General features: G+C 35.9%; 3 protein-coding genes across 6 annotated transcripts; all 3 read right to left on the bottom strand.

The window, feature by feature from the left end:
* Positions 1-18,198: 18,198 nt before the first annotated feature.
* Positions 18,199-43,488, bottom strand: LOC121423042 (pleckstrin homology domain-containing family A member 8-like). Its single transcript, XM_041618324.1, has 13 exons — positions 43,331-43,488; positions 33,993-34,109; positions 33,305-33,460; positions 32,355-32,479; positions 30,310-30,471; positions 28,605-28,645; positions 27,638-27,931; positions 27,109-27,194; positions 25,389-25,447; positions 24,371-24,501; positions 22,420-22,490; positions 21,085-21,146; positions 18,199-19,056 (listed from the first exon to the last, which is right to left on the bottom strand). Exons 1-13 carry the CDS (start codon positions 43,368-43,370, stop codon positions 18,859-18,861), a joined length of 1,542 nt encoding a protein of 513 aa, XP_041474258.1. The 5' UTR covers positions 43,371-43,488; the 3' UTR covers positions 18,199-18,858.
* A 2,870-nt stretch (positions 43,489-46,358) lies between these two features.
* On the bottom strand, positions 46,359-86,927 carry LOC121423022 (mitogen-activated protein kinase kinase kinase 13-like). Of its 3 annotated transcripts, none has more exons than XM_041618305.1 (12): positions 86,783-86,927; positions 60,920-61,191; positions 60,080-60,336; positions 58,607-58,790; positions 56,047-56,238; positions 55,481-55,691; positions 54,926-55,141; positions 54,159-54,268; positions 53,355-53,603; positions 52,218-53,070; positions 51,448-51,801; positions 46,359-51,011 (listed from the first exon to the last, which is right to left on the bottom strand). In XM_041618305.1, exons 2-12 carry the CDS (start codon positions 61,069-61,071, stop codon positions 50,958-50,960), a joined length of 2,832 nt encoding a protein of 943 aa, XP_041474239.1. In that variant the 5' UTR covers positions 61,072-61,191; positions 86,783-86,927; the 3' UTR covers positions 46,359-50,957. The 3 variants fall into 3 exon arrangements, with proteins under 3 accessions (XP_041474239.1, XP_041474230.1, XP_041474248.1); XM_041618296.1 differs by lacking the exon at positions 86,783-86,927 and adding an exon at positions 67,437-67,573; XM_041618314.1 differs by lacking the exon at positions 86,783-86,927 and adding an exon at positions 62,623-62,709.
* An 11,389-nt stretch (positions 86,928-98,316) lies between these two features.
* On the bottom strand, positions 98,317-115,666 carry LOC121423005 (acyl-coenzyme A amino acid N-acyltransferase 2-like). Of its 2 annotated transcripts, none has more exons than XM_041618278.1 (9): positions 115,465-115,666; positions 109,531-109,876; positions 108,754-109,041; positions 107,492-107,670; positions 106,153-106,361; positions 105,455-105,581; positions 102,561-102,641; positions 100,031-100,178; positions 98,317-98,715 (listed from the first exon to the last, which is right to left on the bottom strand). In XM_041618278.1, exons 2-9 carry the CDS (start codon positions 109,844-109,846, stop codon positions 98,576-98,578), a joined length of 1,488 nt encoding a protein of 495 aa, XP_041474212.1. In that variant the 5' UTR covers positions 109,847-109,876; positions 115,465-115,666; the 3' UTR covers positions 98,317-98,575. The 2 variants fall into 2 exon arrangements, with proteins under 2 accessions (XP_041474212.1, XP_041474221.1); XM_041618287.1 differs by lacking the exon at positions 106,153-106,361 and adding an exon at positions 105,880-106,088.
* Between the last annotated feature and the right edge of the window lie 6,428 nt (positions 115,667-122,094).

Raw genomic sequence — 122,094 nt, 5'->3', positions numbered from 1 at the left:
ACGTGAGTGCTCCACACGTGGTTAGTGCAAAGATCAAACAAAAAACCCTATCGCCAAAATAACATGACCTTATAGTCGTGATGAATTTATAACGCAAAGCATTTAGAACTTGGCGATATGTTTTTGCAGTGCTTTTATTTAATGTGCAGTTTCTTTCTATATTATACCACGCACTCGTCGGCAATATATAGAAACGTTTAATTCAGACTTGCAGAATGTTTTTTTTTGTATCCCCACTTTTACACCTTCACGGAAGCAACACGGATCATCCCGGATTGTTAATCCGGGGTCACATCCGCGTACAGTCCGACGTTACCGTGTACACACCGGCTACTCATCCGGCGCCATCCTTGGTTAACCGGCATATCCGGGAGAAAAATTGAACATGTTCAATTTTCATCCAGGAGAACACGGACGGATAATCATCGGTGTCCATCCGTGTAGCCACGTACCTTATCCGTGCAGGCTACCGAATGCAACCGGGAGGCTCCCTTGAGGAACCGGGAAGTCCTTGTTGATACCGGCTTTATATCCAGGGTCTAAACTTTTCCATTGTTTGCATACATGAACAATACTCCGTGTTCATGGCCATGTTTGTGTACATGGTACAACGAACCCACCCCCTCTCCTCCCGCCCTTCAACTGTGAAGGATATAAAAACATGAGAAAATATTAAGGCAAGGACGTGAATTACTTAAGGACCTACGACGTAAAGCGAATGGCAAGGACGAGTCTGCTTTGAAACCAAAGGTTGTAAAGAGCTAAGGAAATAACATCTCACGTTCTTTTTTACCCGAAGCGCGGTCAATCTAGGAGCAGTAATATTACATTATTTTCATGTTCGTTTTGATTATTATAATATTTATTACTATAACTTCATATTATTATTTTTATGTGCTATTTTTTGTGTGTGAAACCTATCGATTTATTGGTTAGATGTTTTGTTCGATTATTTTGGTTATTTCATATAACATCATATATCATCATACATGTAAAGGATAGTATATTATTACACATATCACTTCAGTCGATTTGTGCTTTGGAACGTTGGGGGATACGTGAGGAAGATTATTCCATATACAAATACGATCGTTATTCATATTGAATCAATGACTGGCTAATGGCAAGGACTCTATCTGCATGACTCGTCGACACAATTCTTGATAGCTGTGGTATAATCCTGACAAGGCCTGTCTTCTCATCCGTTTGCAACAATAAGCTTTTTTAAGCTTTAGTATATATCTTACGTAACTCTCAGTGTAAGAAAGTGGAAGACTAGAATTTCTGTGTGTGTGTTTTAAGTACGTAGAAACTATTATTCGTTTTATCCGCCCCCCCCCAAAAAAAAAATGGGTGCTGGTGATAAACTTTGCACTGAAAGTGGACTGAAGCCGGCTCGGATTGAGTCTATATACCTCTTGATGAGGTTTGAAGGCGGCTCATCACTTCTTCTGTCCCGCGATTAGTATGCGTATCCTGTATCACCCCCCCCCCCCCTCAGGCCGGCGTGACCACTGAACTATAAAAATACCGAACTATATATAGCTATAACAAACAATAAGAACAATAAAAAACGTTTGAATAAAAAGTATAAGATCAGTAGTTTTACGTGGAAAGGCGACTGGAAGCCGGCTTATGCATGCGCAGTGGCGTACCTAGGATTTTTCACGGGGGGGGGGGGCAAATTCGTCCTCCCAAAAATTTGACAAGCAAAAAAAAAGGTATTCAAGCTCGTCAGGGGGGGCAGGGATATGTCCCTTGCATGGGTTGTGACTCGTCAGGGGGCAGACTGCCCCCCCCCCCCGTAGGTACGCTATGCTTATGCGTATAGACACACTGGCCTCCTCAAAGTCTGAAACCGTGTGTATCAAGGGGATACATCTTTTGTTCACCATGTCCACTTTCGGCGTTTTGTGTTGGCTAAGTGCAGTCGATCGGTGCAGTGTCTGCTTTTCGAACCAAAAAAGGTCGATGGTTCGAGTCCACTCCGGGCGGATGACAGGAACCTGAGTTGTGCGTGTAAACGCGTCCCTCCATGCACGTGTTACAAAGATGCAGGATGTGTCAAATAAAGAGGCAATGAAGAGCTCAAAAAGGTAATTTTTCTCTCTTGCATGGCCAAGCTGTATAAACTCCCTTACGAATCATTATGGATATAATGTAACGGATGTTGCATAGGAATCTGTAACACTTACTATAAATGATAATGATTATTCAAATTTCAACATTAATAATGGTAATGATAATGATAATAATAATAACAACAATAATAATGATAACAATAATAGTAATAATAATAATGATAATAATGATAATAATAATAACAATAACAATAATAATAATAATATTACTAATAATAGTAATAATAATGATAATAATAACAATAATAACAATAATAATAATAATAACAATGATAATAATGATAATGTTGATGATGAGGTTTAAGGGTATTGAGCACATATCCAATTGAAGGTTGGTCTCCTCCAATCAAACAATCATGCATAGATTTAACTCGTAAATTTGCATGTTGGATCAAAAATATTTGAATTCTTCCTTAATTGTCACTAAGCACATTCAAACAGCAATTGGGTCTTTTATGTCCAGGACCCTCCCTTCTTGAATTTTGCAAATTCAATTAAATTGAATTTATTTCCATACTTCACAAGATAACAAAATGATAACATAATAAAAGAAATACATTTGATTACACAGAAATACAAAAATAATGGCAGTAAAGTGAAATATGAAGGAACCTGCATGCATAGAAACGGTACCCAAGCAACTCTGTATTAAATGGGTCTAACAGTGCGACAATAATTTAGCCCGGGGGGGGGGGGGAGTCAAATTTATTGCTGTACACACGCGTGGCCAAATTATTTCCAAACACCCCCTAAGTGAGTTTTTCTCTGTGTGCAAAATAACCCCCTAAACAAGTTTTTAGCGGGCTTTATTTACACATTTTGGCCCCTTAACAAGTTGTTGCCAGAATATGACCTCGGGGAAAAAGCTTGGGGAAAAACATACCCTAAACACGTTTGGCTAGTCTTTAAAAAAAGCTTTGGACAAAACACCTTAATACGTTTGACCCTGTTACTGACCATTTACCAGTTTTACAAAATTATTTTAAAATCGGTGTTTTGATACCCTTACGAGTACACGCGAAACACGTGAAAAACAGCCTTTTGAACGCCTTTTTTTTGGTCACGCGTGTGTACAGCAATAATATCCCCGGGGCAATTTACTCACTTTCACGATTTAACATTATCATACTTTTCACGATTGGTGGCAACACCTCGCCGATGTTGATTACTTTTGTACTTGGGGGATGACCTTACATGCAGTAGCCCCTCCCAGTTCCAACCTTGCCCTTCGTCAAAAGAGTCCTCCTCTACAACAATTAAACAAGGTATAGATGAAATCGAAAATCCCACAAATGCCTACTCCACATTTTGAACGCCCTCAGTCATAAGTGATGAAACAAGCTGATATTAATGGCAAGGACGATCGGCAGTCTCGGCAGACATTGGTAGAAGTCAGCGATTTCATGAATGATTTAATAATTACACAGCAAAAACTGTGGTGTTAACCGGTGTACATAGAGGACCACACCAGTTATTTTACACCGGTGTTAAATTGGTGGTGCTTTTACACCTATAGGTGTTATTACAACACCTTTGGTTGTTACATTTACACTCTTTGGTGTTATGTTCAATCTTTAGGGTGGAATTTTAACACCTCAGGGTGTCAGTTTTAACACCACAGTTTTTACAGTGTATAATATGTCGATGTTTTTCCGGTCCTACTTAAACAATTTAAAACAACAGAATAATACCAGACACCAAACCCAGTCGAATGAAAAATGGATATTCAGTACAGGGCTAACCCCATCATATCGAAATTAAAAACAAATACCGGTGTTTTATAACCTGTCTGTAAGTTAAGACTTGAAGAACGACTGGTGAACCTCTCTTGTGGTAAATGGTAAATGTTTAATGCAGCAAAATGGTCATTGACGATGGTTTAGCGCGTAAGAAAGGTTCTCCAGTCGTTCTTGAAGTCACTTTTAACTTACGAACGGCTTTATAAAACGGCCCCAGAAACTGTATATAGGTTTAAATATTACGAAGTTGACAGAAAACAAAGCAGGTGTGGCTCTAGACTAATTTATTTCAATTTTCATTTATTTATTAATTTATTTTTAATTTATTTATTTATTATTATTATTATTGCTATTTTTTTTTTGGGGGGGGGGCTTCTGGGGACTTGAGATATTTTCGACGTTGTTTTATTGAATACTATGAAAATAGCATATCATTTGCAGCACAGTGTATACGTGGGACTCTCGAGGTGGGCGACTATACTGACCAAGCAGCTGCCCCTCGCCTTAAAAAATATTTACAATATCATGTGAGGGAACGTAGCGACCGAGCCAAAAAATCGCTTAAATTATTTAAAATGCTTGAAAGTGTTTTTAATAACCATTCATCTACATATCTTTACCACAGTTTCACTTCATGTGCATGGGCAATACTTTTTCAAGAGCGATATTTTCCATTTTTATAGACATCTGTCCCCCCCCCCCCTTTGAAAGTATAGCGAGGGAATAGAGTGACCGGGGAAACCTATCATTTAGAGAATTTTATTATGAATTTAAACAAATGTACATCTACAACATCTTTAAATTCTTAAATGGGATAGGCCTACCCAACATGTTGAAAGGCTGCGATGACCCGGGATCGCTGCCCTGATAAAAGCACATCAATGGTCTACACAATTTTCAATTCTTTATTTTATTTCTTTATATTACAATAGAGCACTGTAGAGAATAGAATCAACTCAATCCTAACAGAGGCTTCGATCATAAGGTGCAGGGAGCGATCGCCCCATGATTTTTTTGTCGTTGGAAATACTCGATTTGCCCCCCCCCCCCCTGCCAATAAATTTGACAACTTGTAAACTGTATAATAATATGCAATGCAATTTTTTTTAAAGCATTGGAAATCACTTGTTATAAAAAATCTCTACACTCTAAACTATACCTCTAACTCTCAATCATCTAATCCATTCCATTCCTTGTTTTTATTTAGCAATACGTATATAAATATGGATGGGGGTCGTTTTTCCCTAGTCATTCAAGAATGAATCAACAAATCAGATCAAAGTGCAGTGCACGAGATGAACTCAATATTAAGTGGTCTAAAATTCCAATTTCAATAATCAATCGTACGTGTAACTCTCGATGACACCCATATCTTGCATTAATAATCGAGTACAAAGTTTATCAGTACTCAGAATTGATATTTCTTATAATAGAATGGTACCTATATACAGGGGCAGCTATTTGCTTTTCGATAGGTTTGAACATATCCCGCTGTCAAATGTATTGATAAGTTTTCCATTCATATTTTCATTTCTTGTATGTCAATTGTTGTATAATAGTTATTGTTGTACCATAATTGTTGATCGTTTTCATTAGGTATTGATGAAAAACAGCAAAATAATACTCGCAGTGATAAACCCATTCGACGTCTGATGGGGGCGGAATCTGCGAAGAAACATCTGGCATGTCTGGTCACATCTAAACAGAATCGAGATCTGTTATATACGCTAATATGAGATGAGATGCTAGGCCGAGATTTCCCTCTCGTTCCCTAATTTTTACCTTTATCCAATCTTTTCTCTTTTTTGGGGGGGCGGGGGTGCTTTTGCCGTCCACCCATGCATCAAAATTTAATGATAAATTGCCAAATCATTTACTTAAAAGCAAAAGCCAATTATTCATTTAAAAACTGCATTCAGGTATTTAAAGATTTCTATTGCCAGTGTTTTCGTATTATTCAAGTTGCTCAAAGAGAAAAAAAATGTTAAAAACCATGGATTACTTAGTGTTTGCTTCTTAAAAAAGAATAATCACAAGTATTATTACTAGTACTTTATACCGCGCATTTAACTTAAGGCCCAAAGCGCTTAATTGCAATCAAATAATTGAAATTAATCAAATAATGCTAAAACTACCAACTACGAAAGAGATGGGGTTTTAACGGCTTTCTAGAAAATTGCTAGTGATGGAGACTGTCTCGTTATAAGAGGCAAATCATTTCAGTATTTTGAAGCTGACCCAGTAAAAGTTCTATCACCGGCTAATGTATAGGAATATGATCACCGCGGACGTAATTGCTATACGTAATAAGAGGCAAACAATTTCAGTTATTTGAAGCTGACCCAGTTATTGTATCACCGTCTAATTACCGCCGACAATTGCTATACAGAGTCCCTAAATCTGGATCCTGTTCATTCATTGCTCTAAAGACGATCAAGAGTAATTTTGAACATAATTCTCTGTTTCAAAGGAAGCCAAGGAAGTGAAGATTTAATGTGAAGGATGATTTTATTTTAAAATAGGAATAAGTTTTTATGGTATCTTTCATGTAAAGAAATAGAATAAGCTTATATGGTAACAGATTTTGTAATGAGCCCCTTTGTGATATTTGTAAGAAATCATTGTCACAATGAGTTGTACCAGACAGAGTATACGCTGAAGTACTACCTGTACATGTGCACAAAAGAAAATATTAGAGATCAACTCTTTTGAATGATTTTTGTTAAAATAAAACGATTTGTTGGTTCCCCAACAGTTTGGTTTCCGGATAAATTTCTCTACTTGCATGATTATTTTTAAATTGTTACATTCTATTATCAAGTACTTTCATTTAAAAAGAAGTTTTGCTTTGGAATATTTATAGACTTGCCAATATTTATAGACATGCCAAAAGCTTTTGACTCAATAATTGACCTTTCAATTCTTTTAGGGAAACTTGAACACTACGATGTTCGGGCATATCATTGTGATGGTTTGGAAATTACTTACATGATCGAATCCAATATGTAGTTGTTGATGGTATCAACGTAGAATCATCTACTATGAACTGTGGTGTTCATCAAGGGTAAGTTCTGGGGCCACTGTTGTTCTCTATCTATATTAATGATTCTCATAATACATCACACTTTTCTTGTATTAATTTTCTGCGAATAACATTGGTTTTTGCTGTCCGATAGCAACATTGTTACATTATGCAAACAACGAAATTATAAAAGTTACATATTATGGATCTGTTGTTACAAATTCATTGAATGTAAAACTGAAAAATGGCATCCTGGACTCCTAATTATTGGTCATATCTTGCGCGAAAGATTGTAATTACTTTGTAGTGGCGTACAGATGGGGAGCAACCCCCCCCAAAAAAAAAGAGATAAATAAATGAAAAAAAATAAGACTAGCCAAGAGAAAGGGGGAGAGAGAAGGTGAAATATATTATTTTCTGAATATTATGTCAACATCTATCACAAAATTGTTTTTTTTTTGTAATAAGAATGCCAATAATTTTGCTGGCTCGATTCGCTCGCAACTTTTATAAAATTATTTTGCCTTATACGCCATAACTGGCCCCTCAAATATTTTGCCTAATTGCGCCACTAATGCTTTGTGTATAATAGCATGGTGACTCACATATCTTGACTTATTTTAACATTGCATGGGATAATAAATTCAGAACACTTACTGATAAACTAATTACAAAAATCTGCAAAAGAGGGTGGTAATGCTTTTAACGAAATCCCGTTATTTAGGCATCCAAACAGACCTTTATCCCTTCTGTTTGCCACTAATGCGTCTCTTTAGATTCATTTCGGTCACCTGAGATTTAAAAAAAATAACGCTTTCGAGGTATGAAATCCTCTGTAAAGCAATCTTATTACAAAGATTATTACAACAAAAATATACGTCAAAATTATTTTTTAATTTCTCGTTTTATAAGTGCTTGTTGTGTGTTACATGTGAGGGTGGGTGTGTGTAAGATATTGTTATTACGTTGCGTGTATTATGCATTCTTGTATACATAGCTATATCTATTTTTCACATGTGTGCTCAGAGTGAACTCGTATGGCATTCGGGCTTCCTGTCGATGGTATAACTGATTATGATTTCGTAAATTTACACAATAACAATGATGATCATTTTCTTGTATGTACCGGGGGGGGGGGGGGTGGGCTTCAGCCCCCACTTTTTTTCCAAAACCGTGTACAAAAATGTAAAATTGACCATATGATTGTGATTTTTAGCATGGTCAGCCCCCCCCCACTTTGAAAACCGTTCCGCGGCCCCCGAGTAGTGTCCTTCTCACAGGCCTAGCTTCTCTTGGGGTCCTAAAACATTCATGTTATTATATAAAGTTATGTCAGCGTATTTAATAGTGATTGACGTATAATATGTTTGGTTTTGAATAAATAAATAATTCCTCCATTCGTTCATCCATCAATTCTTTCTTTCTTTATTTCATTCAATTCAATCAATCAATCATTCATTCACCCCTCACCGTTTCCTCTCTCCACTCAAGCTTTTCTTGTTTGCCTCTGTGTAACTTTTTTTTGGGGGGTAATATGAGTTATTTTAACTGCATACATGAGAACATGAAAATTTGAATCTATACACTGACATGAAACCTTTATCTTGAACTCTGATCAGAATTCAGTTTTATTTTTCATATTCAGCAGTTTTTTCGTGTGTGATATCTTGATTATACCACAACCTCTTAATATGGTGACGTCAACTCTTATCTTCCTTGCTTCCACTTTGGTGTCACACTCGAATTCTCTAATATTTGGAAAGCAAGTAGTCATAGGCGGATCCGGGGGGCAGGGGCCTCGGGCCCAACCCCCTATTGGCGGAGCCAAAAAAAAAAAAAAACGTAAAAAAGAACAAGAAAGTGTAAACTGGGGATAAAAGACAGGAAAAGAAAAGAAAAATAAGAGGAAGACGGGTGAATAAAATAAGATGAGGGGAAGACTTGGAAAATAAAAAAATCTTTCATGTCACTATACAGTGCGTATCAAAAAAAAGTTTACACTTTGAAAAAGCCCTGGGAATTAAAATATATACAACATGTGGGTAATTTTTTCACATATGATATTGGGTTTGGGTCTCATCTATCCAATGAAAGTAAAAGTTTTGACAGAATGTTACACTTGAGTGAGCACTGTCCATTTTTGTAAAGCTCGAAGAAATCTGTTTGCGCAGAAATGCTTGTTTTCACGCTGTGTCAAGGGGAAAGGGCGAAATCAAACTTACCCTGTGAAGCATTTCTCATAAATTTCCCTAGCACTTTTAGCCAATTGAAATAAAACGGATACATTCAAGCATTTTGTAACAATTTTGCCGCCCAAATTTGAAATTTCAACACTTAGTAACCCTTTTTGTGCAAGCTGGATCTGGGGACATAACTGAATCTGAACAAAAGTTTGTATCAGACATCTCCAGCATTTTTCACTAAGTTTTTATCATTTAAAGTTGGTTTACATTTCATTTTCATTTAATACTTGTTTCTCCACACTTTTCCCAAGCTTGGCAATGATTAACAAAATGAAAATCAAGCCTAAGCCATTTCATGTAAATCACAGCTCAGTGTAAAGCAAATATCGTCACGATGGACTCGGTGTGTGGGGGAGTGGGATGGGGCGCAATGCACTCTTCGAAGTGTTTTGGGCAAGGAAACAAGTTTAAAAAGGTAAAATATATCTTCATATCAATTTTACTTGCTAATTTCCACGTGTTCTTCATGATTAAGGTCTACTTTTATTCGCATAACTATTTCAAAGTTCTGCGCAAATAATTTTTCACCAACTTTTCAAAAGTAAGTGGTGCTCACTCAAGCGGAAATATTTTTCGACAGTTATATCGTCATTTGCTTAAATGGATCTGTACCAATGCTAAAATGTGGAAAAATCGTCAGGATATTACAAATATATAATTTTACAGGATTTTTTCTAAGTGTAAACTTTTTTTTGATACGCACTGTATACAAATATCAAAGAGAAAGTTCGTGTATTGCCTAATTTCTAAAAATATCCGTTCACGTCCGATTGTCAAAACATATCAGCTAGCGCTGCGCGCTCGCATTTCGATTGAGTTAAGTATACCTCCATAACAGGGGCGTCGATCCATTTTTAAGATTGGGGGGGGGGGGGGCAAAAATCATGAATCAACTTACCAAAGGCAAAACAAACCAACACACCCACACCCTCACACACACACCCCCACATATATGACTCATGAGATAGAGACACATATCTCACCAACAAATGCGAGCGCGAAGCGCGAGCTGAAATTTTTTGAAATACTGACCTGATAACGGGAAAAAGGTGCATGTTGACTGTTTGTAGTAACTCATATGAGGAGAATACATATCTCATTACACAGATAATGCGAATGCCGAGACCGAGCTGAGACCTGAAAGCTTGATATTCTAAGCATTTTTTTGCACCAATGATTAAGACGGGTATCTAAAAACCAAACAATAGATGCGAGCCCGAAGCGCGAGCTGAAATTTTGATATTTCGCTCTGAAAATATTGAGTTTTAATAAGATAAACAAGATAAACAAAATAATATCCACCAAAAGACTATTGCAAATCGAAGCGGGAGTTCTTTTTCGGCTTAAAACCGAAAACGGGTCATTCTGTTCACCTATAAAAGTAAGGGTTTTTGCTACAGAAATGATGCGAGCGCGAAGCGCGAGCTGAAAATTTTTTATATTCCAATCTGAAAATGTTGAGCACGATTTTAAATAAAGAATGAGTTGTGTATCTCAGTCTCGCTTGCTGATTTCTGTGTAACATTACAATCTTATTTTATTTTTTGCACATGCGGAATTATGGGGGGGGGGGCAAAACGATATGTTTGCCCCCCAATATTTTCATTGATGGGGCGATCGCCCCCCTGCCCCCCCAGGATCGAAACCTCTGCATAATAATTCTATAACAAAACTTCTTAAAATCCCCTTTTCATGACAGTTTATCAATGAAAAATGCAAAATTTGCGCTTGCATTAATTGTTACAAATATATTTTTACATCCTATTCTTAATTACAAAAGTGCTTAAAATGCCAAAGCCTTGATATCAACAAATTTTGCGCTCTCACTGGGCTTATTAGATTAATAAATATGATAACATCTTTTGGTTCTTATATAATAGAAGTGTCCCTTTTTCAGAATGGAAAACGTACAAGTTTCATCTCGGGCTTAGGAAGAGTAGGGCGATAGTCATCATTTTCATGTGATGAGAAATGTTATTAGAATGTCCCTGTCATTGGTCAAATTGATACCAAAAATGAAATTATTATACATTTGTGTTGTTTTCAAAGAATAAAGCTATAGTGACTGTAAGGACTGCACCTTCAAAGAAAAATAAATAATTTTGAGTGGCTGATCGGGGAAAATATGAGTGAAAATTTGTTTCGACCACTCCCCCTCCCCCGTTGGCGAAAGCTTGGTCTGCCCCTGAATAAGAATACTTTCTGTAACATATAATTATGAATCGTTATTTCCGTCCCCACGCAAAGTCACGTCGAATAACCTTAACATTAGCTATTTGCACAGAGATATTTACATAGTGAAATCTCTATCTCTTCTGTCGTTCAAAAAGAAATCGGAGTCATTGGCTGTACTTGAGCAACTTGAATGTCATGAGAGTACCATTGTTTGACCTGCCTCATTGATAAACCGTCAATAATTTCCTTTTTGAACGCTGCAAATTATGGTTTGATTTTTTTGCCAATAAAACAGCTCAGTTTCATATATCCTCCTCCTCTCCTTCCTCTTCCTCATCTCCTTCCTCTTCCTCTAGGTGTTCTCCTTCTCCTCCTCCTCCTTCTTTCGTTGTCATGTTTCACAGCATTTGTTTTGGGGGTCATTTGATGACATGCCCAACCAGTATCATCAGCATACCATCGCGGTTGGAGCGCAACGTTCGTCACCAATTTGTAAAGGGACTACTAGTATATAGATTGGTGAAACATTTTTCAGAAAATGGTACAAGCTTGAAAACTGGCACCAAGGTAGAGTAGGTTATTCTAAACATTTTCAGCAGGGGGTCTAATTTCTAAAAATATCCCTGTTCATGTCCGATTGTCCAAACTTATCAGCTAGCGCTGCGCGCTCGCATTTCGCTTGAGTTAAGTATACCTCCATAATAATTCTATAACAAAACTTCTTAAAATCCCCTTTTCATGAAATCAATGAAAAATGAAAAAATGTCGGCTCGTGATTTGCGCTTGCATTAATTGTTACAAATATATTTTTACATGCTATTCATAATTACAAAAGTGCTTAAAATGCCAAAGCCTTGATATCAACAAATTTTCCGCTCTCACTGGGCTTATTAGATTAATAAATATGACATCTTTATTGGTTCTTATACAGTGCGTATCAAAAAAAAGTTTACACTTAGAAAAAGTCCTGTAAAATTATGCATTTGTAATATCCTGAAGATTTTTCCACATTTTAACATTGGTACAGAACAATTTAAGCAAATTACGATATAATTGTCGAAAAATATTTCCGCTTGAGTGAGCACCACTTACTTTTAAAAAGTTAGTGAAAAATTATTTGCGCAGAAATTTGAACTAGTTATGCGAATAAAAGTAGGCCTTAATCATGAAGAACACATGGAATTTAGCTAGTAAAATTGATTTGAAGATATCTTTTACCTTTTAAACTTGTTTCCTTGCCCAAAACACTTCGAAGAGTGCATTGCGCCCCACCCCACTCCCCCACACACCAAGGCCATTGTGACGATATTTGCTTTACACTGAGCTGTGATTTACATGAAATGGCTTAGGCTTGATTTTCATTGTGTTAATCATTGTCAAGCTTGGGAAAAGTGTGGAGAAACAAGTATTGAATGAAATATGAAATGTAAACCCACTTTAAATCATAAAACCTTAGTGAAAATGCTGGAGATGTCTGATATAAACTTTTGTTCAGATTCAGTTATGTCATCAGATCCAGCTGGCACAAAAATGGTAAAGGTTGTGCTTACTAAGTGTTGAAATTTCAATTTTGGTAGCAAAATTGTTACAAAATGTTTGAATGTATCCGTTTTATTCAATTGACTAAAAGTGCAAGGGAAATGTATGAGAGATGTTTCGCAGGGTAAGTTTGATTTCGCCCTTTCCCCTTGACACATCGTGAAAACAGAAAACGAGCATTTCTGCATACGCAAACAAATTTCTGCGAGCTTTACAAAAATGGACAGTTCTCACTCTAGTGTAACATTCTGTCAAATCTTTTACTTTCATTGGATAGATGAGACCCAAACCCAAGATTATATGTGAAAAAATTACCCACATGTTGTATATTTTTTTATTTCCAGGGCTTTTTCAAAGTGTAAACTTTTTTTTGATACGCACTGTATAATGGAAGGTCCCTTATTTCAGAATGGAAAACGCACAAGTTTCATCTCGGGCTTAGGAAGAGTAGGGCGATAGTCATCATTTTCATATGACGAGAAATGTTATTAGAATGTCCCTGTCATTGGTCAAATTGATACCAAAAATGAGATTATTACATATTTATGTTGGTTTCAAAGAATAAAGCTATAGTGACTGTAAGGACTACACCTTCAAAGAAAAAAAAAATCAATTTTGAGCGGCTGATCGGGGAAAATATGATTGAAAATTTGTTTCGACCCCCCCCCTCCCCAATTGGCGAAAGCTGGTTCTGCCCCTGAATAAGAATACTTTCTGTAACGTATATATGCATCGTTATTTCCGCCCCCACGCAAAGTCACGTCGAATAACCTTAACACAAGCTATTTGCACAAGGAATATTTACATAGTGAAATCTCTATCTCTTCTGTCGTTCAAAAAGAAATCGGAGCCATTGGTTGTATTTGAGCAACTTGAATGTCATGACAGTAGCATTGTTTGACCTGCCTCATTAGATTGATAAACCGTCATTAACTTCCTTTCTGAACGCTGCAAATTATGGTTTGATTTTTTGCCAATAAAAAAGCTCAGCTTCATATATGCTCCTTCTCTCCTCTCCTTCTTCCTCTAGTTGTTCTCCTTCTCCTCCTTTTCATTGTCATGTTTCACGACATTTGTTTTGGGGGTCATTTGATGATATGCCCAACCAGTATCATCAGCATACCATCTCGGTTGGAGCGCAACGTTCGTCTCCAATTTGTAAAGGCACTATTAGTCTATAGGTGATTGGTGAAACATTTTTCAGAAAATGGTACAAGCTTGAAAACTGGCCCCAAGGTAGAGTAGGTTATTCTAAACATTTTCAGCAGGGGGTGCCAACGTGAGTTTCCGAAATATAGCAACGGTTCTTAGGTAACATATTTACCTCAGTAGCTGAGCTTTATTGGGCTTGAGGAACAGTTTCACAGCGATGTGTCACATTAATTTTAATTTAATACATATTCCTTTATATCACAACAGTTTTGATCCACTTATTCATAGCAACTGTTGCTAATAAAGGGAGCATTTTTCCATCAAAGTTCTGATCATTATAATTTACTCAGAAGAGCTCAGAAATTAATTTTGGCCCATAGATTCCTTATGTGACGAACTTTTCGACAGACCCAATGAGCACCATAGCAATGGTTGCTAGTTAAAAATTTCCTCAGTAACCAATACTTATAGGATGTTTTTTATGATTATAATTTCTATGAACCACATCTTTCATATTCAAACATTAATATATTAATCAAAACAACCCAGGAACATGTATACCCGAACATACATGATAAGAACCAGTTGCTAAGTAACATGTTTTCTGCAACCGTTTGTTAAAGGCCGTATGGTAAGATTATTAATGTGTGTAAGTACATGCTTAAAAACGTAAAACCTTGCATGAATTAAACTACCACATGATATGGTTTATATTATAAAAAAAAGTCTATGGGTTCCATATTATTGGCATAATAACACTTGTTGCATGTTAGAAAACTCACCTTAAAACCAAAATCTTTCTCCATTTGGAAACCACTATTATTAGGGATAAACCTAAACATAATAATGTAAAAGATCAACCATTGATTAAATTATTTGGTGTCTTTCATAGTAAAGGGTTACTGTATTTTTTAATGTCTGTTATTACTCTATAGTTATATCACTGAATGATAATAGACCTCATAATTACTTATCTGAGTGATTGACGATAGAGGTAGAATTGATAGACATTTGTATCATCATGAATCAAAAGTTTAGAAACCGTTGACATTCTGGAATTCTGGAATTTTCCAAGGGGGCCATATTAATCTCTTTTAAGACCCTGTATACCTACAAATGTCCATGGAAAGATTTCCACAAAATTTCCACGTTTAACAAGAGGTCACTCTTGTCGAAGAACGGTTACAAGAACTCACCAAGAGGTCATGGGTGCTTACAACCTAAATATCTCTGATCTTGGAGAGATGAAAGAATGACTGCCAAAAATTTATTCAGTCAACTAAGTTTAAAATCATTTCAAACAAAATCTCACTAGAATATAATTTCCAAATGAGTGCTTGCATGGATACCATATTATCCCTTGCTAATAGTAGTCCGTCACTTAAAAGGCCTTGGTTAACCCCTCCCATCTTTAGCTGCAATGAAGATCATATTAGTTCTCCATGCTGTTCCCGGACCTAATGCTACGTGCAGGAGTTGATTTTAACTTGTCAGTTCCATCTCCAGGTGTTTTAACTTGGATCAATCCTGCACAGCTCCGGGATCTATCATGAAGTGAAAGATCAGTTAGAGTTGATTTGGAACATTGAGAAAAGATTCCAGGTTTGTTGGCCTGGATCCTGCAGCTCCATGATCTATCGTGACTTCTGAAGAAATTAAAAAATTTCAGCTTCCCTTTGCCCTCAAAGTTCAGTGTCTTTCCCAGTGTCCCATGCTACATCCACTACAATACCCTGTCTAATTTTCATAACAAGAGAGATCCTATTTAAATTTTCAATTAGTAAGCACATTTAATGACCCAGTAATGATATTTTCTGTGTGTTAGCTGTGCCATGTATGAGTAAAAAGTATGAAGAAAAATAATGAAATTATGTACAGTTCAGTCTCTAGGCCTACCCACCATAATGATACTTTTTAGCTCTTCAAAGCAGTATACCAGGGGCCTGTTGCATAAAACATTTTACCAGAGAAAACTCTGGTAAAAAATGAAAACTAAGGTTAGTCTGATTTCTGCAATTGACTATACCACACGGCAAAAACTATGGTAAAAACAACCTGAGTTTTCTCAAGTAAAAAGTTTTATGCAACGGGCCCCAGGTATCAGGGAAAATGGTGATGACATCCCCCCCCCATTGGAAAATGCTGCATCCGACCCTGTGTACTGCCAGCAATGTTGAATGGAAAAGATTGTGACATTGGCGAATCATGAAGTTGGGGATTCAAAATATAGACTCCGCATAAGCCAAGTTTCTTTCAGCAAAATAATCACCCAATTCAAAGCATTATGTTAGACCGATACATGCAAAACAGGTGTAAACAAAACCATTTAAGTCAAATTTCACTTCAGTGATCCACAGAGATTTGACTTAGGCAGAATCACCTTTTACATGTATATTAATATTATCCCTTATTGTCAATCTGTATATCCAATTTTACATAAACTCACAATCCAACCTTGTTTGTGTTTAATGTAAACATTTCAATAATCTCTCCAACGTCATTCGTTGTTCAGCAATATTGCAATAAAGATTGATAAAATATAATCCATGAAAAACATTTCAACAATTATTTTGAATTAATAACAGTGAATTGACTACCTATATAGTCTCACATAATGTCTGAAAAAAAATCATATAAATGTATATTAACATATCAACACTTTAAGGACAAGTCCAACCCAACAGGAAGTTGATTTGAATACAAAGAGAAACATCCAACAAGCATAACACTGAAAATTCCATCAAAATCAGATGTAAAATAAGAAAAGTTATGACATTTTAAAGTTTTGCTTAATTTCACAAACCAGTTATATGCACATCCTGGTCGGTATGCGAATGAGGAGACTGATGACGCCATCCAATCACCATTTCTTTTGTATTTTATGATATGAAATAGTAACATTCTATTTTCTCCTCATTGTCAAGTGAAACAATGATTGATTCCTCCCTGAACATGTGGAATTTGATACCATATGGTTCAGTCAAGTTGGTCCTTATTCAGGGCTCCCAGCTTTTCAAGAAAACAAAATTCCCTGATAATTATTCAAACCCATTCCCAGTTTTGCATGATTTCTAAGTTGCTTCAATGAATCACATGTATTTTTCAGTATAAAAGCAATAATGTAAAACTAATTAGTACTATTACACAGGCATGTAATGGCCTACCTTCTCCCGATACAGCCATCCTTTCCTCATCTTAGCCAGAAAGAGTTTGATTCAAGGAAATACCAGTACATATATCATTAAATCACAACACACTATGACAGAGTCTGACTGACTACCCTGCTTTCCACTTTTGGGCTGATCAAAACTCTCTGATTTTTCCCTTATTTGAGATATTTTTTGATCAAATTCCCTGATTTTTCCTGACAGGAAAAAAGTAGAATAATTTTCCCCGATTTCCCTGAAGGGCTGGGAACCCTGTTACATCTGTAAAAAAAATGAAATATTGTATAATTCAAACAATAAAAAACAAAAGAAATAGTGAGTGAGGGACATCAACTGTTTCATTTGCATGTCATTGAGTTATGCATCAAACTGTTTTGTGAAGAAAAAAAAGCGAAACTTTAAAATGTCATAACTTTCTTATTTTACAACCGATTTTGATGCAATTTCAGCTTTATGCTAGCTTGATTTTTCTCTACTTATTAAAATCAACATTTTTCTGAGGTGGACATTAAGTTTAAATTACAAGTGATTCACAATGAAACATATATGCAATAAATACAATAATTGGCACATATAATATAAGCTCTCGTTTAGATCTGAAAACAATTCTCTGAATTTCAAAGGTAAGTTATCAAATCAATATGGGTAAAAGTATGTTCATGAACAAGCCTCCATAATTTGCATAAATCTACAATCAAAACAAACAAACAGAGATTACTTACAAAAGAAACTGCAAGATAATTTCCTTTTAGCCAACCTTTGAAACAAATCATCTGTAAGTGACTCACTTACTAGTATATGGACAAATGTATGTTAGTCATGTGTAAGTTCAATGTTTGTCCTACAAACAACCAAGCATACAAATTCAGGCCAGTTCTCTTTTGATAGGTTTATCTTCTACATAAAGCTATTGGAAAAGGCCAACATGACAGAGCATTAGTAATAATTTTAAAAACATTGATAAATATTACACCCTCAATTTTAGGGTAAAATCTAAAAAATGTATTAGAATCACATGACTGTTACATTAGCAATGAAAGTAAACAAAGAAGCTACTATTAAAAACATAGTATTGTAAAGAAATTTATATACATGGAAAACCATACATGTATACAAACGTTTAAATAGGATTGATTTGTTTCAAATGTATTTCATTGTAAAGCAACAAAATAAAAACTAGACAAATTATTCTTGAACTGAATTTCCACTCTAATAGGATTGTGACAATTAGAAAACTTTGAAATCAGATGCTTTTGACAGGATTTTTAATATACAAATACCAGATTATAAGACTAATGGCAATCAAACCTTAGTTAAGAACAAGAATAGGTACCAGTCTTTCCTAAAGTTGTTGTTAACATACCAACAGCTGTATGAAATATAACCCCCTCCCAGGAAGCATGCCTCAATACAGTGGACAGAGGTGTAAAAGTTAAAAATATATCATCTAATAAATACATTTATAATACTAAAATCAAAAGGACAGGTGAAATATAAATAAATTTAATTGAAAAAGTCAATATGATATTCCAAATGAATGTTTAAAGAAATATAATTTTAACTCTGGACGATTTAAATATTTCTAGCAGCCTTCAATTCATCTGTCGGCTGTATTTACACAAGTGTAAACACAACAAGTACATACAAAATCAACGATTCATTAAACATAAAAAACCCACATCATACAATCTCATCGGACTCCAGACTACCTGCTTCATAATGATCTCTGAGAATGGTTGTGAGTTTGGTGAGTGCTGTTACACACTCCTTCAGGTCTGCAAAGATGATTTTCTCAAAGTCATCTCTCTCTGCATCTTCTTTGTTCACTGCTAAGAACTGAAGGAAGTACTCTATGGTGGGGACGGCTTTGGCTGCAAGCTGTCAAAAGAACATCAAAGTAGGAAAATTAAAATTCACTGAAATAAAATCAAGGTAAGGAATCCTCTTAAACATCATGCTTTATAGCGGGTTTATATCTGAAGAATATTCATTTTAAAACTATAAAACAAATATAGTTAACACTTAATTTCAATCTAATAATTGATATAAATGTGTAGATTAAATGCTCCAATTGAAATGTCTAATGCCATGGTCATGCTATGGTGACAAATAATTATACCAACGGTGTATTAGAGGTCAAGTCCACCTCAGAAAAATGTTGATTTGAATCAATAGAGAAAAATCAGACAAGCACAATGCTGAAAATTTCATCAAAATCGGATGTAAAATAAGAAAGTTATGACTACCCACAATGGGTAGAGGCATAAATATTTATACAAGTGGAATGCCTCTGGCCGTCTCACCTGCATTACGCGGTTCAATATAGCAGCAGTGCTGACTTTGAATACTACTCTAACTCGCACAAGATGTTCAGTGATACATGGTTACTCTTATGTCCACTTTTTATGAACTAGACCAATAAACTTACAGAGATATGATGGTTATTCAACAAAAAACCCCAACATGGCCAAAGTTCATTGACCTTACATGACCTTTGACCTTGGTCATGTGACCTGAAACGCGCACAGGATGTTCAGAGATACTTGATTACTCTAATGTCCAAGTTTAATGTACTAGACCAATAAACTTTCAAAGTTATGATGGTAATTCAACAGATACCCCCGATTCGGCCAAAGTTCAATGACCCTAATGATGTTCAGAGATGTTCAGTGATACATGGTTACTCTTATGTCCACTTTTTATGAACTAGACCAATAAACTTACAGAGATATGATGGTTATTCAACAAACAAGTGGAATGCCTCTGGCCGTCTCACCTGCACCACGCGATTCAATATAGCAGCAGTGCTGACTTTGAATACTACTCTAACTCGCACAAGATGTTCAGTGATACATGGTTACTCTTATGTCCACTTTTTATGAACTAGACCAATAAACTTACAGAGATATGATGGTTATTCAACAAAAAACCCCAACATGGCCAAAGTTCATTGACCTTACATGACCTGTGACCTTGATCATGTGACCAGAAACTCGCACAGGATGTTCAGTGATACTTGATTACTCTTATGTACAAGTTTCATGAATCAGATCCATAAACTTTCAAAGTTATGATGGTAATTCAACAGATACACCCAGTTCGGCCAAAGTTCATTGACCTTTGACCTTGGTCATGTGACCTGAAATGGGCACAGGATGTTCAGAGATACTTGATTACTATAATATCCAAGTTTAATGAACTAGACCAATAAACTTTCAAAGTTATGATGGTAATTCAACAGATACCCCCAATTCGGCCAAAGTTCATTGACCCTAAATGACCTTTGACCTTAATCATGAGACCTGAAACTTGCACAAAATGTTCAGTGATGCTTGATTACTATTATGTCCAAGTTTCATGAATCAGATCCATAAACTTTCAAAGTTATGATGGGAATTCAACAGATATCCGCAATTCGGCCAAAGTTCATTGACCCTAAATGACCTTTGACCTTGGTCATGTGACGTGAAACTCGTGCAGGATGTTCAGTGATACTTGATGAACCTTATGTCCAAGTTTCATGAACTAGGTCCACATATTTTCTAAGTTATGATGACATTTCAAAAACTTAACCTCAGGTTAAGATTTCGATGTTGATCCCTCCAACATGGTCTAAGTTCATTGACCCTAAATGACCTTTGACCTTGGTCATGTGACATGAAACTCTAATAGGATGTTCTGTAAAACTTGATTAACCTTATGGCCACGTTTTATTAACTAGGTCCATATACTTTCTAAGTTATGACGTCATTTCAATAACTTAACCTAAGGTTAAGATTTGATGTTGACGCCGCCGCCGCCGTCGGAAAAGCGGCGCCTATAGTCTTACTCTGCTTTGCAGGTGAGACAAAAACTTACTGGAGATTTTACGTAATTTACGTAGAATACAAATATATGAATACTTACTGCAAATACACCTCGTACTACCCATCCATGGTACCTCTTCAGAGTTCTTCCATAGGCATTTGCTAATAAGAAGTGAGATAAACATATAAACTTTAACAAATTCTCTATCGATTTGCCTGATTTTGCTTTAAAACATTTTACAAAATCATATGAATGAAAAAACAAGTGGAGCGCCTCTGGCAGTCTCTCGCCTGCATTAAATGATAGTAAAACACTACATTCATTGACTCTAAATAACCTTTGACCTAGGTCATGTGACCTGTAATTTGCACAGGATGTTCACTGATACTTGATTGCTCTTCTATCCAAGTTTCATGAACTAGATCCATAAACTTTTACAGTTATGATGGCGATGCAACTAATACCCTAATGTGACCAAAATTTGTTGACTTAAGATGACCTTTGACCTTGGTCATTTGATTTGACACTCAGAGAGGATGTTCAGTGTTTACTATTACCCTTCTGTCCAAGTTTCATTAACTAGATCCATAAACTTTCAAAGTTATGACAACATTTCAAAAATTTAATCTTGGTTAAGATTTCGATGTCAATTCCCCATACATGGCCTAAGTTCATTGACCCTAAATGAACCTTGGTCATGTGACCTGAAGCTCCAGCAGGATGTTTAGTAATACTTGATTATCCATATGTCCAAGTTTCATCAACTGGGTCTATGTACTTTTTGAGTTACGATGATATTTCAAAAACTGAACCTTGGTTAAGATTTCAATGTTGACGCTGACGCCGCCTTTGGAAAAGCGGCACCTAATAATCTTGCTCTGCTATGCAGGACATAAATGTTAACTTGCAAAAGTTTGCGTGCTATTGGTTACAAATACACCAGTCCCAACAAGGCTCCAATTTACCTACCATAGCTTATAAATACAAACAGTCCTACCACTTCACGCAATCAACTATACTGCTATCGGACTAGATTACCCTGCATTCATCACAGATAATTGATGCTGAGGCATTTCGCATTGCCTTTTCACTGTGAACTGTGAGTACAAGAATTCATACTAATCAAATTGTCAATGTTCATAAATTTGTACAAATAACACACCACACTGGCATTAGAATACGAATCGCAGCAATACCAATAATGCTTTGCAAAGATTAAATTCAGGGAAGTAGATGAGAACCAGCGAAATGAATCCCTTGATTAACACGGTCAATGCAGTTCAGATCTCAGCACTTTGCCACTTACAGCCAAATGGAAAATACACAGTCAGGGTTTCAACATTACACATAAAATTTAGTGATAATATGGAGTGTATCGATAACTATCTATGATTATTAGAAAACGGGTAGCCCGAATTAGAAAAAATGACTTACTTGCTGCAAGGTTCATGTCTCGCTCTCCAGTCAAGATCTCATTTAAGAACTCTCGTATGAATTCCAGTGTTCTACATGTATCAAGAAATGAGGAAATTAAGGTGTAGCAATTTTTAAGTGCCAATCAAACAACTCTAATCACAAAAAGCAATAAATTTTGAACGCTACAGATTTAAGAAGTAATTGACGTTATGTTTACATGCAACAGATTCTATATATAGTGATTATTTAAATCCCATATAATTAAGTCCTGTATAGTTATTGGTTCAAATAGCATCATGTGACCAAACACATTCTCACTATATTGTGATTATGTTGAAAATGAAACGCCCACCAAAGAAAATTTACTATTCCATGACATCAATGATGGAATAATGCACAATTCCATCAATGACATCACAGGTTTGTTATCGAAGAAGCATTTTTTGTGAATTTTGAAAAATGCACTTAAATTAGCATATTTATTGCATTTCAAAATTCTGTATAGAAGTTTTGAATCCCCCACCTAGTGCTATCATATAAAGCAAACAGAATTGAAATCGGACTTCGAATGGCGAAGAAGTAGCATTTTGAAATTGTGGACCGACGACGGACGCCACGCCACGGCATAAGCTCATCTTGCCCTTCGGGCCGGATGAGCTAAACAGGGATGTGCACTCTGTGAAGACTATGCATTGTATAAAGATTGCTTTACAGTGACACTTTCTGTTGATTAAGGGAGTAAACATAAAAGGCAAGGACTTTCCTGTTTCGAATCATGTGAAGGTGAAGGCAAGCGGGAAGGCATGTGTAAAACATCATCCACCCGTAACTGATGCTGACATGAAACGTCTTCAGAACAGTTTTGAACTATCAAAACCACAAGACTTGCAGCGAAAGGTGTTTGTAGATTGCATGGTGTACTTTGCCAAGAAGTATCTTGCAAAGCTGAATCCATCTTGTGAATTCATGTGGAAGAGGCCGAAAGATAAAGTCAAAGATGATGATGATGTGTGGTTTGACACGAAAAAATACACTGGAATCCATGACAGAGAAGATGTGTGAGGATGCACTAATCACAGCCTCAGAGCAATGATCATCACCTTTATAGACCGTGCTGGTTATTCATTACGTGATATAATGACTGTCTCTGATCCATGACATCTATCAAGAATTATTCCTGCACCAGTGAGCGACAGAAGGTTGATATGTCCAAAACCCTGCCTGAGAAACAGCATGCTACTGCTAACAGTGCTGTCGAGAATAGTGACCAGCCTTCAACATCGTCAGGCAAATCAGATGATGATAATGTTATTGATAGAGAACTTGGACTAGTTTTGACAGATAATCCAATAGAATGTGTATTCGACAGTATCGTTGCTGACACGTATCTGCTTGAAGATATCACTAAAATTCCATCTCAGGATTATGATTCTTTCTATCGTTAAGCTCCTTGTCATTGTAGTGCTAGCAAGATTACCCATGCCAGCAATCTTAGCATGAATCTAGTCAATCGTCAGAGTCACCCACAATATCATTTTCATAATGGAATTGAGGTGCATATTTACAACTAAATAGAAATTTAGTGATATGGTAGAAAAAATTTTGAATAAATGTTTTCATCAGCTTGTTTATTGCATATTCATGAGGACAAGCATAGAACCATTATTACCATACTAATGCAAAGCTTTAGAATGTCACAACTTTGTTATTCCCTGTCAGATTTTGATCAAATTTTCAGTGTTTTGTGTGTGTGATTTTTTTTTCATCTGTGTAAATTGTATTTTTAGCCTGGAGTACCCCTTTAAGCTATATAAATCATGGTATTAGAGCTGCATCTTTCATACACTAATCCTGAAAGATGCTGAGAAACTTGGTTAGCCCCTCTGAAGTTTTCCCATGAAAAGATGAATCTCTGACATCAGGTTAAGAGCCTATTAAAGTATTCATGAGAGTAGCCCCTGGACTGTACCTCCTTAGCCACATGAGGGCGTCTGTCGCTGAGTTCTTGACTTGTGTGGTCTTACTTCTGACTTCTTGTTGGACCATACCTTGAAGATTCATAAACATCTCAGGATCGCTACTCTGCTTCTGACGAAGTTTCTATCAAGTTAATAAAAAGATAAACCCATGAAATATAATACCTTTATTTATATAATCATCGACCTACATAATTGTCAGGTAAAGTAATGACAAACTCTCTCTTGTTCCCGGGAGGCCACTAATTACAAATTGGACATCCTGCTCATATATGGACTTACATAATGGACCTAACACAAGTTATCATCTATCGATCTCAGAGTACCCTAAACAACTAATTTGCCATGTTTTCATTACCCTACTCAATATTCTATTTTCTTAAATATTCTATCTTCATAAGGTCAAAAAGGATACACCTTTTCCCTGATTTTGGCAAGTTTGAACCCTTTTTACTTTTCATGCATTCATTTTATGTTATGTGCTTTGTGTATAAGCATAGTGTCCACCTGCAATACAAAGGTAGTTCATTCTATCTGTAAATAAACCAGAAAATTGATGCCAGAACATTTTGAGTAGTCAAAAAGAAAATAGAGAAAAATGCTATTGTATGGCAATGGCCTACCCCTCTAATTATTTATCCAATCAGCAAGCACCGCTATCGTTGGACAGAGAGAGTAATATTGTTCACGGTTTCACATTCTTAAAATTGCTTTCTCCCCGCAAATGATGTTCTGCCTTTGCATGCACTTTCCTTTTTCTTTTCAACATTTTTCATTGAAAATCTTTCCTATGAATTAGGGCTAAATAATATAAATGATTCATGGATAAAAAGGTTAATTTTAGTACAGTTTATTTCAATCATTTTCATTGGAAACAGCACTGCAACAAAATAAAGTTGTTCAACAAGATTTAATGACTGCACATGCTAAAGGCAAAGACTAGTTTATGAGCATCCAAGGAAAAACCTTGTTCAAAACCTTGACAACTTGCAGTCTGACGTTTCTTCTTACCCTTATGTTCCCATTGACATCCATTTTAACAGGTGCAAATGCAGTAGGACTCAAGGCATCTATGGACGCAAGAAAGAGAGAGAGAGGAGTCAATATTAAGAGCTTTTTAAATTGTAAGAGGGCTGTTAAACCACAGAATCTAAAAAAGCCCTACTTTAGAGTTGTGATATAAGAAGCAACATTCTTTTACCTAGAAAAGAGTTCTCTACAGTAATAGGAGACTGATATCAAACAAAATGAGGTTCTGAAATAAAAGCCATAAATGAGAGCTGCTTCTGAGCAGTCTCTGATTTCTTTTTAATTAACAAATTCTTTAAAGGACAAGTCCACCCCAATAAAAACTTGATTTGAATAAAAAGAAAAAAATTCAACAAGCATAACACTGAAAATTTCATCAAAATCGGATGTAAAATAAGAAAGTTATGGCATTTTAAATATTTGCTTATATTCAACAATGAACGAGCCAGTTACATCCAAATGAGAGAGTTGATGACATCACTCACTCACTGTTTCTTTTGTATTTTATTATATGAAATATGAAATATTTTTATTTTTACGTCATTGTCATGTGAAATGAAGTTTCATTCCTCCCTGAACACGTGGAATTCCATTGTTTTAACATTTTGTGCTTCAGGCAATGAGGTCCTAATCATCAAATTCGTAAAAATTGAAATATTGTATAATTCAAACAATAAAAATCAAAAGAAATAGTGACGTTATCGACTCTCTCCTTTGGATGTAACTGGCTCGTTCATATAACTATTTTTTTGAAAATAAGCGAAACTTTGAAATGTCATAACTTTCTTATTTTACATCCGATTTTGATGAAATCTTCAGCATTGTGCTTGTCTGATTTTTCTCTATTGATTTAAATCAACATTTTTCTGAGGTGGACTTGACCTTTAATGGTGCTCTCATTCAAAAAGTAAAATATGTGCCAAATCACTTTAAGATACAAGGATTGTATAGCCCAACAATTATATGCTCAGGAAAACATCTTATCCTGTGATTAAAATCACAATCACTTTTAATGCATTTAATACATGGTTACAAAAGAAGAAAAAGGATAATTGCAAATGGAAAGAGAAATCTACACATTGGTGTGAATTGAATACAAAGTCATGATCTGGCCATGGATGTTGGAAGCAATGAAGGGGACACATAACAAGTGAAGATTAGCATCAATTCAAGAGCAAAAGGTTCGGAGCCGAGGGTCAAATAATCGTGTTAAATGTGTGCACCTAATAAATCCTATCTCAATCTCGGTATTTATTAACATACCAATGGATATGAAATGTAAAGTGACAAATTGTTTATCTCAATAAAACTGTAGATTTTGATCATCAGAATATCATACATTCAAATTTTCATTTATGTATGTTATCAAATAATTATTCGCCCTGCAGGAGATTGTTCTATATAAAAGCTGTCCATAAAGTTAAGCGTTACTTTACAAAATTGCCCTGGTATTTTAACATATTAGGACCGAAATCGTAATCAAATTTGACAAGTAATATTTCAATCATTCCATTCCTTGTTAACAACATGAATTTCAATCAGAAAAGACCATGTTCCAACTTATCAAAAAGCTTGTTTGAATTGAAATGACCAGGAAACTGAATTTAGTACCCGAGAAAATTTTCTAACTGTATGCAAAACTTTATTTAATTCTCCCCAAGTACGATAATTTATAGCACATTAATTTGGGCCTATAACTTACCAAATACTCCAACTATACAAGTACAAGCATCAAGGAATGGCTGGGTAGGTATACTATTATCAGGTGCTACTTGAATATCAACAAATCTGAAATGTCAATGAAAAAAAATCAAGATGGGATTCATTATTAGGTACACTTTTACAAGGAGTTACTCGAGTATCAGGAAATCTGAAATGAAGTTGCAACTAAAGTGAATGAAATTCAGTGGACCAACATAATGGGCTTCATGATCTATAATTCTGCAAACTTTTTCAAAAGAAAATGGTTGTTGTTAAAACTGAATTTAGACTATAAATTATTTAGTCCAATCCATTGAAACCACAATTCATTAAAAACAAAACATACAAGTTAGCAGAAACTGGAATGTGATTTATAACGATATCTTTGCATCTTCCTGCTTTGAAACCTTAATATTTCCATTATCATTTTGAAAATTGAAGCATACTATCGAGTCAGAAAATAGATGGCCATCTAGATACATACAACTATTGCGAACAAAGAAATACCTAGTAAAAACAATGTCACTTACTTGGTCGAGAGCTCTGAGAAGAATGTTGGTACTCTTGCTTCCACGCTGGTTGCTGGACTCGCTCCGTTCACTACCACAGGTATCTCTTCAAGCACGGGTGTGGTTGGCTGAGATAGCGATCTCTTGCTCTCATTGTTTGGGGTGGTTGCTATGGCAGCCTGCACCCCTTCCTGACTGCTGATGCTCGGAGTTCGACTGATAGGGCGAGAGCGGGGAGTTGAACGAGCTGCCATGTCTTCAAGGTTCCGGTAACGAGTTGTGACCCCGAGCTTGTTGGATGAATGTGGAGTATATCTGGGTTTGTGAGAGGAAGAAATGTATTGACTGGGTGTGGTTTCACAAACAATAATAAGTTCCCCAACATCACATTATTAAATCTACAAAATCTTTGCAGCAAGTTAGTGTTGATTGTTGAACATGATCTCAAAGTACCTTCAGAATGCTAACCCTAGTGTTGGCACAAATGATTCACAGAAAAAAATTACAGCTATCAGGTCATTTTGAGTGATGAATTTTCTTCACATTTCAAGGTGCTATTTTAAATTTATGAAGACGATATACTGAGGTCCTCAATTCACGAAGGTCCAACAGTGAATCCAAGTCAAAAGGGAAGGTGGCTTTTAACTGATTTCAATACAGTGCAGATACAATCTATATTAGAACAAGTGTTATTTGATGCTCTTTGACAAAAATGTCCATTCATTATTTGACCTTTTTCAATCCATATGATATAACAAGAAAAAGACCATAATAACCATGGTTTTGATTAAACAGTTTTAATCATCTTTGTGAATTCAGAAATAACTGTTGTTTCAGATCCAAAATACACAACTGCTCGTCATTCACACAGAAGTTTTGGAAAACTAAAAAATGTATGCATGCAACAGTAGATCATGATATATTGGAACAAAGTACCTAACTCAAAATGATATCTTTATCAAAACTTGCATTTTAAACAAGAACTTACCTATCTTCTGCTGATATAGATCTCTGCATTCCTGACTTCTTCTAAAGATGAGGAACAGGAAAAAAGAAAGAAAAGCGATGTTATCAAATTGAAAACCATTCAAACAAAGTTATTTCATAAAGCTACCATTTATTTTAAAATTAAAATTAATTTCTTCAACAGATTTTGAAAATGAACTAAAAGTTCTCAGTCTGTCGTATTGCATGGTTAAAGTTGAATTTGTACTGATAGAATTAGATTAATTTTCAATCTACACTCTACACACATTTTTAGTGCAATGCATTGAAATCTATAACATTAACAGGTGGAGCGCCTTTGGCAGTCTCTCCTGCATTAAGCAATTTAATATTGTAGCAGTGCTGACTTTGAAATAACTATTCATAAAATACACAATTCATATAATAATATAATATGTTCATTGACCTTAAATGACCAATGACCTTGGTCATGTGACTTGAAACTCGCACAGGATGTTCAGTGATATTTCATTACTCATATGTCCAAGTTTATAAACTAGTTCCATAAACTTTCAGTTACAATGGTAATTCAACAAATCCCCAACATGGCCAAAGTTCATTGACCCTAGATGACCTTTGGCCTTGGTCATGTGACCTGAAACTTGGACAGGATCTTCAGTAATACTTCATTACCCTTATGTACAAGTTTCATGAACTAGGACCATATACTTTCTAATTTATGATTACATTTCAAAAACTTAACCTTTGGTTAAGATTTTGATTAACCTACCAACATGATCCAAGTTCATTGACCATAAATGACCTTTTAACCTTTAAAACCTTAACATGTGACCTGAAATTCAAGCAAGATGTTCAGTAATACTTGATAACCCCTAGGTCCAAGTTTCATGAACTAGATCCAAATACTTTTGAATGATGACATTTCAAAAACTTAACCTTAGGTTAAGATTTGATATTAACGCCGCTGCCGTTGGAAAAGCGGCGACTAAAGTCTCGCTCTGCTATGCAGGCGAGACAATAATGAAAATATCTGAATAGAGTAAAGAAAATAAAAGAAGAACTTGGGGAACATTGATATATCGCATTCATATTTTCATGTATTACTTAACAATTTGAAATACCCTGCTACAGTCAGCACTGACAAGTTGACTTTCTATGGCAGTTACTGTAGTAACAGTCAGAGGCCAGTGCCTCTCAGCCAATCAAAACCAAGGATTTTACTGAAAGTACAAATTAAGCAAATTCTCCTGTCCACAAGATATGTTGCTTACATGTTCTGTAAACTTTCCTTTTTGGTTTTAAGATAAAGTGATGAATTAAATTTGTCACAAATTTGATGATAAATCAATAAATGGAAGGGGTATCGACTTCCAATGCGTGCAATTACTGCAAATATAATCTTTTTTAATACTACATCTTACACAATGGGATTGTTTGGTAGAATTTTGGAAAGCAATTCAGGTATTCTAATGACACAAATTATCATTCAAATCCTTGAATTGGCATTTCAATGGAAAGTACAAAATCATTATACCCTAGGCCCATGAAATGAAGCTATTTTCTATATCATGAACATCCCGCTTGTCTATTTATATTTATTTCAGATACACATATTTAGAAAAAGAAAAATGCATAAATCTTAAAAAAGAAAGCAATATCAGCATTGCAATCAATCTTATTAAATTATTAAGACCTTAAATAAATCTGTAATTAATGGGTTAACAAACCTTATCAGAGAAAGGAGTTGAGGGTGGCAGTACAGTGTTACTGATATCCATATTGTGGATATTTGGAATGAAGGATTCCTTGGCAAGCTTCATGCAGTCTTGTAATGTCATGATGAAAGTGTCGCAAGTAGCAGAAAGTAATGATGATGACTCGTTCAGTTTCTGAAGAAAAAGGAACAAAAAATTTACACGATATTTAGTAATTTGAGTAATTAATACTGAAAATGTTGGAATGATCTAAACTGTCTTGAAGCTGATGATAATTAGGATAGAGAGGGTGTTTGATGATGATGATGGTGGTAAGCCTGGTGATGATGATGGGGGTGATGATGGTGATGATGATGGTGATGATGATGATAAAGATGGTGTTGATGATGATGGTGGCGAGCCTCATCATGATGATGATAATGGTGATGATGATGATGATGAAGGTGATGATGATAAAGATGGTGGTGGTGATGATGATGGTGATGAGCCTCATGATGATGATGATGAGGGTGATGATGATGATAAAGGTGGTGGTAGTGACAACGATGATGACGAAGAAGGCGCTGATGATAAAGATGATGGTGGTGATGATGTTGATGAAGGTGACAATGATGATGGTGGTGGTTATGATGTTGATGATGATGAAGGTAACGATGATGATGGTATTGGTGATTATAACTATGCTGCTAATGATGAAGATAATAGTGATGGAAGTAATAACTATAGTGATTACATTGCTAATGATGATAAACTAATAGTGATGGCAGTGATGATAATGCTGTTGACAGTGACAGTAATAATCATATTGTAGTTGGTGATTTTTATCACTGATGATGTTGAAAATGATGATGGAAATGATGGTGGTGGTGGTGGTGACAGTGTTTTATGCAATTTTTTATTGTGGATGAGGTGATGGTGGTCATGATGATGATAATAGTAATTCTAATTCTACTGAAGAGATAAATTGCAGCTAAAACTATAAATGATAACAATTTCACTCATAATTGGTACCATCGATATTACTGCTCAAGATAACTTAAATGGCATTTTACAACTAACATTCTAAATCACTGCTATTAGTGGCCAGAGCAACCACATAGCAGGGAAACTTATTTCAATTTCACAATTTTCATGACTGATACAAACTGAAACCGAAAGACATAAATATAGGATAATTATTGGAAGAAATCTTTCAGATCATGTTTTAGGCCTTTACATGGCTCGTATCATATTGTATCCACCACCTTCTTTTCAACTTACCATACATACCATGCTTTTGATTACTCTTAAATCTAGAGGTTATAATGTAAATGAAAGTGCTATTTTTAATTGCCCAACTACATAAAGGATGTTTAAACCCAGGTTGTTAAGTGAAGGTTTCATCAAGCAAATAGTCAGTGATTATAACAGACACATGTGATAAGCCCCCTGGAAATTCTTGCTCCTGATTGATTAAGAAATTATTGATTGAAACTAACTGACAAAACTACATGAAGCGCTTCCCTCATATATCATTCAATTGTATATTTTCTGTAATAGTATATATGGGCAAAATGCATTCATTAATCATAGTGTACTTAAAACAGATGTTTTTTTTCTTTGAATTCAGGCTATCACATTCATAATATTACATCCCTTTTGATTGTATTTAAGATTGAGAATATAGAATAAATTAAAAACTTAAAAGATTTCAGTACCTATAGCAAAGAGATAAAGTCAGTAGCAGGAGTTCATTAATAAATCAAATTCAATATCATTATCTTCATCATTATCATTATGTCTGAGAAGCTAATTATATTCATCCCAGGAATTAAGATTTACATTGTAATGTCAGTCACTCCAGATTCCTCATATCACAATAAAGTACAGGCTAAAAGGTTGATCTATATTCAAACATGTGATAAGCTTAGTTTGATAAACTAAGGTTTGGTAGGGAAAGATTTATCAGAATACATGGACTTTACCCGCATACCCATGAAGATTGATGCCCATGAGGGTAAGTGCTATCTCCATACATAGATCTCCTCTGACACAATGCACCATTCAAAATATCATACCTCAATATCAGGGGTACCTGATCCTGAAGATCCGGCTGTCTTAACGTTGGCAACTTGCTGGGTCAAAAGGTCGCAATAGAGTCTCAGCTCTGACATCTTAGTACGTAATGTGTCTTCTGATTCCTCTACAAGATATCAATTCAAGATATATATATAAGGAATACAAATGGAAAAAAAATAAGTAAAAAGAAAGATGAAAGGAATGCTAAGGGGAATAAAAAGAAGCTTGTAGAATATGTTGTGAACATTCTCTTCAATTTTCCGTATGCACTCACTTGCCACTCTTCCATCCACTGATTTTTCAACCCACTTCCAAGTCCATTTCTCACGAACTTAAGCATCGATCCCTTTCACCCTTGCCTTTTCACCTCGATCAAGAAATTTCCGTTGAAAAGCCATAATTTTTCACAAACTTTTCTTGTTTTTTCGCTTGCACGAAAGAACTCCCGTATTGACAAATCACCGTAATCATGGCTAGCGCTAACACAGGGAGCTCCCGCCCGCTATGAAGCCGGAGTTCCCTGGGTTATCCTAGCGCCTGCATGCATGAATTGAATGCAGCCATCGCACACACACCGACTGCACGCTGTTTCTTCCACTGCAACGCGCGAACAGCTCTGGTGGGTAATACAAAATGGCAGCGCCCATCAATACCGACCGTGTGCGATAAACTTCAAATAGCCGTCGAAGAATCAAGTTTTCGAAATGCATGACGGCAATTTTCATAACAAGTAACGACAGCAAGTTGCCAGAACTTATAACTTTGTGTGAATTTGAGCGCAATGTGCCCTTCATTTTATAGCAATTTTTGCGAATAAGGCATTGAAAATAGACACCCTAACCCCCCTTAATTTTATACCGGATTTACATCGATCTCAGAGACCACCTATGTTGGTGAAAAAATATCGGGAACCCGATAAATATCGGTAGAATATCAGGCCTGGACTGACCTTTCTTTTGATGGATCTTAGAGTCTGCAAGACAGGCTTTAGCTGATCCTAGGGCTACTAGCCATCTCTGACGATCAGCAGGGGTTGTCCCTCGGACATAGAAGTGCTGTTCTCCTGGAATGATTAAGTCTAGTCTCAACTCATCTGTACTATGCACTGCATGCAGAGATGAAATTAGAAAGACAAGCAGCATAGATAATAATTCAAAGCTATATATTTGGCAAAAGAAGGCACTATCTGTACAGTACATATTTTTTATGTAAAAAAAACCCCTATCAAACCAATTGACTGTAGTTGAAATTGGCAAATTGACCTGGTTCAATAACATAATATTGTGGACTTGCATGTAAGTGTAGAATACAAAGTCCAATTCATTCAAATATTCATAAATTCATATTTATTTTCATGTAAAACAAATAAAGCATAAGTAATTATGCTTTCAGTGATTTTCTATTAAAGATACATGTATTTCAACTTTTTTTATTTAATGCCTAATCAATTTTGTTATAAATATACATTTCTAATTATCACGGCCTATCCAAAACTAACATTTGGATAGCATTACATTCATACCAAAGAAATGGGATTTCAGGTGAAATTTGGCATGTATACGAAGTTGAATGAGCTCAATTGCTGGGTATAGCATATTTGTTGTTAAGTGCAAACATACTAGCAATAAGTTGCCTACCTTGAATTTCACAGCAAGCCATCTTGACAGATCCTTTACAACCCTGCTGCATCTCATCTTGTGATTTGTAATACGTCAAGATACCCTTGTCTAAAACAAACCAACGTGGCTGCCAACCTGAAAAAAAAAAGAAAAAAAAATAGTTTTGAAATATATGCAAAATTTAGGATTGAATACAATCATATAAGATGTGAGGCTTCATCATGATTAAAGCTTTGTATTTGTGAAATGACTATTAGTCTGAAGCCTCCAGGCTAAACATACAGGAAGCTAGAGGTCAATGACTGAGGGTTAAAGACTGAGGGTTAGAGACTGAGTCTGTCTGTTTATTTTGTATGTTCAAACCAACAATAGGCCACTGCCTGAAACATCGAGTCTACATGTACTCTCCTTCTACTGATTCTACAGTACTTCATTCGCTAACTCAAGCCAGCCTTCTCTCATCTACTTTGTCAACTATCTTCATGTAATAATTGTATTTAATTTTTACACAGATGTAAATATATCAAGTCAGCCTTCAACTGTACCTGTAACCAGAAAAGGACAAAGGAAACTGGAAACCTTTTCAAGTGCCAGTTTCAAAAAGTACAAGTCATCTTTTGTGCCTTTACAACAAAGTGGTCTGTTTGAGGCATTTTGTTTTTGTGTTGTACAAGATAACAATGTTTTCAGAATACCAATTTGATATAGTGACATAAATAAGATATAAGAATAGAATGTTTTCAGAATAAAACCCCCGGCCTTTAACACACAATGAGTCTATCAGAGGCATTGTAGTATTTTTCCAGGTCAACAGAAGTTATGTCATTGAGTTTTCCTGCTTCATCAGTGTACATACACTGATTGTAGTATCAGTGATTTTACCCAAACTTTCATATCATTTTGAAACATGTAAATACTACATCAAATAAGCATAAATGATTAATCATTTAAATTTTGTCTCAATTTCTATAGCCCTGCTTGTCCAGTCTCCCTTCGGCCACAACACTTGATAGACCATTCTCCCTTTTTTGCTGCCACTCTTGGACGCAAAGGGTACTCTTCAGCAGCCACACCTGATCATCAGGTTTCCTCTTCCACTGTCACAGATGGTCATCCAGTCAACTCTTCGCCTGCCACACTAAATGGACCAGCCATTCTTTGGCAGCCACATCTGATCAACCAATCTCTTCCGTCAATCTCTCTGGTTTCTAAACATGACCATGTTCAAATTCCGACTTCGGCCACACCCACCATGTAATCCAGCCTCTACTTCAGCTGCCAGTCATGATAGTCCAGTACATACCAAAGATTCTGGAGATGATATTTAATTTGACCCATGTGCTACAGCAGAGCAGGGTCCAGATTTCTCATCAACCATCCAACATTGTAGTCCAGATGACCCTTAAGCTACCCAATCCCATGCCATTACTTCTACACCTGCCCACTTGGGTAGTTCGGCCTCAAAGCTAGGAGCACCTTCAAGTTCATTTCCCAAGGAGCAAAACCATTCTGGTATCTCTCATTTCCCCGAACATAAATTGAAATGCAAAATACTTAAATTTCAGTTGAAATGGTTTGAAGAATATCCTTGGCTGCATGTGCCTCCAAATACAGACATGCCACACTTGCATAAAAGCAGCAAATCAAAATTTGATGGATATGTCAAAATGCAAGAATGAAGCATTCACTTCAGTTGGATTAAAAAACTGGAAAAGGCAATCACCAAATTTCATATGCATCAGAAATCATATTGAGGAGAATATTTCAAAGTTATAGACAGTGCTCTTTGCAATTTGAATTCATATTTCACATCAACTGACTCTTAAAGACATGGCCAATTGGCTTGCCATGCTGCTAGAGGGTGCCTTCCACCAAGACATTATATATGCGTACCCAGAATTACATGACAGTATTCAATCAGAATTGCAGGTCTTCAGGAAACAGTTCATCTGCTCTTCTATTGAAGAATACATGGAGTTGTTCAGAACTTTGTCCCCTGAAGTCTTTATGATGTTTCCACAAGTGGAAACCTTACTTTAATAGACTGTTAATTGAATCCCCCTGCAAGTTCTTAAGAGGCAGAGCGGTCTTTCAGTGCCCTCACGCATATAAAACATGGCTTCGCAGCACTTTGACACAGAAAAGACTAAATCATCCGGTGACCTGTCATATCCACAAGGAGTGGGTGTCAGAAGTGGACCCACATACGATAGCTGAGGAATTTGACAAGAACCACTGGATACCAGAAAGTGTGTATGGATTTGGGAAGTGTCATCATGTTTAACTACAAACATTTTTGACCAATCGATGCCCTATTACACAGAACTGCATGTCATTAAAATTTAACAGTGATGTTAATTGATATAAGATAAATGAGAGGTGTGGTAGAATCTACCCGAGACAAAGATGGAAAGAGCAAAAATTATTTTACTTCCACATGGTGCATGTCAAAATGAAATGTACTGAAGTTTTTTTTTCTTCTCCCCTTGCAAAAGTATTTACTGCTTTACTCAGAGCTATTTGATTCCTCCTTAATTACCAGGCAAGTTTTCCAATGCATTAAATATATGTTCTTTTATAAGAGCCCTGCCGTAAATAGGCAAGCGCTTCGTTACTGTTTCGCGTGAAATTCTTTTAATTCCACTCAATCGAATTTTTCTTTTTCTTTGTGGCTATGTGAGGGTAATTGAGTGTGAATGAACGAGAAGTGGTCATGTGGTTTTATGACGGGAACGTGATTTGTCAGATTTGTTATTGGTGGCGCGATTCTATGTGTGGTGGAAAGGAGAGAAAGCGAACGTAGGCAGAAGCAATTCTCGCCGCTTTTGGAGAAAGTCTTGTTTTGCCAACCCAAGGGAAAGGAGTCTGACTGCTTATGAGAGGGAAACTGGATGTGCGTGTTAGCGTATATTTTCCCCATTATTTCTAGTCAACCTTCTTGCTGTTTGGAGCTCGATTGGGCAGATTGTTGACGGTTGACGAGATCCTTTCAGGAGGCGGCAGGCAACAGGATCTCCATAACCAGAAATAACTGTAAGTTTGTACCCATATGCTATTTGCATCTATGATTTAAATCAACCCTGGAATATCATAACTTTGTATTATTCATTCCCTTTTGGACTGAAGGAATTCATGTTTATTTTATTGTATTGCGAAAAGGACGTACACTGTATTTTTCATGCTTTACATTTAATTAAAAAGAGTGATTTTTAGGGAATTACGTTTAGATAGGAAACGCCTTCTCTCGACAAATTTAGAGGGATGGCTATTTACTTTCGTAAATAAATCGGCCACTTCAGATTAAACTTTTAATGGCTGACAATGACAGTTTTAATTTTGGAATGATCGAAGTATGTCATTTCATTTTCTTCACAGTATTTTGTAAACCAATTCTCTTGCATTCTAAATTGTATAAGGCGGTTTAGGTCTGAAGATTAGTTATTTTAACAGCTTCAATTATGAGCCTGATATTACAGCGACTTTTGGTGACCTTAGTTTTTTAGTTACTGTTGCTATTATATTTGTCATGTATAAGGAAGGAATTATTCAAACTCTAATCATTGAATTTTATTATGTGCTTGTATAAATACTATACGTAACCAGGCTTTTGAAATGGAAATGATTTTATAAACTGATTGGCATAGGGAATTTTAATCATTGATACCCTTGCTTATTACTGCCCTGTAATTATTTTTACAGCCGCATATACATAGGCTGGCTTTTAAAGCCATCATTGAATGGATAAGACATTGGCCATGAGCGAAAGGCACTGGATACCAGGACTTGGTCATCAGACCCAAAGTCTACAACACTCTACGCGGACCAGCTGCGTTTTAGATTGACGAATTTCAGTTATTCCCCGTTTTATAGAACTTATGAACTGGTCCGTTATCTTTTACTTTAATAGAGTTAAGATCATCACTATGTTTTTTTTATTTGAATTTAATACTCTGCTATGGAGTGAAGACCCTCACAAGCTCTTAACCAATTAAGCCTTTTAATTATTTCATATTATAAAGAATTGTTGTCAACCTATCTATCATTATATTTGGTTTATATTATGTGATTTACATTGATTTGAATTTACAAGTTTAGACAATTTGTCTTCTTGAATTAAAACTCGATCTAACTTGTATCTTTTCAATTTCTGAACGATTCTTTTTTATTTGTGTATAGCCTTATAAAATACTCATCTACATTATCTGTGACAGTGCAATAGAATATTGTCAACTTCATTGTTGTTTTGATCCTGCAGATGCAGTATTCATTTATTAATTCATTAGTTTATTTTTTTATAATAACCATACATAATCATGCAGCTTTTATTAATTTTCAAACACAACTGTAGTGCAATGCTATGCTGCATTTCTGTGTCACATCTGGACATGAAGAAATATCTGTCATCCATTTACATGATTTAGAAATATAAAGTTTGTTTCCAGTTTTTGGCTGAAGGTAAGATGAAATAGTAGAACAAGGATGAGATAAAATGATATTGTAAAATGTAAATGCCATTGATTAACATTGTTTACAAGTGAAAAAATAATATGGTTCTACATGCTTATTGCATGGTGTCTTTTACATGTACAGTCTATATATGGAACCCTTAAAAAAATTGTGCTTCAAACTTTCATTATTGCTCTGAAAAATAAAAAAATGTATTTGAGTAACCAGATTTACAATGCATACCACCACATAGATGGTTGTTTTTATCATTATTGCCTGCTGTAAAAGATAAACTTCTGTTTGTGATCTACAGTTTATGTGGCTTTGTTTATGATTCTTTTTAGTTTAAATTTATGTTGCCCTGTATTACGTTCGTTTAGAACTGATAACCTGGGCCCTTTATTGTAATTGATTCCCTTTTTTCATGAATAAAAGGTGATTTATAGAAAAAAAAAATTACATGTAAGTACATATGCAAGTATTCATATACAGGTCTTGTCTTGGGGAGACTCGCCCGATGTTTACGCCGACATCTTGTTTCCTAATGTTCTTCCCCATAGGATGGATGTGCGCGTTTTCTCATTTTATTTTATGAATTCTTGTTTAAAAATGAAATTGATAGCATAGAACTGTCTGAAATGAAGTTGTATCCCATTTACATGATTTAGGGCTAGATCTTTTAGAAGGAAAGTAGAAATCTCGGGGGCGAAAGTTTCAGGTTTTTTGGCGGTTTCAGGTTTTTTGGCGGTACTGTACATGCAGATGAATGGGAAGGAATTCCTGGCTTCATGGAGAGTAAGCATACGTTAGAAGTATGATGATATTTACTGGTATAGTCACGTATTGTATTAACGGACACTATCATGATTCCGGACGTGCATATAACTGCGTACGAAAACAATTTCGTGCCGTAAGACTTCCGCAATTCAATTTCACAGAGCAGTACATACAAGAAGATTGCAAAAACAAGGTGAAAAAATCAAACTTTGACCCCATTTATCTCTAAAATGACAAAAAAATGCTTAAAATATCATATAACATAGTTTTGTATATATTTTCTGATGGAAATATGTGCCAGATTAATTTGCCGAATTTCAATCTCATCCGCTCGCTCCTTCGATCGAATATTGAGGTGTGGTGTATTGTGGGTGATAATCGATGGCTAGTTCTCAAGGTACCCGTGCCTGAGGTACCGTGATTGGAGCCTAGCCGTCGACGGTGATCAACAGTGCATCGGTAGAACTAAGGGGGTCACGATACGAACGCGCATAATATTGGAATGTGCCATGTAACATGCAACTAACAAGAAAAAAGTAGTTTTCAAACACGAGTTTATTACCAACTTCTGCTCAGATTCGATATAAATAAAGCAAACTGAAACTTAGAATTTATGTATGATGTGGTATATGAAGAAAAAAATCACCCAAAATCTTCAACATTATAATGAAGAATATTTTTACCCGCTTGGAATCATGTAATTTGTCACGGGGTATGCGGCAAGTGCAATGCAAAGAAAACGGTAAATGTAAAATAATTTTATCATATTCATTGTACAATCTAGAAAATTTTGCACTTGCTATTTTAAATGTTATGAAAATTAGGAATAGGAATATTTCCTTTAGCTGTTAGTTGTCATTTTGATAGCACTGAAATGAAGGTGTCCGGTAATAGGATACACTGCCATGCTCTACCGTTAGAATCTTCCTGGCTAACCATGTGTGGAGGCAGACTTAGGGCTAGGCCAGGCTTAGCTCAGACTAGCCTGGAGGCGTCTGGGGAGTAAAAGTCATCTACTTTATGTAGGCTTACTCCCCACTGACGCCTGGCGCAGCAAGGCATAGGGCCACACGAAAGGAGTGTTTTTGGAGAAAACAATGTTGCTCCAAAATACTTGATTTGTTTATCTTGATAGCGTCACAATTATGTAAATGGATAAGTGCACTAAATCCCCCCATCACGTATACTCAATTTTTGTACACTAGAAATATTCCCAATATTAAGAAAAATAATGTAAGAAGATGAGCAGATACTCATCGATGATCTTGTCACCATTTTCCTTCTTTGTTCGTAGCCTACTTACAAGACGGGTGTACAGAGAGGGCGACGATATCATGAGCAGTGCCAATTTTAAAAAAAAATTCAATCGGCTGATAAATATCGTGAATTGTAAAATACTTGCTCATAAATATTTATTGGCTAATGCAAGTATTTTACAATTCACGATATTCATCAGCCGATTGAATTAAAAAAAAAATTGGCACTGCTCATGATATCGTTGCCCTCTCTGTACGCACGTCTTGTAACTAGGCTACGAACAAAGAAGGAAAATGGCGACAAGATCATCGGTGAGTATCTGCTTATCTTCTTACATTATTTTTCTTAATATTGGGATTTTTTCTAGTGTAAAAAATTGAGTAGACCTATACTATAGGCTATACGTAATGGGGGGATTTAGTGTACTTATCCATTTACAGAGATGCCAAGTTCAAAGACCAGCTATGCGTGAGATTTTCTGTGAATCTGAGTGAGATCACAGACATTGTGTACAATATATATGGGGATAGGCTGTGATAGTTGCGTGAGACAGAGATTTGAGGGGATGAACAAGAGTCCAAAATGCTCGAGTCTCACGCATAATGCGTGAGACTTGGTAGCTCTGCATTACATAATTGCGACGCTATTAATATTAGGCAGTGTATACAGCCACACGCGTGTGTCTTTACCATCCAGCCACACGCGTGTGGTTATATCCAGAACACCTATCTGTGGATACCGCCACACACCGCCAGTAATAACAGTAAAACGCGTATGTAGGTCTGACCGTCTATATCACGATCAAAATAACCTCATTTCTTCATTAAATTCTTACATTCTAAACCACTCTGATTTCTTTAAATCGTTTCAATTTCATTCTCACCGTCTTCTCTCCTTGCTTTTCTTGTCTTGTTACAAAAGGCCGCCTGTTAAATAGCAAATTCTCTTTTTCTACTTGTGTCGATTCTGGCTTCCTTCGCGGTGGCAGACCCATACAGCGTTAGCGCAGCGCAGTAGTTGACATACACAGTTTGGGTTTACGTTTGGTACGAATTATGAATATTCATAACTTAGTAGTACGTCTTGGTAGTGCTTGCATGAATATGCATGATTTCATTTTTACGATCTCCTGCTAACGATATCGATAGCCTCAGGAGATGAAATGAAAACGAATACTTAGTAGATGGATAGACAGATAAAATTTAGATAAACAGGAAACAGAGTGATAGACATATAGATAGATAGAAGAAAGATAGATAGATAGAAAGATAGATAGACAGAGACACCGGGGATAGTGGACAGATAGATCTGACAGAAAGACAGAATATATAGGCCTGGCATTAGAATGAAATATGAAGAAAATAAATGAATCTATAAGTATTAGATTTATAAGTACCTACATTACTACTAAAACAAATGATTGGATAAATAAATAAATAAATGAAAAAGTAGACCTAGGTAAACTTAGACTTCTGGTGATGGGAGAGGGTCATAATGTATACATCATAACCACTGGCGTAGCCAGGAATTTTGAATTTACATTCTCCTTGCCCCCCCCCTCCTGTTGAAAATTCCTGGCTACGCCAGTGGTTATGATATATACATTATGACCCTCTCCCATCACCAGAAGTCTAAGTTTACCTAGGTCTACTTCTTCATTTATTTATTTATCCAATCATTTGTTTTAGTAGTAATGTAGGTACCCATAAATCTAATACTTATAGATTCATTTATTTTCTTCATATTTCATTCTAATGCCAGGCCTATATATTCTGTCTTTCTGTCAGATCTATCTGTCCACTATCCCCGGTGTCTCTGTCTATCTATCTATCTTTCTATCTATCTATCTATCTTTCTATCTATCTATCTATCTATCTATATGTCTATCACTCTATCTGTTTCCTGTTTATCTAAATTTTATCTGTCTATCCATCTACTAAGTATTCGTTTTCATTTCATCTCCTGAGGCTATCGATATCGTTAGCAGGAGATCGTAAAAATGAAATCATGCATATTCATGCAAGCACTACCAAGACGTACTACTAAGTTATGAATATTCATAATTCGTACCAAACGTAAACCCAAACTGTGTATGTCTACTACTGCGCTGCGCTAACGCTGTATATGGGTCTGCCACCGCGCCGCGAAGGAAGCCAGAATCGACACAAGTAGAAAAAGAGAATTTGCTATTTAACAGGCGGCCTTTTGTAATAAGACAAGAAAAGCAAGGAGAGAAGACGGTGAGAATGAAATTGAAATGATTTAAAGAAATCAGAGTGGTTTAGAATGTAAGAATTTAATGAAGAAATGAGGTTATTTTGATCGTGATATAGACGGTCAGACCTACATACGCGTTTTACTGTTATTACTGGCGGCGTGTGGCGGTATCCACAGATAGGTGTTCTGGATATAACCACACGCGTGTGGCTGGATGGTAAAGACACACGCGTGTGGCTGTATACACTGCCTTAATATTATTAGGTATCAAGATAAGTATTTTGGAGCAACATTGTTTTCTCAAAAAAACTCTCCTTCGTGTGGCCCTGAATTGCCTCGCCAGGCGTCAGTGGGGAGTAAGCCTACTATGACTTTTGTCTTTTACTCCCCAGACTATCCAGGCTAGCTCAGACTCCCTAACTCAGGCCTCCGTTCAGTTCAAGCGCTCTCTGCAGCATCAAAGCAAGAGCAACGAGCATAGCTAGCCGACTCGAGGCCGATGAGCGGGCGCCGCGAGACAGACCGCCACGCCACGCCAAAGCCGAAGCGATATTCCACTCCCGTGCGTCCGTACCGTAGTCCAGATCCCATTGGCATTGCCATTCCCACTCTCTGACTCGAGCCTATGCCTATGGTCTGGAGTAGTAACAGATGCTCACCTGCTAAGTAATTTGTCCACTTGTACAGCATTCCTTCCATCTTGAATTTCACTGTAATTGACGAGACACAAAAGGTGAAAGAAAACAGACCACAAGAGTATATGATTGCCGTGAAATTGCCCTTGCTGGCTACCTTCTGATTCTCCACTATCCACTGATCTTGGGGCCGATTGCACGAAAGGGTCCTTGCAAGGACCGTCCTTCGTGTCGCCCATCTTTTATGATGCGCCATGTGAAACGCATTTTAAATAAATCACCTGCAAACATATTTCATTCGTCCGTTAAAATTAACAAAATATTTGTTTATGAAATGATGTGATATATCATGAAATTGTATAAAATTTGATTTAAAAGCAAGCTAACGAATTTTATTCTTTATCATAAATTTCAGAAACACCCCACTTATAGCGTATCATAAAAGATGGGCGACACGAAAGACGGTCCCTGGAAAGACCCCTTCGTGCAATCGGCCCCTGGTGACGTCAAACAGTTTTTGGTCCACGGTCCCGGAAGTTGATTGTTGACATTTCGTCAGCTGAGCATGGAAAAAGGGGGTGGGGCACAATGAATTCTGTCAGTGGGCCAGCTGCTTGCTGGGCCGAAAGTGTAAAAACAGGGCAATAACGGGGCCATACAAGCCGGAGGGGGTGGAGAGGGTGGTGGTAGTTTTGCAAAAATGATAGATTCTTCTGGTTATTGCATGAAGTAATATGCCTTTCTTTCCTTGTTAGATTTATGGGAAAAGTTAATGACGGGTTTATAAAGACCCACTCTTTTTCTTGAGAGCCTGTTCATCGATCGTAGTATCTCGATCCTCTGGTGGTAGTACAGTATCCATGATATCGAGGGCTGTCAGAAAATGTATACATGTATGCTAAAACCGAATAAAACAAAGACAATACTGGCTCATGAACCAAGTCATCTTTCTTAGACTAGTGTCCATCCAGGCAATTAATTTTTGAAGGAGTTGACAGAAGGAGAACAACATAATGCAGGAAGACTATTCCACATATGTACAACTCTATTACTAAAAACGTACTTCAAGCTAATACCAAGCTGACAAAATTTCTTATCCAATTAACTTCATCCTATGACCTCTATCTCCATAGTAGAAAAAACTTGTTAAGAGCAATCATTTTATTGAACGTTAAGGCTCTCTCAGAAAAAAAATGAAAGGGTGGAATAAGATAACAAGTGGAATGCCTCTGGCCGTCTATCCTGCATCACGCAATTCAACATAGCAGCATTACTGACTCTGAAAACTACTTTAACTCGCATAAGATGTTCAGTGATACTTTGTTATTCTTATTTCCACGTTTTATGATCTAGACCAATACACTTACAGAGATAGGATAGTAATTCAACAAATACCCCCAATGTGGCCAGAATTCATTGACCTCACATGACCTTTGACCTTGATCATGTGACCTGAAACTTGCACAGGATATTCAGTAATACTTGATTACTCTTATGTCCAAGTTTCAAAAGTCAGATCAATAAACTTGCAAAGTTATGATGGTAATTCAACAGATACCCCCATTTGATGGCCAAAATTCATTGACCTCACATGACCTTTGACCTTGATCATGTGACCTGAAACTTGCACAGGATATTCAGTGATACTTGATTACTCTTATGTCCAAGTTTTATGAACTAGACCAACATACTTTCAAAGTTATGATGGTAATTCAACAAATACCCCCGATTCGGCCAAAGTTCATTGACCCTAAATGACCTTTGACCTTGATCATGTGACCTGAAACTTGCCAAGGATGTTCAGTGATACTTGATTACTATTATGTCCAAGTTTCATGAATCAGATACAAAAACTTTTAAAGTTTTGATTGTAATTCAACAGATACCCCCAAATCGGCCAAAGTTCATTGACCCTAAATGACCTTTGACCTTTGGTCATGTGACATGAAACTCATGCAGGATGTTTGGTGATACTTGATTGACCTTATGTCCAATTTTAATGAACTAGGTCTATATATTTTCTAAGTTATGATGACATTTCAAAAACTTAACCTCAGGTTAAGATTTTGATGTTGATTCCCCCAACATGGTCTAAGTTCATTGACCCTAAATGACCTTTGACCTTGGTCATGTGACATGAAACTCTAATAGGGTGTTCAGTAATACTTGATTAACTTTATGGCAAAGTTTCATGAACTAGGTCCATATACTTTCTAAGTTATGATGTCATTTCAAAAACTTAACCTCAGGTTAAAATTTGATGTTGACGCCGCCGCCGCCGTCGGAAAAGCGGCGCCTATAGTCTCACTCTGCTATGCAGGTGAGACAAAAATTGCAGTTGAGTCGAGCAGAGGACTCAACTATGGCAGTGACCGGATCGAATGCAGGGGGAGGGGCACTAGCTATAACTTTCATAACTCTGTGACAAGCAAAAAATAAAATGTCTTAACCCATTTTTGGAGGACAGGACTTTCTCATATCTCTCAAATCTTTCTTATTCTCATACTCCCTATCTCCTCCTTTGTTCTACACCCTCTTATAACATCCGAAGATGATCTTCTTGTCCCATCAATACCACCCCCTCTCCAATATACCTTCTATATCCTCTTATTCCTCACCCTATCTCCCACGCCCTTATAGGACTCATTCAATTCACATTTCAACTTAATTATTCCATTGAAGTGTAATTACTCTTACCATCTAATGCCCTTAACCCCTTCCCTCATAAGATTATCCATAGGTTTTTTTTGTCCAAATTTATTTTCAGTTGCTAAAAGTTTTGTATATATTTTGCCCCAGTAAATTACTAAAAGCAAACTTTTCAGGTCGTTTTTCCAACACCTACAAAAATACATTTTAAGTGATTTCACTCATCAGAATTGTAAAATATTTCATGCCCTTGCTAGGTATGGCAAATTCTCCCTTTCCCCAATTCTCAATTTACCACGTATTTCCTCATTTACCCCTTCTTGCTTTTCACTTCTGTTCCCCTCCTGCTCATCCCTAGCCTCAATACTACATCAGCAAATAGTTACAATCATTTCATTAAATATATTTTCATATGTTCATTTATTGTACATACCTGTTTTGACATGATATATCTCAATTACACTTTAAACCTTACTTTGTACTTTCACAACACTAAAAAAAAAAGACTCATTACATTTCTTTCTGATTCACATCATCAGAATTTCAAGAAATCTGAACATTCAGATAGTTGTTAACATTCATCATTCCAAACATTCACTGAAGCCAGAAAACATGATAAACCTGCATGCTGGCAGGTCATCAAAAGGCTTTGTGTCAAATTGACATTCAAGCAATTCATATTTGAAGTAGCTTCAATTCACTGAGCTACTGCAGTCAAACACACTGTAACATACACGTGTCATCCTGACACAGTATTATCAATCAGTAATAGTACCCAATAAGTTGGGTAAAACACCCTTGGTTTGTTACAATCCTCTGACATGATTATATGTTAGGCAAGGTATTGGATTCATCACTTCTTGATCATCTCTCCTTAGATATGATTATTTCTATTTCGCTGATAAGCATTGCTAGAAAATCAAGAACATGTTGCATTCCAAGGGCATTTATATAAGAATACAATTTGCTCTCTATAAAATATACCATCATCTTAAAAACTCCAGTGATCATGTGGTTACACAACTAGAATTTGATCACTAATTTATTAAGTACCTGAATTAAAGCGAATTCCTTTTTAATGAATATCCAAGTCAAGCCGATATCAAAGTTATATTTTCAATGGAAATGTAGGGTTTGAGGTTCATGGATTTACTAGCCCCGTCTTTATAAAGAGTTGCGATCGATCCAATCAACCACAACTAGGGAAAGCCAGCAATGCCAACATTATGCATGATTGTTCAAAATATTTTATAACTATGATGTATAATCACAAAATCATTGTTTTCTTGAAAATTCAGTGTGCTTCTTTGGTTATAAAGGACATTGTTCAAATTTCTTGTAGAAAATATTATTACAATGATGGATTCCAATATAATTGAGGTTGATTTGATTAACTGTAACTCTTCGTAAGATGGGATCCTGAATACAACTTTTTAAAATAGGATGCTCGCTTCAATAAAGCAATACTGCATAAAAAACAATGCTGAAAAACATGAGAGGACATCTGTAAGAATCCATTCCTTTGAAAATTTCATTAGTTACATGCATAAAACGTTAATGTGCAATTATGTGGACATGCAATCATAAAAACACGACCTGTTGAAAACATGATGCATAGATATCAAAGGATATCTATGATGTAAAAACGGTGCCTTAAATCAAATCAATGTGTACCTGGATACATGATTGTTGTTAAAAATCAGCCATTTTATTTTGATCATTTCAGTAAAAGGACTATCCAATCTTAATTGGATGGGGCTAAGACATCACCATTCAGTTATGTTTTTCAATTTTGGGATTAGAAAAGAGAATTAGATGCTAATAATAGGACACTAATCCTGAAAGAATCTGATATTATAATATTATATCCTACAAAATTTACAGCTAATGTAGGAATTCCAAACTCCAATGTAAAATATTACATGCATTTAAAACCCCCAGGCTACTGCAGTGGGGGGTCCTTTCAGGAGAGCTATCCTAGGGAACCCCTATGAAAATTAAAAAGTTAAGTAATAAATAATGACCGTTTTCATGAAATTGCACATATTTGAGAACTCTTGTTCATTTTTTCTTCTATATTTATAAACCAGCACACCAATGTTAGGTTTTCATTGAGTTATCCTTCAATCTATTCCTTTAGTTGAATACATGTAGTTGGGTCATTTACCAAGGATCGTTTTGAACTACAAATCCATAAAAGATACATCTTTAAAACAATGCAGATGTGAAAGATAACATAACAAAATCAATAAACACATGCTCTTTTTTTTTACAATGTTTTGCAAAGGAATGGCTCTGTTTCATAGGGTCACCTTCCTAAGCACATTTTCTTGTTCAATAAAGTCTTGAGAAAGATTGAACATTGCAAATAATAGCACGATCATAAAAAACTTTTTGCTTTGGCCTCAAATGGGCAGAGCTAAAATGCAAATAGGCTAGTAAATCAAATATGATAAATTGTTATCAATATTTTAATAACAAATACCAGTAGGCATTTTAATGTACATCTCTCATAAAATGTTTATTACACAATATACATGTACATAACATACATATTCCATGTTCGTAGTGATACAGTATTGAAAGATACTACATGTATATGCCATTAATAATAAAAGAATACAAAGCGAAAATGGTTTCAGGTTTACGGTACCTTCTGTAAAAAAACATGAAAATTACTAGCAAAGAAACACTCATAATCATAACACCACTCATTAAGCTTTATTGGCCGGCAAGAACAAAGAGACTGATAAACAGCCTTTGAAAATAAATGAAAGTTATCATATCGGGGGGGGGGGGGTTAAAGTCACTAATAAAAATAATGACCATGCTGCCACGGGATAAAATTGTTCAGTACTGAAGTCAGTAAGCTAAATAAAATACAAGGTGTTCATATATCACTATCAATGAGAACTGAAGTTTCATACAAAATTACTTTAATAACTAGTGGGTTTTTTTTCAGCTTTAATTTGATTTAACGTGTCTATCATTACATTATCTAATAATATCTACATAGAGATCTTTGAATTATGTTGCATGATAAAAATGGAAGGATGAATTAGCCATTTATCATTGATAAACTAAATATTTACTAAGTATTTACAGGGTGATCATGGCAGTGAATGACTATGGGAGACTTCTTCAATTTTAAATCCAAGAAATCAACACTTAATTTACATTTTTTTACAATAATTTACACTTTAAAAAAATTTAATATACACTCAGTCATTTCCATTGAGAGGAGAAACTTTTAACATCACTGTCCACTTTTCATAATATTTTTTTGACGAACTTTCTTTTTACCTGCCGTTACTATCTCCAAAAACATCTTTCAGTAATTCGTACATGACTGAAAACAATATATATTTTCAGTACTTTGTCACTGTATGGAAGTTATTATGATTTAACACAAATATGTACATCGGGTACTTATTTTGTCAAAGTAAAATCAGTACTCCTGTCCCATCAATAAATCTTTGAATTATTCCTAAATCAAGAAACATTTCTGAAAAAATACACATTTATTGCAGTACCGTTGCAAACCACCAGATATCTGATCATGTGATCCACAACAATATGATTTAAACAAATCAAAAAGTCTAGCTAGAAGCTAGTCTTGATACAGCCACATCATCAGTATAAAAGAAATGATGATCCCATCTGTATATGTTAAATGGACATGATTTTTTCCTTGCTTCTTGATGGGAAAAAAAGACTGAGCTAACATTTCCTTTTGTTATATAAGCACTAGGCAATACCTGAGAAGAGTCACATATGCAGTTGCAATTGAATCGAGAGCATTGCTAAATGTCTTCTACGACTTTAGCAGATCAGAAATTCCTCAAAATAAATTGCAAACAAATGGCAAATGCATGAAAAGAATCAAATTTTAAAACAAAACTCAACTGCGATTCTCAAACAGGCAAAACATGAATTTGAACTTGAATGACGTTCCTATTCTCAAATTAAGAAAAGGTTTGGACTGTTATTCACATTTTTTTTTTCTCCTTTTTAATGTTCCCCAAAATAAGCATATGAATATAGGATTCATTCTTCATAAAAATTTCTATCATTGCACAATCTTTTTATATACTTGTATTAAAAAATACAGCAGCTTCAATGTCTTCTGTAAAGAAAGAGCTTTACTCCTCAATAGATATATTAATTCACTGATAAACAGTTTGTAATATATATGAAAAACCAATAAGAATACATGACATTTTACAAATGAAGTATATATTTTCAACATTGCACTTTGCCGGACTTCTGATGTCCTGCTACACTTTGAATATCAAAGGTTTTGTAACAAATCATGACAAGTTTATTTTCCTTTTTTTGTGCTTCAATGGAGTCGGTAGCATCAACCAAATTAACGTTCTTAACTCAATTGAAAACATTTCGATTGTGTTTTTAGGATTTTATATGGCACCATTCACCTTGTACAGATGCTTTAGTGTGTTACTTTAAAACAAAATTTTCCCAAATATTTTTTTCAAAGAACTCATCAAAATGAAACCATAAGCTGGATAAATGAATAATTAGTTTACTTTTTCTTCAAATGAATACATTTTTCTCTCTCTGATAATACTTTTTTTAAAACCTTTCAAATTTATAAGTACAAAAGACATCATCATCAAAGTATTATCAGATACATCATTCATAATCACTTTATACATGATTTTGAATTTAATGAAAAGAACACATAAATGTTGTCATGCATATAAGCAATAGTAACTACAATGCCTGAATGTATTATAACAATGAAATAGGAAATGTATTAGCAAAACATGAGCTTAAAAAATCAAGTACTAAATCAATTCACACATGAAGCAAATAATATGAATAGTCTGTTTTGAATATACATGAAAAGCTGTAGTAACAATAAAATAATACTTTTTTTCTTCTTTTCTGCAGGATAAACTTTAACAAAGCTGCACAATATAGTATTGATTGCCACATCTGTTGAGGTCTGAAGTAATAAATGAATCTTGTCTGCAAACACCTAGTCTCCGCCTTCGTCACTACTGGAATCTGTCTCTGTGTAGTGTATTTTGCTCTGTGGAAATATAATAGAAACAGTTTTTATGAGTAATATTCAGTTCTGAAATTACCCATGTGAAAAATGGATAATATATTTTAATTCATTTTTAGGAGATATCATTACAAACCTATCAGACATATAAAACTAATATAATAGTACAAGATATTATTAACAAGAATGAAAAATAATTAGGAGATACTGAGAAAGCATTTCAGGATACAAAGACAAAATATATAATATAGATCAGGATTGATGAATTAATAAAAATATGAATGAAGATGAAAATTATATCAATACTAAATATCAACATGAACACAATATACTTATTACATATATGAAGCAAGAGATGTGCAACAATGTTCATGGGAGTTTGTGTGTATGCGAGAGAGAAAGTGAGAGAGAAAGAAAAAAAAAGGAGAGTGAGAGAATAAAAGTTTGTGCCTTGACTTACCTCATAGCTCTTATCCCCGGAGATCTGTTTCATGACCTGTCTAACAACACGTTCCTTGTCTGAGAGACCATCAGAGGTCATGGCTCCTAGGTCATGGTGATCAGGATTCATGCTGATAGCAACAGAGGACAGACTGCTAGGTGTGGTGGTACGGGCTCGTTGGCCTGGCTCTGGGGTGGGGCCATGGGACCGATCGCTGGTGTTGTCTTCTTCGGAGAAGATGCCATCAGAGTGATCGGTGGAGAAGGACTGACGGCTTTTTGGACGCAACCTGTCGTTTTGTATCGTCAATGTGTCTTCATCGCTGGAATGGTCTGGTGCTCCTTCCTCATTATCACTGGAACTATCACCTCCCTACAGAGATGGAAAAAGAGAAAATCATGGAAACATGAATTATGCCCATTATGCACGGATGACACTTTTCAAAATGAGTTTTTCAGTTACAAGATTGAAAAGAAATATTATATTCATATGATGAAGTTCTTATGGCACATTAGTCTGCCTTACTCATCTCAATAGTCAACCCATTAAAAATCAGATTTTAATCCAGATTTCCATTAAGTGCATGTAAATTCAAGTAAAGAGGTCTGTTTACAAAAATAAAAATGATTTTGCAAATTCATATTCCCATTGCTAAGTGTAACTGATTATAAATTTAATTGGCATTATCTCAATTTCAATATTGATCATTCTATGTTTTTGTAGTAGCATATCTGGAACATATATACACAATGAACAAAAGAGATAAAAACAAATGCTAAGGAACTTACCTTTGATTTGTCTAGAGATGACTTTGTCTTCTTTGTTGGAGAGGGGCTTCTCTTTGAAATTCCTGGACCTTTCCGCAAGGAACCTACGTTCCTCCTGATAGGACTATCTGCTGAAGCAAGTCTGTGTCCTATATAGGAGGACTTGAGTCCCATAACCTCCATTCCTCCTAACCTAACACCACCCATGGAATGATCTGAAGAATAGTTCATTTCTGCATTAACAGTGATGGCCGTGGAATTGGAGGGACCTTCCTGAGCACTTGGTCCACTGGTGGCCCCTTGAACGGGACTATTGCTATTCAAAACGTCAATCTCGCTGGTGAAGTTACCAATTGTCCTTTGTCTGTGCTTATACTTTCGTTGAGCCGCTTGACTTTGGCCTTCGTTCACAATTTGTACATGTCCAGGACGGCTCTTTGAGTTACGTCCATTGCACCTGCATATGCCACCTGCAATTTCTGCAGGAGAGTGGATATTAAAACGACAACCATGTTTCCTGGACATTGTGCCTTCTGTAACAAGTCTTTCACTCTGGGAGCGCTTGATAAACCTTGAGGTTTCTGCATCAGGCTTACGAATGTCCTGGGTACTTGAGGAAACATCTTCATCTGCTTTTCTTGGGCTACTACTTGGGGGTTTACTGGATTCTGAGCTTTCCTTAGACGGCGATGAGGCTTTCCCAGAAAAACTTCCCCTACCATGGCTATTGTTCCTGCGATGGCGTGACTTGCGCTGAGGCAAGGTCTTTGCTCGGATGGGTGAGGTCTTAGTATTGAGGTTGGCTCTTGGAAGGGTTGCTGGAGATCTATTTTCTGGCTCTGGACTTACTGAGGAACTTCCAGGACTTGGTGACCTAGAAAAAGATAAAACGTACAATATATCTTTACTCACAGTTAACTCTAAACTGAGGCAGTCCATGCAAAACAATTTTTTATCCAATTACCTTAAAGTGCATATTGTATTCCTGACTTTCATGACTACAAGAGAGTACAACAATCCTAATCATTGAGAAAATATAATTTAAACTCAGTGCTTCCAACTGCCACTTGTATCGATTGCTTTGACTTAGAGTTTCATTTAAGACTGACTTAGACCCATCTACATCCAATCTAGCCAATTGTCAAAACTAATGATTACCTTCCAAGCGTAGCCGAACCTCCATGAGATTGCAATGACTTTTCAATGAGTTTTTGGACAGTGCGAGCCTTGAGGATGGGTTTGAGTGCCCTCTTCTTCTTGACCTCGATCTCGCTGATCTGTTTCTCCCTGCGCATCAGCTCCCTCTCCCTCTGCTCCAGCTGGAGAAGGCATGAGTGCAGCTCCATGTAGAGGTCGTTGGCTCGTTGCAGCTTGCGCTCATAGTGTTCCCTGATGTCCTGTGCATGCCTGCATGGTAGGGAGGAAAATATCTATCATAAGTGTCTAAACATTTTTTGGCTAATTACAATCACAATCCTACTAACAGTATACACAGTGTGTTCATCTTCAGTCATAAAGTCATATCTCTCCACGGTTTACAGATGTATCACTCTCCCCATCATTTGATTCTGGCTTGTCTGCATGCAGTGTACATTCTCCACTCAATGTGGAGGAGTTCCAGCCAAGGGATGTGCCACTCAAAATACTAACTACATAATATGAATCACTGTGATGTGCAGTAATACTTTTAATTACACATGTTAATTACATGCATCCATCCTTTTTTTAAATCATATTCCTTAAAAATCAGACCACAACATATAAGTATTTATAGTTATCACTTATTCAACATTTAATCGGATTTTTGAAGAAGTCCAACCCTGAAGTCTATTTACATTTATGATTTCCTTCACATTAAACGATTTCAAACACAAACCTTACTTCAGATAAGTATGTAGGTATGAAAAAAAATTATTCCTTATGACAATTGTATGTACAGATAATATCTGTTAGCATTGTTACCTGAGTTCATCCTGTCTTCTTTTGATGAGGTCTTCATCAATGTGGCACATGGATGATCCCTCAGATTTCATTTTCTCAAATTGGAGCTTTATCTCTTCTCTCCAATCAACCTTCATATTTAAAAAAGGAAAAAGAATAAACATAAAAAATAACATGCTCTGAAAGTTATTTCCATGCTATAGACTATGTCATTATCATATAGGAAAGGTAGTAATAAATATAGAGTGTAAACACACTCGATGCAATCAGGATATGCATGCACATTCATCCTCTAACTCTGGAATGCCAGGAATTTCATTAACGCCCATTATTGATCAAACAAACGCAAGCCATCTGGTCTCGTTTTGACTCTGGCATACCTGGCAATATTGATTTTCATTTTCAACATAGCAACTAAAGGCATTACAATCATTAAAACAAAATACCTCTGACAGTGGAATTTCAGGAATGCATAGTTATAGATTTTTTTAAAGTGATATAGATTTTAGTGTTATGTAATGTTTACACTATTACTATGGTGACAATGGCTCAGTTCAACAGGCAGTGAGACCATTTCCCAGTATGAAAATGAGAGGTTACCTATTCCAAGACATAAAATCCCATTTTTAAATAATGGGATAATTTCACTGAACTGTTTGGCAAGGAGTAAAAGCGATTCCCTTTTTTTTTTGGGGGGGGGTGTTGGTGAAAGGGCCAAAAATGGCCCTCATCTAAATCAGCCAGAGCATTTTAAGCTAATACAAAAAGTATGCATGACTGAATATTACCTGCTTGTCAAAATAAGCCTCCTGTGGCGTTGACAAGAAGTCTACAGCAGCGATGTCGATATGCATGAGGATCTGCCGAAAGGATGGTCTATTCCTGGTCTTGGCACTCCAGCACTGCATCATAAGAAGCTTGAAGCCATCAGGACAGGTGGATGGGATGGGTAGCTGAAGGCTGTTGCTTCCTACACCCCAGATAATGGCAGAGGAATCCACATCCTTCAAAAACAAACGGTTCCTTAGCTTTAGTTACAGAAAGCAGTTCGGCTCTATGTTTAATCAATGCTCTGATGCATTAATATACCAAAAGACGATGATCTCTTTGAAAGAGATAACTAGGGATAAGACCTACTGATAATTACACTAAAGTAAAATTTTGTTCTAAATGAGTATGTATCTGTTGCTGCAAGGGCATGAATCAAGTGTAGCTTATCTGATTATGACTTCAACAATGACTATATTCAAATAAATGTTACCATTTCTTTACCAACTCATAAGAGAACATTAAACAAAGATTATGGGTGAAAGACCATCATCAAAGGGCCATTCTGTCTTTACCTTGTAAGGCATCTCTCCAGTCAAAAGCTCCCAGAGGACCACACCGAATGACCAAACATCAACTTTCTCTGAACAGGGTTCATTACGTATCACCTCTGGTGCCATCCAAGCCACGGTGCCAGCGAATGACATCTTGGTGCTCTTCTCATTCCACTCTCTACTGGTGCCAAAATCTGAGATCTTCAGGATGTCATTATTCGCCACAAGCACACTGCATTACAAATAATTCTTGGTAAATTTCATCCCCTCTCACAAAAGCTTTGTTGGAAAATTTTTAATGTTTGTATCACATGAACAGGGAGGATAGTGACTTCTTCCTTTCCTTCATTTTTATGTTATCTAGAATTAACATCATCTAGTATTATATATCATTTTTAAAAGTTATACTATGTGATGATCAGCCTGCTGATTAAGAATTGCCATTGAGTTCTTATCAATAAAGAGTTTTTTTCTCCTGGAAGAACTCGAAGTCAAAACAAATAAAATCGAAAAATAATATTGATAGCATTGAGTTAATAGTAAATAGAAAATGGCATAGGAGAAATTGACTGGAATGGTTTTCTTACTTTGGTGACTTAAGATCCCTATGGATGATCTTATGTGAATGGAGGTAGTGCATGCCCTGAGCAATCTGTTTGGACCAGTCAATCATCAGCTGAGGGGGAATCTCACGTCCGTCCCTCAGCACTTCATATAGCTGTCCAAATGGGCAGTACTCCATCAGGATACAATAGCAAGGTGCTAACGTGCACACACCCCTAGGAAGAATAGAGTAGTCCATTGATAAGTTTAGTACACTGAACTCTGAAGATGTATCAGTGGATGATGTCATCAATATAATAGATCTTAAAACACATATTACATCTGGGGGGTGTTTCACAAAGATTTAAGTATGACTTAGAGTCGCACTTAAATGTCTAGTTGCACGCAGTATAAAAGGCATGACAGCATTGGTCAGATCATACCAAGAGGACGCGCACTACTGCATATTGATCATTAAGATTGCGCGTTGCATATCATGTACACGTCGACATTTAAGTGCGACCTAAGTCATACTTAAATCTTTGTGAAACACCCCCCACGTCTTAGAATTTTATCATCTCGAACTAACAACAAAGACAAACAAACTTAACCATTTTAATGAAAGGTAAATACTAATTTATATCTGAACACAATATTGAAATTGGAATATGGTCAGAGCGATTCAAAGAAAGCCTTTTTTCAATAATATCACTTTGTAGAATATGCTCTAAAAATATAAAGTCATTCTCACGATATGTCCCAAAAGTAAAATGAAATCATAGAGTTGAAAATTATGTTTCGTTTAATGAAAATCATAAAAAATAAAAGCAAATCCAACTCCCAACTAAAATCAGCATGAAAGAGAAAAAGGAGTTGGTTCAAGCTTAATTAATCCCCTAGCCCTCATCCCTGACTCACTGTTCCTCATCTTATCCCTTGGGAACAATGGAACCGTCCTCCTCATCAAATAATCATCCCATCTACTTAATATTAATGGCGGCACTTTGCTACCAATACAGTCTACTCTTGACATTTTGATCATCATGTTCACCTATCTATGACCGGGAGCTATGGACCGGTGCTTCTTGACATCGTCATCCATCTTGGATGCTTGTCATAAATCATGCATTGCTCTCTTGAGGGAAAGAATGTACTGCTTCATTTCCTTTATCTTAACCCAAATCATACAGGCGTAACAGAGTGCGTACCTAACCTCATTCCAATCCCAATCAAGGGATGGGTGTAGCTTAGCAAGTAAATGGCATTTACACTGACTAAAACCCCATTGAGACTCTAATGAACCATTTTTCCATGAATTATGCAAGAGCACACTCAATATAATTGTATGAAAGCCCTCAAGATTGATCCTGTAAATCTTGAAAATAATTTTGTCGATCATGGTTGTTAGATACCACCTGTTTATAAAACCCACATTTGTTTCCATAATATAAATCATTTCTCATTTGGGATATACATTGAAGGCAATCTGTCTATATACAAACAGACTTCATCAATCATATTTTTTCTGTTGACATCATTATACATCAAAGATTGAAAGGCAAATTTTAATATTTCATGTATTCCAGCCCTGGCATAGAGTTATTTTTTCAGTGGCCAACTTAGATGGGAGCATTTCCAGTTCTGTCCCTATGCCCCCTAATTCAAAATTTTGCATTGTTACAGAGCTGCAACCCCCACACACCCCTCCCTTCTTTTTATAATATTATTGGAAAATTCAATGATTAGTTGGCTCTATCTGCAGTATTAAAAATCCTTATTTTGGCTTGTCTGAAAATTATGAGTACTGTAATAAATTCTACAATCTAGTTAACCCTAAAAAGACTGGGGGGGGGGGGCTGATTCAGCCCCCCCCCTCGACATTTTTCGCGATAAATCCGCCGTGAGAAATTTTTTGACCGCGTCGCTCGCTGACTTTTTACTTTCAAGTCTCGCGCAACTTTTGAGACCAAAATTGTGACCCCCGGTACGCGGTTCCAAAATTACGCAACATTTCGTAAGTGCATGCAGACCCCAAATTACTCAAAAACGTGAATTTGTGTACAAATCCAATGCAAATAGTGTTCTTAGCCAAAATTCATAAATGTATCATTATTTTTCCTTTTACTGCTTAAAATCAATTAATTTCATCTTGTTTATGGTCAAAATAAAGTCCCCGACAATTTCCATTAAAAAAACAATAAAAAACAAAAAGTCGAAAAACAAAGAAATACATAAGAAATTTAGAAAACAAAAGAATACATAAGAAAATAAATGCGATTTTGAAATTTTTTAAAAATCAATTTGATCAGATGCCTATCTAGAGTATGTGAAACAAAAATTAGCATTTCAGGGGCATTATTTTATTAATTAGAGCAAACTTATGACTTTACGCATAAATTAGCATAATTAATGAGACATGAGATATTTTGCAGAATTTGATGTTATAGTTTTGTAGATAATGCCATGGGTAACGCGTGTGCCAATTTTTGTCGCGATCGCGCGATCGACGGCCGAGATCATAGGGGGGGGGCTGAATCAGCCCCCCCCAGTCTTCTTAGGCGTCGAAATAGCCCAGTCTATTGCCCTAGCCCTGTATGCACTTACTTTATTGTCACAATATTCTGATGGTTGAGTTTGCGTAAATGCTTGATGTCCGTTTCCTTTTCATCCCTGACCTTCTTGACGGCGACTGGTTCCGTCCTGTACCAGCCTAGGAAGACAGCGCCTTGGGCTCCACTTCCTAACCACTGTAGGTTGCGGATATTCTCAAATGGAACCTCCCAATCATCTGAAAGAAGAAGAAAAAGAGGGAAACACAAAATTTAGGACATGAATCTCAGATGCATGTGACAAACGGAAACTAAACTCAGCAGAGCCATTGAGCGGATGATAATACATGAAATGAGCAAAAAAATTAAAAAATAAATAAACTGCACTGAATAAAGGTACAACCATAGAATATAAATGGAAATTTTAATGGATTTCAAATACAAACAGATATTATAAAAAAATTCATTGAATTGATTTTTTAAAAAATAGATTGTAATTCTAACAAAAATCTACAATGGCCTGATTCCACAAAGTAAGATTAAAGCATGGTATGTTTTAATGATCTATAGGTTTTTTTTTAAATAATACATGCACAGAATAGAGTCATGTCTTTTTATTACATGAAAACTAGCATTTATTCACAATTATAGAAATTCTTACGGTTTGAAATGTAAGTGGATTGGGCAAAATGTAGACAAACTTCAAATGCACCATACAGGATAATAATAATAGAAAAAAGCATAAATAATATCACAAACGAGTGACCTTTATATAAGAAAAGAAGAAAAGGGAAAAAGTAGTCAAGTGACAAAAAAAAAATTAGTGATTGTCCAAGTGCAACAAACACTGGCCTCCATGTAATAGCATCTGACAATATATAATATGAAAATTACCCCTCTCCACTTTTCATGTCACCATCAACATTGATTTGTCTGAGGCCTTTGGGCAAGGATCTGCTTCAAAACACTTATAGGAGCCTAGGATGGCGTCTCATTTGCATAGATGCATGAAGGTCAATAAATACCTGTAGGCCTATTTATCTCCTGCCCTGGCTGCTTACTGGATCAGTTTAGAGAGAAATGTTTATCATGTCTTCTTAATACTTTCCCACTTTGGTGTATACTTCATACAATGATATTCCTTGATCCATCACAAAGTGTATGCACCCCCCCCCAAAAAAAAGTAATAATACTAATAAATAAATGAAAATAGGAAGTGTTTGAAAAGTGATTATGTCATTCAATTATGTCTGGATTAACATTTCCATGTCCAATACCAATTAAATTACTCTCTCTAATGATCCAATATATCTATGGGCTAAATCTATTTGCTCTCTATATCTGAAGGTAGCCATAGGAAGGTACACAAAATGCCCTCAAAAGGCCATTAAAATCAATGAAAAATTGTCATTTGAATGAACATATCCATGAAAAACAGCAAAAATAAGAATGATCTCTATCATTTCTAAAAAAATTGCTGTTCCATTTATGCCAGATTAAAACAAGTACCAATGCCTTTGTTACTTACTTAAAAATCCTTCATTTTGTTTCTCTTGATTTCCCTTTCCGATCATGTTCCAGACCGGTTTGAGACACCCCCATATACCCTCCAACAAGCTCCGCCTTTGCATCCCTCTATAGTTCACCGCCCCCTCATTCCTAGTAAGAGTCTCACATGCCCCGCTGCCGTTATTGTTATTGTTGATGGTGTCACTCTTTCGGGGGATGCTCTGCTTTGGGGTCGAGAGGTCGATCTCTTCATCGCAACTCTCCAATTGCAAAAGGCTTTAGAGAGAGACGGAGGTGAAATAAACAGACAGTCGTGATGTTAATAACATCTGGAAGTCATGACTGAGTTATCAAGAAACCTTGAACGTAATGAATCTAAGAGGTAAAATGTACAAGGTATTACATACACCACGTATTCTTGGCTTATCAATATTGCCAAAATAGCTAAAGTAAGCTGGATAAAAGGAGAATGGAAAACTCCACTACCACGTTCATACTTGTTTACTAGAGAAGTTATTTCAAATGCACATACATGTATATTAAAGGTAGAATACACAATAAACAATGTGAAGAGAAAAATGTGTTATAACATAAGTCTGCAAAGCAGTAAATTTTCCTTGTTTAATTAAGGTCTTAGGGGTCCATGGAGACCAACAGAATCACAAATTGGTTTCTTCAAACTATTTGAAAGCGTTGAACTATAGCTGTAAATTAAATAGACTTCCTTTCATTCAAAGAAGTACTTAGTCATAAAAGTTTGAAAAATCTAATAAAGGCCTATTACAAATAATTGAGATGTAGGCCTACATGAACTGTACATCAGTAACAAGATAAAAACCTCCAGAAGATTCGAACTCACCAGTTTGAGAACTTCTCATGCTCTGGGTTGGTTGTTACAGTTACCCGAGCCGGAGCATGCTGACTTGTGATTGGTTCATCCTTGGTAGCATATAACTGGTGACTTCCACAATCAGTCACCGAAAGAGTGGCCATACTTTGCGGACTCGGCATGAAGGCAACGGTAGGACGCCCTCACGTTACACCGGTAGAGCAGGTCGTTGATGCTGATTAGGGCCAAGATGAGAGAGTTTCAATTTGTAACAGACACGAGGAGGATGTTTATTTTGAATTCTGCAAGATACAATGAAAAGTAGCAAAGTATAGTGAGTGGTTGTATTACCGACCGGCCTTGTATTACCGAACGTGCGCATCGTACGCGTCAGAAAATAATTTCATACGCTCAATTCTTTGCAACATCCTTCCAAAGAGAACTTGAATATAAAGATGATGAAAAATGGTCAAAACACATTTTCAAAGTCTTAATATTCTAAAAATAATAAAATATGGTCAAAATAGCTCATCAGTGATTTTGTTGATTTCTCAACTTTTCCAATTGAAAACACACGTTCGGTAATAAGACACCTTTTTCAGGTGACCAAAATATTTCACATCCGAAGAGGGGTCCGATTGGAAGCTAATATAATCAAAGGGAAAAACGATTTCGGCAAATTTTTACATATTTAGATTTTGTAGGTAATTGTGTATTTATGGTGAAAGTTTGGTGAATTTTATGAAAATAATATTTTTGAAATGATTGAATTCATGAAAAGTGTTCGGTAATACGATCCACTACCATACACGTTATAACCCTGTGAATAATACAAAGGCAAAATGTTACATGTACATGTAGTCACAGATAAGTTATTTCACAATGATATCCTTGGGTATCCTCCCATGTAAATGAGCCCATTGTTATCAGGACACCATCTTCAAGCATCAAAGATCACTACACTCTTTCCAAAAGCAGTATTCCAATATAAGATATAAATCCAACAAAGATTTACGAGACAATAAAGTTGCTGAGCAGAAAAACAAATGAACAGCAGCAAAGTTTATTCCATTTATACTCGTGTCCAAACAGATTTAGAGAAGAAATCATAACACATGATCATTGTGATTCAAGCATGAACACAGGAAAATTCTGCAAAAGGGTCCACAAAGTGGTGCGTGTATCACATGATCGCAGAGATTTATGCAAAGCGAGGGCCGATGACTCAAGACAAGAGCCACACAGAATAATCAAAACATTCATAAATCAAAATTTTCCTTTGCAAAAATACTTGTCAGTTGAAAAAGAATACTGTGGGGATCGCATCCAGCAATGAATCATATAAAAATTCTGAAGTCACAGAAATGAGAGAAAATAAACAAAATAAAAAGAAAATACACAGTACTCCAGAGGCAGTGTATAAAGGCCTAATACTAGTAATAAAAAACATAAAGAGCAAGTAGATAATTACTTGATTGAATTAAATTACTATACGCAAGCAGCAACCTTCAAAGAGAAAATAGTGGAATAGGTTCATTAGTATGCAGGTCCAATAATTTATTGCCTTCAGAGCTTCCCCATCCATGAATAATAGTATGTATACACACACCCTTACACACGCATCGATAGAAGCAGCGTGAGCCTCTACGCATCCATTCATACACCCCAGTGGTCATTGCATAAATTAGCCCTACTCCTCATACACACAGATAGGTGCCGAGAGAGATGCTTACTACTATGCAGTGTTCCATGCTCACAGAGCCGGTGCGAACACACTCATAACGCAACCGAACAGCCAAGAATCGTAGCGCAGAATGCCGCCGCGATGTTGATTACCGATAGTATGGTCCACCGTTTCAGCTCTGCTCCGAATGTATAGTAGGCATATGACGTAATGGCGTTGAAATAGATGCAGAGATCTGTATGCAGGCATTACGATAGCTGCTAGATGCAGAACTGTGTGTGTGTGTTCTTCCAGAGACTTGGATCGTGTGGGGCAAATGCATTTGCAACCCATACACACAAATTATTATCTACCATGTTGTGCTTTATGAAATTTGATAAAGGGGTACGGGGACTGGTGTAACATCAGAGCTTAATTACGATGCCCGCTCTCTTTTGATGAGAGGGAATGGAAGAGAAATTGGAAACAAGAATCAGATTAATGCTGAGTGGATAAATGCAAGTACGATGCACTGTCGTACTGCTCAATTGATTGCCCTTATCAAAATTACATTGGCGAAGCTCTCATCCTAATGTGTTAGGGTTATTAAGAAAATGAAATGCTGATCAGTTTACTCTTCCCATCGAGCTTATTCTTTCTGTCCATTTTTAAAGAACTGGTGCCCCCAAAGAATATGTTGGTTATTCACCATTATCTAACTTAGTAATATTATTCATTTCTTCATTACCATCATCCCATCACCACCACCATCATCATCATCAACATCACAATTATCATCATCACCACAACCATGATCATGATGATCACCATCATCGTCAAAATTAATTACCAATTATCATGATTCCCTTCCATCTTCTGCACTAGTATTTCAAATACTGTACAATTCTTTCATGCTCTCATATCTGAACTACAGTGTTGCTGTTTGGGGAAAATGAAATTTAACAAAATTAGACAAATTATCTAAATTTCAGAAAAAAAGCCCTTCGTATTGCATAGGATGCCATTATCATGCTCACTCTGCCCCACCGTTTAGAAAAATTAGGTCTCTTATAATATTTTCGATTTGTACTATTTCTATATTGCTCTATTTGGTTTTCTTTATTTTAAGAATAAATTACATCTTAATGTCCATGAATTGTTCACTCTCAATCACCAAATCCACCATCACAATACGTGTTTTAAACATTTGTTTCACTATATGGCCTTTTAAAACTATTAATGAAATCAATACGACACAATTTCCCTGTAATTTGGAACTTGACCCCTAAATCTCCTCGTAATGTTTCATGATTACATTTGTATATTTATGTTCAAATGTATATTTATAATATGTTTTTACATACATATTAATGAAAGAAATAAATGAGAGTATTTTCACTCTCCCTAAACTCAACTCAATATAACTCTATGTAAGTCAGTTAATTTCTCAAAATATTGAAGCAGTTTCTTTATCTAAAGTACATGTATGTGTAGTCATTTCTGTATTGTAATTTCTGGTTCTTTTGTCACTGTTTGTTCATATCATGTATTTTATCTTGTCATTTCTTACAATGTACTGGGAACTGCGCATGTACAAGGCCTCTTAGATTTTTCGGCAGTTCCCTGTTTCATTTTCATTTTTTATTTTAGCTTGTTAATAATTTTGTATATTTGCATTATGTACATTTTACACAGAAAATGAAATAAATGCAAATTGAATTGAATCATCATAATAATGTTGACAATGATTATCACCATCACCATGACCTTGACCATAATTGTTCATTGTACAAATTACCAAATAGGCAGAAAAAAATACACAAGATTTTCTATAAACGTAGAACACAATTACATTTTTACAAAATATTTTTTTTTGAAGAAAAATGCCAAATATGTCATAAGGAAATTTTTGTGTGTTTTCCCCTGTTCTCTCAACATGTAAATATACACAATGGAACTTTATTGGAAACTGATATCCTTCCAGAAAATATGAATTATTAATTTTCATTCTCATGCATACAGATTAACATCTTCATGAATGTTTCCATGCTAAAGCCATGGGTTGTATTGTGCACTAAGACCTTTGGAATAGTCAATTTTAACTGACAAGACAGAAAGGAGAGAGAGAAAGAAAGAGAGAAAGGAAGAGAATACAACCAAGTGCATAGTACATGTACATGTAGGCTATATTCTACTTCAATATGGTTCAGATGTACATTGTTTAATATTGAATAGGTTCATGAATGATTAAAATCAGATATCACTGATCCTTTTTTCCCAGTTGAAATTCACAAAATGAAGTATGAAATACTGCACTGACAACTCATGAATCTAAATAAAAATTCAACTTTGAATTTAATGTATCAGATACTATCTGGCTCTCTCAACTCTCCAGCAAAATCCTAAATTTGGTGTTGATTAAATCAAGGAAGAGGAGTATATTTGGCTCCAGCTTGTAAAATCCCATCCCAAAATGGATTGAGGGCGCAGATACAAGTCTCCCATCTCTGGACGGCATTGGGATAATTTCCCTCTTTCCCATCCTGCCATAGTGAAGCAAAAGGATCATGTAAGCAGAGGCAAAGCGCAACCAAAGATTCATGAATTGAACATTAGAGGGCTTGCGCGACATAGCGGCACCAAGGCCTGGAGAATACGACCTTTGCGGAAGATAAGAGTGGAAGCTGGAGGGTTTTGTCTACTGCCGGCCGGGCGCTGCTCCAAAGAGCTTGTGAAGATGGAATCAGAGAGGATGGAGAGCCACAACGATTGTAAATTATGTTTCCTGTTGCAGGGATGGATAGCATGCATGTGGAACATGTTATACTGACAGGCCACAAAGCAAAAGCATAGAATAACTGAAAATAAGATTCATATACATAAGGATTAAGGATGACTATTCTAAAAACACTACATGGGAATGAGCATCATCTGAGATGTTTACCAGTATCAAATATTACTATTATACTATGAAATTCAAACAAACAGTATTCACATTGCACTTCTGACCCTATACCCTTTGTCTAATTGCCATATTCCATCATCATGGACTATTAATCTGATATCAGCTTTATCCATTCAGGGAAATCTCATCCAAGAGACACATGGCATCAGTGAGCAAGCGTTAGTCTTTGTTAATTGCACAATGAGTAGGAAGATTTCCGAGACAGACATTGAATAGCATCATAATATTTCGTCCTTCCAATTATCTCTCTTCAGTATTATTTGCTTTTTATCTCCCACCCGCAAACTTCTTTCTCTTTCCCCAAACTTGTATGGTACTTACATGTATTTTCTACTTCCTACATGAATGTCGATGGAGGACTATTCCAGTATTGGTGGAAATTCTATGGCTATGTCAAGAAGCTCCATGCGATTACTTGGAAACTGTTCAATGTTGACCCCCAGGAGTCGACTATAACACTCGGAAAAGACCATAAACTTTCAAAAAAGTGCGCGCCCAATTTGACCTAACTTTCCTGCTCAATGAAAATTACGATGCGAAGCCAGCCGTAGATCGTGATTTCGCCTCTGAAAAGTTAAGCATAAACAGCACTCCCAGAACCAAGTTTACAATCGGCGTTCTGAAACGATGTTTAAAAACACTAATTCTGTCTACACAATGGAAGCATAAAAACACCCTTAGAGATTCAGCTGGTCCAACACCAGCTAGAAATAAGATATCAAGTTGCTGTTAAGTTTTTCCTCAAGTTTATTAATACAATTTCTGTCATCTTGGAGTAAGTAACTTTTCATTCTTGTCATTTTTTTATGGTACCAAGTAGTGAGTATAGTACAGTATATGTATATAGTATTTTAGGTAACATGGAATTTTCCCCCTGAATGTGGATAATTTACTGTGCACCCAACCCCAATAGGAAAGCCTGCATCTGCTTCCAAGTAAATTCATATACAAAACCAATCTTATTCAGCATAAAATCCATCTCCTTTAATGGTACAAAGGCTGCAATTACAATTTCTTGAATGCTTTTATGTTTACAAATAATGCAGGGACCACATACATGTAGCTCTTACACCAGGCAAAGGTTTAAAAGCTATCCCTCCTTCAGACCCACCCTGAAGTTTGTGAAGTCAGTGAATCTTGGTGAAGATTGGCTATGACATTTATGAGTATACCATGACAGGATGATAGGTATCCCACTGGAACAGTAACGATATGCTACAGTGATGTCATCATTTTCTGGGAAGCTGACCAGAGCAGCCACTCAATGCGGTGCATTTATTTGCAATCACGAGTCCTAGATGACTTGTTTTCAACTTTGACTCTGAGGATTGTTTGGTAAAGGTCTTGATAAAATGAAGTGTGATTAAATTATTGACATTTAAACACTATTCCTAACAAAGAAGTCAAAGGAAAGGACTGATGATAATGGGTCTATAGATAAATAGGTTCTTTCACACACGTGCCATGTTTAGGTTTATAATGATCAATTTCCTTACAATTGTCTGTGATTAAAAGTCAATCTGTATTCATATTCAAAAGTTTTTCATAAAAATATTGATGGGCCAGTAATAGAGACTGTTTAATTGAAAAATCATACCTAATAGGAACTAAATTGAAAGCAGAAAAGAATTTTAAAAAGGAGTTGAAAACATAAGAAATGTGAACCAAAAAGAAAAAGGGTGAATGGTGAAGACCTCATCAAAACTTAAATAGAGAAATTAATAGATCAATATCAAAGCATATTAATCGTGAATAATGAATTCCCTACATTCCATCAAAGTAGAAGACAATAGACATATCTTAAAAAGGAGCAAAAAAAGAAAGAAGTTTTTGCTTAAAATAAACTTATGACACGTGAAGTTTGCAACACTTCTTTCCCTAGCAATAATAATGATCTTGACTACTTATTGTAAACTCACCTATGCCCAAAGAGCAAGAACATCCAGACTAGGAGCACCACTCAAGAACAAATTCACTCTCAAGAATTCACACGGTGCAAAGAACACCCCTCTACCATCACAGTCCACATAGCATGTTATCAGAAAAGCCTATAGAGCCTACCCAACTATTCAAGGCAATAAAATATTATCAGACCAATCAACCAATCAGAAAAACTCTTTACCTACTAATTTGCATAAATCAATACTGCTGGAACTGATATATTGATGACCCCTAGGATCTAGTATTTATAGATGTCACGAGGACTTAACTTATTTGTGTCTATTCTTTGTTGCAATACCACAAAGATAGACTCTTAAGTGTTTTGTTTGCAAGATTATATTCTGAAGTTGGTGTACTGTTATTGATAGATATTGGGTTTAATCATAAATAAACTTGCTTCAAAATATCAAATTGTAATACATATGATTTTACAATTAGAAAACATAAAATCATGAGAACTTTTTTAGGAGATTATTGAAATAATAACTTTATGACAATCATTTGTGTCTTCTAAGTTCTAAGAGAAAACATTATTAAACTTCTGTAATTCCAAAAGAATGAAATTCACAGGTACTGTTGTGAATCTGAAAAAAAAATTACAAACTGTCTGTTTCTTGATAAAACATTCATGCCTTTAAGCTTTATCGAGATGCTATTAATCAAATTAACGAGACAAAAAGGAGTAAGTGCATGTATTCTACTCACACACTTGTTGGCAAAGAGACTTGACAAACACAGTGGACCCAAACAAGATCACCCGATCCTTCTTTGTAAATTGTTACTTGATGATGTAATAGAAAAGGGGGCATCCCCTTACCTCATTAAAAGTATTGACCAATCAAGTTGCTCCATTTGAGAAAAGGGGTGGAGAATAATCATGGCTCAGGGACATGCACCAGGTCAGCTCCTAATCCCCTCAACCAAACACAGGCCAGTTTCATTTTCTCTGTGCTGCTTTCTCATTCTTCTCTCTCTCTCTCTCTCTCTCTCATCCCTCTCTTCTTTCTTCCTGCCCATCTCAGAGTATGCTATTACATGTACATGTTTGCTATCTTTTTCGTACATTACATGTTTCTGCCTTGTTTTTTTCTTCTTCCACATCATTCCCATAAACTTACAGAGGCCTTTATGAGCTGCCAGGGCTTCATTGTTCATTTCCACTATTGTAGCTCAAAATGCTTTCAGGCCTACTACTTTCATGGAGATGGATAAACAGCAGTGAACAAAAGATTCTGAATCTTTTCACAAATATTGTATAGAACAATACAAAACCACAAACTTGTCTGATCAGGCATCATGGAAAACAAGTGAAGGTCTTCAGTTTAGCATACTTTGAACCAAGAACAGTGTATCCTTCAATAAGCTTTTATGATATTTCATATCATATATCAAATAAAATAAAAATGAACTTCAATATACCCCCATCATGACTACTAGTAGTTCATTTTTTTTTGGGGGGGGGGTGATTCTTCAACTAAAAAAAGTGGTGAAATTGATTTGAATTCAATGAAACAGCACCCTTCATGTCTCTGAATGGGAAGTCTACCACACTACTGCTTTACACCACCAAATCTCCTCTTTATATTCATGTAGGCTTTACATTGAGCTCCGAATGTGCATCAAATATCTAACTACAGATGCAGTGTAAATATCACTGTGCAGAGATACAAGTAGGCCAATAATGGCTACTAGTTCTATCATTTTTACATAAGGTAAAAATATGACAAAATAACACTAATTTGTGTAAACCCTGCCCACAAATGCTACAAATTCTACATCCAATATAAAAACAGGTGGCAAAAATTATATTGACTCTTCAGTTCAAAATGGGGAACACCCTATGTGGTTACAAGTCTGACTCATTCGATCAGAATTCTATCGGACTTTGATTGAGGGAAGTTGTTTGAATAGCCAGCAATAAAGAAATCATACGGGCATGACCTCAAGTGGAAGAATAACTGTGGCAGAGTTTTGGACTTAAACTTCAAACCTATTGTCATAGCATCTGTCATGATTTAAGGTCATGTCAACAACTACTAGTCTGCTTCCTGTAGTAAAAACAAATGATTGCACAATTCAATTGCACAATTCAGGAAATGAACTTGTATGTTGTTAACTTTGAAGTAAGTGAAGGTTATAGAAAAAGAATGGTTCAGAAGAATAAGATTATTAAAGAGTGCAGTGTGAAGAGTAAAATATAAAGCGATATTTTACAATGATCTCAAAGAAACAATTATATATCTGAAACTTCAAACACCTTGCAATATCACATACTTTGAAGATACTCCTATTTTTTTTTCTTTTGGTGAAACACGACAAAATTGTTTTAATGAACTCATCAGTTCAAAGAAAAATTAAAAGTTTTAACCATAGATTTGTGAGCTAATCATTAAAACTGGAAGATATTTACCGAGCTTCACATGCTAGCATCAATGATACAAATCCTGATACACATGTAAACACTAACGTTAACCACCAATACAATTAGTTTAGACTTGAGCGCACTTGAAATTAAAAGGCATTTTTTTTACAGTAAAAAAAAAAAACTCCCAGACTGGTACTGTTGATAAAACTAAATAATATTAATATTTTACAGACATCTACATCTCCAGATACATGTCTGGTATATTCTATGAAAGGAGTGAAAGTATTATTGTATTAAAAGCAATGAAAAATTGTCATTTCTTCTGAGCTCAACAGATGGAAATTCATGAATAAAAATTTGAACTTACATGTTCTATTAATAGTAATCCAAGACATTTTCATAGGAACATCCATCTTCATCAGGTGTCATGGATATTCATAATAGTATTCAAGTTCAGATTTTTTCAATCATGACTTTTATATATTTAACAATTTAACAATGCATGAAGCATCTTTCATGAAATCATAAAATGTAAAGATATCTCCAACTTTGAATATTTTCTTTCTGTTCAATTCTAGCAATTCAACCCTTATAATATGCACACGTAGACCGATATTTTTGTACTTTACGATCATAAATCATACAGAATGAAGGGTCTATACAAGGGATAGGTTTACTAGTTAATGTAGTTATCTATAAAGCAAGCCACACCCATTATTATTAACATCAACTCTGATGACTGGCAGAATGCCAAGTAAAGAGACCAGTATGAATACCCAGATTGTAGGTTAAGGATGACACTGTCTCCTGGCTCCTGGGTAATTGCTGTATTTAGACTACATAAAACCAATAAAGCTAAACTGAGTATCAAATTGTGAAAATTATAACACAAGTATTTTACATCGAGGTAGAACCCTGATTTAAATTACCAAAACATTTTTTTAAAACATTCTTCTGAAGGTGTTTGGAAACATCATTCCCAAACCACAGAATTTTCCAGATGCATGTATCAAAGAAATATACAAATATATTGCTTTTCAACAATTTCCAGGACTTTGTATTTTTTTATTTTAAAACATTTTCTAAATTATCTTTAAAATAATATGAAAATATTTCTTAAAAATGTAAAAATGTATATCTATTTGAATTTTTTTCCAAGAAGCAGAATTTCTAATCACAAAGACTTCTTTACTTCCAACACTATTTGCAAGACAGTAGGCCTTCATACATCCATGTGGGATTTCATATCAGTATGCAAGTAGGGCTTTTACACAATATCTCTGGCATTATTTAAATAGTAAATGAACATCCAATTAAAAGGCCTTTGAATGGGTGCAAAAAAGTAATTGATTTTTTGGATTGACTGTATATTTTTATAATCTGCAAACCTGTGCCAGTATAAAGCGCCATACAAATGTTATTATTATTATTATAAATTTGCTCTCCATTTTTAAAGGACAAGTCCACCCCGACAAAAACTTAATTTGAATAAAAAGAGAAAAATCCAACAAGTATAACACTGAAAATTTCATCAAAATCGGATGTAAAATGAGAAAGTTATGGCATTTTAAAGTTTCGCTTCATTTCACAAAACAGTCATATGCACATCTCGGTCGATTTCCAAATGAGGAACTAATTACATCACTCACTCACTGTTTCTTTTGTATCTTTTTAGATTTTCTTGTCATTGTCATGTGAAATGAAGTTTCATTCCTCACTGAACATGTGGAATTCCATTATTTTAACATTTTGTGCTTCAGGCAAGGAGGTCCTAATCGTCAAATTCGTAAAAATTGAAGTATTGTATAATTCAAACAATAAAAAACAAAAGAAATAGTGAGTGACACCCGGTGACACCATCGACTCTCTCATTTGGATGGAACTGGCTCGTTCATAAAACTATATTAAAAACTAGAATTTAATTCGTCATGCGGACGAATTAGGTGGTCTGTCTTTATTCTCGCCATCATGATTTACATGTATAGACACAGATCTTCACGGATCAACACGGCAATGCCGGCATGATCCGGGGAGGTCCGGGATAGTTTTGCCCCAGATGACTGAACACGGCATCAACACGGCAGCTTCACACGGATCTACACGGATCATGCCGGCAGAGCACGTAGTCAACACGGACCAACACATCAGCAACACGGACCTACACGTCAGCTACACGGACCAACACGTCAGCAACACGGACCAACACGTCAGCAACACGGACCTACACGTCAGCTACACGGACCAACACGTCAGCAACACGGACCAACACGTCAGCAACACGGACCAACACGTCAAATGCGTTATCCATTGAGCCACGATATTCCCCATAGAGATTACACGTAAGCAATTTTGAGAATTACAATTCAAATTTTGCAAGCGAAATACGGGCATGATCCCGGCATCTGATCAAAAAATGGAGGGCACACTTCCGAAAGCTAAGAATCTCAGCTACAACATACTAAAAGCTCAGGGAAAACTGACAAGAAACTATGGAGATATGTCTCACGAAATAGCGGAATGTCGAATCTAGTTTTGAGAAAAAGTCATGTCCCATAGAGATTACACGCAAAATGAGGAAAAATGACATGCCTCTTTTTATCGCTGTTTTACGCAATGATGCGTTTCTCAAAACGAAAATTCATGATGACTAAGGAGAAAGAGTACATTCTAAACTACAACATATCGAAATCTGGGCGAAAAACAATCTATATTCGAGAAGTTACAACCGAATTTGCATAAATTTGATGACGTCATTTTTGAAAAAATGAAATTTTTAGTTTAGGCGCCATTTTGATGACGTCATGATATAATTTAGGGACATTGATGACATGAAATCGAATCTACAACTCATACTCTATCGATATATGAAAAAAAAATGGGGGGTCAATGGACTATTTAAAGAGCTACAGTGAATTTTCAAGAGGCATGTTTTTGCCCATATATGGCCTATAGTGAGAGCTCGCGCGCACACGTGCTGCAAACTTCAAGGGGTGTTAATTTCGTCATTAATGGTCGTAGAAGGTTGATCAAGGTATCAAATTGTTCAAAATTTTATTATCAATGCAAAGATGTAAAAAAAACGGTGTTTCTGGATTGCGTTAAGGCGTTACGCGCGGAAGCGCGCGCGCATGTGTGCGCGCGCGCAAAATTTTGAAATGCTTAAAATGACCTGAAACATACTCTCGTTTGGTCAAAAAGTGATTTTGAGCATTTTTAAATTTTGACCTCCAGGTGACCTTTGATGACATGACCTGATGACCCTTGACCTGAAGTTGATGTGATAATAATTTGATTGTTTTTTGATAATTGATAATGGAGATATGATTGATAATGTGATTTTACAAAATGGCGCCTAGATGACGTCATCATGACCTGATGACCTTGAAAAACTTCTCTGCACGTGTCCATGACAGATCCTATAGATGACATGAAATTCAATGAAATTGACCAAGTCCATTTTGAGATAACTTGGCGACAAGAAAATCTGTAAAAATAAATAAATAAATAAATAAGAAAATTCTGACGAAATTAAGTGGTGATCTGTCATAGACAGACCACCTAATAAGCGAAACTTTGAAATGTCATATATGTAACTTTCTTATTCTACATCCTATTTTTATGAAATTTTCAGCATTGTACTTGTCTGATTTTTCTGTTGATTCAAATCAACATTTTTCTGAGGTGGACTTGACCTTTAACAGCTTACCATGATAATTACCATGAGCCTCCAAAATTGGCAATATTGTTTTGTAGATGACATTTTGACATTTTGAAAAATCATTGGAAATATTTATTGCTGAAGCCTGAAATGGATGAAAACTTAATTTCTGTCATTACTTTATCAGCCTCTTCTTTGAGGCAAACTATTATCATGCTATCATCACTATGACCAATAATGACAATCGGTACTACAATTATTGATTTGCTTCTGGTTTATATGCATACAGTATAGTTATAATGATAATGCATTTTGTGTAATATTGTTATTGTTAAGGTTGAAGTCCCAACTCCCTACTGACTATTCAAACTTTTTATTCTATTCTTTGGACAAATCAAATAAAACAGCTGTACTAAAGCCTAGCAGGTTGATATGACAGTATAGATCTATAAACCTTGTCAACTTGTGTCCCAAGTGACGTGATAATCAATTTCTCTACCAACATTGTGGCAGTATACATTAATAACCAACCACTTTAGGTTGGCCAATTAACTGTCAGCCTTTGTCTATGGTCTCTAGATTACACTTATTACATAATGTATCTGTATTGTGTAATCCATTTTAATACTCGTTAATCCTTTTTCATAACGTTTGTTCACAACACATGAATGTGTCTCAAACTGCATGTGACAGAGATGGTCAAGATTCAATTAATTTCTTGCATATGAATGTGTGTCAACATTGAACAAAAATTATATAAATCTTCTTAGCATTTTTACAGCTTCATCTTTCATTTTAATAAACACATTTCAATGGAAATTATTTAATATCATTCTTGATATAGGAGCGCCTTGAGCACCTAACAAGGTGGATATGTGCGCAATATAAACACCCTATATTATTATCATAGTACCATTGGAAAGATAGGACAGAAATATCACAAACAAATTATTTCAGAATATCCTTCCTACATTATGTTCTCAATATCTTTTTTAAAGCATACCACTCTTCACAAGCTAGAAACAAAGGTGATGTTTGAAGTACTTTTAATATCTTTGAATATGTACAAGGATATCACGAGTATCCTACATGTATTTTGACCTGGGGAGAGAGCATATAGCAAATTCGGCATGCTTTGTCTTTTGTGCTCCAATCTAAACAGAAGAAAACATAAAGATGGCAATGACGTATTACCCAATCACTTTGTGAACAAAGATGGGATGAAAAAACATGTAGAGAAGTGGGTATGCTCATGAATCAAAAGGTCCTTCTCAAGCAATATTGTATGGATTCAAATCAAATGGAACCCGCTCCCTTAAAATGTCATAGTTCAATTCCAATTACTGCAGCCATATGGAAGATCCGGTAAATGCTTGTTTGCCGCTCAAAACGACATGTACAGATAAAATATCCATTAATTCTATTTTGGAGTTAGTGGAGTAACAACCTCTACCCATAGCATTCTTTGTTGGGATATTTCAAATATTGCACTTACAAGCTACAATTGCTGCCTTGGAGATAAAAGCAAAATATGATTTCAAAATTATCAAACTATTATGCTGGTGTAGTGCATTTGCAGTATAACTTTATGTGGCGTTGCCACAAAATAAGGAACACAATTTTGCCCCTTACTGAGTATGTTTCTAACACTGAAGAATTCAAAACAAGATATTCAGAGATACATGTACAATCACTAATTTGAAATAATAACAAAAAGTGTAATAATTTCTTAGCAATTCTCTAAATATATTTCCATAATACCGTACAGCTAAACAGCACAAACTCTGCCATTGGCCTACATTTCCATACAGGTAAACCCCCATTCCCCCCCTAAAAAAATATATTGACCGAAATGTAAACACAGTTGCAATATAATTTACAATTCCTAGAAGTATTTTTGTTCTTCTCCATGCAAATTTCAGAAAGAAAGCAAGCAAGCTGGTACAACCTGGTACAGGTTGGCAAACAACTGAATTTGAAAACAATCATATCAGGACAGAATTTATTGATCACAGGCTTGCAAGTTTCACACAATATATTGAGGATAATTTCAATATAGGCCCTACATCAATATTGGTGACCTTGTAACCCAAACAATAGCATTTCACAATATCAATAGAGTGTTGAAAAGTTGTATGAAACAGAATTTGGCGATAATGTGTAAGATGGTGTACATGTAGATGTATATATATATATAATATGACAGTTGACACAAATATCAGACAAGTCTAAAAGTTGTAAAGTACATGTACACAATATTTCTATCACTTCCATAGACTGCTTTCTCTTTAAAAAGTCAATATATTGATTAACGGTTCAAACAAGTCTCTTTTTGAGGATTTCTTTTCTAAACCATATATCAAATTTCATGATACATTAACATCTACCAAAGATTTTATACTGAGGAAACTTGTCATCCATCAAAACAAATCATTCCCCTTTCAACAGATTCCATCTTTTGCTCTCTCAGTCTCAACCTTCCCAGGTCTTTCTCCATTTCTTTATTCTTCTTTTCAACTGTCCTTCCATCTTTTAGGGCTTGCATCCAAGCCGATGGACTGCGCGAAAGCATTAATTGCTTAGTTTATACATGTATTTACCTATCCTGTTCATGATTACACATTTTTACAAAATTCATTTCTTAGGTCAGAATGTCAAAAATTTTAATCTCACGCCTCGCGCTCACATTATTTGATTGTTGAAATATAGATCATTTTAATGGTAACTGCAATAAAACAGTCCTTAACAGGTCCCTTTTCGATCAGGCCAGAACGTGTATTAGAAATTTCTGCTCGCGATTCACGCTCGCAGCATTTATTTAATTATATACACATCTTGTTCACGATCACAAGCATTGCTCAGAATGTTTAATTTTCAGGACATGATACATGTATGTACTTTATTACTTGAAATTAAAAAAAAATATATAGCTTGTCCTTCATGTTCGCACTATTCAATTAGGGCTCATACGAGATAATTTATGTTTTGTAAAATGCTTAGAAGTGACTGTTAGGGCTATCCGTTCAAAGAAAGAAACAAAAATCAACTTTAAGCAGCCGATCAGGAAAATATTAATGAAAAAATCTGTCTCTTCCTCTCTGATCTAGATGTGAGCATGTATTTTAATCTTTTCTTATTCACACCTACAATACTGATTACAAAAAGAAAGGGGTATTTTTAATAGCATCGACCTAGATACTGATTCACTCCTCAAGAGGGCAGGGGGAAGAGGGGGGGGGGTGTTGCAGAGGTCAGGCAATCTCGCTAGCCACCCAAGAAGCCAAACCTCAAACAGCTCAATATAATATTGATTTTTGCTTCTTCCACACCTCCAAAAAGGGGTAAATGTATGGCCACTAGTCTCTGAGGCGCTGACCACATATACATATAGCCATTGTTAGGTCAAGACCGCACACAGTATCAGTGTGAAGACAAAGAATTTATTGTATGGAGACCACCTTCATGCTGCTTGTGACTAGGCCATTTTTACATGCTTTTCACACTGCATTTTCTTAACCCCGGACTATCCTAAACCCCATACTATCTTTTTTTTTATTCACACTGTCTTTCTTGACCCCATACTATCTGCTCAACCGTGGTTAATGCCTTAACCCCGCACCATCCCTCAGCTCATGAATATTGATGATTTTACCATACAGAGCGTGATTAACGTGCAATTCGACTTCTGTGATTGGCTAATGCTTAGCCCCACTTTCCTTAGCACCGTTTCTTTTTCACACTGCATCTCTTAATAGCACCGCAATTGTGGTGCTAGCACCACAATAAGCCGGCTAACCCTGCTTTTTTTCCGGGCCAGATAGTACCGTACTATTTACTGTGCTAGCCCACTTTGCTACAGGGGCTGGTATGAAATTTGAAAAATACTGAAGATGCAAGAAAAACCATTTCCAATTTTTTAGAAAAAGACATTTGATTGATTTTTTTGTTAAACAATACATGGGGAAGCTGGTCGCATATATGACATCACAAAAACATAATTTTTGATCAAGTTTCCTCAAACCTTCAGTACTCCTTCAACAATAATTTGTATTTTTCTATTTTTACAATAAACTATTTTTGTAGGGGTCAACTTCCCCTAAGTTGACTAAGTACTATGGCATTATCAAGTCACTGGTCTCACAGACAGACAAACATGATTACATGTAGGACCCAAGAGCATGCACAACAGACCAGTGAATTTCTGTTTAAAAAGTTTTTTTCTATTTTTTAAAATTATATTTCAAACTTGATCTAAAATTGAAATTCTATTTTTTCATTAAAATGTACTTAGCAAAAACATTAGTTGTATTTTGCAAATGTAAATTCAATCACTTTCAAATGAAAAAAGTATGCAATGAACCAAAATGGATTTTTCTTTTTTTGATATATCAGTAAAACAGAAAATCACTTTCCTTACATAGGGAATACATGTTCATGTTCTTTTATGCAAGTAAAATACATTGACTTTGTCTTCCGAAAGTCAACAGCTATTTGAGTGAAAAAACAAAAACATATCCCCAATTGATATTTCCATGGAACTCAAACACTTTAATCAGCTATTTAAATTCATATACTTTTTATGTATACTTATGTGTAATAACTTTGATTGGATGCACATGTAGTTAAATTACTTTTTATCATCGATTAGTGACAATATGCTAAATAAAAAATAATTTGAATTTCATCACTATTCATTTTTATTTTTTACTTCAAGGGAGGGGCAGGGGTGCTGTTTTCAGCAGCTACATTCATTAAATACATTCACATCAAGCATGCATTTCTTCCATCTGGATTCTGGAGTAAACAACTGTACATTTCCAGGAGCACTACACGGTGTATGGAGGAGAGAAAAGTAAATTGTATATCCCGTTTCCATCCACGCCATGGAGCGTGCCTGTAATACAGTCTAATCCCATGCCCTCCATCCCTTTCCCTTCCTCCCATCCCTCTGTAAACCTAATCCACCACTGCTTATGAATGCATACATGTGCTTGAGTATGTGCTCTGATCATTAATCCAATTCACAGGAGAGGGTGGACTGGAAAGACTGGTGCTTTCCTCCTTGAGGCCTTGCGAGCAGGAAAGTAGATTTAGAGTGCTTATCTACCGAGCATTATAATTCAATCACCTCGTGAATGGATAACAAACTGGATTAACAAAGCCTGCATAGTGGCAATACACACAGATATGATACTAATTATGCCACCTCATACCTTCCGCTTGCACTGTTCCTCCTTCTCTTTCAACACACATACATTGTCTACATGTACTTCTAACCTCCCATCATTTTTAATAAATGTTTCACAAGGTCCCCCCCCAAAAAAAAAATATGATGAATGTTAACTTACATGTTGTAAATCTCAGGAGGAAAATGAAGAATGTTGACCTACATACATGTACACATTGGATGTAAAAAAGCCAAACATACATGTACATGTACTTGGCAGTAACTATTCTTATACAAGAAAAAAATACAACTTTGACTAACCTTAAAAAAAAATCAAAATTGATCAGACAGGCCTTTAAAAGTATGCACATGTATTACCGGTACTTAGTAAAAAAGAAAGAATAAGATGAAACTATTAAAAGAGCTTTATAAAACTTGAAAGCTTATGTCCATGTACTTGTCGTCCCATCATAAAGTTACTGAAAACATATGGTATTGTATTATACCCCTTTCATAAACCCATCCTCCAATTATCCGCCTAAGAGTAATGCGGATAATTCAATAAAAATTGCATTCACAAACTTCGAAAATAATCCGCACTATTTTTTACCAGCGCCCGACCTGAAAAAGGCGGATAATTGTCATGGCAACTGCACAAACCCCCTCCGATGGGGTTGTGTTGGAAAAGGGTAACCTTGTGACCGCACCATGACAATTATCCACATTACTTTGGAAATGCGTTCATAAAGTCAAATCTGGTCCCGATACCGCTACTATGCGGATAATTGCAGCATTGAAATAATGTGGTTAACTCTAGTCCCGCTCTGATTTTACAACCAAATTATGCGGATATTATCCACATAATTGGGTTCATGAAAGGGGTATTACTGAGCTTAGTGTACAACAAATCTGTATTGCTCTATAAAGAGGGGGTCTGATCAATTACCATACCATATGTACAAAAGTAAACAAACAAAGCAACTATGGTCATCAATTACATCATGACTCACTTCAGATTTGACCCAACTTTACATCTGTAGGGTACCATAAATCATAACGTAGTACAAAGACAAACATTCTAATCACAGAATATAATGAGGCCATCAAAGTCTAATTGCATTGGAATTCATAGGATGTACTTAGTGCTATTCATTTCTAGTTTTGAGTCGACTTTGATAAGAAGATATGAAAATATATTGCTAAAACTGGATGATTCACCGGTCTCTGTCTTCGGCCGCTGTTTTCCTGAAATGTCACAGGAGTGATGAGCTATGCACATGCTGAGCAAATTCGCATATTAAGTCTACGGGATGTCACATCGACTCTCTATCCCCTCTTTGTAATGAACATGGATAGAATCAAATTAAGCTATTAAGGCTTAATATACAGAGAACTTGGTGAGTCAGAGAGAAAAATGGGTCGTAAAATGTTCACATCTTCCCAAGATGAACAGATGGACCTGGATGGGATTAGGGACACACATGCCGATTCCACAATGGATTAGGGTATCAAGATGATGTATTTCTTGAGATTTTATTCTCAGACCAAGAGTCTGAGGATTTAATTTTTTGAGGGTAAGACAGTATTCAACTTCATGAACAATACTTATCCATACTATGGTTGTGTAGTCGTCTACAAGTATCGGTACACAAGTTTAGGTTTCTCTTTTTTCTATTAGAACTGTTTTGATTTGTGTCTATTGCAAAAGCAGTTGCATTTATTACAACATTGCAATCTGCATTAAACCGAGTATTGAGTTGATAAGTTTGTTTAATAGAACTTTCATTTTAAAAAACAAAAAGATAATTCAAACAAAAATGCATAAAAATACAGAGAAAAAGAAAGAAGATAACCTTTGCAGTACATAGAGAGAGAGAGATGAGATGGGGGGGGGTAGATGAGAGACAAAGATTTGTTGAAGTGGAAGGTAGGTCTACCCGAGTGGAATTGTCCATTCCATCCGTGCTCATTAATTTTTAATTCAACTACATATACATGTACATGTATGAAACTAGGACGCAACATACATGAAACTTGAATGCAACATACATGTACATACACTATACAGCCTCACTGATATCTCTCATTCCTGTCATAAAATTTGATTATTGTGTATTACAGATCAACAGGCCATGTACATGTACAGCATCATAGAATGGAGCGAATCATCATTACGATCATGAATTCATGATCTTTTCATTTTATCGTTATCAATCAACATTATAAACAAATAAAATGAATGTGAAATGGAAATGTATGATTCAAGTACAGAAACATCTACTACTTGTGTTAGACATATATGCATGTTTTATTGTACATGTACCTCAAAAAAGAAGCTTGACTACTCTGGCCAAGGAGGTACATGTATCTATACCTCCTTGGTCTGGCAGGATATCAGTGAGCTCTACTGGCTAAGAGACCGAGTGCCACACATGATGAATAAGGAAGCTTTAACACATAAAGGAACAAGAAACCCAAGTGCAAAGCCTAAAGACTAATGATACCAAGTGGCTAATGTTCGTCATCCATCAAGTCTTGTAAACTGGAATGGCTTGCTGTTGCAAGAACCTGTCATGAAGCTCTATTCACATTTCAAATTCAGTCATGTTCTTTTGCACCTGTGAATTATATCCTTCAAGTCAAAACAAAAACAGAATCAGTACTGTATTAAATAATGTACAGATGAAACTGGAAATTATGCTTTGATTTTTTTTTAACCTCTGAGAAAAAAAAGAAAAACCTCAGTTTGGTATATCAGTTGTTTGGAGTAATCATCTAAAACCCAAGACTACAGTATGATCTAACGTTGAAACAATTTATGTCTTCTGACACATTACCAAGTCCCTCAGAGAAGAGTTCAAGTCACATTCTTGATGCATTAATGTTTTCCTAACACAATCAGCTCAAAATGAATGTGACGATACATGTATCTACCGGTACTCAATAATGTATGCTTGTCAGACTGAACAATGTACTGCACAGTCTGACACATTGCAATTTTCTTTAGAATACTGAGCAAGGCTGAAAGCTATATTCCACTTTCATGTGAAATACATACATGTAGGCCTACATGTACTTGCAAGGTACACCTGTATGGCTCTATGGTTCATATTACTGTACATATATATACTGTACGTATATATCTGGATTGAACAAATAATAAACAATACAGGCAACTTCCACCCATACCCAGTGGTAAAAGAAAAAAGAAAACCATGCTGCACGTTTACAATTACATTAGACATGTTGACAATCAGAAGTTGATTCAGAGCTCTACACAAATCCATGTACATGTAGGCCTGCTACATGAAATGTACCTGTATTATGTACCTTTAATAAGCCCTTGGTGAAGGCTATAGTTTAGCCTGGGGAAGGTTAAAGTGTGAATAGGCTTCCAACATGCTCACTGGTAGGAGCTAATAACCCACTGCTCTGTAACCATATCTGTTTTTCATGACCCACTTCTCAAATGCTCTGTAATTAAGACCAACATCCGGAAGGGGGTAGACTTCCGCTTGTCTCTTTGGCCGTTTCATGTGGTGATATCATTCCATTGGACACAATACCTGTACAGGTTGATTGATGCAGTGATCCACAGGACTGTCTTTAATTTCTTTGAAGACATACTGTACTTGTCGGATCAGGGTTAAGGTTCTGAATCCTGATGAGATGAGCTGATGTGAACATTAGGATTTAAGATAGAGGTTTGCTTTCATGTTAAGCTGAAGATTTTCTTTAGTAGCAATTGTTGCCAGAGCAGGTCATGAAATCAACAACATTTTTTCATAAAGGCCCCATTTTCTTCAAGATATGTATTATGTACATTCTTTCAATTATAAAAGCATATCATCTCCTTCACAAAACCAGTTTCAACAAAAATGAAAACAAGAAAGTTCTAGTTCCACATATATCCAAAATAACTTAGAATTTAACACATTCCGTGTTGGGACTTATTTTTTTAAATATAAATCAACAAATGGTACTAAAATTGAGAAACTATTGAAACCATATCAGCAGACCTGTTCTTCTCTTTCCTATTTCTTCAATATCTTGATGTCGATTCAATGAGTTCATCCACAAAACCAAGGCTACTTAAACTCATGAAAGACAGTCACATGATTCATTTTCATGAATGAAATTTGGAATCTGTAATCTCAATCACTTGATAGCAAATAAGTATTTCAGAGAGATGAGAAGACAAGACAACTGGTAGTGGTACATGTATCCGGTGGAGGTGATGATCCACGGAAGTGAAAGACGAGTTGAATAAACCTTTCTGAGAATGACTAATCACCTTCGCTGTCACATCAATCAGGTAAACATGTTCATTGAACTCACAGCTTTATTGATAGACATAAACAGCTGAGCTATAGACCTCATGAACCCTACATAAACATAAACACATGAATTCTAGATAGACAATCCATTACACCATCTTGGTGATATGATCAGGGACTCATCAATTCACTTATCAAATTCAAACTGTTTTCACAACGATGAACAACAATAACAATAGACTATCAGAGTATCAGTGTACAAATGTACTTGTACATTGTGTTAACAAGAACATTACTGAGTGTCGGTTTTGCTTCATTTCTTATTGTTTTTAAGGTATAAAGGTAAAAGAAAAATGAAGGTAAAATGGAATTTAATGAAATGGAAACCCATTAGCTTTTCATCAATAAAGAACAGCTTTTATGGTTTACTTGAAGACATGCACATACACTGTATACATGACTTCAAATAAGCCATACATGTAATTTTCAAGCAGTTAAAGTCCAAGAGCACAAAAATATATGAATGGCCCCAAAAGAGTACCCCAAAATAAACTGATAACAAAATAAATATCCACAAAAGATGTGTTTTCATCTGTTTACAGGTACATGTACATGTATCTCCCTTATAGCAAGAGTAATTTTCTGTATACTGAATCAAAACAGAAAATCTGTTTTGGTTCTTTACTTTTCATGTATGATTTTTTTTCTCTGTACATTTCCTATGACATAACAGAATTTCCATTTTATTTTTAGGTCAAGTTTAACGGAATTACATGTACATGTACATGTACAGGTCTTCAGAAACAGGAAAGGCATTTTAAAAATAAAAAAAATCACTGTCACTACATTGTACTAGCATTATTAAATATACACAAAAAAATTACAACAATCATACACGTTTCACTAGTCTAGTCAATCCTATTTTTTTACATTTTTGAGCAGTGAACTTTGTAATGAAAATTATATAAAGTCAAATACATCAGCTAATTCATTGCAGTGATTGCACATTTGATGAAAGCATCAAACTGTTTACTGTAATAACGTACATTTTTCAAAGACAATAAGACACTATTGTCATTCAAAGGAATGTCAGTGTTTCTGTAAAACTGGAGACCAAACACCATCATCTCCCAATGTACATTAAGCACACCTGACTAAAAAACCTCCTTTATACATGAACTGCACCTTAAGGTTAAATGAAATCCACGAATTAATGTAAGCATAGACCATGAATATTTGTACCGTTCTAAAAATCATCATGACAACAACCAATGCTTGTAATCTTGATATTTTACTGTTTTGTCTTTTCTATACTTGCATGTGTATAGGATTTTGTGCAAGAGATAGTTGAGACTTTGAGAGATGATTCTAAAGAGTAGATTACTAGACAGCACATTTCACTTGGTAAGATGTACATGTACATATGTAGATGACCCTAGATGGAAATGATCATTATCCACTTTTATCTCTTTTCTAAACAACCTTACAACACATGCATTAAAAAATAATAAAAAACAACATGGCATCAAAGTCAATGTCAGTTCAAATCAAAAGACTGACAACAGTCACTCAAAAATCACACAATTACAAATTCTGCAATTCATTCAATTGTCACTAAAGACATTTTGAAATCTTGGTTTGTACTGCATGAAAACTGATTCACATTGTTTTTCCCTTTGTTGATCTAAATAAATACACTACAGAATTGTTATTCTGCACATATAAGACCAGGGCTCCCAAACACAAAGATTAGCGATCAATCGCTAAATGAACTGAACAATCAATATAAATGTTACACGCGCATTACATGTAGGTTTGAAATACTGGCCAGCGACCAATCAGTGCGGTTCTTCCATATTTGTAATTCATCGCAAACCTTTGTGTTACGGAGCCCAGGCCTACATGTTCTTTTGTCAACCACTTTTATTTGACTTTTACCCAAGATATATATATGATTTCCTTACTTATTCCTAGATTTATTACGTTATTATAAATAATTTGTTAAATACAACAAATTATTTATAATTACGTAATAATAATATTTGCAAAATGATAATTTTTATCTATAAATGGTTTTTCAAAACGGCGTCGTTAGCCGGAAGTACGTCATACATAGGCGGTTCAAGGTTCAACGCTATTGTATTTCCGTTGTTTTTGTGGATCGAGGGGTCTACGCGGCATTAGTTAGGTAAGAAATCTTTTTTTTTACATTTTTTTAAAACCTTCCCATGCATTAGGCGTAGGAAGGTGTAGAAATTAATAAAATTAATGTATTTCGAGCGATCATGTTATCAAAAGATGGATTTCCTAGGGAAATGCATCTTTATTATTGTTCTTCGCTTAAGACACTATGGCTAAAGTGTCAAGATGTCAATGATGAAGAAGTATATGACATTATATAAAAAAAAACATCATCATTGCGCCTTGGCTTAAGACTAGTCTAGGCACAAGCTAGACAGGAATAACCGTCGTTTCTGGGGATTTATTCAACAATTTCTGACATTTTACTACAATCCCCATTCACCGACGGCAATGTGTCAGTACGAGCCTTCATGTGTAATCTGGTCCGACAATTCGGCGGACGGGTTTTGTCCAGATTTGTTACTTCTTTTAGATTCTAAATGACATATTATCTTGGACGAAGGTCCACTATTTTCGTTAGACTCTAATCTTTCTATTGATACCATATACATTTTATAATATTTTGAAGATATATGTTACCGATGAATTATTCCCCAGGTTATTCCTTATTTTTTGACTTTCTGCCGGAGAGGAAAATATGGCAGCCGTCAACGAGTTGTGCTTTTATCAAGGCTTTCCGATTAAATTTTCGATATCTTGGCCAATCAATGCGAGCGACAAGTTCCGAACGCACGCACATCAATATGTCCAAGCGCAGCGCAAAGCAGCGGCACAAATCGCGATAGGTAGCGACTGGTAAATACGTCTGTAATGATGATGACGTCATCCAAGATGGCAACTTACGTTGACCAACGAAAGGATCGAAGATGACGATGTTTCGATCATCATTTCAAAAGAATTAGCGGTAACTGAGGTCTAAGGTACAATATTTCTGAATTTTAAACATTTTTTCTTAAATATGGATGTGATTTGTTTTCATAATATGACATTTTATGGACAAAAAAATGATCGGAAAATCGGGTTCCCGCTGTTAGATCTAACGTTACTGCTAAAATACGTTGTCTGTACGTACGGGCCTCCAAGCTTTTCAGTCTATGTATTGGTGAGTAAGCCAACGCAGTTCAGCGGAACAACCAAAATACAGAGACTGAAGCTTTTGGTCTAGGCACAAGCTAACTGGGCGTTGTAATCCAAGCTGTGGGGAAGTTACAAATTGATGCAGAGGTTCGAGCCCTGGTCACGTCTTTCGGATGGTGACGTTAAAGGTCGGTCCCAGACGTAAATAATCATACCTGATTGATACACGTCTGTCAAAAACTCAAAATACACACATACACATCCAGTCACAAGACTTCACTCTTTTTTGTCGATCCCAGGTAATTTTCTCTATCATGGCTGATTATTTACTAGGCCCTATGTCATGGATTGCTATGTTATGTCTTTTTTTGCAAAACATGATTTTATGGCATGCCATCATCAGTGCCAGTTTAAACATAGTTCATGTAGTTTACACACCAACAACACGATAAACAGTGCAAGCACATCTCATTCAATTGTGTGGCGCTGGCCATCGGGCTGGGCATGCATCCAGCGATGTCATCAGGCACCACTCACTCACACAGTCAGACGAGTCAACAATCGGCATGCATCAGTAAGATCACAGCACAAATTCTCATACTCACTGACTGAAATATCTCTCTTCTTGGAAATCTTACCTAAATTTCGCGAGGAATGAGTCGACTACCACAATACACTATCAAAACCAAACAAAATAAATGGTGATTCTCTCCCTCTTTCCCTCTCCATTTCGTCGGTAGGCTACCCGGCTCAAACCCATTCGATGGCGTATGTCTTGTGACATTCGCCCAACAAAAGACTCGCATCTATATCTAAAAATAACTTTGCCGTGTGCCTTTGCGCTTGCCGCAACCAAAGTTCGGCAGTGGCGCTGGAGGCCCGAGTGTTATAGGGCTAGGGTCCCGGGGGGCCACTTACATTGGCGAGTGGATACCATGCGCGACCAAAAAACACGTAAAAAGGATGTCTTTTTCACGATAGGGCACGTTACGTACGTAACGTGATAAGGGTGTCAAAAACACAAAAATAATGAAAAAAGGGTATCTATTTCACTAGAAAAATTACGTGTTTAGGGTCTAATTTGAGGAGATGATAAAACAAAATTAAAATGTTTTATAAAGGATGTCCTTTTTGCCCCAGCACTACGTGTTTAGAGTCCGATTTGCGCGAGGTGTAAAAGGTGGGGTCGTACTAAACCAAATAAGGTAAAGCCGACGACCGAAGGACCCGTAACAATAAAACATTCCTGTACTTGTTTAGGGGTTCATTTCAGGGAAGTTTGCCAAGAGTATCGTTTTGTTTCCAATACTTGTTAAGGGTAGGGTTTCACATGCCAATACTTGTTAAGGGGTGCATTTTCAGAATATGGAAATTACGTGTTTAGGGTGCTTTTCGAGACCTCATGGTCGCGCATGGTATCCACTCGTGAATGGAAGTGCCCCCCCCCCCCCCGGGTATAGGGTGGTGATGGTTGGTTTGAACCCTTGGGCTAAAAACAGAAGAGGGGGTAGTCAAACCACAACCCCCTTCCAATGCACGAATAAACGTGGCATGTCCAGGTGGCACAAGCAGAACAGTTGAGGATACGTGACGGGTTACTGAGGGGGAGGGGAGTTCACCCTTATGGGCCTGTATACCAGAATAAAGTATTCAGAATTTAATTGTGAGGTCATACACGTACGGCTGTCCCATGCAGATGTTGCAATAAAATGCATTAATTTCATATTTTATTTGTCATCATACTTTTGTATGACTTGATTTTTTTCTTTCAGCGCAATACGGTGTGAAATGATTATTTTTTCTGTATAAATAATGAATGTACTATAAAACATTTTCGATTTTTGAGAAAATGACATTTGCATCGATTTTCCACTCAAGGCGTCACAAATCAAAATAAAATTCTAACCTTGTGGAGTTAATTTTTCTCTGAACCATCAGTTGGCACCGTTTTTTCTGTATAATGTTTAAAACAATAACTTTTTGTCGGGGTTAACGATGCTAGACGTTGCATTGGCTCATCGCCGCATTGGGTCAACAAACGGCCTCGACCCCGGGCCCCCCCCCCCCCCCCCCCCCCGCGCCTTATATAAAACAGCTATAAGCTCGCGGACCGCGCCCCTCGGTTTTTGTGCCCCCAAATATAGGCTTTCATAATAATCCATCCAAGTTCAGCCTGAGGAGTTGCGTCCCGGCTCACGATGAGCCTCCCTGAATACCTGTTATTGGAGAGCTGTACAAAAGTGCAGAGCAGCTTTATTGCGCTGCAAAGCACCATTTGAGGTCTTGAATTAATAATACTTTGCTTTTTATTTAGTCTGATCCGGAGTCTGATGCACATTATGAAGCCTAACTTGGGAAGAAGCGGAAGGCAAGTCTGACATCGGATTATGTAACCGGGGTATGTGAAGTTTCAGTACCAAACTAGATTTCGGGGGGGGGGCAACCCCCCCCCCCAATGTACAGCACTTTATGTCAAACCCTATACTCAGCCTCCGTCCATATTTCTATACATGCCTGGCTGAAGACCAAAGTATATAGGGCGAAGTTTCCCCACTTTTTTAAAACTAAGATGCGGAATTCCCGAAGCCTTGCATTTTTATCGAGGACCACAAAAATGATCACTGACATTTAGCAGGAATGGCATCATCGCATCAAATGATATTATACATATAGATCTAGATCACTTCTGCTTCATGTAACTGTTCTGGCATGTAGGTTCCATGGTTCTGGTGACGGGTCTATTTCACAATAGGCCTTTCCTGAGATCATGTGATATTGTGACTGAGACGAATTTGTACGTACGAAATTGATGTTGGAGGAGATGCCTAGAACTATGATTTCTCCGAAAGTACTATGGATATATTCCAACATTAAAAACACTCCCTCTGTAATTTATCTTAAAATGGAAAAAAACTCGCATTTGGATCAGTTGAGTACATGATATCATTTGATTTTTATGTTTTGTACATTTTATTGTAATAAAAAAATGCAAATTTCTTTAACACTTTGACCACAAAACCTTAAATAGTAAATTTTGTTCATTAAGCTGTTTGTAAAAAGTAGGGTAGATGTTTATTGCATGCAATTGAAGATTTCGTGTGACGTATAGAATTGTGTTTATCATATTTAATGACGTCTATGCTAAATTTACGATTTCAATGCGCCTTTTTCACGCGCTTTATAATTATGCAGAGGGACAAATTAAAGTGCTTGGTCTGGCCCGGGGCATAGAGTTAAATATGTACTATAACTCTATGGCCTGGGGCCGGTTTGGTGTAAAAATCGCAGAGGTAAATATGGCAGAGGCAAAAAGCCAATCAGGCCCCTGGAGGTGCTGCTGTCCTGATGTAAATTTGAAAAAAAAAAGGTTTTGACCTCAAGGTTATTCTGGTTACATCTTTCAATTTTCACACGTTCCAAATAACCTGGGGGTGCTGCCTCTGGAGAATACGCAGCACCCCGGCCTAAGCCTTTTTAGAGGTACGTGCTATCACTCTCGCTTCCCAGCAGGCCCATGTAAAAATGTAAAAATGTTAGAGGCACAAATTGGCAGGCCTTTCTCTGTTATTACCTCTGTCATCTATTGCAAAAGTTGCTTTGATCAAAATTGACATTAAAATCACATCAATGTGATTTTTTTTACTGCGGGTGCTTTTTTTTACTGCGGGTGATTTTTTTTTACTGCGGGTGCTGGTGCCTTAGTAGTAAATTTTAACCCCCCCCAAAAAAAAAAATGGAAAGGAAAAAAGACACGTTGAGGGCGCTATTACAGAAATCATCGACGCTCTTTGAAAACATCCAAGTCTTGTACAATGCCTTTTTTAAATACGTATAGGCAGGGGCGTAGATAGCGGGGGGGGGGGGGGATGCATCCCCCAGAATTTTAGGTGGGGGGATGGTGTGTACAATCACCCCCCCAGGTTTCTGTGGGGGAAGAAGCAAAACTATACAGTAATAAAGCAATGAATGCTAGTTAAAATCAATCAATAATAATAGCAGTAATAATCATAACGTACAGCAATGACAAACATGATAAAAATTGGACTTTTATTCAGAGTCAATCATCTTATATGCATTTACAACTTGCAAGTTTTAAGTAATAACAACTGTCTTGCGTCGTCATATACATTTAAGGATCGTTATTCAGAGTTTATTTGTTTATTCCTTTAGTTGTTGATTCATTCGTTTGATCATTAACAATATCACTACTTTTAAAAGAGTATACTACTATACTAGTAAAATAAGGAATACTAGTTATTCTAGATCATGTTTAGCAGGACTGTCATGACCAAGAAGATAACTAGACATCCGACAAATGACATTTCTCTTATAATCATCTTTACTCATTGTCATTAATCAAACAAAAGATTACTGCCATGAAAAATGTGCAAGGAAGTTTGTTTAATACTGGATGCCCTGTTTATTGCTGAAAGCAAAGTGATTAAAAGACACACGAGATATATAATCCATGAGGCAGATCGTGTTATTTTGTTATCTTTAACTCGTCTGCTTTGGCCCATGATATTTTGTTTTTATCGAGTACGTTATCTCCTTCACTCTTTATATTTATATATTAATTGTATATATATATATATATATATATATATATATATATATATATATATATATATATATATATATATATATATATACAGTGCGTATCAAAAAAAAGTTTACACTTTGAAAAAGTCCTGGGAATTACACAACACGTGGGTAATTTTTTCACATATAATCTTGGGTTTGGGTCTCATCTATCCAATGAAAGTAAAAGTTTTGTCAGAATGTTACACTTGAGTGAGCACTGTCCATTTCTGTAAAGCTCGCAGAAATCTGTTTGCGCAGAAATGCTCGTTTTCATGCTGTGTCAAGTCGAAAGGACGAAATCAAACTGACACTACGAAAGATTTAGCATACATTTTCCTTGCACTTTTAGGCAATTGGAATAAAACGGATACATTCAAGCATTTTGTGACAATTTTGCCACCCAAATTGAAATTTCAACACTCATAAGCACAACCTTTACCCTATTTGAGTGTGCCAGCTGGATCTGAGGGCATAACTGAATCTGAACAAAAGTTGATATCAGACATCTCCAGCATTTTTTCACTAATTTTTTGTCATTGAAAGTTGGTTTACATTTCATTTTTCATTTAATACTTGTTTCTCCACACTTTTCCCAAGCTTAGCAATGATTAACAAAATGAAAATCAAGCTTAAGCCATTCCATGTAAATCACAGCTCAGTGTAAAGCAAATATCGTCACGATGGACTCGGTGTGTGGGGGAGTGGGGTGGGGCAAAATGCACTCTTCGAAGTGTTTTGGGCAAGGAAACAAGTCAAACAATGTAGAAGATATCTTCAAATCAATTTTACTAGCTAAATTCCATGTGTTCTTCATGATTAAGGGCTACTTTTTTCGCATAACTATTTCAAATTTCTGCGCAAATCATTTTTCACTAACTTTTCAAAAGTGAGTGGTGCTCACTCAAGTGGAAATATTTTTCGACAGTTATATCGTCATTTGCTTTAATGGACCTGTACCAATGTTAAAATGTGGAACAATCTTCAGGATATTACAAATGTATAATTTTACAGGATTTTTTCAAAGTGTAAACTTTTTTTTGATACGCACTGTATATAAAGTATGACCCAGCTAGGGATCATCCCCCCAGGTCTAAGGACCTGTCTACGCCACTGCGTATAGGCCTGTCTAAACACTCTTTAACTTCCTTCAATATATATTTCATCTGTTTTCTTTATTAGATTAACCCATTCTTTCATTCTATTATCTTTCAACAAAATCGTTTCTCTCTTTCTCTCAACATTTTCCTATCACTCTCCGTCTCATGTCCTTCTCTTTCTCCTCTCAATTCTACTTGGACTTACAGAAATTATGGTTGCCTCTTTATAGAGATATGATCACATGATAAAGGACAAAGTAATATTTTCCAAGAATAACACAGGAATTAACATGGTGAATTCTACTGCCTATGCATTAAAGGAAACCAAAACCCAAGAAGAGAAGCAAATCTGATTGGAAAGAGTAAAATGAGAGGAACAATTTAAACAAAGTTTCATCAAAATCGGTTATGAAATAAGCAAGTTATGGACAATTAGATAGTCTTGTTGTACTTACTATGTGGATTCTCAAATTGGCAAACGTGCTTCAAAATGGCTGATCTTGTGGACAACTCTCCATTTGTTTTGTACACATATTTTCAGATTTTCCCTTTACTTTACATATTTCACATTATCTCCTATATTTTCCCATGACATAATGTGCTCAGAAGGAGGCAAGATGCAATTTGAAAGATGAAAATTTGTGTACAAAACAAATGGAGAGTTGTCCACAAAATCATTTTGAAGCACATTTGCCAATTTGAGGATGCCCATAGAAACTACAAGAGTTTTCAAACTCCCATAAATTGCTTATTTCATAACCGATTTTGATGAAACTTTCTTTAAATTGTTCCTCTCATTTTACTCTTTCCAATAAGATTACTTCGTTTCTTGGGTTTCAGTTTCCTTTAAATACACTCTTATTACAGGCCTACCAACCTGTAAACATACAAAATAGGAGTGATTCATTTACAAAATAGGAGTCACAGCATATTTCCCATAGATGACTGTACATAATATATGGACAAAAAAGGGGGGATTTTCTTTCCCTATGATATAATGGATATTAAAAATTTCCAAAAAAGGAGTAACTCCTTTTAAAAAGGAGTAGTTGGCAGGCCTGTTATTACATCAACAATTGCAACTGAAGGGTTACAATTTCACTTTTTTTTAAATTAAGGTGACATGAATTTTGAAGGTATTGATGTTCCTTTAGTTGTCATAAAGTTTGTAAATTGTCCAAGCATTTCAAACCAATTAAAACAATGATTGCAAACACAACTTGCAAATACACAGCATTTACTATTGCTCATCAATTTTACATATTGAATATATTTATTACATTATATTCCAATAATTTTTTTTCTCAAAAATAAACATGTAAATTACAAATAAAACATGTTATTTTTCAGAGATGTAACCTCACCAATTCCAGATAGAGCTTCAATATATGTTACATTTACTACAGGGTTAAATCAATGAAAGCTTGTCAAAATTCACTGACTTTATTATTAAAAGATATTCCACATGTACTATGTCATACTTTGCAAAGTGGAAATTTAATGACTTGTGAAAGATAAAGGGAAAAGAAGAAAAAAAAACAGCCCAAAGCATATACTAAATCCTAAGTCACCTAGTGTAACTACCATGCATGAAAGTATGATGGCATACTCATTCAGAATGAGGCCTATGAAGTGACAATGTTAGGGCCATAGGTTGGTTTCGGTCTGATTTATGATTTTCCACTATCCTGAAAAATTCTTGACTGACTTTTTTGCTTCTGGAAAAATATTTTTCTCAAATTAAAAATACAATGCAAATTAATTCTCAAAATTGCTATAAATTATATAAAAATAAGTATGCAGGAAAGCTTCAGTATATCTTCCTATCTAAATAATCCTAAACAAATAATCTTTCATATACGAAAGATAAAATTATTCAAAATAAATCATTACGAGGGAAGGATTGGTCACCCATGGCATGGTAGGGATACCAGATAAACCAAATTAAACCCAGTGTGCTTGGGTATCTGTAGAATAATACCAGTAACTATCAACAATGACCTCAGGGGAGAGAGAGAACAATTCAAATGAAATATTGAACAAATATTACTTCTTACCCAAACTTAATTAGGGAGACCAAAGTAAAGCTATGTATCAAATATCCATTTATAGAAATTACATACTCATATACAAATTCAAGAGGCAATTAAGAAGTAGATTAATAAGTGGAAACCCTCAGTTCCCCATTTCCGAATAACTTTGCAAAGGATATTAAAGCTGAGACCAGCCGAAGGTGAAATATGAAAAAAAAATAAAACACCAGTGTCTGTTCATTTTTTAAATGGGACTAAACAGTGGACCATAATTGGATGTCAAAAAGACTTATGCACTTATTTTCATGACAGCTGCCTTAACACTTACGCGGACAGATGAAATGCATTTGATCTCGTGGATGTATGTGTGGGGGGGGGAAGGGTGTGTGGGCAGGGGGTGTTTGTGCGTGAATCTGTTTTGAGTGTGATGGGGGTGGGATGTGAGTGTGCGGGAAGGTCCGAAGATTATCAACAGTAAATCTTCTCTCATAAATCTCATATTATTTTAATAACTTACAGGTTTCTTTACAGAGTTTTCTTTGTGATACAACCATCAAGAAATGGTGAATAATTTGATTTTAGGTTGTACTTTTTTTTCAATTACACATATGTATTATGCATGTATAAAAATGTAAGAGAAAAGAATGTATATCAGATACTTTTACAACACTCTGAATTGATTTAAAATTTATTTATGACATTGTTTAACTTCATTTTTGTTAAGAATTGTCAAATGTAATCACAATATTTGTACATTAAAATCAAACTTTGTAATTATGGTTAATTTGATTCAATATCGCTTTTTAATTTATGATCATGAATGTTATATTTTACTATGTTCAATTTTGTTTTATGAGAGAAGTGAATAAAAGATTACTAAAAAAAAAAGAAAAAAGAAAGAAAAAAAACTAATAAAATCAAAAGATAGTAACCCTCAATTAGGCCTCATCCCACATTTAGTCCCACAAATCCAAATAAAAGTGTCAAGACTCATAATCTTTTCAGGCAAATACATTAATGGATAATGAATGCTGTAGAAAGTTCCTGATCTGATTGGTTTTAGAGCTTGCAACAGCTGTCTGATATAAGAAAAGGAGTGTAAACAATTTTACTCTAAGAACTTGCAATTTACATATAAAAATATTACTTCTACTTTAAAATTCCATTTCACATTCATAACACTGGCATAGTTGAAGGAAGGACCTGTACAACAGAGGTAGATACATATTCACATATTTTCCAATTATCAGCACCCTCATAGTTGTAAATTGGATTGAAATCCACACACAAAAAAGCACCCCGAAAGGCTGGAAATGCATTCTCAGAAGGAAAGAAATAGTTTCATGCTCCCATATATTCTCAATCCATGTCATTTTCATCGAATATATTAGCATTCAGAAAAGTTAGGAAAATTATTGTAAACCCAATTACCTACCATAGGGCACATGCACATAAACATAACTGATGAACATCTTTAATACACAGTCAGGGCAATCAAATTTGATGAATTTTGACACTTTCAGTGATGCTTGTCACCGTGAATCATGTAATAGCTTTTTATAATTCCATTACTGATAATTATACAGGACTGCAAGTGAAACAGAAACAAGCTAATAAACAGACAGCACTAAACATCATTCATTCCAGACATTTGTTAAGAAACCCCAGCAAATATCACTTCATTTGGATAGATTTCAAATATGTATGCATAAATACTTCACATTTAAACAATAACATATCAACAGCTGCTGTAAAGTCTTTGTCTTTCTAGACAAACAGCTGCTAGAATTACAACAGCGAGGAAAGTGAATTATTGTACTAAGGCAAAACAATTTTAATATTATTTTATTGCAAAATGGAGATGCATAAACTAGAACTATCACTGAAGGTGATTAATACCCCCAACCTATATCATTATCATGGCAACAGTTTCCAACACATGGAAAATAATATTCTTGCCCATCTATATCCCCAGCCCTATGTGGGAGCAAAATATCATAATTGATTCAATACTGATGATGTAGTTCAAACTGCAAGATTTTTGCCTATTTTTTTACATATGTATATTGTTACCAAGGCAACAAGATTTCTGACACATGCAAAAATATGTCCTGAGCATTTTTACCTCAAGACCAATGTGTGAGCCAATTTCATGAGAATTGGTTGAAAAGTAATGAAGGAGTTCAAACCGATAAGCTTCTTACCTAATTCAGGGTCTATACATGTAATATGCTTTTACCATGGCAACACAATATCTGCACCATACAAAATATGTGTCTTGCACATTTTTACATCAATATCAATATGTATAACAAATTTCATGAGAATTGGTTAAAAATTGAGGAAGTCGTTTGAACTGCAATACTTGTACCTTAATTTTTCCAAAATGTACCATTGCTATGGCAACACAATTGCTGACACCAATATGTGTTCCAAGTTTCATGGGAATCGGTTAAAAACTGAAGAAGTAGTATGATGCACAAGATTTGCAATTGACCGACTATATGCTAATTCCTATATACATGTACCCCTTCAAACTTTGTTTGGCGGGGTATAATTATAAGCTGCATACGATTTTGTACATCAACATTGATATTTTCAGTCACAGAAATAATTGATGATTTCATATATACATACATATTACAGACCAATATAAATCCATACCTCTTATCAATAACATTTAATATGAATTCAGTAACTTGAAACTATATGCTGAAAATGATCATCTTCTCAAGATTAATCACATCACACTTTTATCACAGTTTTACTTCATTTTCCTCCTATTTCTGCAAATAAAAATCCACTGGAGGATCAGAGACGCCAGTGTGCAAAATTCAGAATGTGGCAAAACTAATACAGATTGAAGGATGTGACTTTGAGACTTTTTAACATGTAGTATATTGGGTGGCTCAGAATGGAATGCCAGAAATATTCCAAGAGTGTATGAGTGGAATATTTCTGGTATTCCATGAAATAAAGTCATCCAATATTATTATCATCTATCCCACTCCCCTCCCCCCAAAAAAATGAAGGAGAAATTTGATTGAACAAGTCATATCACTTATCACATTCTGGCATCATCACTTCATAGGATCAAATTTGGTTGCATGTAGTACATTATGACATCTTCGAGCGTAATTGTGCTCTATGCTGCGCATCACATTGCTTTCATTGTTGTATGTAGACTGTTGAATGCAGTTTCATATTCAATTTCAAAGTCATATTCTGTACTGGAGCCTATGGGGTATTTGTCGGATTTCGGTCGTTTTTAAGAATACGCTCTGAAAGTTCACAGGCAATTGATACAGACCAAAATACATGTTTTTTAATGTATCCCTAAAACACTCTATATAGATGATAATAAAATATATCCTACATCAGTCACCCAAATAATTGACTTTTCAAATCACAGAATAAAGTGACAATATCTACAATTCACCTGTCAGAAATACCTTAATATCATTTTAGAGAATCTACTTACTGGTACCTGTATGTATAACAACAATTTTCCTTGTCTCCTTTAGGTAGTTTCATGCACAAGTTTCATTGAATTAAATATCTCATATTGATATCAATAATAATAATAATGGTGGCTACTTATATAGCGCACAGGTCCACCTTTCGGTGCTCATGGCGCTTTAAAAAGGCACTGCTATTATTATTACCCCGGCTAAGCTAGGCAACCGATTAAGGCGCACACAGCTTTTTGAGGAATTACTTCCTGCCGGTACCCATTTACATCACCTGGGTCGAGTGCAGCACACAGTGGATGAATTTCTTGCTGAAGGAAATTACGCCATGGCTGGGATTTGAACCCACGACCCTCTGTTTCAAAGTCCGGAGACTAATCCACTTATCAATGCTTTGGCTTTGAAAATTAATGTTACTGTCTTGTTCCATATAAAAAAAATTCAGTGTGATATATGCATATATATATATATATATATATTACATAGGTTATGTAGATTCGAATCAGTGATAGGTCAATACGCCATCACGTGACCATAGCTGCGAGGATCGCATTTGTTATATTCTAGGTTTTGACGTCACTTTAGGGAATATACTGCGTTGTATTTTCAATTGCGGTGTTATATTCACTAAGGTGACGTCACTCGCTGCATACAAGTTGCGTACCAAGGTAGTTTATATGATATACGCGCTAATGTTAACGCGTCGATTGCGTGAAGAACGCGCTTGACGTATTTTCAAAAAAAAATCTATTATGACGTAGATGGATCAGAGCTGTAGCAAGAATTTCGGGTTTGAGCCAGATGATGAATGCAATTTCTGATGGCGAATCCACATAGACTATATAATATAACAGATATTGCCTGGTCTATCGTTTTAATAAATAACATTTCAACTCCCCTCCGAAGCTATATTTTTCCCTCGGGATAGTATTTTCCCTCAGCGCTGCGCACTTCGGGTAAAATATAATCCCTTGGGAAAAATATAACTCCGTCGGGGAGAGGAAATGTTATATTCAAACTCTAGGTAGGCAATATCTGTATAATATATGGTATCACGTCCTTTTTTAAGTACCATACATTTTTGTGCATGCACAGTACTAATAAAATCCTCCAATATAATATTACCACACACAGATACATGTATGAACATGGAATAGGCACTGATTGGCATTTAATGCAATTGACAGTAATCACTCAAAAGATCAGTTCATCTATTTCACGCTTCACTTGTGGAATGACAAGATAGTTTAGGACGAGATCCAATCACTGCGATACATTTCTTTGACATCAAGATGTTTCCGGAAGAAATTCACAATTTTCCCCCAGGCAAAGACTTGATCCTTGACTCCCTGCTTAGTGTCAGTGCCACCGTAAAACGTAAAGTGTACTGTGAAAATTCAAGGTTAGACAAAGGAAAGAAATCAATATCTCATTAAAACATAAAAGCTGTTCTTTTTTTTCAAAGGCAAGAGAGGGTGACCTTCTACAAAGTCCTAATTAATGACAGGGCACTGGTTCATGAAACTTTTAAGTAAAACAATATTCAACATTACACATTTCCTCTTACCAAATTGAATTGGAGGATTACAGTAGCTTAAAATGAAAAATTCTACCTTTCCAATGATAAAGTTGAGGAAAGAGGGTAAGGATCAAATTGAAAAAGAAAATACCTAGAAAAGAACCCCCCCTGTTAGGAAAGTTTACATGACGTCATAAGCCAGGTATCGGATTTGCCTTGCAACAAGTTGGCCGACAGAGAGCAACTTCGTAGGGAAAAAAATATGTCGTGAATCTGTAGATTTATGGCTGTGTCATTGAGATATTTTGTTAGATTTTTTGAAAAGCCAATGTTGTGAGTATGCTTTATGTCACATTATTTAACGTTCAAAGAATAATATGAACCAAACAGCTTAGCAAGTGCACAACATGTACGATGTTATAGATTGGATTTCACTCAGCTCAGATTTTGTTTTGCCTTTCGAGATTACGCAGTGTAACGTAATGTAAGACGATAGCTGTGCAGATGTGTGAATTGATGTGATTATTCAGATTTGAAGGGTCAGTGGTATTCTATAAAAAGAAAGTCAATATTAGGGATACATGTACTTGTAGTATCATATTGAAAGGATGATGAGGAATTTAAGGAATTACACAGTTTTGGGTTTGAGTAATTTATAGACTGGTTTGATATTATTGGAGAAAGGGTCATAGAAACTCAAACTAGTCCGGCACATGTCAAGACAAATTTGAGGAAATTTTTCTCCTGTGATATTCTTTTGCAGTTGCTTTTAACGCTGGATTCTAGGAATTATACATGAAATTTGATAAGAAAAAAAAGGAAAATTTGATGTCATTTTAAATACAAGAGGATGTGCCAGTGTTGAACAAATAAATGAAGCCTCTGACATCGCCCACGAAGCAAACATTTCTGATATCACACAAATGCTTTTATGGCTATTTGTCTTTAGAACTAATGAAAAAATATAACTTCAATTTGTGTTAATAAAGTTTTTTCTCATAACATGTTATTTGCCTCCTTTCCTTCGAGCAACAAATCTCACCCACAGAGCAGGGCTCTGTCCACGAAGGATTATTCTATTGTTACTGGGGTGTCGAGCATCATCACACCAACCCCAATAGCAAAAATAATCCTCAGTGGCCAGGTCTATGCCACAGAGAAATAAAAGAAGTCATATACTTACATTTAGGAGTTTGGATTACAGTTGGGTCATATAGACTTGAAACCAGGTTGATAGGTTGATAAGGGACCTCCAAAAAATGTCCTGTTCCAGGTAGGGTCTCAAAATCCAACAAATGACCCTTGCCAGCTCTCTTCAAGCGATCACGTAGCTGCAAAGACAGAAAGGTTTCAAAGACATTCCTCTTTATTTTAGGAACTGAAATAATTTGAGTATGTTTAAGTTTCGGAACATGAATGAAGTGTGAATTAGGACAAAATGACTGGGAAGAAAATGACATCAGCCCCATTACAATCCCACTTATTTGTTGCTGTTTCATCCTGTCCAACAACTTACTAAGCCAAAAGAATGTCATGTAAACTATATTGTGTAGGTTACTTTTCTTGATGCGTATAATATCTAGAACATCAGACACCCACAATTTTTTTTATCAAGTAATCTCCACGCAGGCTGTTATAATTATCATTTTGGAAATTTGAAAAAAAAAATAATGTAGAGCTGTCAAAAAAATCATATTGAGATAACTAATTCATTTTTAAAAATCATATCAAATAGCAGAACATTGTTTTGCAAGTCATTAGGAATTCATCTGCCATCAACATTGCAGAAATGTAATCAAACTTAAATTTAAAAGGGGTTCTCCAGGCTGAAAATAAATATATATCTACATAAAAAGAGCAAAATTTCACTGAGCGAAATGCTGAAAATTTCATCAAAATATGATAAAATTTACAAAGTTATTGAATTTCAAGTTTAGCACTATTTTGTAAAAAGATATATGCGCGTCATCATGCAAATTCATTACCGGTAGGTGGATTGATGGTGTAACATCCCCACTTTCCCTTTTTGTATGTTATTACATGAAATCATAGTTACTTCATTTTTTCATGCATTTGTGGATATCCTGTCACCCTTAAATTGAAATAAGTTGAAGCAATGAATATCTAATGCATCAACTCAGTTGTCATTCCATTTTTTTAGCTCTTGGAGAAAAAAAATTGAATAAACCTAATTCATGTAATAAAATACAATTAAAAAAGCAAGTTGGGATAACATCATCAGTTCAATGTTCTATTAAACAAATGTAAATATTCAAAATGTTATAACTTTGTTATTCCTTGTCTGATTTAGATCATTTTATTCAGTATTTGGATTGTCTGGTTTTCCTTTATCTGTTCAAATCATATTATTTTCAGCCTGGGCTACCCCTTTAAGCTATACATGACAAATACCTTCATTATTTACCTTTTTATCCCAATTCATTTTGTGTAAAGGTTTAAATCCAATAATTCTTAATTACTCAAAGTGAATGACTAGTACAGCGCTTCTCAACTTATTTTTACACAAGAACCACTTTGACTCTCAGTTTTGATGAAACATGTTTCGGGAAATATCAATACAAAGCTCTGAAGCACATTGGAACAAAGGCCGAAATCACAAAGGTGATTTCCTTTATAAATTATGCTTAAAAACCGCGTATATTAAAAATGTCCGATGCTGATGCACGCTTTTGTCACAGTGCATCAAATTGAAGCCTGTTGTCATGGTAAAACACGCTATTTTATTCAAGAGTCCACTTTTTGAAAAGTGGACTCCTTAATACAAAACAGTGGAATCATGAATAAAATTGCATAATTAACCATGGCAACAGGTGTCAATTTGGCACACTGTGACAAAGCGTGCATCAGAACTGGACATTTTTAATATATGAGGTATTCAAGAGTAATTTATACAGGAAATCTGCATAAACCATGTGTTCAACCAATGGTTTTTGAAACCACTTTTGTGAATTTGGACCAAACAGTTTGAGAACTAATCTGCATTCCCAAATGGGCAATAACTAACTACCGGGTAACTACATGCATGCACATGAGGTTCACATCAAAGTTAGATTGAAACTACTATAGTGTGCATGTGCATGCTTTGCAATATGCATGATACTTAAGCATGCTTAAAGCCAAGATTACACCAAAACAGAATTCTCCTGAATAAATTCAGACCGATTTCAGCCGAAGTCATATGGATTTGAAACCTATTCAGGAGCTCCCAAATCAAATCGGGAGGATCCAGGAGGATTCTGTTCTCCCTCCCGGAATGCGAGAAAATTTGGGAACACTTGTGGAGGAATTCGGCTTGTTTCCAAATGTTCAAACCAGCCAAATACCCTTCAAAATACCCAGAATGTGACCATGACAAATCTTATTCAAGTTCGAGATGTACCGGTATTGGGAAAAAATTTGGTTGGACTCTGCATGTTCCAGGAGGCATTTGGGCAATTCTTGGAAGTCAATTATTGGCATAATTCAGGACCGATTCACCTCTGATCCAGTCGGAAATTATTCGGGAGAACATGTGTTTGGTGTAACCCTAGCTTTAGCTTTGTTTCACCCACGTTGAGCAATCGGACATAACATGTTCGGTAGGTCTGTGAAATATACAATTTTTCAGATATTTTTCTCCCTTTGGAGCTTCTCAAGGCCCACCAGATGAAAAGCGCTGGACTAGTACATCAGAGTAGATAAAAGACTCTTACATGTTTGGTTGCTGCCTGAGATGGGATGTGCTGATCGTCTTCATGTAAAAACAATAGCAAGGGACAATTTACATTCTCCTCCTGTTGGAAAGAAAACAAAAATGAATTTACATGTATACACGTTACCAAAGTCATATCCATATATTTCCAAACAGGGATTCAAAAGCGTCTGTTCATTGCTCATCCTCAAATTAGATCATATTAGTAGATGATTGGGGAATATAGGAAAACCAGCCACTCGGCATCTCTATAGCAGGTTTCTTGGCAAAAGACACAGTGCAGCTATTTGGTTATATGCATCAGAATATCTATGACCACCAACACACAATTATTAGTAAATCACAATGGGAGTATAGTGTAAAGAGCTAAAAGCACCAAGCTAATGATATCCACCGTCATCCAAATACAGACCAGTCTTTATTTGTTACATACAACTCAATATTATTCACATTTATCTCTAAATCCAAGCGTTATTGGTATCAATTTAAGGACCATTAAATGTAATTCTAATTTTGAGTTGACTGGCTAAATCACTTTAAGGAGCAGCACTGCTGCGGGTCACACGAGGCTAAGCATGGCCAATGCACTGTTGGCTGCAGGCCTCAGGGGTTATGTGTTCTATGATCAGGGCTTGATAGAGGACATTGAAAGCAAGTTAAAACCGTGAGACAGTGATAGACAGATTTGCACCACAATTACATGATGTAATTTTGACCAATTAGTGACTACAATCTATCAACTGTAACAATGTCAGGGTAATATTGGAACAACAGTAAGCATTTTCACGATTTAAAAATAATACACTTGCTGGCATCATAACGCAGAACTCATGAATTTAAGTCCAATTTGAAATAAAATTGCTATTACTTCCAAAAAATCACAAATGAACGATTAAATGTATAAAACAATAAACAATCACGCTAAATTCAACACAATCCAGTTCTCTCTTAAAAAATGTTGCTAAGGCATGTGATTTTCCCTTTTCTGAACTTTAGAAATTAGATACATGTACTAGTCAGCATGATTGAGTGATTCCATTGCTTTAAACCAGTTTTTGTCCCTTTATTAAACAATTCAATGTTTTGCAGGAATGCTTAAAGACAAGTCCGCACTTTTCACCAATCAGATTATTGGATTATTTGATATTCTTAACAAGAGTGTCTCTAAGGGTGAGCACATAATACGCCTACCTGTAACACAGAAAATGAAGGTATTGGTCAAGCAAGAAAAGTTGAAGGTGGCGACTTCACCTTTGACCTTCTGACCTCAAAATCAATAGAATTGATAATGGGATCTATGCTAGTGTCATACACACCAAATTATACGAGTCTAGGTTAAGTTATCAAGAGAACACGGACTTCAGAAGGGTAAGATGAAAACATGTCTATTGTCACTGTGATCTTGAACCTTTTGACCTCAAAATCAATAGGCTTCCTGGGATCCATGCTAGTATCATACACACCAAATTACATGAGCCTAGCTTAAGTTAAACTGAATTTATCGCGTTTAGGAAGACTTCAGAAGAGTAAGATGAAAACATGTCACTGTGACCTTGACCTCTATATCGATAGGCTTCCTGGGATCCACGATAGTATCATACACACCAAATTATATGAGCCTAGCTAAAGTTAAACTGAAGTTATCAGGTTTACAAGGACTGCAGAAGGGCAAGATGAGAACATGTTAGTGTGACCTTGACCTTTTGACCTCAAAATAAAAAAGGCTTCCTGGGATCCATGCTAGTATCAAACACACCAAATTGCATAAGCCTAGGTTAAGTTAAACTGAAGTTATCACATTTATGAAGACTTCAGAAGGGTAAGATGAAAACATGTCACTGTGACCATCAATAGGCTTCCTGGGTTCTATGCTAGTATCATACACACCATATTGCATAAGCCTAGGTTAAAGGGGAATCCAACCCAAATAAAAACTTGTTTTTATAAGGAAAAGAAAAATCAGACAAGTTGATAGGTGAAAGTTTGAACAATAATGGATAAACAACAAGAAAGTTATGAATTTTAAAAGTTGTAAAAAAACTAAATATTGGTAATCACTATACCCATGGAGACTTCAAATTGGCCACATATGGGATATCATAGAGAAGTAAGGCAAGGACTACTCTTCCATGTACTCCAATACATATTATGGCTAAACTGTCAGTTTTCCCAAAAGTTTTATTTCAAATTATATTTTTCTTTCATGAGGACATACTACAATATACTACCTGGGTTATATTTAGATTACTGCCCCAGGGGGATGGGTACTTAGGAGAAAACCACAAATCCCTGATAATAAAGTACATGGCCTATGGGAAAGTTGTCCTTGCCCCTTGTCATAATTTACTTACACAGTTGCCAATTTGAAATCTACATAGTATTAGTGATCTCAATTTTAAAGCAGCTATAACTTTCTCATTTATTTAATTTATTTTTCTCCTTCCCAACATAACATTTTATGGCCAAGGCTGGATTCCCCTTTAAGTAAAACTGAAGTTATCACATTTATGAAGACTTCAGAAGGGTAAGATGAAAATATGTCACTGTGACCTTGCCCTTTTGAACTCAAAATCAATAGGCTTCCTGGGATCCATGCTAGTATCATACACACTAAATTACATGAGTCTAGATTAAGCCAAACTTAAGTTATCGCATTTACAAGGAAAAGTTAACAGACGGACAGACAGATGGACGGACACCGAACATGATACCATAATATGTCCCATCTAGGACGGGTGTATAAAAAGGAGTATATCAATAACACTTTCCTCAAAAAGTCTGTCAGTACACTGATCAATCATCATGTAGTTTGCAGTAGATGTTTACTTTAACTGCAGCAGCATTGTCACACCATTACAAAACTAAGGACATTCATAGCAACAGTAATTAAATTACCAGACAAAAAGCGGCATCTGGGGATTCTAATGCTTTATGAATAACAGTGTCCTTCAGCTCACTTCCAAGTGACATCCAGCTCCTTCCATGTTCATCTGTCCATGTATTAATGTATTCACCTGATTCACTGCAATTGAATGATAATCACATGTACAGTTTTTAAACATTATTGCTGGTATGACGCTATATTATCAAACAGGGAAAGTACTTTTTGTTCTCATGATTGACGATCTCTCAACTGAGGTCCTGTAAAATCACAGCTCTGAATATGTAGCAAAGTGAAAACCACTTTTATGTATCAAAAAGTAGAATATTCCAATGAATACAATGTTACATGTATGTTAACTTTAATTAATTCTCGATGAACATTGATCAAATATGAGTAGTAGGAAAGGGAGAGGGGCATACTTTCCTATGGGACCTACCCTACTGGATGAAGTAGACTCCCATCCAGGTTTTTCAATCCAACATTCACACAAAGGAAATCGAGGAAACCAGCAGCAACCATGCACTTGACAGGGAGATCAAACCTAGTAACAGCATTAAGCATCATTGCACCTCCATAACAGGAACTGGTCATTCCTATTCTGTTTTCATCTAGCCGTGGATGTTCCTTTACAAAGTCTACAATGTCCTGAAATATAATTCCCAAAATATATTATACAAAAATCTAAAGCTTTATTTTTTATGAGACCTACCCGAAAGGATGAAGCAGACTCCCGTCCAGGTTTTTCCATCCAACGTTCACGCAAAGTAAATCAACAAAACCAGCACCAACCATGCACTTGATTGGTAGATCAAGTCTAGTAGCAGCATTAAGCATTATTGCTCCTCCATAGCAGGAACTAGTCATTCCTATTCTGTTTTCATCCAGTCGTGGATGTTCCTTTACAAAGTCTACTATGTCCTGAAATATACAACGCCCGAAAAATTGTATACAAATTTGTCCAAATATTCAAGGAATGATAGAAGTTCTGGTTGGAAATAATAGTAACCAAAGTGACATGAATGCAATATTTTTTCTAAGAGTTCAGCCCTAATGGATGGTAACAGGCTTGCATTCATGTCATTTTGTCATCATAATTCTTTTTTATCATTTTGGTAAAGAATACAATTGTTAGATCTCATTATACTATGATAGCAGTCCTTGATATACTGCAAATGCTTTATATAGACAGATTACCATGTGTACATGTTGTACTGATTTTTTTACAGAAAACTTGCCAGGGTGAAGAATAACTATTATTAACTTTTTAATGTTATTGTTTCTTAGAATTCTATTTTAATCATAATATCAATGTTTTTCTTCCTTGGGGATCCCATTTAAAAGTTTAAAGGGAAGTACCTAAATACCCAGTGACCATACTCACAATCCATATAATGATAACACTTACCTAATAATAAAAAATAAGAATAACAACAAAAACATTAATAACAATAAAAATGATAATTCCTTGCATTGCAATATCCTTTTAGTCAAACTATCTTGAGGCATGTGAACGAAGACAGAATGGACAAAATGGAAAGGAGCTTATCCGAGCAGCAGAGCTATACATGTAGCTATGATATTCAGCAGTGGTCGGGCCCAACCAGCAAAGAATATTTCACACCACCGCTCATCCTGACAAACACTGCTTCTGACTGCCACTAATTTCAAATGAATAGTATTTCAAACAACACCCCTTGCAAAGAGAATAATACTTTCCATTTTCAATCTTGTTTTCTATGCACAAAATAGGCATTCTTATTTTCAAAAATCTCATTTTATTTTCAGTATTTTGCCAATGTCAGATACTTATTATATATGATGTTAATTCACTTTCGGACTTAAGACAACTAACTTAGGCGAAAAACTTTCTATTGCCATGAAAATTGCGACCACTAATAAGAATTCTCTAGCTAGAATAGTGCTGAGCAGTGAATCTGTTTCAAAAGTACAATTCTGTCCAGGTTCCCTTGGTAAAAAGAATAATCATGCCAGAACAATACAGTATGAGGAGAAATATGACTAGAGATTTGATATAATGATATACTCACTATGAAGGATTGAGCATCGATGTACACAAACTTTTCTTGACTTTTGCGTCTGACAGGCAAAAAGTAATCATAGGCAAAGACGGCAAACCCATGAGAAGCTAGAGTAGCTGCACGGTCGACTACTAGATTAGTGAGTAGACCTCTGATGTCAATTATGAAGGGAAGTGGATCAGATGATCCTATGATAGAAATAAAAAAAAGAGAATTAACAACAGCAGGGAGTACACTACATCCCAGAAAAACAAAACCTGAGAATGACTAATGTTTTATCATAATTTTTTAAATTCAAAATGCTTTGGGCATGTAAAGTGGAAAGCATGGCATATTACCATAATCATAAGTAATTCATTACATGATTGTGAGAAACGCTCGGATATTTCTTACTTCATTTGATACCACTCATGGTATGAGTAAAAACAATTTCAATGAATGATACCAAATATATATTTGAAGGATAGTATCTGAATTTCTGAGAAAAGCAAAAATTTAACAATGAACAACTGACACAGACATAATAAAGTTCTTGTAGTATATAGTAACATATTTCCACAATTTCATGAAATTAAGCCCTTTTGATTTTTCACTGCATGGCTCCCAAGAAATGCCTGTGATAAAAAGAATTACTCAATTATTTTTTAAATTGCTAGAGTTTCCTCAACTATTATGAAATAAAGTACAATTCCTGATCAAGAACTGCACTTAAACATTGATGAGCAAGAATAATGATCATGTTTTTAGCTTAACAGAAATTGTTTTGAGTCAAGATGAATAAATTAAAGAATCAATTAAAACATAATGCAGAAATGCAATATCTCAGGCAGAATGTAAATTTCACTTTATATCCCGCAACACATTTAAGTCTTATGATACTACTGTAATTTGGGTGGCAGCGCCGCAGCGGTAGGATTTACCAGAACAAATATTCACTATAAAAGCCTTTTATACATTCATATGAATTGGCAGAGAAAATATTTGCTCAGGATATTAGAATATATTAAAGAAAGCACACAAGTGCCATATAAGGCACCTTTATTAAATTTTGAGCCACTTTTAGCCTTTTCTTTAAGCATGAATCTCACTCGGTTTTTCTATTCTTCTGATCCTCCAAATTTTTTCATTAGATAGTCGATAGACCACTCAGGACTAAAATTTTGTTTATGAAATCCCACATACAAAGTACCCATTAAAAGATAATAGACATGAGTTACCTTCTAAAATTAGCATTTTTTTTTTACAGTGATAATAAAAAGTGGAGTGCTTACCCCTTTGTTTTGGCAAGAATAAAACCCCTTCTGCCCCTCCCATTGTGACTGGTATCCTTTCAACATAGTCTGCCAAGAAATTCTTTTCCATTGATGTAGAGGCAATGACTTTCGTCTGATCTTCACCATCTTCAATAAGTTGGAGTGTGTAATTGAAAGGCTTTGTAACATCCCATTTGACAAATCGAGGGTACTTATGAGCAATCTCTGGGATTGGTTCCAAGGACAGGATCGGGCCCATTGGTTCAACACCCTCATAGCTTCCTCCAAGTGATGGATCCCTTTGAACTTTAACAAGAAATGGATTGAAGATGTAAAGAATAATAAGTCAGATGAAGAAAGCATATCCAATATCTTTGAAGAAAAAAATATCCTGTGAGTTGTACGCAAAGCTTAAAACATGCATATATTACTTTATTTAGCTTTGTTCAGGGCAACTTTTCCTGAAAATCTTTAAAAGTTCACATAAAATGCAATTTCAGAATTTAGAAAAAATGAATTTATCACATAGGTTTGTTTTTTAATGTTTTCTCGACTACTCAGAACTTCCTACCCTCCTGCTTTTTCTACTTCTTTCTCTTCTCTCTTTTCATTCCTTATCTTGAATTTTAACTTCTTCCTATCTCAAATTCAGCACCAGCTGGGGCCATCCAAAAGTGGCACTGTCTAATTACTGAAAATTAACTTGTCTCATTCAGTTATTTTTATGAAGAAAAATAGCCAGTGAGAAAAAAAAAATATTGCTCAGGCAAGATTATCACAAATGAACTTACAAACCTCTTACTTCTCCTTCTGCATCAGCTTTGTATTGAGCCTTTGATTCAAATCTATATTTTCCATTCTCTGTGTAGACTTGAGTTTTTAAAGTGACTAGCTGTCCTGGTGATAACCCACTTGCCTTGATGTCGACAGCCTCATCACATAAGCTGGTCTGTGGATGTACACTCAATGTAGGATTATTGGCGTCAGTACTGTTGTATCTGGAGGATGCCACTCCAGGGAGGATGCAGCTTTGTTGACATGGTGATGAATAGGTACTATTCCTACCAGCAAATATCCTCAGGATAGTCTGCAGCCTGGTAAATGCAGCCATTTAGTAAGGTCAAAAGCAATTTTCGGAATGCTAAAAATGCAAGAAAATAAGTAAAAGAACAGTTGCAAAAAGTCAAATGAAAGTGGAGTATCATGAACAGATTGAGCAATTAAAATACTAGACCAACAGTTTCAGTCTCTGTACATTGGTTGTTCCACTGAACTACTTTGGCTCCACTCACCATTGATAGTACAATGTCAGAAATGGTTAAATGTATCCCTAGGAAAGATGGTCATTCCTGCCTATTAAAATACATGATGGTAATTTGGTTTGCAAACATTGCACAAAGTAAACATGTACAGACCTTTGCCAGCAAATCTTTTAGATCAAGCAAATCATAGTTTTGAGCACATCGTTATATGCAGTACTGCATGCAGATGAAGGTGTGTTGTGAGTCTTGACTCCAGACAAAACAGTTTACAAGCAATTTCATTCAATCCTATCAATCCTAATTGGACATTAGAGGTCAGACATGCCAAATTATTGGCAAATATCGCTATTCAGGAGGGCCATTTACATATTTATTCATCCATTTTCATTCGAGTTAATTGCAAACTTTCTTGTTAAAAGTGTACAGACTGATCAATACAAACAGAGATTACAGTAAAAGACAAAGTAAATGTCTTCATGTGTTTTTTAACAAAATAAAAGTGAATACAATATTAATATTAGAAAAATATTGAGAAAATAAGTACACATCCAATGCACCCCCCCCTGCTACCTTGAACCTTGAAGAGTAATCCCTTTCAGCAGCTTCTAAACTATCCTGGGATGATAACATTGTGCTTTACTGGATTTGCAAGTGTACATCTAATAAAAGTTTGAACTAGACTAGGGTCTGTATTTAATAACAAAAAAATAAGTTGGGAGTCTTGGGACTCTGTCGGGCATGACCACTGCCCGGGGGCAGGGGGCCACTTCCATTAACGAGTGGATATTGGATAACATGCGTGACTAAACAAAACACGTAAAAAGTTATCTTTTTCAACATAGGGCAATTTACATACATAACTTAATGAGGGTGTCAAAACAAGACATTAGCGGTGGCCCGGGGCCACCAAAAATTCATCTCGGGCAACCATTATTGAAAAAATGTTAAGTTTTGGTGGCCCGAATCGGGCAACCAATAATTTTCAAAGTAGCGCAATTTTTCTCCCGATTTTGCATGCATTTATCAACTTTCTACAGTTCAAATTGCAAGTCAATTCGTCATGCGCCTTTTTTGGTAATCTACACACAAATACACACACACAAAGATTGCACAGTCATGACAGTATGTAGGCCCACCGCTAGCATACAGAACAGTACACTATTATTCAGCCGGCCATGCCGGCTGTCTGGCTGAGCTTTGCATGCGTGAAACCACTGAAGCTGGCTGTGCGCTAGCAGACTATTCAGACTCAGGGAGCTGCGATGCGAAATGTTACTGCTAAGAAATCTTCCCCAGAACTTTGAAAATCTACGTCAGAGTCACATTTTACATCAATGAAATGCCCTTCTACAGTCCATATTACTGAAACCTGATATTTTGCAAGCATTAAAAGGAGGAATTATGACCTCTCTTTTGACTCAAAAAGACCGATTTCCAAATGCATTAATACACATAAAACACATAGGTGAGTACATCACAGTCCCACATGTGAATTTGTATGTATGTTGATATTTGGTTTATTTTCGAAGCTGTCTTGAATAGACAGCTTCTTTCTTTCTTGTTTATGACTTCTTAAACCACTCTTTAAGGAAGTAAATACTTTGGGAAGGCATTTTATTGATATGAAATGTGATTTTTTTTCCATCATTTTGTCAAATATAGGGAAGGAATTTTCTCACTGTTTTTTCCAGATAACTTGCCGTTTTCTTATTTTTTTCTGTCAATTTTTTTTACAGTGATTAAACCATTTATACCCCTTCCCATTGAATATGGCTGATTAAAGAACATGTTTCTACTGAATAATAATAATTTTCCCCATTTTTTCTGATAATTTTGTCTTATTCATTTTTCTTACATTTTCTTTTGTTTTTTTCTCAATTTTTTTTCCTGTTCTTTGTCTTTTCTTACTTCATTTTTTTATTTGTCTTATTTCACTTATTCATTTTTCCATTTTTTTTTCAATATACTATTCTAAAAATTATTTTTGTTTATTTCCCCCTTTCATACATTGTTCTAATTCTGCAGCATATCTTCTGTGATTTTCTCCTGCTATAATAATATGCTGGAAAAGAGAAAATAAACTGGATTTGGGGCCTGCATAATCTAGGTTTTACGATAAAGAAAAATCATTGTTTTGTAAATCAATCTGAGTTTGCTATATGCACTATTTATTTACTTTACCATTATGAGTGTGTGTCTATACAGAGATTAAAAGTCCACACAACCTGGGAGCAATACAATTCTTTTATTCTCTTTCAATCATTTCATATTCACAATGATAGAACAATTTATATATTACCACAAAATAAGCAAAGTAAAATAATAGCAAGCACGATTTACATACAAGATGCACAAAGAATAGTGGTACGTGGTAGTGACTGCAGAATATTTCAGTTTGTTTTATTCATTTTTAATTAATGTTTTTCTTTATATTTTTCGGGCCACCAAACTTTACTAATGGGCCACCAAAAAAAATTATTTGAAGATTTTGGTGGCCCGAACGGGCCACCACCAAAAAAAGTTAATGTGGAGCCTTGAATAAAATAAAGAAAAAAGGTACATATTTCGCTAGAAAAACTACATGCTTACCGGTACGAATTCGCAAGCGTAAAAGACTAAAACACTATATAAACAATGTACTTTTTGCCCCAACACTACGGCCCGTATTCTGAAGTAAGGTTTAACTTAGACCATGGTCTAACTCTGCATGTGCTAAAATTATGGGAAGCCAAAAGTGTCAATTTTTCTTATTAAGTTGTATGTTTCTTATATTTACAGTGCTGTTTCCTGATTCTTCAATGGTGAAGACTAGGCCCGTTTCGGGTACACGTGTACACGCACGGTCAAGTCAGTGCACGTGTACTAAATTCCATCACCGTGTACACGGTAGCGTCTGCATAAAGCTTGCATGGGGCTACAAAGTCAGTGAACAAGCTCACAGCTTCACATTAAATCTTAGTTCTCAGACACTGCACATGTTTTAAATACTAATATGTCAATATATTTCAATTAATCCATAGTGAGTTCACTTCCAAAATCGCCAATTTAATCCACATTCTTTCTGGAGACTCACGTTTTTGTACCACGAAATGGGTCTGCTCCGGTCTCGAAAGCTCGGAAGCGTTGCTCAATCACACTCAGAGTCAATTTGAGAATCACCAATTGCGATAGCGATCATCGCTTCAACTTACGTGTTATACGCTCGCACACATGTGCTACAAGCCTACAAACAAACGCTCTTCAAATTGGCAACATAATAATGAAAATCAATCGATAACTTCAGTTACACTTATTCTGCAGCGATCTGTGCATGCATGTACGGTACAGTATACAAAATGCGCATCCAACGGGCGTCGGCGCTAGCTAGGGCCCTGCACTGATTTTCTTTTGCATTCTTTATTAATTTAATGCGCTGCTAAGCCGAGTAAACTTTTAATTTGCACCAATTTTTGTGGATTGTAACTTCAAACTTATCAGGTAAGCTTTAAAACCGTGACTTAGGCTATATAGACCCCTTTTTATGACATGTTGATGCGGGTCCGTGTCGACATGAAAACAGAACTCTCACAGTGTTTACAACGTGTACACGTGTACACGACCGAAAAACACGCCGTGTACACGTGCATCAAAAATGGACTTTCAAAACGGGCCTAGTGAAGACAATAATCTATATTTTCTATACAAGTATGAATGATTTAATAGCTGAAATATGATATCTCTACTTTAGTGATTTATGTAACAATTGGCTATCCATACTAAACCACAACTTTAAACCTGAGTTTAAGTTAAACCTGACTTCAGAATACAAGCCTATGGCTATGTGTAATACCCGACGCATGCGTCTGTAACGTTGGCGAAGAACAATAGGAAACAAGATGGCGGCGTAAACACAGGGGCAAGTCTCTTCCGTTGTTTTCGCAATATTTTTCTCATTTTTTTGATGAATTCTTGTTAAAAAATAACGAGAGCATAGAAATGTCGGAAATGAAGTTTTATCCCATGTACAAGATTTAGGGCTATATACACTCATTCAATGAACAAGGTTATGATATAACCTTGTTCTCAGTTATATCTCCATGTGTGGCAAAATAAGGGTGGCAATGTTTGGCTAATTTTCTCTTTTTGTTTTGGGCAAATGCTTGATGTTTTTACACTGACAGTTTCCATTACACCTATTATTCATACAACTTGGCTCTTATTTAAATTTGATACTTTAAATCATTTTTTTTCTTAATTGAAAATAGAGATCAAAAAATGAAAATTTTCTTGCCATGGCATTACTTTCCACAAATAGAGGGCGTACAAAAAATATGCCCAAAATTCAAATTTTTTAGCGATCTGGTGAATACAAAAATTATTTCCAAGTTACTAATGAAAAATAAATTGCAACTGTATGGAAATTAGTAATTTTGGTCACAAAAGTGATATTTTAATGATTTTTTAAAGTGTGTGCTCTGTACCACATTGGCATACCATAGTCCTACCTGTAGATTCCCCACAGGCAGGGTGGTAGCAGTGAACAAGTGGGCTACGGTATACGGTATGACAGTGTATCCTATTGCCGGACACCTTTATTTCAGTGATTTAAAAATGACAACTAGAGGAAATACAATCAAGAAAAATTATCACTTGCTATTCCAAATATTCTGAAAATTATGAATATGATGATATTATTTTACATTTTCCAACCGTTTTCTTTGCACTGCACTTGCCGCATACCCTCCGCGAAAAACAATTATTTTCGTGCGTGACAAATTACATCATAATTCCGGACGCGCGCCGGACGGGTAAAAATATTCTTGATAATAATGATGTAAGAAAGAATTGGTGTGATTTTTTTCATGATATGTCATATTATGAGTAAATTATAAGTTTTTGTGTGCTTTCTTATATCGATTCTGAGCAAATCTTTTATGAAAATTTGTGTTTGCCAGCTAATTTCTTTTTTTTCAATTGCGCTATCGATATGGCACTTTCCAGTATTACTGCTCGTTCATATCGTGACCCTCACTCAGTCATCAAGTTCTATCGATGCGCTGTCAATCGTTGACGGCTGTCTATCACGGTAAACCTCGCGCACGGCAGGGGGTACCGAGTACCTTGAGAACTAGCCGTCAACGATCCCGGCGACGATCTGATCGATAGAGCGGACGAGATTGAATTTCGGCAATTATCAGGTCCGTATTCCCATCAGAAAATAGATCAATTGGGATCAATTGTTAATGCAAAACTATGTTATATGGTATTTTAAGAATTTTCTGTCATTTTAAAGAAAAATAAGGTAAAAGTTAGATTTTTTCGCCTTGTTTTTGCAATCTTGTTCTTTGAATTGATCAGTGAAAATGAACTGCGGAAGCCTTGCGCTACGAAATTGACTTCGTACGCAGTAATATGCGCGTCCGGAAATATGATAGTGTCCGGTAATACAATACGTGACTATACCGTTATCTCTTTTCACCCGACTCACCAATCGAAATTCAATCACATTCACAGGAAACTCGGAGCTGGTGAAATAACCCAGCACTTGCAACGGCCTGTCAAACAAAAACTAGCAGCAGAATCATACAAATGGAGTGTTCCTAATGTTTTGCCTTCAAAATCTGAATATTAAAATTTATCGTTAGACTTCTGACGTCGTTTTTCCTCTGAGCTCAGCTCTGTCGTTCTCCTTTACGCTTACGGAATGCGCAATGCATTGCCCCGAAACCAATTAAACGAACAGCTTTATGAAACACCCACCTGGCCCGGCGCCACGCCCGCAAGCGCCTGGTAGAAAGGAGGAGCTGATTAATTGGCGCATGGGTACCCTACGGTACCATTCCTTTGTATCTTTATGGACCGTCATATTGACAATTTCTTTAATAGGTAAAAAGAGAATGGGCACCTTTAAAGGGAAGTTCACCCTGACAAAAACTTTATTGTAAAAATAGCAGAAAAAATAATAAAAGATATTGCCGAAGGTTTGAGAAAAATATATCAAATAATTAAAAAGTTATTAGAATTTCAATTATTTGATTTGTGACGTCATATGCGAGCAGCATTCCTACATAGCGAATGGTAAAAGATTAATGAAATATCCTTTTCTCAGAAAATTGAAAATGGTTTTCACTTTACCTTTTGTATATCAATAGACAAATCATTTCACACCCGATCATGAATAGAAAGCAAAATCATTAAGTCATCAGGAACCATGCAAAATTTGAAAATATTACATAGGTCATGTAGATTCGAATCAGTGATAGGTCAATACGCCATCACGTGACCATGGCTGCGAGGATCGCATTTGTTATATTCTAGGTTTTGACGTCACCTCAGGGAATGTACCGCGTTGTATTTTCAATTGCGGCGTTATATCCACTAAGGTGACGTCACTCACTGCATACAAGTTGCATACCAAGGTAGTTTATATGATGTACGCGCTAATGTTAACGCGTCGATTGCATGAAGAACGCGCTTAATGTATTTTCCCCAAAAAAATCTATTATGACGTAGATGGATCAGAGCTGTAGCAAGAATTTCGGGTTTGAGCCAGATGATGAATGCAATTTCTGATGGCGAATCCACATAGACTATATAATATAACAGATATTGCCTGGTCTATCGTTTTAATAAATAACATTTCAACTCCCCTCCGAAGCTATATTTTTCCCTCGGGATAATATTTTCCCTCAGCGCTGTGCGCTTCGGGCAAAATATAATCCCTTGGGAAAAATATAACTCCGTCGGGGAGAGGAAATGTTATATTCAAACTCTAGGTAGGCGATATCTGTATATTAATGCATTTTATATTACATAACACATGGGGCAGCTGCTCGTTTATGACGTCACAAATCCAAAACTTTGAACTCTAATAACTTTCTTACTCTTTAACGGATTTTCCTCAAACCTTCACCAATATTGTTTACCAGTACTATTTTTTCTGCTATTTTTGCAACAAAGTTTTCTTCAGGGTGAACTTCCCCTTTAAGAAGGCGAAGGGGCACTTAATTGCTAACGGCATAAAACGGATCGTTCTCAGGTACAAGGGGACATGTTCGTGAGGAGCGCTTTTCTTGGGTAAAAGGGGCACTGATTTGAGAAAAGGCAATTAAACAAGAAGGCAAGGGAGCACTTGCTCAGAAACACGCTCAGGTGAACTGCAAAAGGGGCACAAGATTATACACGTTCGTGAGGGGCACTTTTCTTGGGTAAAAAGGCACTGGTAATCTTGAGAAAGGGCACCAAGATGGCAAAAGGGCACTTAACTGCTAATCCTTCTCAGGCAGGGGCGTTAATTGATCAATTTTTCAGATGGGGCTGGGGGGCCGGGGGCAAAATCTTGAATCAACGTTAAACTGGGCCCTCGATCACACACAAAACAAACAAGCCCACCCACACACAACCTCACATAGGCATATATATATATAGGCCTATATGTGAGGATGTGTGTGTGTCACTCATGAGAATGTGACACATTATCTCACCAATGCGAGTGCGAAGTGCATTTTTAATATTCTGACCTGATTCCTGATCGAAAGCTTGATTTTCTAAGCATTTTCGGTACCAATGATTAAGATGGGTATTTAAAGAATGATAGATGCGAGCGCGAAGCGCGCGAGCTGAAAATTTTTATATTTCGATCTGAAAAAAATGACAGTTTATTTGATGTTTTTAACAAGATTACACACGTTATATCCAACAAAAGATTATTGCAAATCGAAGTGGGAGTTCTTTTTTTAGAACAGAACGGGACATTCTATTCACCTATTTAATCATGAAAACTATGGTGGGGGGGGGGTATAAAGAAATGACGTGAGTGAGAAGCGCGAGCTGAAAAAAAAATTAAATTCCAATTTGAAAAGCAGACATTTTGAGCACTATTTCGAATAAACAACGAGTTGTGTATTTCAATCTCGCTTGCTGATTTCTGTGTAACATTACAATCTTATTTCATTTTTTGCACATCCGGAATTATGGGGGGGGGGGGGGCAAAACGATATGTTTGCCCCTTCAATATTTTCATTTGTGGGGCGATCGCCCCCTGCCCCCCCCCTCCCAGGGGCAGGATCGACGCCTCTGTTTTCAGGTGAAAGGGACATGTTTGTGAGGAGCACTTTTCTTGGGTAAAAAAAGGCACTGATACGAGGATCGATGGCAAAATGGCACTTGCGAAAGGCATAAAACGGATCCTTCTAAGGTGAAAGGAGTGCGTTTTTCTTTTGTAAAAAGAGGCACTGATACGAGAAAGGTCGTGTGGTCTAGTGGTTGGTTGTGAGTTTGAATCCCACCTCTACAAATTGTTTCTAACTAATTTTGATAAAAAATTGAGAGTAGTATCTGTCGTCTACAAAGTTGGCCACTCGACTGCTATGTTTCCTATACATGTAGATAATTGAATATCAGCTTGGCGTTTACCAGCAAAAAGAAAAGGCTGTTCTGCCGAGTTCCTTTTACCTTAAAAAAGACGCAGAAAGGGCACCAATAAGATGGCAAAAGCTCACTCGCTCGGACATAAAATGGGTCGTTCTGACTGGTGAAAGGGGCACAGAACACGATCGTGAGGGGAATTTGTTGGTGAAATTTGGTACTAATACGAGAAATGGCACTTGGAAACACCTAAAACGGGTTCTCTTCCGATGAAAGGGGCACTGCACGTTCGTGAGGGGTGGGGGCATTTGGCACTTTTTCAGTGCGCTTCAAAAAGTGGGGGCACTATGTCCCTGGTCCACCCCTCCCCCCAGGATCGCCGCCCCTGAGGCAAGTAGAAAATTACATGAAAGCAATTTGCACATTGATTGTAAAAAAAATAAATCTTCATTATGAGACAAGTCATGTATCGCAATCTTACCCGATTGGCGAGTGCGGCTCTGAATAAAAGTACTTAAATGTTATATGCATAACCTTGTTGCGAACGAAGTCATATGATTTTATGTCACAGCATTTATTAACTTAATTCTATTTTGTTTTGCTGGAATGACAGTTGGTCAGCTTGGGTATATATAGGCCTTTTATTTTTCATATGAAATAAAAGTGGCATTGCCTTTCATCTTAAGTATTGTCCTTAGCTTAAGGTAAAAAAAGATTTAAAAAACAGTTGTTTTTTTCAAGTAACTATGCATAGGGGAAGGCGGGGTAAGTTGAGCATAGGGGCAAGTTGAGCCACCAGCCCCAGGCCAGTAATGAATGAGTCAGACATTGTGGTGGTGTCATGTATTGATGACCCATAGCATAACCCCTAACCCCACCACATTGTTTTCAACTTTGAAACAAAAAGTAGTTTTTTAGAGGGTAAAATATGAATTTCAGCCAAAAAAGTAAAAAGAGTGTGAAATAGATAAGTGCTTTATAAACACACACGTCTTTAAATATAATAAAGACATGATAACAACATTATTAGTCCAGGTATGGATCTTCATTCTTGTCATAGTCTTTTATATGATGGATGCATAATAAATGTGTGGATACAAAATTATCGCACTAAGTTCGGACTGGGGTAAGTTGAGCCAAACAGCATGGGGCAAGTTGAGCCATGGTAATTCCTATGGTAATGTATCTTAAAAAACAAACAAACCATAAAAATCGATTGAAATGCTGGCTGAAAGGAGCAAATTTACATGACTGCTCTTTTCCTTTTAAAGGATGTTAGTATTTATAGAGAATTAGCAAGTAAAAAGACTTTAAACAAAAAATTGACATGCTGGTTCTCCCCTCATACATTTTGTAGGGGAAGGCGGGGTAAGTTGAGCATAGGGGCAAGTTGAGCCACCAGCCCCAGGCCAATAATGAATGAGTCAGACATTGTGGTGGTGTCATGTATTGATGACCCATAGCATAACCCCTAACCCCACCACATTGTTTTCAACTTTGAAACAAAAAGTAGTTTTTTAGAGGGAAAAATATGAATTTCAGCCAAAAAAGTAAAAAAGAGTGTGAAATAGATAAGTGCTTTATAAACACACACGTCTTTAAATATAATAAAGACATGATAACAACATTATTAGTCCAGGTATGGATCTTCATTCTTGTCATAGTCTTTTATATGATGGATGCATAATAAATGTGTGGATACAAAATTATCGCACTGAGTTCGGACTGGGGTAAGTTGAGCCAAACAGCATGGGGCAAGTTGAGCCATGGTAATTCCTATGGTAATGTATCTTAAAAAACAAACAAACCATAAAAATCGATTGAAATGCTGGCTGAAAGGAGTAAATTTACATGGCTGCTCTTTTCCTTTTAAAGGATGTTAGTATTTATAGAGAATTAGCAAATGAAAAGACTTTAAACAAAAAATTGACATGCTGGTTCTCCCTTCTTACATTTTGTACATAAGTTTTTGTGGCTCAACTTACCCCAGAAGGTGGCTCAAACTTACCCCATATATGGGGTAAGTTGAGCCATTTGACATCGTTTTTTTCAAAGGTCACGATGACTTTCAGTGTGGGGATAGAAAGTTATATATAGGTGGAAAATATTTCAGAAGAATTAAATTTCAAGGCAAGGTACTTATTTCGACAAGATTATTAATCATATCAATTCTAACATGCAAAAAGCAAAAACTGTCACAACTTACCCCGCCTTCCCCTACATAGTTTTTGTGGCTCAACTTACCCCAGAAGGTGGCTCAAACTTACCCCATATATGGGGCAAGTTGAGCCATTTGACATCGTTTTTTTCAAAGGTCACGATGACTTTCAGTGTGGGGATAGAGAGTTATATATAGGTGGAAAATATTTCAGAAGAATTAAATTTCAAGGCAAGGTACTTATTTCGACAAGATTATTAATCATATCAATTCTAACATGCAAAAAGCAAAAACTGTCACAACTTACCCCGCCTTCCCCTATGGTTTCTCGTTGGACTTGCGCCATGGGTGGGGAAAGGTAAGGTGCAAGTGCCCCTAATATTTTTTAAGTAGTGAAAAGCAGTGGCGTAGCTACGAGGGGCCTGCCCCCCCTCCCTGAGATTTGGTGTGCCCCCTCTGAAAAAAATTGGCAGAGCAAATAAAAACAAAGGGAGAAAAAAAAGAAGACAGAAGAAAAAAAGAGGAAAATAAAAGGAGGAAGATGAGTGAATGAAATAATGTGAGGGGAAGATTTGCAAAAAAAATCTTTCATATTACTCTATAATTTTTTTGCTCGCGCTTCGCGCCGTAATTGCTTGCTCGATGAGATTCATACGTGCATTCCATAATAATCCATTGAACAAATGTATTCAGAATGCCCAAATTCTAGGTCTAAATCTAAAACATGCGCAATTGCCTGCTAGTTTCACATCAGAATATCAATAATTGTCTGCTCACGCTTCACGATCGCATTATTAATGATACCCAATTAACTAAATCCTATTTTTGATTTACAAAATATGAATAGTGTCCCGCTTTTAGGTCTAAAATATCAATTGTCTTCCTCTAGCGCTTTGCGCTCGCATCAATTGTTTAGTTACTCACCTTTCCCATTTATTAATGCAAAAAGTGCTTAGAATGACAATTTTTTTAAGTCGGAATGCCAAAAAAAATTGCTCGCGCTTAGCGCTCGCATTATTGAAATACATACCGTCTTCGTGGGTAACTGTAAGCAGTCCTTAACAAGTCCCTTTACGATAATGCTAGAACAGTTCAAAAAACCCATCTCTTTACATACGAATCTTGTTCAGGAACACACATAACATTGCCCAGAATATTAAATTTTCAGGACAAAATGCATTAAGAAAAATCTCTCGCGCTTGGCGTTCGCACTTTTTATAAGGCTTATGAGACTATTTCATTTTTATGTTGTTTTATAAGAATAAAACTAAGAAGTGACTGATCGGGGAAAATATAGGTGAAGATAATTTCGGTCCCCGTCCCCTATTGGCGAAAGTCGGATCCACCCTTGTGACACATGCACACACACATCGGAAAAAATGGCGCCCCCCTGAAAAAGCAAGGACCCCCCAGTGCCCCCAGGGAAAAAAATCCTAGCCACGCCACTGGTAAAAAGGGGAAATGCGAGGAAGGAAAGAAAGACAAAGCAAAGTGTCTAAATAGAGATTGTGACCATCATGATGTAACTCCATTCTACCTCTGTTCATAAACGACGTCATCTCCATGTTCTCTTGCCCCTTTCAAAATACACTG

Source organism: Lytechinus variegatus, chromosome 1 (genome assembly GCF_018143015.1).
Source record: "Lytechinus variegatus isolate NC3 chromosome 1, Lvar_3.0, whole genome shotgun sequence".
Taxonomy (NCBI): domain Eukaryota; kingdom Metazoa; phylum Echinodermata; class Echinoidea; order Temnopleuroida; family Toxopneustidae; genus Lytechinus; species Lytechinus variegatus.
This window is presented reverse-complemented; position numbering and strand designations above follow the sequence as displayed.

What these genes read in the sequence shown, in the direction of transcription:
- LOC121423042 (XM_041618324.1), bottom strand. Translation starts at nt 43,370, where the DNA reads ATGGAAGGAATGCTGTACAAGTGGACAAATTACTTAGCAG. An exon ending in TTCTCAGAGCTCTCGACCAA is followed by an intron (nt 27,195 to 27,637) that starts GTAAGTGACATT and finishes TTGACATTTCAG; the next exon opens with ATTTGTTGATATTCAAGTAG. An exon ending in GCCCTCATGTGGCTAAGGAG is followed by an intron (nt 22,491 to 24,370) that starts GTACAGTCCAGG and finishes TGATACATGTAG; the next exon opens with AACACTGGAATTCATACGAG.
- LOC121423022 (XM_041618305.1), bottom strand. Translation starts at nt 61,071, where the DNA reads ATGCCGAGTCCGCAAAGTATGGCCACTCTTTCGGTGACTGATTGTGGA. An exon ending in CATGAGAAGTTCTCAAACTG is followed by an intron (nt 60,337 to 60,919) that starts GTGAGTTCGAAT and finishes CTCTCTCTAAAG; the next exon opens with CCTTTTGCAATTGGAGAGTT. An exon ending in CCGGGGATAAGAGCTATGAG is followed by an intron (nt 51,012 to 51,447) that starts GTAAGTCAAGGC and finishes ATATTTCCACAG; the next exon opens with AGCAAAATACACTACACAGA.
- LOC121423005 (XM_041618278.1), bottom strand. Translation starts at nt 109,846, where the DNA reads ATGGCTGCATTTACCAGGCTGCAGACTATCCTGAGGATATTTGCTGGT. An exon ending in ATTCTTGCCAAAACAAAGGG is followed by an intron (nt 107,671 to 108,753) that starts GTAAGCACTCCA and finishes TTTCTATCATAG; the next exon opens with GATCATCTGATCCACTTCCC. An exon ending in TGTAATCCAAACTCCTAAAT is followed by an intron (nt 98,716 to 100,030) that starts GTAAGTATATGA and finishes GAATTTTCACAG; the next exon opens with TACACTTTACGTTTTACGGT.